The sequence below is a fragment of the Dermacentor silvarum genome, chromosome 3, assembly GCF_013339745.2.
Source record: "Dermacentor silvarum isolate Dsil-2018 chromosome 3, BIME_Dsil_1.4, whole genome shotgun sequence".
Classification (NCBI taxonomy): domain Eukaryota; kingdom Metazoa; phylum Arthropoda; class Arachnida; order Ixodida; family Ixodidae; genus Dermacentor; species Dermacentor silvarum.
Window position 1 is genome coordinate 97,222,974 of NC_051156.1, and position 144,179 is coordinate 97,367,152.

The 144,179-nt window shown below is 48.6% G+C and overlaps 2 protein-coding genes and 1 pseudogene across 2 annotated transcripts; all 3 read right to left on the reverse strand.

Moving 5' to 3' along the window:
• Positions 1–19,284: 19,284 nt before the first annotated feature.
• Positions 19,285–23,099, reverse strand: LOC119443931 (uncharacterized; annotated as a pseudogene).
• A 535-nt stretch (positions 23,100–23,634) lies between these two features.
• Positions 23,635–25,788, reverse strand: LOC119444583 (uncharacterized). The gene has a single exon (XM_037708957.2). The coding sequence runs from the start codon at positions 25,786–25,788 to the stop codon at positions 23,998–24,000; it is 1,791 nt and encodes a 596-aa protein (XP_037564885.2). The 3' UTR covers positions 23,635–23,997.
• Positions 25,789–51,389: 25,601 nt separating this feature from the next.
• LOC119444584 (scoloptoxin SSD14-like) lies at positions 51,390–119,832 on the reverse strand. Its single transcript, XM_037708959.1, has 8 exons — positions 119,679–119,832; positions 91,759–92,079; positions 90,280–90,484; positions 83,826–83,904; positions 72,585–72,775; positions 65,203–65,431; positions 63,199–63,312; positions 51,390–51,536 (listed from the first exon to the last, which is right to left on the reverse strand). The coding sequence occupies exons 1-8, from the start codon at positions 119,830–119,832 to the stop codon at positions 51,390–51,392; spliced, it is 1,440 nt and encodes a 479-aa protein (XP_037564887.1).
• Positions 119,833–144,179: the final 24,347 nt, after the last annotated feature.

Genomic DNA, 144,179 nt, shown 5'->3' on the forward strand with positions numbered 1-144,179 from the left:
GCGTGGCTGTGCGGTGAAATCTGTAAAACATCGTCTGATAAGATAGAAAGACCGTCTTCAGTTCCCAAGTAAGAACGGAAGCCAATTTGAGCAGGATGATATTTATCATGGCGTTCAAGCCACCAGGAAACACGTGTGGCCAGCATCTTTTCAGCGAGCTTGCAGACAGTTGAGGTTAGCGAAATTGGGCGTAAAGACTGCAGGTTATTTGGAGACTTTCCTGGTTTCGGGATCGGGACAACAATTGAATGCTTCCAGTCAGGTGGAACGTTTCCAGTCTCCCAGACTTTATTAATAGCCTGAAGAAGTGCGTCGAGAGCTGCTCCTTCCATGTTCTTGAAAACCTCATAAGGAATACCATCGGGTCCAGGTGTTGTGCGTTTCTTCGAAGATTCAATCGCCGCTATTAGTTCGGCCATGCTGAAAGGGCTGGATATTTCGGATTCATCAGACTCATCAATTTCAGGGCAGTTTACAGGTGACGCGTGATCGTACTTCGGGAAAAACGCTCTAGCAGCGTGTTCTGCAAATTCATGTGGCGAACTTTGCATCGCTAACCTAACGCTCGCTGCAGGGTCAGGTTGCTTATGACCGCGTTCCATTGACCGGAACGTACGCCAAAGTGCTCTGTTTCCAATGCCTGATCCAAGATTCTCGCACCACTCATACCATCGTCGTCGAGAAAGTTGCTTTTCGTGCCGACGCGCCTTCGCCGCTATATGGTTAGCACGTGCACGGCTACCTGGTACATCGGGATTCCTCGACGCATACACTTCTGCCTGACGTCGCTTTGCCCAAAGTTGCAAAAGAGCGAGGTCCGGATGAGGTTGTTCTTCGTCAACTGTGGTTACAGTGGTGTTACTTCGGAGCAGTTCTTGCAAAGCGGGAAGAATTTCTGAGGGCTCTGAGGGTACTTTATCAATCGATGATTCCCGAAACTTATCCCAATGCGTGACGGTTACAAGCCGTCGAATTTTCTTTATGCACGTTCTACGCAAACCAATCATTATTGGCATATGATCACTGCCCCAGGTATCTGGTTCCACCCGCCACTGCGGCATTCCAGGGCCCAACCACCACGTGAGGTCTGGAGCGTGTGTTCTAGATACTGCGGGTACAGCACAGGTAGCCACAGCGTGAAGATTCAACAGAGTAAAAGTGGCATCGCTCATGACGTTTTTAACTTGACATCCTCTTCGGGAGTTGTACTTGTACCCCCATTCTGTATGTGGAGCATTAAAGTCTCCACCCACGAGAATAGGAATTCCCGGGTACGTAGACCGTAGATGGGCTATCCATCCCAAGTTCAAGCGTGTGCGCTGTGGTCTGGCGTAGAATGACACTAGAATGACAGGAGTCTTCACTGGTCGTGCCAGGACCCCGACAACTTCTTGATTAACACTACACCATGGCTCCAGATCAATCACTATGTGAGCAATATGCGATGATACATACACTGCAGCTTTTCCGGGAGCTGAAGCCATTGTAGTAGCACGTCTATCTTTAATAGATGGGTTATGATACCCATTAAAATTGGAAAGTGAGCATAGCTTATTATGCTCTTGAATAAGCAGTGCCCATACATGTAGCTTATTATATTGAAGCTTGGTTTTAATTTCTCCTAACTTGGAGCTTAGGCCGCGACAATTCCACTGTAGAATTCCATCCTGTGACAGTTGATGCAGAGAATTAGCCATGATGCAGGCAATCCTGAATGAGCAACGTTAGTTGAGCAAGTTGATCTAAAACTGCTGTCCAAACAGCTTGGTTGACCTGTTGTGCCGGACGGGATCCAGGCTTAACAGTGGCATTCGTACTGGTTGATGCTGCCCAAACAGCTTGGTTGACCTGTTGTGCCGGACGGGATCCAGGCGTAACTGTGGCATTCGCACTGGTTGATGTGTTACGTGTTGGTCCTGTTTTCTGACGCCGCAGAATTACCAATTCTTTATGTTTGCGTAGTCGCTCAATCTCTCTGGCCAGTGCGTCTATCCGAGCGTCAATGTCATCATGGTCATCATCCGACTGATACAGAGGTTCCGGTAATTTCTGTTTCTTTGTCTGCGACTGCTTGCCACGTTTAAGAGCAGAAGAATACAGTTGTGTTTCTGGGGCTTCTGCTTCTTCTGCCATGAGCATCTCTGGCTCTTCTTCAAGAACCTCATAACGATTGTGAGTTGTTACTATACTCGTTTTTGGTACAGCCCTTCGTATCCGTGCTGTGGCCTTCTGTTTAGTCGGACAATTTGTGCTTGTCATATCGTGCTCATCAGATTTGCATAAGCCACATCGATATCGTGGTTGGCCTTCTGGTGTGAGCTTTTCTGGGTCAATAGTACGTTGTGGGCAAAAAGCCTGCATGTGTCCACGTTGAAAGCAGCGGTAGCAGAATATCGCCCGAGGGAGGTAGGGTTTAGGTCGCAATATACAACCATAATAGTAAAACCGTTCTGGAATACATGGGGGGCCCTGTACCGTCACTAAGCAAGTACGGCTTTTGCCCATGAACCTAGCTGCGAGCACCCTGTGTGTCGTGGACGTCAATTCACGACATATTATCTCAGGGGTGTCTTCCGGGTCAATGCCATAGACGACACACCTCTGTATATTAGGGCCCGATGCAAAGTAGCACTGCACAGGTAGGTGCTGATCTTCTGACAGTGGAATAGATGTTAAAGTGCACATTTTCTGCACATCACTGAGAGATGCCAAGTGCACAGTGATCGAGTTGGTAGATTTATATGCGGCGAACCCTTTGTATCCAGTGGTTTCAAGATATTGGTCGATGACCCTTTGGACATATTTCGTGGCTACTGAAGTTATGTCGTAGCATGAAAGGGGACGTATATGAACTCGATAGGATTCAGAAGGGGTGGGCGTAGGGTAAGACTGAGAGGGACCGGGCGTAGGGGATGGCGTGGAGGAATTGTCTGGGGTGGCCCTTACCTTTTTTGCCGGTTGCTCCGATGCGATGACGTCTTGTTGAAGCACGTTGACTGGGGGACCTCGCTTGGCTGCATTCGTCGAACCGCCAGAGGGCTGCACGTCCATAGGGTCACCAGTGTCCGTCGGCACGATTGCGGATAGGTTCACATTCACATCACGAAGTGGACTGTCCTTCGATGTTGCATCTTGTGTCTTCGAGCTATCGGTTGTACACTGCTGCTGCATAGTTGGCATAGATGTTGTCACGCGCAGCAGTCCAGTGGAAGGTACAGATGAGGAGCTCACATCTGGCACAAACACTTCTTCGTCGGGCGAGCGCGGCGGCGCGGCCGCACTAGGCCTAAGCGCCAGCCGTGCGTGTTTTGAGTCTATTAGACCAGCACGATCAGTAGGACAAGGCAAAGGAGAGTCCTCACCAGAGTCCGCAGATCCCCATAGGCTTCCGAGAAGCTTTGTATCCGGATAAGGGCGAGATTTTCGTTGCTGTCGAGCAATTTCCAAGGAACCCAAGCAAACCACGTCTGCGTTGAAACGTCGTCGTCTTTCTCCAGCTTCTGCGTACTTCTCCGTCCTTCAACCTTGCCACCCCCCTCTCCCTCCCTCACACACCCCCGTAAGCCTGGTAAGCGCTGTGAATGAAGCACTCAGACATGTTGCTAAGTAGAATGGGCTGCGCGTGCAGGCAGGGCGGAATGTTTAGGTGTGTGGGGCGGGGGGGGGGGGGGGGTGTAGTCACTATTGTCCCTCTCGTCTCCCTCCGTCGCTCTCGCCTGAAGATCGCTGTGAGCCTAAGTCCAGCGGGGGAGAGTGTGACGTTTACGCCGTTTTCTTCATTCACCCTTTCCTCGTACCCTTTCCTTCTATGCATAGCTAGCATACCGACGTGTGGCCCGACTGCTTGCAGTCTTGCCCGTTCTTGTCAGCACACTGCTATCGTGAAAAAATGTTCGCTTGCGGTTGTCATTCCTACTGCAAAGCCTACATCATAAAATACCCAGCAAATTTGCCACGGAGTTTTGTGAGTGTTAGAACTAATTAAAGGCAACAAGTGAAAAAAAAAAAGTCGGCGCTCGCGGCAACCGTCTTCGATTTGGGATGAACTCGGAAACACAGGAACGTGGACCTTACAACGGCAGTGCATTTGTTTTGCGCATGTTGAAAATTTTTAATGTGCTAGATGGAGCCAATTAGAAAACGACGCATTGAGTTGTGTGCTTTACAAGCAAGATTGTTTCAATAAAGTAAATTTCAGGATACTACATGTTGCCTTAAATATTATGTCCAGCTACTCAAACGCTTTTTCTTGCCGCTTTAATTCCACGATTAGTGTGCATATTACTGTTGAAGTTTTAACATTTAATATAGCTTTGTCGCTTCCTTAACCTTGCAATTTTTTCCATTCATGTTGACCTGCACTGCATTGATTTGTCGATTTGGGACGGCCTGGAGCACGGTGTGTCGTGGCGATCGCAATGTTATGTTGCGTTTGCCTGCTATAATCTTGGGGCAGTGATGTGCAGATTATAAATTTAGGTTGACTAAAATTGGAAATAGCTATGTATGTGCAGGGATTACATATCATATATGATAATATATATTATCCAATGCCATTTATTTACACGAATACATTTTCATAGAAGTGCTAGATCATTGTCGAGTTCCCCGTAGTGGGGGAACGCAACGATTTCAGAAAAAAGCTGGCAATTGAAAGTAAAATGGTGGTCTTCACTGCTGCAAAATGATGCTGTCGCAGTAAGTGACCGCAGAGCCGAAAGAATCAATGAAATCTGCTATCTTATTTGATTTATTTCTTGCCCGCGTGAATTTAGGTTCTGATACATTTATGGTGTATATCCATCAAGTTTCCTGCACAGAAACGCTGTGAGCTGGAGTGAGAATTCTTTTATACTGTATTAGGATGAATGCTATAAACTGCTGCCAACCCAAGCATTATCACGCGATATATATTCTACTGAAGCAGCCCTGACTAAAGTAGAGTGCCTGTAATTGCCTAACTTCTTTTATTAACAGCCTTTGAATAGTGCCCAGCGTAGAACACGTGTGAATAATCCCTGTTTGTGAATTTTACCCAAATTATAGAACTTTGATTTTATCGTGCCATGGGTGCTGCCTGATCCTTCTAGTCATTCCGAGGAAGCGGGCTTTTTCGCACTCTTCTAGGTCAAGCATCACTTGTCGCGAGCGCACACGGCAGTATTTTTTTTCTTTACGTGTAATAAATGCCTATATTTGCTAGTGCTTCCTGACGCAACTTCTCGAATTTCACATGTGACATTTTGCACGAAGGTCGCATTGTATCTACACTATTTGAAACTAGACATTTTATCCTGTAATTAGTTTTGTTGCACTTTTATATTTCTGAAGTGCTACGTTGGGTAGGTGGGGTGTAAAGAAGACAGACGGATCCTGCGCATTTTGTTTGTTGTCAATCTTTTCTTTTAAACCTTCTACGAAAGATGCCATATATGTTGAAATATTAAACAATGTTGCCTCACAAATTTCTTGCCGCAAAATTTATCGATTCACCCCTTCGAACTCTCTGCTGAAATGTCAATCCCCCCTGTCAACGGCAGTTCCGTTGGTCAAGCGCCCCCAGCATCAATCATCCCCGCCGACCAGCAACACCGCCGCCACCCCACCCTTTCGCCTTTTCCGTCTGTCAAGAAAACGATGCCCTGTCAAGTGTCTCACCGCCTTCCGCTCTCTCTTCCGCTCCTTTTTTACGAAGGACATTTTTAAAAGCTGCCCACCGCCACATCCAAGGCATACCCCCTGAAGAAGGACCTGAATGGGTTCCGAAACGTCGGGCTAATAAGTTCTCTTATTCGGTTGGAGTCACTATCAAACTCCTAATTATTTTCCCAACCAGACAGGTAATTCTGTCGAAATGTCTCGCTTCAATTCTATTCTTGCAATATGGTGATTTGTCAACATGAAAACATTGCCAAATACGTTTGTCAGTCCGTCATCTCTGATAATATTTTTATTTTCCAGCGCAAGCATCTCCTCCAAATAAGGGGGTAGTCGCTGTGGGCGGTGGCAGCACATGCAATGAAACCACCGCGTTATCGCGGTCGTCAGCGCCTGACCAGCCAGCCGTCATCCGAGCGCTGACCAACCAGCCTACCCACGTCAGCTCCCTGCCCTGAAAGCCCTGGCAAGCTCACCGTCCTCGGCACCTTGCCTAATTCCTATCCTCAAGGCCCTGCCTAATCCACCGTCATCCACCTAGCTTAACGAGAAATAGCTCTTTGGCACTTGTTTGCAACTAAACTGTTTTTACACAACCCAGCGTCACCCATTTAGGTCGACGGAAATTGACTGTTTTTGTTTATTTATTTGTAAATAAACTATTATAAAATTGTCTCTGAGTATTCTGTTATTATTATTTGCATGTGTAGATGACTTCGGATTATTGACCTAAAATATTTATATCGCGTTTTCTTAGCGACAATCGATATAGCCAGTATGGAGACAATTGCTATAAAAATGCTACTAGCAAAAGTTCCGCGGTAATAATGGCTGCAATGGCTAGAGCCAGCATATTTACAATATTCGTCATGCAAGGGGGATTGGCCGAAAGCTGGCAATAATAATGGCAATGACATGGCTCATCGCTAGTACTACGCTAGCAAAACAATGGCTGTGGCATTGGCATAATATTCGGCCTATCTTGCTGTCAACTCTGGACCAGCATTGGATTGGGATGCTCTTGCCAATATGCCAACATCGGTTATAAACTGGTACCAATTTCTGCCAGAATTGGGCCATGCTTGGACCATTGCTGGTGAGCTGCCTGGGTAATTATTAGTGCGCATATGGCAATACACAAATTGAAGCCAAGAATTTCGCAAGGCACATGCACTTAAAACGAACTTTGAAACTAGCACCAATATTGAGATAAGCTCAGTCAAACTTGCCCCTAAACATGCACTGTTCCACGCAAATTCCTAAAACAAGCATTTTTACGCATTTAATCTCAAAAGGTATAAAAACACCAGTGCATTTTGTCACACACTCAAAACTGTAAAAAATATTTCGAAACTGGTATTGTTCTCAGAGTTAGTGTCATGTGGATGTGACTTTAAAAGTAACCGGTTGCTATTCATGATTTGAATTTTGTTGCATTATGCAATTAGAATCAAAGTTTTATAAAATCACATTAACTAGTCCAATATTCGCTTAAATTTTTGTGTACAAGTAATGTCTCACTTTGAGAGTAATCTAAATCAAAAAGAAAAATGTTGATAGATGTCACGGGTGATTTTTAAAGTTTGTGTTAATAAAATAAGATACCCCGTATATATACATATAGCTATATATATATATATATATATATATATATATATATATATTCTTGCCCTATTAAGTGCTTCATTGCCTAATGAACTTACGTATGCGACTCTATTACAAGAAAACCCCACGGTGCCAATTTCACTCATCAGCGCCCTGTAGGATCACAGAACGACTCAGCTTGAACAAAGCTTGTGGCTTCTGGAGATCACTCCGCTTGCTGTTTGCAATAAGATGATCGACCTACGCTTGCAAGCCCATGCACCGGTGCAACAAAGAGCAGGATCGGCGGAAGGCCTTCGTGAAGTATACTGTGCCTCTAATGGTCAAGCGGCCGGTTCGATTCCGTATATGCTTCACATGTCGTTATATTCCCGGTATCTTGTAAGCTTGCCACGAGGCACGAAGTCGAGTCAGTGCCATGCAGGAGCCGCGAGGTGCAGGGGTGGTATTCTCGATCGAATAATTCTGGAGACACTATAGTCTTGCATGACGTAGCGTCTAGGGTGTGGCATCACTGGGGTGACGAACATTCTCTCAAAGGGATTGTGAGACTCTTCTCGTCGGTCGGCGTGCAAACTACTGCTCATCGCTGGGCACGGTTCGAGCTGTAGGGCGTGCGCCGGGAACTTCCTAAATATTACAGCTCGCCTTGGTTCACCAGAAAAAGATTAAACCTCGGCCATTTCTGGTGTCGGTGGCTTTCTTGAGAACCACAGCCGAGTCTGCGAACACGTCTCCACAGATTCCAGAGCCCGATTGCGCTAAGCTGAGATGCACGCCACTTCTTTCTTCATACCCATTGACGCTAGAGCACTGCACGGGCCGATTTTTGCGGCCCGGGCCCGGCCCGGGCCCGTTTTTACATTGGGCGGCCTGCCCGAGCCCGATCAAAACATTTATGGCGAGACCCGGGCCCGGCCCGGGCCCGGAAATATTCTACGTTACCCGCCCGGCCGGGCCCGCCACCCCTTTACCTTAAGCCCGAGCCCGGCCCGAGCCCGACTCGACACCGGCCCGAACCCGGCCCGAGACCAAAAAATAGATGTTTTTCAGAGTTGAGAAGCCCGAGAATAACTCGCAGAAAGCCCGAGCCCGGCCCGGGCCCGCGTCAAAAAACCCGAGCCCGGCCCGGGCCCGTGAAAAAACTCCTCTACCCGGCCCGGCCCGGCCCACGGGCCGGGCCGGGCCCGGGCTTTCGGCTAAGCCCGAGCCCGTGCAGTGCTCTAATTGACGCTCGCACAGCCAATGAGTAGCTCACTCTAAACGATAGTGCCTAAAATAAGCGATGAACGATTCGGTCGCGGCTTGCACGGTACAATAAGCCGGCTGTCTAGCGCGTGTGCGTTTCTGGCCGTCGTAACAACGTTGTACCGAACCTAACAGTGGCTGCTGCTGCTGCTGCTGCTGCTCGGTGTTGCTTGTCAAATGCAGAGCCGGCCGCGCTGCCTCAACGCTCATCTCCACAAAGTTTAGCAAAGCATTATGGAAAAATTACCTAAGGACAAAAATTCATCATATGGTAAATAAACGGTTAGACTGAATTGCGTTGTAAAAAAAGCAGAGCAATTGAAAGTATTGACCATCTGTAAGCGTACTCCAGTACTCGAAAAGCTACCTTCGATTTTTACGTGTGAACGCTTTAGCCTCCCTGAATAGGCTGCAAGTGGAAGTTAATAACCATTGAGGTTACAAAAGAAGATCAAGCTGATATCTGTCGGAATGAAGTAAGGCGTGATTGGTCATTCAACAACAGTTGGTTGGGAGTTCATCGCCGCGTTACTTGTAGCACGTAAGTTCTGATATACAAGCTTTGCATTGGCCTGCGTGCATTGCAAGCTTGGTATGAAATTCTACTCACTGTTCTGATGGAGTGACGCAAGCAGAGCGTGTTGTTCTCGTAGCGCTTAGCTGTTTCAGGTGAGAACCAACCTCTTCGCTGACCATTCTCGTCATACTCGGATCCATTGACGTCGTAGGCATGCATCAGCTCGTGACCGACAATCTGGCCCAAAACGAGAAAAAATGAGCACGTGGTGAAAAGGGGACAGTTTTGAACTGTGAATGGGTGCCGCTCGCTAACGGTATAGAGAACAGCAGGTGGCTGTCAGGCTGAATTTCTCGCCAACCAATGAGCCGATAAAGGTTTCAGTGGCATTGCCCGCCCGCTGGTTTGCCAGATGTCAGCGTCGTAAATGCGGTGCCAAAAGATCCCGGATGCTAATATTGTCTGGCTCTTGTAGTTAAGGAGCATTTAGAGCACTGTCGCTCAGACGCCGGTATGGCTCTAATGTCACAAAAGGAGTGAAATACGTTTTTGCTTCAAATTTTCGTCGGCCCCAAAGAGCGACGAGCCCTGACACTCCTTCCGGTGATGCGTGGACAACAACACCTCTGCTATCTTTCCCACAAGATCTTCTAATATGGTAGCATCAAATTTCGGAAAGATAGATGCCTCTTTGAAGCTAACGATGAGTTTAAAATATCCAGACACCGTTAGCTCCATTCTCCAATTTTGGTTTGTTTCGTTTAGTGTTTGTTCAAAAGAACTAGCATCATTTATTTCGCCTGCTGTATTTCAACATGGAGAAATCCGCAAGGAAATTGCTGAGACTACACAAACACTGCTGCCTTCGCAAACGTTAAAGTATTGCACTGGGCATTAGACAAGGTATGCAAGAACAAATTCTATTTCTTCGCAGAGCTCTTTATGTAACAAGCGTGGCTCACCGTGCCGAAACTGCCGTAGTTGAACGCAGGGGGACCTTCAGTGAAAAATATATTCTGAAGCAGAGTCGGCGCCGGGATGGAGATCTCGTTATCTGTAGGGTAGTAGAAGCCGTTCACCTCACTCTCCATATCCATTTTCAATGTCATCGTAGGGTCGGCCCACGCTTGGTGAATGGCGGCTGCTGCAGCCTCCCGCCAGGCGTTGAAGAACCGATCGGTAGAAACATCCGGAAAGCTCGCTGTGTTAAGAGGTTGATAACTGGTAAGACAGTAAAGGCATCACCTTCAGCATCAGCCTATTTGTGCCTCCACTGCAGGATGAAACGCATCTCCCGGGGTTCTCCAACTGCTCCTGTATTAGGGTACCTGATGCAAAGTTGTGCCTGCAGATTTCCTAACTTCACACCGCTTACTTCTCGGCTGTCCTCAACTGCGCGTCCCTTCGCTTTGCACCCTTTCTGTAACTTCATTAGATCACCGGTTATCTGCCGTATAGGGAGAAGTTATGCAATAAAGAAAAGTGTGCAATCATGGCATTCTGCCGGTGTCAATATATGGAGCAGAAACTTGGATGCTACCAAGACGCTCGAGAACAACCCACGGATCGCACAAAGAGCAACGAAACGCAAAATGGTATGCGTAGCTTTAGGAGACAGGAAGGAAGCGGCGTGGATCAGAGAAAATACTGATATTAGCGTCGTGCGCGACCGAGAGCGGCGCTGCGAATTTGCGCTCCGGGCTTTTACGCTCCGCTGATGTCTGGCGGGGGACTCACCTTTGTCGTCTGCTACGCTCTTGCTAGAATAGCTTAAATTTTCACGCATTTGCTCGAGCTCTGACTGCGAGCTCACTTAGCACGGCGCTCTCCTATTAATATCTGCATTTTTGATAATGTTAGATTTATAAATACCGGCATTAAGAGGACAACAAACAATATATTGCTACACGCTTGTTGTATTTTTTCTTATTCTTTCTGGGGTTTTACGTGCCAAAACCAGTTCTGATTATGACGCATGCCGTAGTGGAGGGCTCCGGATTAATTTTGACCACCTGGAGTTCGAGCACTACAACGCAAGCACACTGGCGTTTTTGCATTTCGCCTCTATATAAATGCGGCCGCCGCAGTCGCGATTCGATACCGCTACCTTGTGCTCAGCAGCGCAACGCCTTAGCTGACTGAGCCACCCCGGCAGGTGCCTGTTGTATTTGGTTGTTTGAACGAGGTGCGCGGGCGCCATCACTCGATTTTCTTCGCAGCGGTGTCACCAATTTCTTCTACGCGACGTGATTTTACTACACGGAGCTCAACGACAACTTCTCACAGACCGTGGCCGGACATTCCTATCAAGTTATCACAGACATCCTCCAGTCCTGTGCAACGAGGCACAAGCTATCCACGTCATACCATCCGGAAACAAAGAGCCTTACGTCTCAATCGCACTCTCACACACATGCTCGCGAAATATGTGTCTTCAAATCACACGCGTGTAGCAATATATTTAACCCTTCAATAACGATACATATAAACACCCTGAAAATGTTTATTTTCTATCAAATGTCCAAAACACATAAAGAATAAGCCCAATAAAAAAGTTTTTGCGGAGGATTTTTTTCAGAAATAGGGGGTAGCAAATTGGAACTGGGCTTCACCCCAGGCAATCTAGGGCTTGATTTTCAATTTGTATAGACAGCGCTCAGCATATATGAACCACAGGGGTAAATTTCATTTGGTTTACATCAGGTGTGTGACACCCCTGCTGCTGAATATCATGTCTCCTCTGACCATGCTTTTAAAGGACAGTGGGTAGCAGCCAAACTTCTTCCTCTTCCAGTTTTCATGCTATAAACTAACCAATGATGGTTACTGCATGCCATTCAGTGTTGGCCCATGACATTTAGCCTGAAACTTCGTACGGAATACTGAAACTCGGCAAGAAAAAAAATTTCTGGTATGTTGCCGGTAGGCGACTATGATGTAGCATTTTCGGTTTCGAAACCCACATAATCCGCACCCAGGGGGCGCTGTTTGAATCTAAGCCTTGTTTGAAATAGTCACCTAGCAGGCTAAGTGACTATTTGTCGCCGCCCCGTTTCAAAGGGGATGCCAATAAATCATCATCATCATCATCATCATCATCATCACCCGCCTATATAAAGAGCTGTCTCCGTTATAAGAGTTCCTCGCCTCGGTACCTGTCTGCGTCTGCGTCAGTTGATCGGCCGCCGTCCCGGCGTGGCCCTGCGTTTCCTACGTGCCCGGCGTGGCATCCGTGGCCGCCACGCCACAACATTGGCGACGAGGACAATCCTAATGCATCGCAGCCAAATGTATATCGGCGACTGTGATATTGCTTCCGCGGCCAAGGAGGTTGAAAAAAAGGTTTTTTTTACCTCCTTGTCTTCGGCAAGCCCTTTCACCTTACTTTTGCCTGCCCCTACTATTTTCCCGCTCCTCCTCCGTCTTCTTCTGGAACCCTGCTTGGGTCAAGACTTCTCCGGCGTCTTGCCTCCGCCTCATCTCCTGCCTTTCCATCCTGACCCACAATGAACGCCGCCATACCTCCACCTCCTTTCCTTCAGTGCCTCGGCATGCCGGCAATTTCCTGGCGTGATTGGCGTCGCGGGAACCAGCGACGCCGAGGCAGCAGATTTATTCGAAGAGGCGCTGGCGGTACTCGGCAGGTGTTTTGCGCCAGAAGAGGACAAACTCGTTACACTACTGCAGTTCAAGCGGAGGATACAGGGTTCAGAGGAATCTACTACGGCATTTCTTAAAGAACTCCCCAGGCTTGCAAATGCGTGCGGGTTTGGGACAGCAACGCACGCTATCTTGAGATATCAAATTATCGACAGACTGCTGTCAAACCCATTACGGCGAAGATTTATACAGATGGGCAACGAGTTCACATTTTAAAAGGTCATGGACGTTGCAAAGGACAAAGAGCGTACTGACAAATTAATGCAAGAACTCAGCGTTCTCCAGGTAAACGCTCTGTTGCATCGGCAAGGCCCGCAACATGCCCGATGCGATGAGCATAGAGTTTCTCACTATAACACCTAGAGGGTAAACTGGCGCCACCGTCTATGCGAGTTTCTTAAAGGGCGCCGTGCCCTCATGGGAATGACGGGATATGTGTCTGCGAGGCTTGTGTTGGCTGGTGTTGAATGAGGCTTCGTCTAAAATGTGGATATGGCTACACAAATTATGCGTTCTTAAAGTAAAATCTACATAAAAGGCTTTCATTTACCCATATTACATCTCTCAATAAAGTTTACTCACCTACAATGCAGAATCAAGCGAAGAAAAGCAAGAACAGACGACAAGTTGTTCCAAAGCGAGCGATAATCTGGTCGTCTGCCATCCAACTTTAGCGGCCAGCTGATACTTTTTATGTTTCATATAATTGTGCATCTAATAGTAAGTCCTCAAAATTAAAGAAAACATGTGTTTGTGTAATATAAAGCTAAAGCAGCTTTTTACGTGCTGTTTTAGCAGGAAATGAATCACTGTGACAGACGGAACGGCGCTAGCCAGGCGCGTCTTCAAGGCTTTTTTGGCTCTCCGAGAACGATGCCAATCCGAAGTCACAATATACCGGCATTCCCATGGATACCACAGCGCAGCAGCGCCAGTTTTCCCTCTAGGTAACATAGTGAGAAACTGTATGGCGATGAGCGTCGCCTGCGACTAGAGTGTGCTAGAATATGGTCGAGTGGGACGAGCGGCTGGGGCAGCGCATGCTTTGCAGTGAGGCGCCCGACGTGTGAAAAATACTGGGGCGGCGCTGCGGTCGAAGTGGATTGGGCCGCATCAAGGTCGCGCCGTTGGAAACTGCTGGCGATACTGCTCGGCAGGGTCATTTGTACTACTTCGCGCGCTGGTATTTGCGTTCAGACCCATCAAATGGGGTTCATAATTGCATATGACATGCATTTATGCCTTAAGAATAAATTCCTTTCCTTTCTCTTCTTTATTAATTTTTTATTTTCTAATGCCGCTCGGTGATTGCGCGTACATTGCGGCCGCAGTGTCGGCTTCCATTCTACTCTGTTATTGTACGGTTCCCTTTGGAGAAAAAATATTTTTCTCGTTCTTCAAGCAGCATGTATCTCTCGTGTGTATTGTTGCGCATATAGTTTTCTATCAGTAGGTCTTGCGAAACGCAGACGAAGCAACATATGTAAGCTTCCTGCTTGCCGCTTCAATCAAGTAAAGCATATCTGCCCCATCCGGCGCCTTGTACTTAGATTTACGGGAAGCATTGGCATAGATAAAAAAAGAGTAAACTGCAGTGCAACATTCCATTCAAGTTTCCACCTTTCTCGCGTAACAGAATGCGGAGTAATTGGTACGGGTCATTTATTACAGTTGGACCTCGAGCGCCGCAAACGGTTTTAGTTAGCCATTCTATATGCTAATGTTTGGCCGTAAGCCGTACATGGAATTTTTTTTCCAGTCGATGCTTCAAAAAAGAAAAAAAAACGAAAGAAAGCCTGCGCGGTAGCCTAATTAGTGCCTATATTGTGGATACAGTGTTGCGCTGCTAATTCTGGAGCTCGCGGGTTCAATCCAGGTCGCGGAATTCGATGGGAACGAAATGGAAAAAGACTCGTGTACTTCTATTTCGGTGCGCGTTAAAGAACCCCAGGTGGAAAAAACTCAACCGGGTGCCTCATAATCATATCGTGGTTTTGCCACGTAAAACCCAACAATTCGCATATATAGAAAAAATGTCACAGTTTCGCCCTAAGGGCGAAGCAATGAATGCGATAGCAACACAGAAATGTCATACGAAGTAAGGTGAGCGGCTTTGGTAGCAATATGAATTGTAGTAAACATGAGCTGATTAAGTAAGCAGGTGTGCTGCGGCGTAAGTAGACCGACATGAAGAGAGACGCGACGACCACGAGAAGGCGCGTGTGAAACGGTGGTGTTGATGAGAAGCGCTTCACGTGGGCAGCGCGTGCGAAGGGACACACCTGTAGCGCTGCACTGCCGATCCGGGCAGCATTGCGTGTGTAGCGTGCGTTGGAAAATGTGGCCCGACTATTACGAACGGAATGAACAAGCGTGGTGTGAGCGCGCACAAACACGAAGAGATCACACTGAATGACAGCAGACAACGACTGTCAAAACGCTGGCAGCAAGCATACGCCGCAGCGGGCGAAGGTACGTGCGGTCTATCGCTTCAACGGAAACTGAGCGGCGAATGCCGTGTGGAGATAAGAGACGGTGCGAGCGAGCGACGAGCGCGGTTGTTGGCAGAGAAGTGCGCCCCCCCCCCCCCCCCCCTTGCTCCCTCCGGTGCTGGCTTCCTGCTTCCTTGCTTGCGCGTGGGAGATTGAGTGCGTTCGCTCTCCGTGATAGCGCGCGTCCCCGCACGCTTCCTCTCGGGCATACGGCGCGCGGCGAAGATTTTATCTATAGGGAACCTCACGGCGACGGCGACGACGACGCCGACGGCAGAAATCCGGTTCAAGTGTCCATATAATTGCTATCGCAATAAAAAAGAAAAAGAAAGAAAGCAGGTGGCTGCGTTCTTCGGCTTATTTCTGGGGATGTAAAAACAACAAATTATTCTCGAGTCTGATTTCCGAGAAAAACGTGTTACGCTTAATCTATATTTCATGCGTAAATGTAATGCCGTTCCCAAATGTATGACCACTCAACTCTGCAGCTTGTGTATTATAAACGGCTGCGTTCAGTTATCCGGTGCACTATCATAACGACCATAATGAAACAATTAAAGGAACGGCATATCTCACATACACGTAGAGGTATGTGCAGATCTGTTGCGTTCGTTGAAGATAAGTGCGGTACCCCATGGGGCACCCACTTTTAATGGGTGGCAAACATGGTGAGACTGTCAAAAATTCTTGTCTGAATCAAGTTAGCAGATTTACAGGCTGCTACAAAATGGGTCGTTTATATTGAATGAGAGCTAGGAGCTTGTTAAACAGGACTTATTAACACCCGTCCGTTAACTCTCCGGCAGCAACATCATTCGGAATAACAGTCCTCACTTGCATGCAGTCGCTCACCTTTGAGATTTCAATAGTGCTGTTATGCGTTACATTCGAACGGAAATGACTATTCGGCGTCGTACAGTATAATGATAACACACACACACGCACGCATATATATATATATATATATCTATATATATATAGATATCAGATGGTTTTGCCTGCTATGAGTATTATTTCTGCGAATGAGAGTTTTATTTCCAGTATTCACTAATAAGTGTGTTTGTCACTGCATACACGTGCGCTTATTCCGGTCGGGAGTTCTCACTTTTTCAATTATTGCATTTAGAATATTTGTTATTGTTTCCCTTACATATATATATCGTAAATATATATGTCTATGTACCGTTTGATTTAATTACCTAGAAATACATTCGTCATTGTTCGCGCCACGCAGTTAATAAACCTGGTTTATTTCACTCTATTATTATTTTCTTCGATCATTGTCCCTGATCAATATCCACCAACAAGAAGCGCGTGTAAAATGACACGATATCAATAATAAAATTTTCTTACGTAGCCTTCATGGTGCGGAGATACCAGTTACTTTTAGAGGACAGTGGTAAGAACAGCAGTTCACCTGGCTAAAACTACATTTGGCACCGGCCGTCAAGAGTCATGGACGCACCGAAGCAACTAAACCATTAAAAAATGTGCTGCACAGAGGTTCTGCGAGAAAAACAGGGCGCGGCCAGCGTCCGCGTAGCGAACGCGCGCTCGCTAGCAGACGACGCGCTTGACAACGACAGCAAATTTGAAGACGTCGCGTTGCATAATCTATGCTTCAAATATATATGCTTGGCAAAATGGTGTAAACACAAAGCTGCAGTTGAAATAAAGCGCTATTTTAAGAGCGTACTATGCGCAATCGGCCTCGGCGCCCGCAGCAAAAGTACGTTGAATATGCCGCGGAGCGCGTCTCCGCCTCTATCCAGTTCGCTCGCAGCGCCCTCGCACTAATGTTCCACACGCGGCGCCTCAGCGGCAGAGCGCCGTTCGGTCCACTCGACCATTGTCTAGTACACTCTACGTGCAACGCGACAGGCAAGATGGCGGCCTTCCTCCCCAGCCGGGTTACAGCGTACTAGAATAGGTCAGTGGAACAACCGCGTCCTTGGGTAGGGTGGCTAGAATTGGGAGGTGTGAAAAGCGGCCGCGGAAACCGGTCCCCAAAGCGCGCCGGTGCCGCAAGGGGCGCTGTACGCGGGATCTATGGAAAACAGATGCAGACGAAATCAGCACTGGGAACATACAGAACTTTGAAGCACGAAATTGCCAAAGAAAATATCTACGATAATTCTAGGGGAAGCTCTTTGTTGTTTGAAGCCAGGACGGGAGTATTGTTGTTGTTGAAGCCAGGACGGGAGTAGAGTGGAGCAGACGGCGTACTGCGTAGCGCTGCTCGCGCCCGACGAATCTCGCTCGTGCTACTTTGTGCGCACCAGTTCTGAGTATTAAGTGTTTTTTTTCTGAGCTTCTGCACTAACATATGGCACACTCCAATCGCGCAGCTTGTTCTTCTCGGATGCCCGTGGAAGCATGCCCGTCGAGAGGGGACGGAGTGAGACGTGGCGCGCATCAACGAGAAACTGGATTTGATGACGCGGTTCGACACGGCACAAGAGCACCTGATTTAGAAGCGAAAGTGTATCAGAGAGCTACACATTCATTCGGATCGTGTTAGGCTCCTCCTTTCAGGTGCAGAAATGTCATGACACGGATCTTTCTTTGCATTCCGCAATGTAAACATTTAGCCAAGGGTTGAAATGCACCACCTTTTTTTTTTCTTTGCGGAAACATGTTCCGCTGAAAAAAACGTCAATAGTGCAAATGAAAGAATATATTAGCTTATGCATTATAGTTACAGCTATAGAGAAATTAACCAAACATTTATGTCAGGAAAAAGCTTTATTCCAGACTCTCTATTCAGAACTTTTCCAGATAGCAACTTAGCATTAATTTTAATTCCAATGTACTTTAGTGTCATGCCGTTTTCCCCATTACAATTATGAATCGCTTCAACTAATTCAAACCATGTTTTTAATGCTTAGTCCCATTGTTAAATGCTTGCCTGCGCCTTTGCAGAAACATGTATTTAGACCCGTTACATGCCACTGGTCTCAAAATTGTGTGTACATTTTCTCTGCACACAGGAAAATTGAAATAAAAGAAATCCAGAGCCCTTCCACTATTGTGAAGATGGAAGCCAGCGAATCTGTGACTATGGTGGGTCTGCTGTAGTGAATATTGCTATAGTGAATTTATATATTATCTTTATTGATTATCTTTATTGTTACGGGGGAAAAGACGTAAGCAATATATTTACAGGATATTTACTATAACTGTAGCGGCTGACAAGATGGTAGTTGTTGGTGTCGCCTAGCTCGCGAAATTAAGCGCATCGTCTTCTTTGGAGTAATCGTACACGTCTTCTTCATCAGCCAGTCACAATATTGAGCGTCTTCGGCATGTTAGTCAAAGAGCAAGGACACCGGTGTCTTGTTTTCGCCCGGCGCGATGCCCAAATAGTGCGTTTGCTGCGTCAAGTCCGCCCGCGACGCCGACGAGATCTCTCCCGCTCCTCTTCGCGGTGGCTCATGCCCACATATCCAGCAGCGCGGGTATGAGCCACACGTGATTTCTTTCTTAGCTTCCTCCTTTCTTTCGTGCTCTCTTTCTTTATTGTCCCTGGCTCATACCCGCGCATATCCAGTGCGGGTATGCACCACACGTGATTTTATTATCGTTAATCGTGACGTAACTGACGAGCATATGATGTTATTGATCTCATGACCTATCAGGCATGTTACTCATCTGTTTTGACACCTGTGAGAGCAGCATTCCGGGCAAGTTAGTAATCCATTACTCAAGTATTACTTGAGTAATGGATGTAATGTAACGAAGTAATGGAATACAAGTATTACTTGTGTCCATTACTCAATAATACTTGAGTAATTTGACACCCGTAGTAAGGCACAACTGCGGGGAAACCGCCACGCACATGGAGCCGAAATGCTGATGATGCTGGTTTTCTTTTTCTTTTTTTTGTACACGCGGACACGATCCTGGAGGATCGTGTCCGCGATAGCTTTGCTGTAGAACACATGCACGCAGGAACAAGTTTATTTGAACTTTGCAGAACTTTCCAAGAGAAGTTTACTTTCTTCTCTTGGAGTTGCCTGTCAGATCTCGGTATTGCGCGAGCCCACTTTTGAAACACGTCTTTGCACGCTGGTATAACGCCGGTGCTCGGAAGAGAGAGAGAGAATAACTTTATTGAGAATGCCTGCAGAGTCGATTAGGCTCCCTCCACGCAGGGAGGACGAGCTTTCATCGCGACGCGGCCACTACGTCAGTCTCGTGCGTTATGCTCCTCGAGGTCTTGCTCCCTCGCTACTTCCGCGGGTCCGAGAGAGCCGCCGCCCCCTTCCGGGGGGTGCCGCCTCCCTTATCCTCGGTTTCGCTAGGTTGCTGCCTTCCTAGAGCTGCCGAGACCTGCTGGACGGCCTTGAGTTGTGTCTCTTGATAGTAGATCCTCGTTGCAGCCTCTAGCTGCGGCGGGATCGTCGTCTTCTCACTGGCTTCTCTCGGATTTATACCACAGTCCCAAAGGATGTGAGCCGCGGTAGCTCTCTCCTTCGCACACAGTCTACACACGTCACTCGTGTACACACTCGGACACACGTGCTTAGCTAGCACCGGGGTGAGCAGGGACCCTGTCTGTAATTGTCTGTATAACACTGCCTCCTTCCGGGTAAGCCCCGGGTGAGGTGGGGGCATAGTCTGTCTGTTCAGTCTGTACCATTTGACTATTTCGTTGAAGGTGGTCATCTTGTCCTTGGCACTGTACCGCGACAAACACTCCGAGTCGGCCATGTTTGCAGCCGCGCGGTTGGTTAGTCCTCGCGCGGCCGCGTTGGCCGTCTCGTTGTGGTTCGCGTTCCCGCGTTCCGACACGTCACTGCCCATGTGGGCCGGAAACCACTTGATCACAGCAGCACTTTTGCGCCCGATGTCTTCGACCTTGCGCAGTATGCGCGTGGCCTCACTACATACCATACCCTTGGCATAGTTCTTCACTGCCGTTCTAGAGTCACACAGCACTGTAGTGCATCCGGGGTCGGAGACGGCCAAGGCGATAGCCACCTCCTCCGCTTGGTGCGCTTCTCGAGTCCGGACGCTCGCTGCGGTCTTCGTTGCACCCGTCGATGCTCCGACGACCACAGCCGCGTATGCGTCGCTGCTGCCTCGATACTCCGCCGCGTCCACGTAGACGGCGCCTTCTTCTCTGGCGTGGAGGTCCACGAGAGCCCTGGCCCTCGCCAACCTCCGCTCCTTGTTGTGCTCGGGGTTGACGTTCTTCGGGATCGGGCAGACCCTGAGCTTTCTATTGATGCTATCCGGTATAGGTACGTTGTTCTGCTGCTTGCCTTCGCTCGGCTCGAGGCCAAGGTCCCGCAGTATCTGTCTTCCGGTTCTCGTTTCAGAGAGACGTTCGAGTTGCGCTGTACTATGTGCCTGTTCAAGCTGTTAGACTGGGAAGGCTTAGGAGTGAGGATCAACGGCGAATATCTCAGCAACCTTCGGTTTGCAGATGACATTGTCCTATTCAGCAACAATGGAGACGAATTACAACAAATGATTGAGGACCTTAATCGAGAAAGTGTAAGAATTGGGTTGAAGATGAATATGCAGAAGACAAAGATAATGTTCAATAGCCTGGCAAGGGAACAAGAATTCAGGATCGCCAGTCAGCCTCTAGAGTCTGTAAAGGAGTACGTTTATCTAGGTCAACTACTCACAGGGGACCCTGATCACGAGAAAGAAATTTACAGAAGAATAAAATTGGGTTGGAGTGCGTACGGCAGGCATTACCAAATCCTGACTGGGAGCTTACCACTGTCGTTGAAAAGAAAAGTGTACAATCATTGCATTCTACCGGTGCTAACATATGGGGCAGAAACTTGGAGGTTAACAATGAAGCTCGAGAACAAGTTAAGGACCGCACAAAGAGCGATGGAACGAAAAATCTTAGGACTAACGTTAAGAGACAGGAAGAGAGCGGTGTGGATCAGAGAACAAACGGGGATAGCCGATATTCTAGTTGACATTAAGCGGAAGAAATGGAGCTGGGCAGGCCATGTAATGCGTAGGATGGATAACCGGTGGACCATTAGGGTTACAGAATGGATACCAAGAGAAGGGAAGCGCAGTCGAGGTGGGCAGAAAACCAGATGGGATGATGAAGTTAGGAAATTTGCAGGCGCAAGTTGGAATGCGCTAGCGCAAGACAGGGGTAATTGGAGATCGCAGGGAGAGGCCTTCGTCCTGCAGTGGACATAAAATATAGGCTAATGATGATGATGATGATGATGTGCCTCGGCTATTTCGTCCAGCGTGTTGTGGACTCCCAGCGCCATGAATTTTTCGGTGCTCGTGCTCCCGAGGAGACCGAGTGCCGCCTTATACGCCTTGCGTATGGTGTCGTCTATCTTGTTACGTTCACTAGGCCTCCAGTTGTGGAAGGCGGCGACGTACGTTATGTGGCTAACTGCAAAGGATTGAACGAGCCTAGTCAGGCTCTCCTCCTTCATCCCCGCTCTTCTGTTGGACACCCTCTTGATGAGTCTCATTGCCGCGGCCGCTTTGCCCGCGAGCTTGTTCACCGTTTACTCGATTTCGCTCGATGAGCAGCCCGAGCACTCGAATCTTCTTGACTTCCGGTATTACTTGTCCTCCCGCCGTCTTGATCGTGATCTTGGGATGCTCGTACTTGAATTCCATATTCTTTCTTTTCCTGCCCGCTCCTTTCGGTGGAATCACCAGCAGCTCTGACTTGGCCGGAGTGCAGACGAGTCCAGACCCGTCCAGCTGCTCCTCGATGGCGTTGACCGCTTCCTGCAGCGTTGTCTCGATGTGTCCGCCGCTTCCTCCCGGTACCCATAGCGTAACGTCGTCGGCGTAGATGGTGTCCCGGACTCCCGTTACTCTTTCTAGCCGGTTGCCCACCCCGATCATCACGAGGTTGAAGAGTAACGGGGAGATCACCGAGCCCTGCGGGGTTCCGACGCTGCCCAGCTTCTTCTCTTCGAGCTGCAGGTCTCCCGCGCAGATTTCGGTGGTCCGTTCCGTCAGGAAGTCTTTGATGTACTCGTATGTCTTGCTGCCCATGTTTAGCCTGGATACTTGGGCCAGGATAGCCGAGTGCCTCACTTTATCGAAGGCGCTCTGCAGGTCCAGCCCAAGTATGGCTCTGTTGTCCTTGGTGGCCGTCATATCGTCGATGATCTCGTTCTTCAGTAAGATCATGGCGTCTTGCGTCCCGAGCTTGTTCCGAAACCCTATGATGGAATTCGGGTAGAGCTCCGATTCTTCCAGGTAACGCTGCCACCTGTTCATGAGAACGTGCTCGAGGACCTTTCCCACGCACGAAGTCAGCGAGATCGGCCTGAGGTTCTCTATGTTTGGTGGTCTGCCAGGCTTGGGGATGAGGATCGTCTTGGCTGCTTTCCATTGCTTGGGTAGCCTTCCATCTTGCCAGCACTTGTTGTAGAATTTCGTGAGCGTTTCGATGGCCGCTTCGTTGAGATTCTTGAGCGCTCTGTTAGTCACTCGGTCGGGAACCGCGGCGGACCTGCCATTGAGATCCTGCAGAGCAGCTCTGACTTCCCATGTCTCGATCTAGCGTCTCGTTCTCGTTGCCTTGGTAATCCAGGTGTCTTTCCGTGGGGGTGGTCGGTAGGTACTTGGCGTCCAAGTTCCGCTTGATCTTGTCCTCTCCGTGTTCGCAGATAGATTGCCTTGTGTAGGATCCTGGCCAGGTTGTTGTGTTGGTGGCCCTTGGTCTTTGTTTCGTCGAGGAGGTGCCGCAGCATGTTCCACGTCTTGCCCTTGTGTAACTGTCCGTCGGCTTCATTGCAGGCCTCGTTCCATTGTTGGGTGCATAGCACCTTGCAGTGAGCCTCGATCTGCCTGTTGAGCTCGGCGATCTTCTTCCTTAGACTTCGGTTCGTTCGTTGCTTCTGCCACCTCGCCTTTATGGACTGCTTGGCTTCTATCAAGTGGGCGAGCCGACTGTCCATCTTGTCTATTCGTTCGTCCGTTTCCAGCTCTTTGGTGGCTCTTTCCGTCGTCTCAACGACGTTAGCCGCCCATTTTTCGATTTCCATAATGTCCAGTTGCGCCGCGGGTAGTGCCGTTCGAAAGGCGTCCCAATCCGTAATGCGATGCTTCCTTATGCCGGTGTTGCCTTGGCCTTCGAGCGGTACGACGACCTCCACGATGTAGTGATCGCTGCCCAGCTCTTGTCTTCTCCCGTGTTTCTCCATTCCGCTTGTCTCGTTCTTCCTTCGGTTTTGATGAAGGTAAGGTCCGGAGTGGTGTCTCTCGTAACCGATGTACCGATTCTGGTGGGAAAGACCGGATCCGTGATTAGGTTCAGTCCCACGTCGGTGGCATCTTGCATCAGCTCTCTTCCCTTGACCGTCGTTCTTTGGTAGCCCCAGCCTTGGTTCGGAGCGTTAAAGTCTCCGCACACTAGGAGCGTATTGCTCCCCGCGACTCTACTCGCCTTGTGAAGTAGTGCCTTGAACTTCTCTTGTCCGTGAGACGGATTGCTGTAGACGTTCACCAGGAAAGTGCTCTCCTTCCTCTTCTTGCCCGTAATTACTTCCACCGTGCAGTGTTCGATGGCGCTTCTGCCGATCAGTTCGTGTTCCATGAAGGTGATCCCTTTCCTAACGAAGGTGCAGACCCCTCTGCCCTTGCCCTTGGACGTGTCCCTTTCGCTCGGCGGGCTGTCGTGCGACCGGTAGCCCGGGAGTCTTGGTGTCTCTTCGCTGTGTGTTTCTTGTATCATTATTACGTCTGGTTTCCTCGTTTGTTGCTGCAAGTGTTGCAGCAGCACCGCTCTCTTGCCGGTAAAGCCGTTGCAATTCCAGTGCCAGACCAAGAGGTCTCTCACTGGCGGTGTGGTTACTGCTATGCGTGCTGTCCCGGCCATGATTGCTGCAGTTTGGCCATGATCTGTGCTTCCATACTTTGCATTTGTGCCTGTATGTGCGCCTGCAGCTGTGTTTGCATCTGCGCTATCATGTTCTGGATCGTGCTCTGAATGTTGGCTGTCATCTGCTGAACCGTTTGCTCGAGCGCGGTGAGGCGTTCGTTGGTTACCTTGCTGGTCGCCTCAAGATGGTCGAGTCTGTCGCCCTGTTTTTCGATTCTCTCCGTTATCTTTCGTTCTTTGGCGCCCTCTATGGCTCTCCTCTTGGGAGCCGGTCCTGCCGCTATCGTGGCTCTCGGGTCTACTTCGACCTCTGGTTCGTCCTCGGTCATCTCTTGTTTCCTCTGTTGCGCGGGCTTCGGCTGCTGTTGCTGCTGCTGCTGCTGTTGCTGCATCGCAATTAATGTCGTTACCTTCTCGTTGATTTCCTTGATGGTTGCGTCCTGTTCAGCGATTCTCCGCTTTAGCTTCTCGTTCTCGTCTCTCAAGGATTTCTCCACCCCGTTCGCTTCTTGGATCTTCTTCGCGGCGTTTTGCGCCGGTGGTTGTCTCTTCTCTGCCATGTTTGCCTTGACTGCGTCGGCCCAGGAGCCTCTCTCCCCCGACTGCGACGGTCTGCGGCGACTGGCGCTCCTGCCTATTTTGCTGTCGTCCCTTTTGGGGCTGCTGTCGCGCTGCTTTGATTCCCCGCGGGGTCTCTCGGCAGGCGACGCTCGTCGCGGCGGAGAGCTTTCCGGGTCCTGTTGTTGTTGCATGGCTTCCATCTTGCGTTCCCATTGCCGCTTCTTGACCACGTACGGCATCTTGTACTTGTTTTTGCATTCCCTCTCGCCCGTTGTGTGCTGTCCCCCGCATAGCTTGCACTTGGGCTTGCATTCGCGTTCGTGACCCCCTCTGGGGTTCGCGATTCCGCAGCCAAAGCACACTTTGGCGTTGGTATTCGGGCATACGTCTCTTCTATGGCCGACCCTGCCGCATTGCTTGCACACGTCAAAGTGCTTGCGGTAAAGCCCACACTTGACCAATATCGAGCCATACTTGAAGTAGTTCGGTACTTTCTGTCCAGCGAAAAGTACTATCACCGTGGTTGTATTGCCGATTATGTGCGCCTCCACCGCTAGGGGGTTGTAGGGGTTCACGATGTTTTCGGCTATCTCCTCCGGGGTATCGTCTACGGCTATACCTCGGATGACTCCCTTGACCGTGCCGTTTGGCGCCGTTCGGTAGGCGTTGATTTCGTATGTCTTACTTCCTATGTTAAGGGCTTTGACCTTAGAGTACAGCGTGGCGCGCCTCTCGTCCGGGGCGCTGACCACGATGATGTTTTGCTGCGCGTTTGTGCAGATGGTGTCTGCTTTGGCTTCTTCCTTCGTTACTCGAGCCGCCGTCCTGACGACCGACATGATAATTGAAGCCTCCGTTTTCGCTACGTTGAGACCGCCACGTGGTCTCATGACTACCTTGGTGTCTTCTTTCGGCATATCTATCGGCATCCTCGCCGCTTTCGTTACCGAAGCTGCAACTCTCTTAGCAAAGCTGGCCATGGTCTTGGGTCTAGACTGGCGAGTAATGGTGGCGGACTCACCGTTTTCCTTGCCGGCCATGATCTGCTTGATGCGCTTGCCGGAGGCCGACCAGCCTTCGACTTCTTCCGGTGTAATGTCCTCTCCGTGAACTTCGATGCACGTGCGCCCGCCGAAACTGCCGATGCTCAGCGTTGACTCCGTGTTGTCTTCCATCGACGTGACCACTTCCATTTCGGATGCCATCTTGGTCGTACTCATCGCCGGGTTAGGCCTAGCGGCCGGGCCCGTCACGACCGGTGGGCGTACTCGTGGTAGGCCTACGTTAGGCTTAGCAAAAAGTCCGCACCGCACCAGAGAAGAGTCCTCGTAAATCGAGAAAATCACGTACCGCTTGGTCAAAACTGGTACCGGTCGATGCCCCGCACCTTCGCGCACACTTTGGTACCGATTATATCGCGGTAACTGTAAATTAACGCTGCGTTGATTGGCATAATAGCAGGAGTCGATGTGAAGCGCGTCCGCTCCCGTCGACAACCGCGCGTTCCTGGTGCTCGGAACAAATACTTTTTCGGCGGACGACCGGTACCCAGAATTGCACTCAGGAACGAAACACCAGCGTTCAGTTTTCTTCTTCGTTTTAGAGTGCATCTTTACTACAGCTCACAAATGCATGACCCACGTGAATAAAAATCACGTAACCGATTAAAAAAAAACGACGCAACAGCAACCCCTTGATGCTGTCCTACAGGGAATCTGCGACAGCGGTGGCGGCACGGCCCCGCGCCCCCTGCAGCAGCGCCCCTAGCGGCAGCGGCGCACCGAGGGACCCTGTCTGGCAAGGGAAACGCGCCGCGCTTTTCACACCTCCCAATTATAGCCACCCTACCTTGGGCGACTATCGCGGCGGCGAAAGTAGCGGCGGCGCTGTGATCGGCGACTACGGGGACGCGCGCATCGAAGCCTACGCGGCATGTGGACTCTAAAGGCAACTGCTTTCATTCAGTCGCACCCAGGACGCGCCCGTTAAGTGAAATGAAATTTTCTAGCGTTTGAAATTTACTCTTTCTCTATTTTAGCCAAAACCGCGATGCAAAGATGCTTTCTTGCACCGATTGGAAATGACGGTACATGCCGTGCGCAGTGTTTACTGGTATGAATAGATGAGACGAAATAAATAAAAAAACTGCAACAGAAAATGATTACCTTCAATGTTTTATTCCACACTGCCGTGGTATGATAATGCCAAGAATTCGCATACTATTAGAATGCACAACACAAATATACAAAACGTTCCAGGTGAAGAAAATGCAGAAGTTATTAACATACACAAATGTACAATGATTTAGAAACACATGAAAAGGTTTTCCATGGTATGACAAAATTGATAACCTAATACAGAAATGCACAATAGAAAACATGTTTAGCAATGCCATGGTTAAATAACGCAAAAATGTCTTCACACGAAAAGCACCAGAGCTATCCTCTGTGCAAAATACGTCGCTTTCGACTCTCACTTCACCTGTGACGGCGTCAAAGGTGCACGAAGTGAAACAAATTCCTTCCGCGTCTTGCATCTCATGCAGAACCCAGCGCTTATTAGGCGAGGTTACATTCTTAAGCGCGGCGACAGTCACGACAGAATTTACATCACCACTTTCGTGCTCGTACACACAAAGTGTCTCACAAACATCAGTAGGCTCACTTACAGTCTGACGCTCTTCAGCACTCGAGAAAAGTACCTTTTTAGCTGGTCTGTTGATCTCTTCAGCCTTTCGTTTCCTCGCGTTCCTTCTCGGCACCGCGCGCTTGCTTAAGTACGCCCCGGGCCGGGGTGTTCGGTAAGATTGTTGGCACGGCGTCTGACGAAAGCGTAGGCTTTCCTCGCGGTGATGATGATGTGTGGTGTTTTATGGCGCAAGGGCCATTTATGGCCAAAGAGCGCCATGCCAGTGTTTGTGAGTGTGCGGTCGAGCAATGAATTCTGAGTAGATGAAACGTGGCTGTAAAGGGGCCTAAAATAATCGCTTTAAAGTGCGTAAAATATACATGTACTAAAATCATGGCAATGACTAATGATGTGTACTATGGAATCAGGAATGCATTGAGAAAGAAGAATAATATATTTAAAATATTTAGGATACAGTAATTGACAAGAAGCACTACTACCTCAACAAAGCCTTTGAACCACAAGGGCCTGGAGGCATGTGCTATAAAAAAAACTATCACAGCAACATCCTCTGGAGAGAGGATGCGCTACGAACTTATTGGGCTAATAACATGTAGCACAACATCATTCAAAAAATCGAGGACTGCTTTGGCATTAAAAAGCGTTCTTCACCAATAAACATCATGGGATGCTGAGGGATATTGTAGCGGTATGCTACAGGGAAATGTTTCCTTCTCTCGGCTTCCCGGCACTCCACGATGACATGGAGGACGGTCAGCCTCTCACCACATCTACCACAGGTTGGTGGTTCATCACCAATAAGCAAAAAATTGTGGGTGCCATATGTATGTCCTATTCTTAGACGACAGAACAGGACATCAGTTCGTCGTGTTTTCGTTATGGGGGGCCAGTAACCTAACTGTGGCTTAATCAAATGAAGCTTATTACTTGTTTCTGTGTCCCACAAGCGTTGCCAGTGGCTTCGCAGTTTCTTTCGTAAGAAAGATTTCAAATCTGTTGCAGAAACAGCAGCTGTAGAGTTAATAGCGGGTGATGTCACTGATGTGGCCATTTGGTCGGCAAGAACATTGCCCTCGAAGCCTCTATGCCCAGGCACCCAGCATATAATGACATGCTGGTTAGTTGCGTATGCTCTACAAAGAACAGAATAGAGCTCAATAAGAACAGGGTTTTTCTGTTTACAGGGTGACTTCAAGGCTTTTACGACGCTTTAGGAGTCTGTAAAAATAATAGTTTTTTTCAAGTTTTGATTTCTTTAAATGCTTTACAGCTGACAATATTGCGTAGGCCTCAGCCGTAAAGATGCTTGTTTCGGGGTGGAGTACGCCGGATTCCGAGAAGGACGGACCGACGGCTGCATAAGATACTCCGACATGCGATTTATAAGCGTCTGTTTAAATTCTGTGCACGAGTACTTGGACTGTAATTCTAGGAAATGCATTCGGATTTCGACCTCTGAAGCTTGCTTTGTAACCTCTACAAATGATATATCACATGCTACTACCTGCCACTCCCAAGGTGGTAACAGCTTGCCTGAAGGCATTAGGCGATGTTCGAGGAGTGGGATATCCATTTCTTCGCTAAGCTCCCTGACATGCAGTGAGAAAGGCTGTCTTACAGAGGGACGATTACGAAAAAGTGTAGCACACGTCCTATCGTTAACGGTATTAAAACACGGATGCTGATGATTAGAGTGGACTTTAAGGAAATATGTGAGGCTGGTGTATATTCTCTGCAGATGGAGTGACCACTCATTTGATTCGACGTATAAACTTTCAATGGGGCTTGTTCTGAAAGCGCCGGTGGCCAGGCGGATACCTAAATGGTGAACGGGATCTAGCATATTTAGCGCGCTTGGGACAGCAGGGCGATATTTTCACGTACGAGTTTGTACCGCTGGGGACAAAATGACGTTGGTTGGGGAAGAAGAGGCTGAAGTGTCTCGGAGCTCGGTAGATGGTGTCACCCTGGCCACAGAGCTAGAACCCTCTGTATATATTGTAAATACATATATTTTCTCCCCGTAACATTTTGGTGGAAGTGCGGGGTAATCTCGCCACAAGCCGGCCCTGGATCTTCGCAGCGGGCGTCACATCGGTTCAGCTGTTATGGTTACTGACGCTGCCTCCGACGCTGACGCTGCCTCCGCCGCTCAGACACCGGTGGAAGTGGTACTAACCCAGCTACGTCACCCGGGAATCTTCACTGGCACTGGCAAGGTCGACGTCGAAGACTGGCTGACGTCGTACGAGCGCGTCGGTAAGCACAAGTGGAATGCCACACATTTGCTGGCCAACCTGATCTTTTACTTGGGAGGAACCGCGAAGGTATGATTCGAGACGCATGAAACCGAAATTACAAGCTTGGACTCCTGCAAGGAAAAGCTACGCGATCTTTTCGGAAGATCTGTGGGACGTCAAATGGAGGCCAAGCAAGAGCTAGCGTCTCGTGTCCAGACACCAACCGAATCGTACGTCGCGTATACTCAAGACGTTCTGGCTCTCTGCCGTAAAGCGGACGCGGACATGCTAGAGGCCGATAGGGTTGGACTCATCTTGAAGGGCATCGCAAACGATGCGTTCAACCTCCTGCTTTGCAGGAACTGCTCAACGGTTGAATCCATCATAAAGCAATGCCGGAATTTTGAGTAAGCGAAGAGCAAACGCATCGTAGAACGCTTCGACCGACTTTCCAATACGGCTGCCACTTCCTCCTGCAACGACCCGCCATCATCACATCCACCTGCCACGCCAAGCTTGACGCAGGTCATCCGCCGCGAACTTGAGGCTATGGCTCCATTTTCTCACTGTCCCCATACGCATGACAACATGACCATCTCGCTCATTCAAGCTGTTGTCCGCCAATAAAATGCCAACATGGACATCCAGTCTGCCGTCCGCCCACGTCCCACCCCTACCACTCCTCTCATTGCCTCTGCTGCACCTAGCCAGTCGTTCCCGAGTCGATATCGGAACCCATCTGAGTGGCGGACACCGGATGACAGGCCGATTTGCTTTGCTTGCTCCGGGGTCGGTCACATCTGCCGCCACTGCCGTAGTAGCCGCTGGTACTCCTCGCCTCGACCATACGCTCATCGCCGCTTCGACCGAGACCCTCGGTCTCTGTCGCCCCTTTCTGAACCATACTGTGCCAGCCTTCCCTCTCGGGGATACACCACTAGCCGCTCACCCTCGCCGCAACGCCGTCAGTCCCGCTCGCCTACACCTCGACGTCCCTCGTCCCCGTCCTACGCGGGCCGCTTCTCGGGAAACTAAGCAATGCAGCCCCCGGAGGTGAGGCTGCGTTGACGACTCGGACTGCAAAACCTCTGCTGACCCCTGCTGCTCGACCGAACCTTGTTGAAATTTTTGTTGATGATGTACCCGTTCAAGCCCTCATCGATACTGGCGCTCAGGTGTGGATTATGCGATCAAATCTTCGTAGCCGTCTCCGTAAAGTCCTGACACCTGCCGAGTCGCCTGCCGTCCGAGTGGCAGTACAACAGCCGTGATGGGAATGTGCGCCGCCCGTGTTACCATTGCCGGTCGTCCTGTGTTAGTCCTGTTCACTGTACTGGCAGAGTGTCCCCACGAAGTGATTCTTGGAATCGACTTCCTGACTGCTCATTCAGCACTTACTGACTGTGCAACCGGCACCCTTCGCCTTGAACTGCCCCATCACTTTGCCGACCCGACCGAAGACCACAAGTCCCGACTTCGTTCGGCTGAATTTGTTCGCCTGCAACCTGATGCTGCGACCTACGTCCTCATGTCGCCTTCTCCTCCACTTCGAGATGGTCCTTACGTGGTGTCCCCACTTTGCGACGTTCTCCTGGCACGCCAAATCGCACTACCCAGCTCCATTTTCACTCTTGTTAACAATCGAGCGTGGCTTCCCCTTCTGAACTTTGGTTCGTGTCTGCAAGTGCTTCCTGAGGGTGTATCTCTCGCTTTGCTGTCCCCTTTGGAAGAGTGTGGAGTAGCTGCTCTTACGCCCGAACCACGATTCGACAATGCTGCAGCTTCCGACCGTCCTACTTCAAGCAACGACAAGTTTACGTCCATGATAGCTACTGACCTATGGCCTGTTTACGCCGACGCCCTTCGCCGTATTCTGATGTCCTATGAAGACATCTTTGATTTTGGAAATCGCCCGCTAGGTCGCACCCGTGTCGTCACCCATCCCATCCTCACTGGTGACGCTCCTCCTATACACCGGAGGCCCTACCGTGTGTCAGCGGCTGAACGCCAGGTGATCCAAATGGAGGTGGACAAAATGCTCTCCAAAGATATTATCGAGCCTTCCTGCAGTCCGTGGGCGTCACCTGTCGTTTTGGTTAAAAAGAAGGACAATACCTGGAGATTTTGTATCGATTACCGTCACCTGAATAAGATTACGAAAAAGGACGTGTATCCGCTTCCGCGTATTGATGACGGGTTGGACTGCTTACACGGTGCCAGTTATTTTTCATCGATTGATTTGCACTCCGGCTACTGGCAAATCGCAGTGGATGAACGAGATCGCGAAAAGACCGCCTTCGTCACCCCAGATGGCCTCTACCAATTTAAAGTGATGCCTTTCGGACTGTGTAATGCCCCTGCTACCTTCGAGCGCATGATGGACTCTCTTCGGCGCGGATTCAAATGGACCACATGCCTCTGCTACCTTGATGACGCCATAGTTTTTTCACCGACGTTTGAGAGCCACCTTCACCGACTTTCAGCTATCCTTGATGTTTTTCGACGTGCCGGCCTACAACTCAATTCTGCAAAATGCCATTTCGGCCACCGCCAAATACGAGTACTTGGTCACTTGGTTGACGCTTCTGGCGTCCAGCCTGATCCTGACAAAGTTCGTGCCGTTGGGGAGTTTCCCCTTCCGCGTTCTCCTACCGATGTCCGCAGTTTTCTAGGGCTGTGTTCCTATTTTCGGCGATTTATCCAGAACTTTGCCGACATCGCTCGTCCTCTCACAGACCTTCTGAAAAAGGACACTACTTTTCGTTGGGGACCCGACCAGGCTGAAGCATTTTCAACGCTTATCAGTCGCCTTACCAATCCACCCGTGTTGGGTCATTTTGATCCGCATGCCTACGCAGAAGTTCACACTGATGAAAGCGGCCATGGCATTGGCGCTATCTTGTCCCAACGACAGCGGGACACCAATCGCGTGATCGCGTATGCTAGCCGTCTTCTTTCTGCACCAGAGCGAAACTACTCGATAGCAGAACGTGAATGCTTGGCCCTTGTTTGGTCCATTGCCAAGTTCCGCCCTTACCTGTTCGGTCGACATTTCACCGTCGTGACAGATCATCATGCCTTATGTTGGCTATCCTCACTCAGAGACCCGACAGGCCGTCTTGGCCGCTGGGCTTTACGCCTGCAAGAGTACACGTTTTCCGTGTCCTACAAATCTGGGTGGTTACATAAGGACGCCGACTGCCTCTCCCGCTACCCTGTCGACCCACCCGATGGCACCGAAACCGATACAGATACCTGCGTTTTGTCGATCTCCGACTTCTCACGCATCGCGGACGAGCAGCGTCGTGACCCATATTCGCGATCCAACATCAAACGCATTACCTCGGAGCAACAGGACGCTTCTCTCCGTATGTTTGTTCTCCAGGACGGGACCTTATATCGACGCAATATGAATCCACATGGTGCTGAACTGCTCCTCGTCGTTCCTCAGCATCTGCGCTCGACAATTCTCTCGCAGTTACACGATGCGCCTACCACTGGTCATTTGGGTGTCTCCCGTACATACGACCGTGTGCGCAGACGATTTTTCTGGCCTGGGCTATATCTCTCTGTTCGAAGCTACGTCGCTGCCTGCGAACTTTGCCAACGCCACAAGAAGCCTCCATTGTCTCCCGCTGGCCACCTTCAGCCTATAGATATCCCCAGTGAGCCATTTTTCCGCGTCGGCCTGGACCTCATTGGCCCATTTCCTACCTCATCCTCGGGCAACAAATGGGTGACTGTTGCGACGGACTATACCACGCGTTATGCCATAACGCGGGCCCTCCCTACAAGCTGCGCAACTGATGTGGCTGATTTTCTCCTCCATGAAGTGATCCTACATCATGGTGCCCCACGTCAGCTACTCACCGATAGAGGCCCCTGTTTTCTTTCTAAGGTTGTCGACGACCTTCTTCGCTCTTGCTCAACGTCCCACAAGTTCACGACGGCTTACCACCCACAGACAAACGGACTTACCGAGCGTCTCAACCGTAAACTTACGGACATGCTCTCCATGTACGTGTGTGATGATCACACACGGACATTCTCTCCATGTACGTGTGTGATGATCACCGCGATTGGGACTGCACCTTACCTTTCGTGACGTTTGCATACAATTCGTCGCGTCACGATATTACTGGTTATTCCCCGTTCTATCTACTATATGGCCGTCACCCTCTCCTGCCTCTTGACTCACTGCTCCCTTCTGACGCCACCACTACCACGTTCTATGCTCACGACGCCATTGTTCGCGCTGCCGCAGCACGTCGTATTGCCCGTGACCGTCTTCTGGCGTCTCAGACTATCCAGAAGCACCATTACGACAGTCGTCGTCGGAACGCTCATTTCAGCCCTGGGTCCCTTGTTCTGCTTTGGGTACCCTCCCGTCGCGTCGGCCTTTGCGAAAAACTGCTGCCACGATACGTCGGGCCATACCGAGTTCTTCGCCAAGTCACCAGCCTCACATATGAGATCTCACCTGTGAATTCGAAGTCTTCTACAACCCCAGGAACTGATATCGTGCACGTTTTGCGACTAAAGCCCTATAACTCGCACGCGGATTTGACACCCTAAGAAGCATCGAGACGATGCTTCTGCCGTCGGGGGGTTCATGTCACGTACGAGTCTGTGCCGCTGTGGACAAAATGACGTTGGTTGGGGAAGAAGAGGCTGAAGTGTCTCGGAGCTCGGTAGATGGTGTCACCCTGGCAACAGAGCTACAACCTTCTGTATATATTGTAAATACATATATTTTCTCCCCGTAACAATATACTACAGCGCCATAATCCAGTCGCGATCTAATGAGGCTCTTGTAAAGATTCATTAAACATTTCCTGTCGCTGCCCCATGTTGTGTGAGATAGAATCTTCATTAGGTTCATTGTTTTTAGGCATTTTCCTTTGAGATATTTTATGTGGGGAATAAAAGTTAGCCTAAAGTCAAGTATGATGCCTAAAAACTTGTGTTCTTTGTTCACAATATTTGCTGTCCATGCAGTTCTACACAGGGATCTGGGATCAGGCCTCTATTTTTTGTGAAAAGAACACAAGAACGTTTGTGGGGGTTAACTTTAAACCCGTTTTCGTCTGCCCATTTGGACACCTTGTTCAAGCCCTGCTGTACCTGTCTCTCGCACACTGCGACGTTACATGACTTGAAGCCTATTTGTAAGTCGTCTACGTAGACGGAATAAAAAATAGCCGGTGGTAATGAGGCACGGAGTGTGTTCATCTTAACGATAAATAGTGTGCAGCTGAGCACACCTCCTTGGGGTACACCAGTTTCCTGTATAAATGGACGTGGCAATACATTGCCGATTCTGACACGGAAGGTATGATTAGACAAATAGCTTTCTACTAGGCTTAGCATATTGCCATGGATGCCCATTCGCGACAGGTCTCTCAGGATTCCGTAACGCCATGTTGTGTCGTACGCCTTCTCCATATCGAGGAATACCGATAAGGAAAAACTGTATATGCACAAATGCGTCCCGGATATTTCCTTCAATGCGCGCAAGGTGATCAGTTGTGGATCGCCCTTCTCTAAAGCCACACTGATAGGGATCAAGCACTTTGTTGAGTTCAAGGAAATGTATGAGTCGTCGATTAACCATTTTTTCAAATAGCTTACATACGCAAATTGTGAGCGCTTTGGGACGGTAACTTGCCGCCGAGGAAGGATCTTTACCTTGCTTCAATACAGGGACCACAATCGCTTCTTTCCATGCAGACGGAAGGTATCCGGCAGCCCAAATAGTGTTGAAAAGTGCGAGTAGTGTCAGTTGTGTATCAGGGTTAAGTTCTTAATCATGTCATACATGACTCTGTCGGGTCCCGGTGCAGAGCTCTTACATGCGATCAAGGCAGCTCTCAACTCGGCAATACTGAAAGGAAGGTTATATGGTTCGTTCTGTCGACATTTGCGTACGAATGGCTTACATTCTTCTCTCTGTTTATATTTAAGAAAGGGTTGCGAATAGCGGATTGAGCTTGAAACACGCTCAAAGTGCTCCCCAAGACAGTCTGCCTGGTCCTGCAAGGTATTCCCTTGGTCATTCACCAGAGGCAACGGATGAATTTGGTGACCCTTTAGCTTTCTTAAGCCATTCCACACTTTTGCCTCCTGTGTGTATGAATTTATACGCGATAGGACCCTCACCCAGCTTTCTCTCTTTGCCTGACGTCGTGTCCGCCTTCACATAGCCTCCTATATACTTTCTGTGCCCGCGCAATCACTCCGGAAGCGCCGTTCAACCTCCTCTCCTGACCTCCTCGCAGGTCGCCCGCTAGGGGCGCTGCTACCCCAGAATAGTTCGCTAGCCGCCGTGCATGGTTAAAGGCGGGAAAAATTGCGTGTGCGCGTTTCCATTAGTGTCAAATCGAGACAATATTAATTTGCCTCGCCTGCCGACGGTTCGCTGGTTTGCTGGGAGACCACCTTTCTGCAGCAGTTCACGGCTGGGAAAAAAACTTGCATTCTGCCTCGGATTGCCGCGGTGAGCTGCAGCAGGGTACCCTATTGAAGGACTGTGGCAGTGGTGACACTGTCGATTCCGTATTGAGGACATCTAGCAGCAGCGAAAATGAGAGCCTTCTGGCCGAAAAGAAGACATTGTGGTCACGAGTGAGTTATGCTACTTGAAGTGGTTTGATAGGGCGCTTTGCGAGTTGATTTTTTTTCTTTCCTTTTTTCCCCTTTTTGTACTTATTTTTTCTCTCTCTCTCCTGTCGAATCCCTTTACCCCTCCCCCGATACAGGGTAGCCTACCGGAAATAATGTCTTGTTAACCTCCCTGTCTTTCCTTTACCTTTTTTCTCTCTCTTGCGAGTTGATACCCAGTAGTATGGCGTATTAATGTGGACCTGGATGCACCTCGTACAGTAAGAGAAGGGTCCCCGGCATCTCATTTCATGAAATTCCGAGCGATGAAGAACTTCCAGAGAAGTGGCTCCAAGTTTGAATGTGTCAAACGTGGAATGCGTCAGATACTTGCTGAGAGAGATGCACTTTCGATTTGTTCTGACTAGAAAGCTTTCGTCTGACGCCAATGAATCATTTTTTGGGTGGTTGAGGAGGTCAGCTGGAAGCAACGATCAGACAGACTCACGGGCAGTTTTGTGCGGAACAGAAAAGTCTCTGAAGACAGGCATAGCGTCAACATCGACAAACAGCAACGTGATGGACACGGAAGATAGCACATGCTCGTCGCTACGCCGGCAACTGAGCGTAAGCACTACGCCAGAACCACCAAAAAAATTTCCCTAAGAGGCGACAGCAGCGCTGTTCAACCACATTACCGGGCGCAAGGAAACGTTTCGTTCGCCAGAATGTGCAGCACTAGCGATGGTTGGCGGATACCTATCGAGAGCTGTTAAGCTGTTAATGAGCGGGTGTCTTGCAAAGAATGCCTCAGTTTATTGAAAAAGCCCAAGCCCTCGGCGCCATCAGATTCTCCGATTAGGCTTCAAGACAGAAGCCGTCTGCTGTATCGGTCAGACGAACTCGTAGTTGTGCTGAACTCTTTGCACAAGTAGGTTGAAGTAGTGCTCGCTAAGCTAAGAAATTTTACGCAGCCGCTGAGGGAGACTGCCGTGAATGCTGCTCAAGTGCTACGAGAGCGTGAACTATGTAATTGTTCAGTGCCTGAGCATCACGAGAAGATGTTTGAGATCATGGTGACAAAGTTCTTCCGCCCTCTATTCACTAATTTTGCGCTGAAGATAACGGACAAGAACGAAATCGCAAAAGTTTTTTCACAGAAGCCCCTGTCACGAAAGCTCCACAAACTTTAAATCCAAATTATGGCAATAAAAGCTTTTGTTCTGCAGTTATTAGAGCCGACATTATTTTTTTCGACACTGACATACAAAACATATGTAATAATAAGCAGAAGGAAAATGAAGCTTCATAGTAGTACAGATAAGAGCTGCATGTGGTTTTCCTTTTATCGCTCTTTTCTTTTGGAAGAAGCAATGCGCGGCGGCCTGTATGCTTCTGTGTCGGCGTTAAACGCTCGGAGATGTTGTAAAACAGTAGAATCGGCACCGGTAAAAAAAATTGCGTGATATATAGTTATGCTACAGCGCACGCCGCCGTAGACTGTCCTGTATTTCTATTCTGGGGTAGCACCGCCAACTGGTGGCGAGTGGCGGCGCTAGGCGCGACGACCGGTTCCCTGCGTTCTCGGCGCCGATGGGCAGGCATGAAGTATATAGGAGGCTATGCCTGTGATTTAGTGCGTTTAAATTCAATTAGATTTTCTGCAGTCTTCGTTCCACCAGGGGACACGTCTTTTAAGTGAACCACCATTCGTTTGTGGGATACACTTTTCAGCAGCATTGATAATGAAAGCAGTAAAATATGCAACAGCATCGTCGATACTAAAATTGGTTATAAAATCTCGTGGTAAATAAGGTAAATCTTTAATTTCCTCCCAGTCAGCCGATGCTAATTTCCATCGAGGAATATTGGGAGGGTTATCGTGCTGCGTTATTAAGTTTAACATTACAGGGAGGTGGTCACTTCCAAAAGGATTGTTAATGACATTCCATTCAAGGTCAGGCATAAGAGAAGCAGATCCAATTACTAGATCGATTGATGAGCACGAATCGTGTTGGGCGTTATAGTAGGTCGGCTTCTTCTTATTAAAAAGGCAGGAACCAGAGGTGAGAAGAAAATTTTCGATTAGTCGACCTCTCGCGTCGTATCGCGAGTCTCCCCACAACGTGTTGTGAGCGTTAAAATCTCCCACGAGAATGTAAGGTTCGGGAAGATGGTCAATGAGGTTATGAAATTCAGTTTTTCCGAGAATATAATTTGGGGGTATGTACATAAAACATACAGTGACCAATTTATTGAAATGAATTGCCCGAATTGACACTGCCTCAAGGCCCGTCTGAAGGGGTACATGTTGACAAGCTACAGACTTGTCTACAACTATTGCTACACCACCGGACGACGGAACAGCGTCGTCTCGGTCTTTCCGGAAAATGGCGTATTGCCGGAGAAAGTGGGATTGTGTAGACTTGAGGTGCGTTTCTTGAACACACATCACCTTAGGATTAAACCTTTGTAGGATTTCTTTGACGTCATCGAGGTTGTGTAGGAGTCCTTTGACGTTCCATTGTATTATTTGTGTATTCATGTTGAAAGTGTTTTTGTGCTGTGTGTGTTAAAGAGACTAACTTAACTTGCAGAGCCCTTGTCGGGCCCTGTGATGCGGGCTTTTTCTTTTTTGGAGCGATCGCCAGACTCTCGCCGCTCCTTAGGCGCTGACGGCGCCGTCTGGCCGGTTGTTGTGTCCATCGCCTCTTGCGAGGCGCTGGACACGCGCTCTTGCTAGCGGTTGGTTTGAAGGGAAGGCCTCGTCTCGAGGGACGAGGCCCTGGTGGCCACCTGCCCGGAGGTCGATGGCCCCTTCTTGTGAGTTGGCGGAGCAGCTCTGGCTGCAGCCGCCGAGGGGGCGGATGGCGTCACTGGCGGCTCACTGCGTGCGGGCCGGACAGCCGCCGGAAACCGTTGTGTCGCTGCCCCCTGACGCGCCACATCGGCAAAGGTGTTCTTGGGCAGGGATAATAGCCGCCTTCGTGCCTCCTTGAATGAGATGTTTTCTTTTACTTTGATTGCGACAATTTCTTTTTTCTTTTTCCATGACGGGCACGACCGCGAGTACGCGGCGTGGTCCCCGTCAGAGTTCACACAGTGGAGGGTGTTTTCACATGATTCAGAGAGGTGTTCCTTGGCACTACATTTCGCACATGTTTGTCGGCCTCGGCAGTTCTGTGAACTGTGGCCGAATCGCTGGAATTTAAAACATCGCAGAGGGTTCGGGACATATGGTCTTACCCGGAGCTTAACGTACCCTGTCTCAATACTTTCAGGAAGCACACTTGAACCAAATGTAAGTATTAAATGCTTTGTTCTCATCTCTTTTCCAACGCGCTTTAGCATAATTCTCTTCACATTGATTACGTTTTGTTCACTCCAGCCTTCTAATAGTTCACTTTCTTCCAGTTGCATCAGGTCGTCATCGGAGACAACACCACGGGTGGTGTTCATCGTGCGGTGCGGGGTAATTGTCACTGGGATGTCCCCAAATAAGGCTAGGTTATGGAGCTTGTCATGTTGCTTCTTATCGCGGAGTTCCAATAGGAGATCACCGCTAGCCATCTTTGATGCTTTGTAGCCTGCGCCAAATGTTTCTGTTAGACATTTTGAAACTAGAAAAGGTGAGATCATTCTCACCGTCTTTTCGGGTTTTTCACAATGGATTATGTGGAACCGAGGAAAGTTTTCAGTTTACCGGCCAAAAAATTTGAAGACGTCTTCGGTGCGCCCTCGCTTGAGGGGGCGATCGGGTAACGCGGGGAAAGAAAAAGCCATGAAAAATAAAGATCTTTCGGCAGGAACGCCAGCCACCCACCATGTAGCCCAACAAGGGGACGCTTTAGGACCTATTAAACACAAGCCCCCCAAACGCCAGCTCTACGTTCCCGCTAAAACCAAATACGTATAACCAAGGGCGGTTATGACACAGAAGGTTAACCCTTGCTGCCAGGAATGTTGGAAGTAAATGGAAGGGAGAAGAAGACAGGAAAGATTGAAAGTGAGAGGGAAAGACGAAGATTGGAGAGGGAGACAGGAAAATGCAACTACCGACTTCCCCTGGGTGGGTCAGTCAGTGGGTGCCGTCTACGTGAAGCAAAGGCCAAAGAAGTGTATTGCCTCCGCCGGGGGGCCATAAAGGTTACACTCCCGGCATCGGCTCAACCCGCAGGATCCCCTTTTCCCCGGACACGGCTAAGCCACGCACGGTTAAGCGTGGGAGGGTCCTACCCTCGTGTGCTCGGGTCCGTGGTGTCGCAACACACCAAACGCCTGCTGACGCAGACGCCCCTGCGGGGCTTTCCTCGCGGTAGACGATCTTCTTCGCTGCTAATTACGTGCACATTGTCCCTCACAACACAGTGCGGCTCAAAGTGTAGTTCGCAAACTGCACAATCCTCCGAAAGTGGTTTATTCGCTCTGTGCAAGTTCCGCTGCCATAGGCTCCGTCGTTCAGGGTCCGCAGGTGCCTTGAAAAGCGAGGGCTTCTTTGTAGCGTCCGCTCGAGTGTATCCAGTGCTACATCCAGGGGCGTAGCAATGGTTCAAGCATTGCTTACCCATTGCTGAAGCAAGGAGTCACCGTTCATACACGAACTGTGTCGAAAAACACGCACTAAATCAAGGAGCACGTAGACGAAACAGCGTGCCTACGCCAAACATCGCGCACGCGTTGTCAACGGGAACAGCGTAGTCGACGACTGCAGCGCCGCCGCTACGTTTGCCACCTACCGTGACAGCTCTGTCAAGGCGCAGCCCCCGACGGTCGCTTCATTGCCCTATTCTAGTAGGCTGTAGCCGGGTCAAGGGCGGCAACTGGACCAACCTCCCCTCCCAGCTGTGTCAAGATGGCGGCCAGCGCTGCGAGCTTCCCCCCGACTAGAGTGTACCAGACAGTGGCCGAGTGGGTCGAACGGCGCTCTCCCGGTGAGGCGCCGAGTGGAAGAATTGTGCGAGGGCGCTGCCAGCGAACTGGACTGGGGCGGAGGCGCGCTCCGCGGCATATCCAATATTCTTTCGCTTCGAGTGCCGAGGCCGATTGCGCATAGTACGCTGTTAAAATACAGCTTTATTTCAATTGCGAATTTATGTTTACACCGTTTTGCCACAGATTTGATGTATGGATTACACAACACGACGTCTTCAATTTTGCTGTCGTTGTCAAGCGCATCGTCTGCTAGCGACCGCGCATTCGCGATGCGGACGCTGGCGGACGCTTAGTTTTTCACGCACAACGTCTGTGCAGTACATTTTTTAAATGATTTAGTTAGACAGCCTACATGCAAGCGCTGCGCTTGCATGTAGGCTCCCTAGATATAGTTGCTTTGGTGCGCCCATGACTCATGTCGGCCGGTACCAAATGTAGTTTTAGCCAGGCGAACTACTGAAATACATTGTCTTCTAAAAGTAACTGGTATATCTGTAACATGACGCTACGTAAGAAAATTTTATTGATATCGGGTCATTTTCCGCACGCTTCTTCTTGGTGGAATATTGATCAGGGACAGTGATAGAAAAAAAACATTAGAGTGAAATAAACCAGGTTTATTACCTTCGTGGCGCGAAGAATGATCATTGCATTTCTAGGTAAATAAATCAAAGGGTACATAGACATATATATTCACAATATATATCTAAGGAAAAAAATATCAAATATTCGAAATGCACTAATTCAAAAAGTGAGCACTCCCGACCGGAATGAGCGGATGTGTTTGCAGTAATAAACACACTTATTAGAGAATACTGCACATAACACTCTCAATCGCAGAAATAATATTCATAGCAGCCAAAAACACCTCATATATATATATATATATATATATATTGTGTGAGACGAATGCCCGGGACGAAGGCAGAGTTCTATTGACACACAGCGCGAGACAGCCCACGAACACACACCCGACAGTGATGATGATTATGAGGATGGGTATATACACATGAAGACGATTATGAACTGCACAGTTAGCGCTCACACTAACTCCCCCCCCCCCCCCCCTCACGAAAGCGGCCGGTAAGACAGCGAGTCAGAAACGGTCGGAACGCCGAAGATACGGCTTCAGGCGAGAGACGTGAACAATTTCAGTGCTGTGGCAACGGCGGTCAGTAACCGAGGTAACAGGAGCTACGCGATAGTTCACGGCAGATGTCCTTTCAAGCACGGTATATGGGCCGCGATACCTGTGAAGAAATTTTTCACAGAGCCCTGGCACTCGAACATGTCCACAGGAGTAGAGCACTGCACGGGCTCGGGCTTACCCGAAAGCCCGGGCCCGGCCCGGCCCGTGGGCCGGGCCGGGCCGGGTAGAGCAGTTTTTTCACGGGCTCGGGCCGGGCTCGGGCACGGCGGGTGCTTTTTGACCCGGGCCCGGGCCGGGCTCGGGTTTTTTGATGCGGGCCCGGGCCGGGCTCGGGCTTTCTGCGAGTTATTGTCGGGCTTCTCAACTCTGAAAAACATGTATTTTTCGGTCTCGGGCCGTGTTCGCGTCGGTTTCGAGCCGGGCTCGGGCCGGGCTCGGGCCGGGCTCGGGCTTAAGGTAAAGGGGTGGCGGGCCGGGCCGGGCGGGTAACGTAGATTATTTCCGGGCCCGGGCCGGGCTCGGGTCTCGCCATAAAAGTTTTAATCGGGCTCGAGTGGGCCGTCCAATGTAAAAACGGGCCCGGGCCGGGCCCGGGCCGCAAAAATCGGCCCGTGCAGTGCTCTACACAGGAGCACTTCGTCGCCTGGTCGGAACGAAATGAGACGACGGGTCGCATCACAACGGACTTTCCTCTTGTCCTGAATGGTCGCGGTGTGGGAGCGCGCAATTTCGCGGCAGTCGGCGACGCGGGCGGCGAACCCCTCTGGTAGAGATGTGGATGGAACAGAAGGCGTAGAAAGAAAGGTGGTGTCCAAAACAAAAGACGGTGCACGGCCGTACACGAGGAAAAAGGGGCTGTAGTTTGTTGTGCATTGAACGGCAGTATTATATGCAAACGTGACGAAAGGAAGTATAGTGTCCCAGTTTGTGTGATCGGGTTTCACATTAATGGAGATCATGTCGCACAGAGTTCGATGGAAACGCTCGGTAAGACCATTGGTCTGGGGGTGGTACGCAGAGGTGGTCTTATGAATGGTGTTTGAGGCTTGCAGGACTTCAGCAAGAACATGGGAAAGAAAAGCCTTGCCACGGTCACTTCGAAGAACACGAGGTGCACCATGGCGCAAGATAATGGCTTGCAGGACAAACTCGGCGACCTCAGAGGCTGCACCAGAAGGAAGAGCTGCCGTCTCAGCGTAGCGGGTGAGATGGTCCCCAGCGGTGACAATCCAGCGGTGACCCGTGGGTGTAAGTGGAATAAGTCGATGGCCACGAATTCAAAGGGAATGAACGGGCACGGCAATGGTTGTAAAGGGCCGGCGGGAAGATAGGTCGAACGTTTTCGATGTTGGCAGGACGCACACGAACTGACGTACTTGGCAACACTAGTAGACAGGCCAGGCCAGAAACAGCGAGTCTTAATGCGGTCGTAGGTTTTATGAAATTCTAAATGGCCAACCGTTGCGTCGTCGTGAAAAGCGTGCAAAATTTGCAGTCGAAGTGAGCGAGAGACGACTGGGACCCATCGGTGACCGGTAGGGTGGTAAACTTGCCGCAATAATGAGCCATCATGAAGTTTAAACCGTGCCAGTTGTCGTCTCAAGCAGCTGTTTGGAGGACGGGATAAGCCAGTGAGCCGGTCGATAATTGTGCGGCAGTACGTATCTGCACGTTGGAAGGAGGCGAGGTCTTCTGAGGACAGAATGTCGACCGAGGTCAGGAACCGTACCGGGGTCATGGTTGTGGTCGGTTGGCTGGGCGGTGCCGAACGAAGGGAAGGTGAGACGGAGGCGTTTGGCGACAGTGGGCAACAAGACAGAGCGTCAGCATCTTGATGTTGCCTGCCAGACCTATATGTGACAGTGTAGTCGTACTCCTGTAAACGCAGAAGCCAACGGCCTAGGCGTCCAGACAAATTCTTCAGGGAGGAGAACCAACACAGAGCATGGTGGTCAGTCACAATTGTGAATTGGCGGCCGTATAAATTGGGGCGAAACTTTTGTATGGACCATACGATGGCGAGGCATTCTTGTTCGGTGATAGTATAGTTTCGCTCAGCAGGAGAAAGAGTACGACTCGCGTAGGCCACGACTTGCTCTTCAGACGAGTGGTTCCGCTGCAGCAGGACAGCGCCTATTCCATGCCCACTTGCGTCAGTCTGGAGGATAGTAGAGGCTGTGGGATCAAAGTGACGAAGCACTGGTCCTGATGTGAGGCATCACTTGAGGGTCTGAAAGGCGGCTTCACATTCATCCGTCCAGGTAAAGGGTATGGTCGTGGTCAGGAGTTTATGAAGAGGAGCTGCGATAGTTGCGAAGCCACGGACAAAGCGGCGGAAGTACGACGCTAATCCGAGAAAGCTGCGAAAGTCTTTAGGTGTGGTTGGTGTTGGGAAATGCTGTACATCAGCGACCTTGTCGGGATCTGGCTCAATGCCGTGCTTGCTGACCACGTGACCTAATACTTTAATGCTGCGGCTCGCGAATCGACACTTCTTAGTATTCAGCTGGAGACCGGCCTTGGCTAGACACGTGAGAACGTCGTCTAAACGTTCTAGATGCTGGAAGAAGCTGGACGAAAAGATGACAATGTCGTCCAGGTAACATAGGCAGGTTTTCCATTTGAGTCCGCGTAGTACGGTGTCGATCATTCGTTCAAATGTGGCAGGCGCATTGCACAGACCAAAAGGCATTACGTTGAATTCGAAACGGCCATCAGGTGTTGCAAACGCCGTCTTCTCTTTGTCGGGCTCATGCATCGGGATCTGCCAATATCCAGAACGCAAGTCGAGGCTCCAAAAGTATTCGGCACCTTGTAAGGTATCCAAAGCATCGTCAATACGGGGCATAGGATATACATCCTTACGGGCAATTTTGTTTAGTGCCCTATAATCGACGCAAAAGCGTACCGAACCGTCCTTTTTTTAAGTAGGACAACAGGAGACGACCAAGGGCTTGCTGAAGGCCTTATAACTTTCCGTGCAGCAGACGATACACGGTAAGGGCGGCGACGAATGACGCGGGATCCGTCGGTTTCGATGTGATGAGCGGCCACGGATGTTTTACCCAAACCATCCGAACACACGTCAAAGCAAGGTTGGTGTTCCCTTAAGATGGTCAGCAAGGCATCAGTCTGAGTTGGGCTCAGATCTGAACTCACAGTGGCCCTGAGAGCACTGGGTGAACAGTCCGTGGGCGTACACTCGGCGAAGGAGGAAACAGGCGAAGCAGTGACGACACATACTGGTGCTGCGTCGATAAGCATGGAAACAGTGGACCCCTCCGGCAGCAGAAGTGGCTCTGACGTCGTGTTGTAGGCGGTCAGACTGGCGCAGCCGCGTGAGAAACGCACTAGACAAGAAGTGATGGCGATTCCCCGAAAAATTCAGCGCTGAGAAGGGGAAACCACTGCGTCGCCGTCGATATTTTCGCTAGATCTAATGGTGAGAATGCGGGCTTGTCCGGGGGGAAGAACAAAATCGGCCGCTGTGACAAGGTGGGGCGGCGAGGAATCGCAGCGTCACGGAGCTCGGTGTCTCTAATATGTATAAGTGGTTGTCCGCACGAAATGACAGCAGATGCAGCTGACAAGAAATCCCAGCCTAAGATGATCGGATAAGCGCACGACGGAAGCACAGCAAACTGTATATGATGGCGAATTCCGTCAATGCAGACAGGAGCAGTACACTGTCCGGTAGGGTAAATCGGACTGTCATTGGCGCCACATAAGACCGGACCAACATACGGAGTTTGCACTTTTCGTAGGCGGTAGCAAAATGCGCGATGAAAAAGAGAAATGGCGGCGCCAGTGTCAATAAGAGCGTCGACGGAAACACCTTCCACACAAACAGCGAGTAAATCAGTCGGGCGAGCAGGAGGAATTGGGACAGTTCGCAAACAAGCAGTTTCTCCTCCAAAAACAGCAGCGTCTAGTTTTCCGGATGGTTGTCGAAAGAAGTGGAGGCAGGACGCAGGGGCGATGAAGTAGGGCGGAACGGAGACGGGGAATGACGACGGGTTGAGCGAGAAGACCGGGACATGTTTTGGGAAAACGGAGGTGAGGGCGAGCGACGTGACGAGGATATATAGGGTCCTGGAACCGATCTGGGCACAGTCTCTCTCATAGGCGGGATAGGCACGTCGTTCATCATGCTGGCGCCGGCGGCAGAAACGAGAGATATGACCACGTATGCCACAGTAGAAACATACTGGGCGGTATGGGTGCCAAGTAGAGTCGTATGGTTGCATTGGGGCCTTCGCTGCCATCGAGGCCAGGTGGTCGCAGACAACGGTGGCAGGTGCAGATGGAACTAGGACCGCAGGCCGCGAAGCAATCTCGGCGTAAGTAGGTGCACAAACAGGCGCAGGGGACCGGGCCTGTGTGACACTTGGCATGGATGCCAGTTCTTCTTTGATGATATCACGCAAATTGGGCAGAGGAGCCCGCAGGGACGCAATGGCGGTGTTGGCTGGGCCATGGCCGTGAAGCTCCTCTCGCACAATGATGCGGATGAGCGCTCGCAACTCGTCGTTGTCGGTAAGGTGAGCGTCGCAGGAGGCGCGTGGAAGACGAAAGGCGCAGATCGTGGCAAGGCGTTGGCATGTCGTGATGATGTCAGTAACCGAAGTGGGGCTCTGGACTACCAGACCGTTAGAGGCAACGGAGTTGATGCCCTTCAGGATATGGCGGATACGTTCCCCTTCGGGCATGTCACTCTGAGCGCGACGGCAGAGAGCGAGAACGTCTTCAATGTAAGAGGTATAGGACTCCTCGGCTCCCTGGATGCGGGTAGCGAGCTTCTGTTTCGCTACTTCGGAGCGCCCAGCAGATGTGCCAAGTATCTGTCGCAGCTGCGCAGTAAATGCTTGCCAATCAGGGAAGTCGCGCTCATGGTTGAAAAACCAAGTTTGGGCGACCTGCCTGAGGTAGAAGGCAACGTTGCGGAGCTTGTTTGACTCGTCCCAATGGTTGCAAGCGCTCACCCTGTCGTACTGGTCAAGCCAGTCTTCCACGTCCTCGCCGCGAAGGCCAGAAAAAACCTGAGGGTCGCGTTGCGGTGCAGTGACAGACCAAATAGGACCAGCTGGCGGAGCTGAGGTGGTAGCAGCAGTGGATGCGGTGGTTTGTGCCATGACTGGTGTTGGCGAGCACAACCGTCGTCCAGAGCGGAGCTCCAGGGGTGACCGGTAGAGCAAGAGGACGGGGATATCAACGCACGCTCCACCACTTGTGAGACGAGGCCCGGGACGAAGGCAGAGCTCTTCTTTTGACACACAGCGCGAGACAGCCCGCGAACACCAACCCGACAAAGTGATGATGACTATGAGGATGGGTATATACACATGAAGACGATGATGAACTGCACAGTTAGCGCTCACAATATCATATGAAGCCAACAAGCAATGACACCAAGGTCAACATAGGGGAAATTACTTGTGAATAACTAAACGAATTAAAGAAATAATAAATTAATGGCAATGAAAATGGATGAAAAAGCAACATCCGCAGGTGGGGCGGTCCCACGTCTTCGCCTTACGTTCGATCCCATGGCGTCTTGCCTCCGCCTCATCTCCTGCCTTTCCGTCCTGCCCCACAATGAACGCCGCCATACCTCCACCAAGGTTAATATACCTGGTAGCGAAGCTTCTGTAGAAGCCCATACGTTCAAAACATGCCGGTTCATCTGCAGTTCATGGGGCTTAGCGCCATCTGTGTGAGGAGGGAACACTTCCGGCGGAAGGAAAAATAATTTGACGTCATATCCGTTAAAAACAGAAGTGACATCATTTTGTTCTCAAAGGCGCGAAATTTGTTTTCGAAGGCTGGCCATTAAAGCTGTATATTCAAATGCCCCACCATTCGACTTGATGGGCGTTTCGAGCTTTCAGCAAGGTAGATATACCTTGAATCGACCTTGCTTTTAGCGCGGAAAGCGATGCAGGAAGAGTTCAGCCGTAGGGGTGTGGAAATCGCATCGCTGCACGTAACATACTTTCTCTGGAGGCCGACGAACGCTTTGGGCGTAGAGTGCTCGCCCTTTCGTCGGGCGCCAAGCCCGTCGGCCAGCCCTGTCCCACGAAAACAACTGAAGAAAACAACTATCTGGCGGTCGCAACTCACTACTTTTGACTCAACAGGTTAAGAAACAATGAAACTACCCGCGTCACCAAATTGAGACAAACGTCGACAAGCAAAGCAACACAACATGTGAGGGGGGCGTGAACTTTACGAGCGCGCCTTTCTGTCCGCTTCAAGAGCTGCATTGCATTGCAAGTGATAGCGGCGTCAACGCCCGCCGCTATCGGTGGGCGCTATTACGGTGGGCGCAGAAAAAAAGTATTTATTGATAATTATCAAGTAAAATAGAATTGTTCTTTTTTCGCCATGCGTACATAAAATTGATTAGGAACTTTATTTTCGTCGAATGAATCTAACTATGTCTCGCTTTAATTAAAAAGCGCTTTTCTCTTTCCCGATGTTTGTTCCCTCCAAACAAAGTCGCGCTTCAGTCGCTGCTCGCATAACCACCCTTGCTGATGTCGGTGACAATTCGTTCTGAACCGCCTTTCGCCCGAAGCTTCGCGATCATATAGATCGACCTTGCCTCCACCTCCTTCCGTTCAGTGCCCCGGCATGCCAGCAATTCTCTGGATGCGTAATGCGAAGACATGGGATAGTTCCCCACCTGCCAACAGTTGGTTTTTCATCCATTTTCATTTCCATTATTTATCATTTAATTCAATTAGAAAGTACGAGTAATATCCCCTATGTTGTCCTTGGTGTCATTGTTTGTTGGCTTCGTATGATACGATTAAGAATAATCGGGCCCTTCGGTTCCCTTTCTTCTGGTTCATATATATATATATATATATATATATATATATATTATTTATTTATTTATTTATAGACACTGTTATTGATATACTGTACGACGCCAAATATTCGTTGCCGATCTAATGTAACGCATAACAGAACTATTGAAGTCTCAAAGGTAAGTGAACAGTGAGGACTGTTATTCCGAACGATTGTGCTGCTGTAGAGTCGTGGCTGTTGCGCAGAGAATTAAAGTCCTGAGAGAATTAACGCACGGGTGTTAATAAGTCCTGCTTAACAAGTTCCTAGCTGTCATTCAATACAAACGCCCCGTTTTTTAGGCAGCTTGTAAATTGCCCAACTCGACTCTGGCAAGGAAAATTATTTTTGACAGTGCGAAAACACCCGTGTACTTAGATTTAGGTGCACGTTAAAAAACTCTAGGTGACCCAAATTATTCCGGTGTCCCTCACTATGGCGTGCCTCATAATCAGATCGTGGTTTTGGCACGTACAACCCCATAATTTAATTTTAATTCACAATTTCTTTACAAATTTTCTTGAAACCCAAAACATGTCGTAATGCCTGATGCCAAGCGTTCAAATTCATCAAGCAATATCCTTCGATGACCGAGTTCAGGCTGTGTCATATAGAATCAACGTCAATTCACACGCAAGTACATCACTAGAGTACATTTCAGTTCCGCCCGTGTTTATAACCGAGTCTTAATTTAGGCTCTAAATCTCGCCTCTAGTACAACACCCTGGGCAAGCTGCGGGATGATCGCATGTCGCACTCACGTCTAATTACTAGTAATAGTTCTGGTCAGCTTCTCATTCACGCTACAATTAATGATCATGTTAGACACCACAAATCAAACGCTCAATTGTATCTGCAAAAATGCGAATTCCTCTTCCGTGTGCTGTGAACGGTGGTGAACACGAAGCGATCATTCCAAGTTTCTTTTTGTTGAATGGTTAAAATATCTCATTCAAAATGGCGTAACCGAAAACATGTTTTCCAGTTTTCGTTGCAGCATGTCATAATTGAGTACCGGGTCTCGACAGTCTAGGAAGGCGCACTTGTACCATGGGACATCGGCAAAATTTTCCCGTTCCGATGTTTACCGATATTTATTTGCGATAGAAACTATACGGACGCGGCAGAAGCATTCGCGTTGTCGGTGCTATCGCCGTCATTATCGGGCTATCCGGCTGACTGCGCATGCGCCACTAATGCGCGGAGGCTGAGAGAGTCTCCCGAGATGTGGTGCATGTTTGGCTGCAAAATCGACAAAGCGAAATGAACACACCGTCAGCGCTGAGCTCAACCGCCTTAGTGGCAGAGCAAGAGCAGCGTTGCGCCTTCTACTGCTGCCATGGTGGTTGTGCGCCTCCACAGCTAACGCCCACTGACCTTCCAGCAGAGCGGTTGTGTGTGTATTGTCTGATCTGACCAAAAAGCATCTATCTAACGGTATGCAAGATTTCACCGCGAGCTCGCTAACGCTGATGCTTTCCAGTCGGTCTCATTTCGTGCGTCATAGAGTTCAAACGCCTAGGATGCCATTGAAGGCAGTCATCATGTGAGCGTTGTGAGACGCCTGGTAGCTGACGGGGAACTGTTTGTTCTGCCCAGTAGGATTTACTTTTCGTGCTGTGCGGCACCAACACGTCGCACTTGCGTATGGGTAGAACACTTTGAAACAGTTCAAAGAAAACTTTATAAACAGCGTGGTTGCCGTCAGTGCTTCGCCTTTCAGGCGACATTACTATCTCTTTAGACATCCTGCAATATGTATCAAGTATACGGCCGTTGTTGTTAAATTTGCAGTAAGTGCATTAGAACCACGTTGGGCAACTAATTGGAGCTCTTCCTAGGCCGTTGAGATTCTGATTGGCTTATTTAAACGCGAGGAAAGAAAACGCTTAATGTGCATAAATTTTGCACACGTAGAGCGAGAAAACGATGTTTCCCGGCAGCAATTTACCTGGAACTTTGTGCGTTATTGCCTTTCAATTCAAGGCAATCGCCTGAGTGGTGATACTGGCTGCGGTGTGGCAGAACAAGCACAACATCAATATCTCTACAGTGTGCTTGTCGTTTTGCTCTAGTGTTCGACAAAATACTGAAGCAAGCAAAAAAGCAGAGTGACAGTCGGAAACTTCTTCAGTCAACGCTGCAGCCCACGTAGCGGACACGGTGTTCATGAAGTAAAGAAACTGTTCATGTATTTAATCGCAACTGTTATATCACTTTTCTGAATGTAGAAATAAGAAGCTCAATATAACCGCCACTACGACCGATGCACTCGGAGTAGGCAGTAAATGGTACACGCACAGGTATATGTAAGGCAGCGTTTCTGCTGCTTCGCCATGCACTGTTGTAGCTGCTTATTGCCTACTGGCGGTCTTGGCATCCATCAGTCCCCGTCGACGGAGCTATCTTTCCTGAAGTCGGCGTTGGCGAAGAGCCGGCCATCTCGCTTCTGGATGCCACTGACAGTGTTAAGAATAGCTTCCGTGATCTTGATTTTGTGGCCTTTGTCGTTTAATTGCTTCTGGTAGTGCTGAAAAAAAGCCAAGCCTTGAAATGAACTGTTTGTGGAAGAGCACCTATGGCACAACACTACGTAACTCGTGATAGTATATTGTATCACATTTTTGTACGAGCTTGGCTAACGCTAGCTGAGACACTCTCTATAATAATGGGGTCACGACAGACTTGTGACAGTCAGCTGGCTGCGAACTGCACAAAAGTTTTTTTTTTCTTCTTTAAAGGAATGCATTCACTGCCTACTTCCCCAGCGTTCGGCTTGTCGTCGTGCGCCTCACTGACTAAGTTAGGTCGATCTAGCCCACACAGAGGTAAAATAGACTATGCCGAAATGTGAGACTACATCCCAATATATTAAGGCGAGCATGACACCGGTCCACGACAAAGGTAGTCGCAGGGGGCTTTCGATGTGGTTTGTAAACAGAGCCTATCTTTAAGACAGTGTAATCCATGCCATGGGTGGGCTTCGATAATGCTGTCGCGTTACAATCTCTCTGGCATAGCCTGTGGGCTGTTTCTGAGGCTTCTGTTTCTTAAGTTCAGCGTCGTCTGGCCGAGTTGACGCAGCGTGGGCTCTTTCATACAGCTGAGCCCCGAAGACTGGAGTTCCAAAATGGAAGAGAAGCGCAGCAGCGCAGCTTTATACGTCTCGAGTAGTATAGTATACACCATAGTATATCTTTGTATAGCTCTGCGCTACCTCAAAGGACTGTTGTGAGGGTCCTTTGAGTGTCGTTTGAAACACTCTATTTGAAGTAGCGAACCCTGTATATAGCAGGGCTGACATATCTAGCTACTTTGATTAGAATGTGCAATATGTCACCGAATATGAATACGCGAAAACCATTCACTTCACTCAATGAACAAAGAAGTCAGCTTAATTGATTCTAATCTACTGACTGAACAGAAGCAATGCCATCGCACACATGACGGCAAAATAGAAATATCGAGAAGTGGAATCAACAGAATGTAACAAAGCATCTATATGAATAATACGATCAGCATTTCTTGGAACCTTCACATACCTGTAGGAGTCTGTCAAACTAACCATTTACTTATCTGCTTAACAAAGTAAGTAATAAAAAGGTTTTTTTCGCCAACTTGTGTCAATGGACCGTCCATGGTCTATAGGCTAAAACATATGGCGACAACACGGAAGAGACAGGGGTCTCAGCCAACCGTCACTCAGTCTATGGGTACATAACACTCTTCAATGAACCACTTTCAAGCGAACTTCGGTTACTGGTGCGTGCCACTGCCTGTGTCCCGCTCTTGAATGAGCGTCTTTGACGTCAACATGGGTCTGTAGAGATGAGCCGCTGGGTGTATGTCGCTATTCTCCGAGCCTTCAAGACGCCATCTTCGGCCACGGGGCATGTGCCACTCTTCAATGCTCCCCAAGAATAAATAACTATGTAACCAGTGCTCGGCGGCATTGAACCAGCGTCATGTATACTCAGACAATCTCGTCTGAAAACATAGTTACAGAGGGGCCACGCGGGTACCTTACGGCGGAGTCGCTAGATGACGCTGCGTGTTCACTGGAAAGGCGATTCTAGAACGCGGCCTCATACAGGCCTCTTACAGAACGCGTCGCTGCAGCGGCAATAAGCGGGATCTTTAGTACTGCGTCATAACGATACGTATGCATCACGCAAGCAAAATGTGGAAACCGGCAGCGTGTGTCACGACAGGTCGTTTAGTACATGGCCGGGTCCACGTACATAAATATACGTAAAACTGCTGCGCCATCTGGAGGACAAATATAAAAGCGCTTGTTGTCTACAGTCAAGCCAAGCCAATCCAAACGTGCAAGCCAAATATCAAGTGAAATTATGGCACAGTATCAGCCATCTTGAGAAAACGAACGATATCGTGCTGTCACGAGTAAAGGAAAACTAGGAGAGCAGCACGCCGAAGCCCCCGCGTAGGCGAGCGAGAATATGATGCGTGCGTACGCGTGGGCTACGCACGCAACGCAACGTACGGTTCCTGTTGCGTTCTGCACATGGACACTATGCAGAACGTAGTGCTCTTACGTACGCCACGCCGTGAGTATGCAGCGTACGAAATACTAAGTGTGCCGGCTGACAGAAGCATACACGGTGGTTCTTTATGAAAGGTACACGAGCGCACTAGAATGGTGGGAGTGCCAGAATACGCCCAGTCGTTATTAAGTACTCCGAGCGTATTCTTTGCAGCACGCAACTCTGGCCTTGCGCTTCACCGCGTAGCGCGAATAAACCTCACCTGATTAGGAGCAATTTAGGAGGGAGTGATACACTCACGTCAAACATTTGCGGTGGTAAATACGCTAATGAAATAAATAATTGAACAATTACGTTCATTTATTCGTATGGTGTTGAAGTTTGTTAATTATACAAATATTTGGTTAAGCTTAAATAATTATTTAATTCAGTTTAAATAACCATACGATGAAAACAGTCCACAATCAATCATGCATTTAGAATGCCATTATTACTACAAGTACGAATCATATTTTAAATAATAATTATTAGACCAAGCTATTCCTACGCACCATTACATATTCTTGATCAGGTGCATTAATTAGCATTAGTTGATCTTCATTAGGGTATTTAACCTAAGCCAATTTATTTGCCAACTATTTATTACCCTCAATCGTCATTACGCTTAAGTAATTTCATCGCAGTCAACCACCAATAGGCTTCCTTACCGCTCATTAGTCATAAGGAGTCATGCTGGGGATGGAGCCCAGCTAAATCCAGAAGACGCTTCCTTGTCGGAGATGCCTGGCAATTCTCGCCGTTAAATAGATGATGCCAAAAGGGGACGTGCTTCATCATCATCGTCGTCAGACTATATTTATGACCACAGCAGGACGAAGGCCTCTCGCGGCGATCTGCAATTACCCCTCGCTTGTGCTAGCTGATTCCAACTTGCTCCTGGAAATTTCCCAATTTCATCACCCCACCTAGTTTTCTGCCATCCTCGACTGCGCTTCTCTTCCGTTGGCACCCATTGTGTAACATTATAATGCTGCAACGTTTATGTGGCCTATGCATTTCTTGACCTTTCCAGCTCCATTTGTTTCTCTTAATTTCCACTAGAATATCTGCTATCCCCGTTTGCGCACTGATGCACACCATTCCCTTCCTCTCTTTTAACGCTAGGCCTAGCAATTTTCGTTCCATCATTTTTTGCGTGGTCCATAACTTGGTAATTAAACCCAATCGAAATCGATGTTCGACTTAATGAAAGATGGAGTAGATATCATGATTGAAAACGTTGCGGCCCTTTATACGCAATGCCTCACTTCAGCTGTAGTAGAGAGTTACAAGAATGCCAACATTATACTAATCCATAAGAAGGGAGACGTTCAGGAATTTAGGAATTATAGGCCCATTTGCTTGCTTTCAGTATTGCATAAAATATTCACCAAGATAAATTCCTGTAGAATCAGAGCAACACGGCTTCAATGAACTAAGACAACGACTGGCTTCAGGAAGGGGTATTGAAGGAATATCTACATCCTGGTGCTCCATGACTCGTAGCAGCAGCGACTCCGTGACTCCGCGGCTCCGCAGCAGCCGCGACTTCGGGTCCCGAGCCTGGAGATTCAACTTCGGGTCATCAAAAGAGCCGAGGAGGTGACTGTAAGGCATCGCCTAGTAGCCACCTGTCACTAAGCCAAATTGAGAAAATAAACCGGGTTCCTCCTCCATGCGCTCACTTGCACCCTTTCTTAAAAAAATCACAGCATATCCACGGGGTGAATGATGATGAGTGGGCGAAGCTCCGGAGGGAATCATCGGATCTCCCGCTTAAGGGGACGCTAGCACAAACGCGTTAGAGACATGCAGTACTCTCTAGTAAGGGGGAGCGGCCACAGCGTCTTACGCAGCCATTTACACATGCCGGAACGTGCACCGCGTTTGCCGACGCCATCACATGACTGCTGAGAGAGTATACCCCCCGTATTCATAAACGCTCCTCGACTTGAACTTGACTTGCCACCGCCTTGGGCAGCGCGTTCGAAACGCGTTGAAGGTAAGGCGGAGAGGCCACAGCGTCTTACACCAGCTTCTTACACGGGCCGTAACGCGCTAGCACAAACGCGTTAGAAACGCGCTAGAAACGCGGCCTTTCGTTAATGTTGGGTATTTATTGCCATCGTGGTGCTTGTGTCTATGTGTGCTTCGTGGCGTAGTGGGCTAACGCCGCGCGCTCGGAAGCGAGGGGTCCCTGGTTCGATTCCGCGCTACGGACACAACTTCGGAAATTTTTTTCTCATTTTTCTCAGACTGGTTACACACTACTACTACGACGAGGGACGAACGGGTGCCGCCTTAAGGAGCTTCGCCCCCAAAAGAGCACAGCGTACATTGCTGATGTTTTTCCTTTGACCGCTTTTCAACGGCTAAACGCTGTTAGCAAGTTATCGTTCAGCTCGAGACATGCCTTGCTGTATGGGAACATTCTCTAATGACATCGGCTATTCTTCAGTGAAAGGATACTGACTGTAAGAAAACTGCATGGGCGGCACGAATGGTGATGTATATCCTACAAGGCGCTCGAGTGATCACGCTGGAATCTACGGCCAGTCATGTATAAAGAGCCCATGTGCTTGTCTCGTCGATTATATTTATACGATCGACAGCTGTGTTCACCGCTATTACGCTTTGAGTGACGCTTGTTTTTGTGGACATACGTTTATCTGCAAGAGTTATTTTCGTGAATCACTGTTATGGCACTGCGCTTTTATTCACCGTCACTTACACGCGACAATATGATGTATCCCTGCATTGGTTCAATGCTAATCGCAATAATGTCGTCATTTATCGTGTGATGGCTTGTGTGGAAATTTTCGTAGCATCACATAACACAAACGTTTCCAGCATTTAACACAACTTACACGGCTAAAAAAATCACCAGCCGTTCCGGTGTCGAGAAAATGGAGTTCAGCGAAGCTTGTCGTGTGTGTACTTGACCTACTACTTTCCCGTCGTTACGAGGAGTGCACCACCGTTGTCAAGTTCCTGGAGAGAAAGACGACGCTGTCGCAAGCGTTCCGCTTCGTTTACCCTAAACTCAGGGTTGGTGGCTGTTCGCTGACGTTTGGCCTCAACATCGCGCTCCCGCAACTCGGGGTCCGCGGCTCTTCGCTGACTTTGTGGCTGGGCATCAGAAGCCCTCACGCTAGAATCGCCATGTCGACGACTAGCCCTTCCCGAGCTAGTTCGCGGCACTGTTGCTCAAACGCAGCCTGCTCCTCGGCGGTATGCACCACGCATGGCCTTCCCATGCGGTTACCGAAACTGATCTGAGGCGAGGGAAGCTTGGTGGAGCGCGCGCCAACCTCCTTCCTTTCCTCTACATCCCCGCGATACATCAAACGACCCTGATTGGTCGCTCGCGTCACGTGACCCGGCGCCGGCGCAGCGTTCCGCGCACGTGCTCTACTCAGGGAGCAGCCGGGTTTCTTAGCGTGACACCACCACCACCACCGCCGAAACTTGAGGCAATACAAGCTTCGCTGGAAAATTTCACCGCCCAGGCAGGCGGGCTGCCTGCCAGCCCAGAAGATTCAGGCGAGGATGCATGATTTCGAGAACGGCCCTTCACCGGCCGGCCAGAAAAGGGGGGGGGGGGTGTCTCGGCGGCACCGGGGCGCTGCCTATTGGCCAGAAGGCTACATGCGTGCTTGCCTGAAGATTGCGGCGAGGATGCATTATTTGGAGAAGAGGAGAACGGCCCGTCACTGGTCGGCGAGGAGAGTGCAGCACAAGGCGGCACCGTGGAGGCTAGGTAGAGCCATTGTGGTTTTTTCCCTCAAGAAAACAACTGCGGGGTACGAATCTGCGGGTTTATGAGCCAAGAAAAAGATGAAATTTTACGTCATCAATGAACTAAAATTAATTATTAAAAATAAACTTGCGGCCATAAAGAGCAATGCTTTCATTCGCACACGTAAAGAGCCTTACATTTGCCTGCGAACCTTTTATTTCGCTTCAGTTAGCGTAATCGGTGGCCTTCTATGGAAACATCTTGCAGTGGATTATGCAGTTTAGTTTTCCAACTCACAACATTTATAAAAGGGAACCTACATTATGAATTTGTTTTTATACCGACGTGACAGAGAAACGAAAACTCAGGACTAAAAGAGTAAAAGAAAAAAAACACTCCTGTTTTTTGTCTTCTCCGAACCCGTTTGAACCGGTTCCAACCAGAACGGAAAGGTGCTCGGGAACCGAACCCGAAAGGCTTTAATCGGAACCCGAACTGAATCCGAAAAAATTCCGGTTCGACACCCTGGCATGAACGAAGTAAACTATTTCGTCGAGTATGCACATTAAGTGATCCTGTTCAAATGTGTTCTTAGGTTATCACACTTAGCAAACAACGATTTGGTGGAAGTTGACCGATGACGTATTTTGACTACAGTAAGTGCCGAAAAGGACAATGAGGGTGTGTTCCATTAGTAGTTGTTCGTTTTCCAGCTCTCGAGTCCGCGAGGTGTCCTTGCACAGGCACCACTCGAGACCTAAGAATGCGCATATCCTTTCAACGTGTCGCGTCCGTTAGGTTGATCGTGGCACTTTCGCGCCACTGTGATCAGGCCGTTCTATCCACGTTAACGGCCCTATCAGTTGAGTTATTTTGCATTTATTTCTTTTGTAAAGCTTGCTGCCCCGTTGCCGGCAAAACAATGCTTAGCAAATCTTACAGTGATAATTTTAGAGCATGGTAGGTAGGAAAACGTTTCCTTGTTGCTTCGCAGTTACCTGTATTGGGATTCACGCTAGTGCGGCCCGCCGCATGACACGCGGAGACACCTCTTATTGTTGTCAATTGAGCGATACCTTAACCCATATATACCCAGTGGCCTATATGTAGGACGCTGGAAATTTTCCAAATAACTCGAACATTTTTTTTGTGTGTGTAGAAAAGCTAGTGCCCCCACGCGGGTGTTTCTGAGGCCCTACCCTTCTCGCGTGCAAGTCTTGGTTAGCGTGGGAGCACTCCTCGCCACGTGCTTTCAGTCGCGAAATTGTATTTCCGCGTGAGCTTCGATGAACGCCCTGTCGCGGAAGAAAATGCAAATGATGCAAATGAAATATAAATTCAAATGATCATTGATGTTGTCGAAATTTTTGTCAGTTATTCCTGAGTAATTGAATATGCTCTGAAAACAATATCATTGTAATATATGCAAAAGTTTTTGTTTGCGGTCGCTCAAACAGCGGTGTCCTATATGTAGGACGGCTACAACAACACAGTTCGAAAAAAAAATTTTTTGAATAAAAGGTTGATTCTGCTTTCTGAGGTCCCAGAAGCAATTATTACGGGAAAATAAATAACTTTCCTTAATTTCCCCAAGTTCGGGCATATATGGGTTAATAGCGTTTAAGACTAGACAGGCAATAATGACACGTAGCCCGTATGTCACGTGTCGACAATATTCAGACTTGACTCGCCTTCTATATCGATTGAGGGCAGCGGTGTGGCAGAATGTTCCACATCCGCGCGCCATCGCCCCGAGTCGCTCTGGCTGAGACTACCAAGGCTAGCTATAGCACACGTATAAATACCCAATATAAAGGCGGGATTCTTGGCTGCCGGACGTAGTGCGATTAGCAGTGCAACGCACACGTTATGCGGATATTGTGCTCTCGTATCCCATAGGCGGCACGCTATTTTTTCGTCCACCTTTATTTACCTTTTCATCATAATTTTCTACATTTCAGTTCAACCACAGCAAATTACCCTTATGTTTTCCTTGGCTTCATTGCCTGTTGGCTTAATATGGTTGTTTTATAAAGTCACTTGTAGCGAAAAGCTTTACAACACCTCGTAATAGCTGTGTACCTAGACTAAAGCTATTTGCAACAACAAGCTCAAATTACGTCTTAGTTTATCCTTACCCGAGTATATTTTTCTTCATGTTCTAAAAAATAGTCTAGCTATACGAATACTGCTTTTTAAATACTATAAATTGCTGTAACGCGAAATCTGGGTGTCCAATAACGTCGACACTGTTCATAAAGTCACAAGGAGAGACTCACTGCGCATAATTTTTACGTTTACTTCAATGCTGGTGCACAATACTGCCAGTTCTTAGCACACTACTTATAATTTAAAACGCTATGGCGGCCGACGCTGCGGTCCATGTTCTTCCACGTTGGGAAGATTATCGCTTTATCACAAAAGTCAGGGTATTCGCGCTTGAGGCAATCTTGTGCGCAACCTGGCAGCTGTTAAAGGGATACGGACACAAAAGTTGGCGGGTGGTTTTTTGCCTCGGAACAAAGGTTGAACTGTTGAAAATGAAGAATACAACAAGCTGCTTTGAAAAAAAAAAGAATGAGAAACATCTTTTTTTGTGAGATTTTCTGTTGCACCTTGCCTCCAAGCGGCCGCGGGCAGAAGCTGAAATTTGATGTCATAACACCAACCCGCGCGTGCGTGTGGCCAAGGTCGGCCACAGCCGTCGCCATGTTTCCAGGGGTGTCGGTCCTTCGGAGCGTTTGTTTAACCCCTTTCGGCGATCTTCGCACGTGGTCCGTCTGAAACATTATCCCCGTCGCGCACCACGCAGGTGGTGCGTCTTACATGCGCCTTCCGCGGTCGTCGCTCGGTATTGACGCGTTCGTCGTGAGGGAAGGAAATTCCCAGACATAGCTGTTATAACAGCATCGTCGGTCGTGACACGCCGTCGCACACGTTGCGTAAACTTTGGATACCGGCCTGTCAGCCATCACGCCAAGCCTGGAGACCTCTCAAAAACGACCTAATTTGTGCGGACCACTTCGTCGACGATGATTATGTGACCAGCCCGTCTGTGCTGAAAGCCTCGGCATGCCACTCAAAAGCAACGCCTAAAGCCTGACGCTGTTCCATGGGTCTTCTCACGAAAACGCAAGGCAGAAATGATCAGCGGCGCGTTTGAAAAGCGGAGGCGAAAAGATGTCGGTACGGTTTTCGTTCACTTGCAGACTTTTTGTCCAGTGTGAGGGCGAGGCTGGGGCGAGATGCCGGAGGCTGGGCACGAAGGCAGTAATGTCTTTAAAATTTAAAGTCGACAAAGGATAGTAAAACAATACAAGGCTAGCGCGCGCGGGCGCGACTCACGAGATCAGTCCTACTTGGCAGCGGGGCAGACACACACAGAACTCTGCTTCTCTACAGGCTAAAAGCGGGGGAAACTGGGGAGAACGCCAGACAGGTGCTGCCACCCGTCGGGCGGCTGGCGAAGTGTACGTGAGAGTCTCGGACGTACTGATACCTCATAGCAGTTTCTCACGCCGACAGCATAAACTACTAGTCAGTCATCCACGCAGTGCTGAAGAAACCCGCAGCTGCCTCGCCTGCGTGTGCTCTTGAAAAAGCAAGTTTACAGAGGAAATGACAAATAATTCTTTTGTGGCTGTATAGCCTAGTGGTTAAATTATTCTTTTGACAAATAATTCTTGCACAAGTGTCTGGTGCAGAGCGAAATCTTCGCGCTACGGTTCACCAAAACCTGACCGGCACTTCCACGGCCGCCTGCTCTTCTTCGTGGCTTGACGCGGAAGGCTCGTAACCGTAAGCGGTAATATTTCTTGCCAAGTTGGAATGGTCTTCGTCTTCAGACGTGTACTCATCGCTGGTAGAAGCACCAGAACTCGAATCCATGCTCGAGATGGCGGCATCGGCGCGCTTCGAATGACCGCGGCCGGCCGGCTGGCTATCCGACGAGGGTGTCGTGACGTCACGTCCTCAAACTCCCACGGGTCAGGCGGTGAGGCGCGCGCTCCCAAATACGCCAAAAATAAAGCCATCGGCTGAAAAAATAAGCAAAGTGGCTACGTCTTTCCTGTGTAATCACACACTGAGGATTCATTTTATGCAATTTCGTAAAATGTTCAGATTTTATGTCCGTATCCCTTTAACAAGCCACCCACACCGGGTAGTTTTTACGAGGAAGCAAGCACACAAGCAAATATTGAGCTGGTAAAAAAAAGATCACTTTTGTTAAACACATTAAAATTTCAATTCTGGGGTTTCACGTGCCAAACCACGATCTGATTCTGAGGCACGCCATAGTGGGGGACTCCGGATTAATTTTGACCACCTGGCATATTTAACATTACGGGCATTGTACATGTCCTTTACAGAAACTCAGTCTTCACAGCATACAATAATAGGTTATATTGTTTTGTTTGACGAAAAGGAAAAAAACAAAACGAAAAACAAAAAAAAATTACCTTGATCGGCAAGCAAGCGTCAATTGTTGTTTGCGTATTTATATGACTAAGTGAAAGAAATACTTCGCGAAGCTGTAGGCAAATATATAAGTTATGCAGTAAGTGAGAAATTACCGTGTTAGTTTTCAGTAAGGGCGATGGAAGGTTGAACACATAACTTTGCAATTCTTGCACGCCAAGCGTGTCAGCATAGCTTTTCAGGTCTTGAGCCTTCGTTACGTTCATTCGTACATATGAGTCATATTTGCATTCTAAACGAAATCACGAAACAGTGAAACATCCACAGAATGTCACTGCCCCCAAAATGCCGTCAGAAATACGCACACCCATGGTATACGGCAGCAATTCGATGTCCTATAGTCGTCATAACTACGTCGTAGCGTTTTGCTTTAGGAGTGAAATGTTTTAGCAAACTTTTAAAGAGATAGGTTACACATTTAATTGGATTATTTGATTTACCTGCTTCCATAAAGTTATGTGAAACATTCTGTGTAACTCTGACGGAAAGAAATCAGTCATAATGAAGATCATGTCTGCTTGACTTAAGACAATTTACAAAAACGGGACAACGTGGTACGCATCATTTTGAAACTACGATTAAGAACTAAAAAGAGAACTGAAAATCAAGTACCTATTGTGACGTCCTTGTCATAAAGCACGGCATAAAGTGTGTGGGGGGGGGGGGGGGGCACCCGCCGTGGTTGCTTAGTGGCTTTAGTGTGGCGCTTCTAAGCAGGAGATCGCTGGAGGAAATCCCGGCCACGGCGGCCACATTTCGATGGTGGCGAAATACAAAAACATCCATGTACTGAGATTTAGGTGCTCTTTAAAAACCCCAAGGTAGTCAAAATTTTTCCGGAGTCTCGCACCTACGGCATGCCTCGTAATTATATTGTGGTTTTAGCACCTAAAACCCCGTAGTTTAGTTTTTTAAGCGAGTGGAGCAACCAGCTGTTGCGTCAAATTTGCCTAACTAGTTTGTGGGAACGATCTAGTTTTGGCCGGCTCCATATCGAACGTTATGTTCACTATCACGGTATACTCGTGCCTGTGGATTCTAACAACTGGCATGTTCGAAACGTTCAACAAATACCGGTCGATCCACAAGTCTTTCGCGATACTACTTAGCTTACCCCGAAGCGTAAGTGTGCACGAGCTGTTACATGCGCTCGATTTTTCGTTTGAGCTGAGCTTCCATTCAGTGTCCACTCACACGGCTACGTTCTTTTGAAAGGTGTGAGCACACAAAGCTGTGTCAAGGCAAAACTGCCATGACACGTCTCTGCTTTCAGAACGTTGCCGCTGTTATCGAACAACATGCAAATGCCATATTCCGGCTAATCTTCTGTTGTAGCGCAAACTGGCCAAGGTTTGCGTTCTTGTCTGGGGTTAGCCTTCGGAAATGCACATTATAAACACGCACTTTTAAATGCTAAAAGACGGGCCCACCTCCGGAAAAAAGTCTTCCACCTCCAGTTCAGCTGGCAATAATTGGTGGTGCACTCTCGGTTGATCGATGGCTTGTTTGATTGTCTTCCCTTGCCAGAGAGCGCGCATCGCAACCTGTTATGTATGGAAGAAAATGACGCTTATTTTGTAGGCACTGATGTGAGGTGCCGCAGCCTTTTCGTTTGTGCAGTTTCACTGCTTTTACAGCTACAATTGAACAGTTAAAGCGGTGCAATAATAAAGAAACTGTACGGCTAGATTTTAACGTGCCACGAAAAGTTGTTGCTGGTAGACAATCATGTAGGTGAACGAGTAGGCACAAAAACATTTCGCAGATGTATGCGGAACCGAGCAATGAAGGGCATCACATGGAGCGAAGCTGTGCAGGCGAATTCGCACACCCTTCCGGAGGCAGGTCTTGCCATTGCGAGCGTCTAACTAAAATTTCTTCGGCATGCCGAAAAAATGCCGTGAAAATCAGGCCGATAAAATACAAATACACAGCAAAGCCAGCGCCGTAAAATGGGCGATGTATCTACTAAGCCTAATTGGATTTCGAGCCAAGAACATGACTGATAGCTGTACGTAGCCAGCATTACTTTGAAGCCCTGGCCCTGTGCGGTTACTTCCGTCTGCATGGATACCGGTCGCACAGATGCAGCTCGACTTGTCGAGTGACGCACACGAAACACAAAGGCAATGAAGGGCATCACATGGAGCGAAGCTGTGTAGGCGAATTCGCACACCCTTCCGGAGGCAGGTCTTGCCATTGCGAGCGTCTAACTAAAATTTCTTCGGCATGCCGAAAAAATGCCGTGAAAATCAGGCCGATAAAATACAAATACACAACAAAGTCAGCGCCGTAAAATGGGCGATGTATCTACTAAGCCTAATTGGATTTTCGAGCCAAGAACATGACTGATAGCTGTACGTAGCCAGCATTACTTTGAAGCCCTGGCCCTGTGCGGTTACTTCCGTCTGCATGGATACCGGTCGCACAGCTGCAGCTCGACTTGTCGAGTGACGCACACGAAACACAAGGCCAAGGGCCAAGGGGCGGGGCGGGGCAAGGCGGGGCGGGGCGGGGCGGGGCAAGGCGGGGCAAGGCGGGGCAAGGCGGGGCAAGGCAAGGCAAGGCGGGGCAAGGCAAGGCAAGGCAAGGCAAGAGGCAAGGCAAGGCAAGGCAAGGTAAGGCAAGAGGCAAGGCAAGGCAAGGCAAGGCAAGGCAAGGCAAGGCAGGCAGGCAGGCAGGCAGGCAGGCAGGCAGGCAGGCAGGCAGGCAGGCAGGTAGGTAGGTAGGTAGGTAGGTAGGTAGGTAGGCGGGCAGGCAGGCAGGTATGCAGGCAGGCAGGCAAGTAGGCAGGTAGGTAGGAAGAGTGTGTGTGGTGTACGGTCGCTCTTGGACATTCTAACCCGATCGGACGTATAGTCACTTCAGCAGCAGAGTCAGAGGCAGACCGCTTTATTAAGCGGGAAGGGCAGCCTTTAAGTTACGCCACCCAATTACGCCACAAATGGTTACACCACGAGCCACGCTCCGGGGCGCCGCTTGCGTAATGATGCAAATTGGGCGAGTAATTTCACGGCGTCAATATGGCCGTCAAGTGCATAACTAAGAATATCATCAATGTATTTGATTATTTTGTACGCTTTCTTTAAAAAACAAAAAAGACAAACCAGCTGGAAGTAGAAAAAGAAAACACGATATCATTGCTATGAGTACAGGGGCTGTGCGTACATACTGCGACATACTTTCCCGTAACGGTTAATGTCTAGTTTTGCGTTAATACGTTTTTGCCGCTCTGTGCAGTAACAAGTACTGTGTTTCTTACCGCCAATAAGCATTCAGATTTGCACGAAAGCAAATAAGACTTCCTTTTTTTATTTTTATTTATTCAATACTGCAGGCCCAAATGGGGGCCCAAGCAGGAGGGGCAGAATACATGCGTGCTTCACGGAGCGTAGTGCAGGCACGTAAGTAGCTTGTACGATTAAGGTCCTTACCAAGGCCACGCCGGAGGCCATGCGGGATCCTCCAGAACCGCCGATGCACATTTCGGGGTTGCCGTTTTTGTCAAGGATTATGGTTGGCATCATAGATGATAGAGGCATTTTTTCCGGCTTCATGTAGTTTGCGGTCGAATGTTTGTTGGAGGCACCTGGCTTTGAGAAGGCATTCATCCGGTCGTTCAGCACGAAGCCAGTGCCCTCGGGGACCAGCTTGCTGCCGAAACTTGCCGTAGAAAGAAGGAAAATAAAAGAAATTTATGCTTCTACATGCAGGCAAGATGTAGTCGCTTTTTGTTTCTTGAATGAAGAGTATGAGTTATGCTGCGTACAGGAATTGATTAAATTTTGATGCGATTGTTTATTAAAACTGACTTTTGGGCACTCGAATGAAATCGTTCGTGGACCATCAAAAAATTTGAAAGTGAGAAGGGCTTCTTGTCTAGTGAAAAATATAAATAAGCATCAAGTTCCTATACGAACAAAAACAATTCGGTAATTAAGATGTTCTTAATTAAGCGCATGGCGCTTCCTAAGCGCCATGCGCTTAGGAAGCGCTCAGTTTATTTTCCTTATCAATAGAGAACATGAGGAAAACGGCTCTACGGATAATTTATATAATCATGTCGCAACGCATGAGTGCAGTAGGTAAGGCAGAATAACCTTTTGAAGTACGAATTATATGTCCAGAAATACATGCAAGTAAGAAGAAACATGTCAGCAAACGAAACCGGCAGTATACAACGATTTCATATATACAACTGTGTGCATACTATAAGCTAGATATATCCCTACTTTATACTTATACATTACATTATAAAAACTGTTTACAATGTAGAATCCTGCAATATAGTATAATCAAAAATATTTGTAAATCTAACTTGGTTAAGAAGGTTATTCGCACAGTCATTAAATAAACAACGTAACAATACCGTACATCACACAAGGGAAAACTATTCAAACTGGGATATTACATATAGAAGATAGCATTGGAAAATGACCGTGTTCTGCATTCACAACTAAAGCACCAAAATCTTTACATAAAAAAACACACATTGATTTCATTGTTTTAAATTGATTCTGATAATACCACTTATTTTAACTAATTGTTCAGCATCGTGGGAATGTGGTGCTGAAGCGATTGTATCGCGTGGTTGCTGCGGTGAGTGTGTATACTTCAAAATGCTGGTTTGCGTGTGCAGTAAACAACAACATTTTTAGAACTAGTTGATGAAGTCTAACGATGTAAATAATGCTGCATTTTAGGTCGTTTACCAACGCCTTGCACATAACACAGTCGTCTTGTATTTAATGCCTAAGAACCCGTGTTTATGTAGGAAGCGCTGTATTCAAAAATCATAAAAACAATACGTTATAGCTAGAATAAATTTGCAGTTTACCTAGCTTCTTCGTATTGCCCATTGCTTTTGCACGCCAAGGTAATGCAAATATTGTTGTGTGATAGAAACAATGCGTTATAAAGAAACAAGATAGTTTTCGAAAGAAAATTTGCCAAACAATCATGTTATTTGCGACATGCTTGTCAAAAGATATTCTTTGTGGCTGTATGAGGACAGGCTTGCTGTAAAGATCAATATTTATTAGTCTGTTATTAGTCATTTATTGTTCCAGACATGTTAAGTGGTAAATTAGTTTACAAATTATCGCTGGGCGTCACACAGAGTCAAATTTAAGCATGGCGCAAGTGTCGTTTCATTTGAGTGAAGCACGGGCTTTTGCTAGTGTTAACTATAAACTTTTTAGTAGTCTACCTGCGCATCTGTGTCAGCACTATGTTTTTCCCATGGAACAAAGCTGCGCCTGCTCGAGGTGCTAGAAAATTTGAGTACTGTCTCCGCATAATAAGGATTAGCTGTATTCATGCCGAACATTAGTGTCATTTAGGCGTAGAAAAAATGAAGAAACTCCCTTAAGGTGAATTGTTGTGGTGCGAAGCATTCTACAGTGGTTCTTTATTTAAATGACCAAACAATATATGGAAGCATCGAATGATATCGGCCTTATAAACCCACTATATACATTTACACGTACACACCAATTTGTGTGTGTGTATGTGTGTATGACCGTCTTTGGCTGAGGCAAGTGTGCAGTCCAAGAGCAGGAGCAGCTTCGGAGAGTGGCGCTCGGATAGATGTAGCTCTCTATGGCCATCTGCCTCTATTATTTAGGGTTGTTCGTTTTGGGGTTTTGCACTTTTGTTTAATTTGGGGGGTAAAAATGTGGTGCTATTTTTCAAGCTGACTTCTCCCCATTTCAAGCTGAAATGGGGAGAAATCGGGTTTTTTTGTGGAACCATTCCAAAATTCGCGTTTTTTCGGAATAAATTTACAAATTTACCTAGTAATTCATTACATTCGTGCTTTATTTTTTTCGTTTTTTCATCATCGTAGGGAATCGCGAGCTTCTTAACGCTAACGCGTTAAAACTAGGGATCTGTTTCAAGCTGGAGACCGGGAGAACGTCAAGGTTTTGTAGCAAATACTCCGAACTTCGTCATTTTTTAAAAATTAATAAGTAATAATGACAGTATAGAGCATTGGTAACCTCTAGGAAATGGAACACTTTATTAACGGACAGCTGGACATCCATTTTTTACACATCCTGGTTAACATACATTGTCATCTGCATGCGCAACATGTCGGTCTCGGTCCGAGACCTGTCCGATCTTCGAACATATCTCTACTGAGAGAAAGTTCTCTCCGCATCACAGCTTCTATTAGCTAGGCACCACAATGTCAGAGCGGCATTTACCAGCATGGGGTAGCAAGCGGTATAGTCATGCCTATACTCAATGAGTTCGACAGCTGCGTTAGTGAGGCTAGGGTGTACTAGGTTGGGGGAGTGGCTCCAACGAGGGCTCTGCGCTGAGGCATTTTTAATTGAAAATCCAGGTGGCGCTACAGTCACTTTCTTCCGAAGGAGCGGCCCCGGTTGCCGGCCGGACGCTTTTCGCGTCGGAGACCCTACCGCAGCTGCGTGTAGCTTTGACAGGCGGATAATCGGTGGCGGTAACACTGAGATTATTCCCCACCGATCTATTGTACACAAAATGGAAATAGAGCGGCGGAAAGAACGCAAACGACGCAAGAACGACGGAGCGTCGAGCAGACGACAGCTACTCAGCCCGCGAGCTCTCCTCAGCCAATGAGCGCTGCCGAAACAGGCGGAGCCCACGTTTATTGGCCGGATATTCAGACTAAGGCGACGGCAACGCCGCCACATTTTCCGCGTTTTTTTCTTCACCCTCGGCGCTTGCTAAGGCGTCCGCTAGACGCACTCCCCCATTCTAGTACACTCTAGTCAGGCTTGCTTCTGTTAAGTACTGGTTAAACTCGTAGTGAACTGAATCCATGTAGTCGGTCACGGTAATCCACGTCGGTCACGGTCACGTCTGAACATCACGTGCTTTAAACCAACCGCCAACTCCGTGCATCATAAAAAAAAGGTTGGTATGTGGTTTTGGAATTGAGGGAGAAATCGGGTTTCACTGTATTCTCCTGAAATATGTTCGGGGTGTAAAAATCGGCTTTTACCCGAAAACGAACAACCCTATTATTATACAATCTTTGCACCACTGTGCAAGCCCCTCCGCTAGGGATGTCCAGTAGCTGCGCCTCTAGCACCTGAAGGGAGCGGAGCTTCTGACTTTGTTGGGGTTGACGAGGCCTTCGTGCCAAAAAGCCCAATTTTGATATGGTCACGTGACTCGCCCCAAATAACCTTTAATACATAGACAATAAAGACTGGCGATTTTCAAACTCCTAAGTTAGCTTATCACTTAAAATTATCACAAAACCAAGATTCAGGGTCTTAATGGAGTTTTAAGCTAAATTGCATTATTGCATGATTTTTGGTTATTACAGGTATAATCAGCTTCAGATTATGAAAGTATCATTATTTTGCCAGATTTGTAAGCGAAAAACTGATATTTTCAGGTAAACTAAGAAATTGAAAATGACCTTGGGTAGCCTTGCTGAGAGTTTCCTGCATAATTGTTCTTATTATTAAACCTAGAAGGTTCTAGGATGCTGTCCTGCGTAGCGCCTGAGAAAACCAGGTGTCTACTCGAAGACTGCCCATCGAAGATTTTTTGTAGCTAGACTGCTATGAAGATAAGCACAACTGTACCTTGTGTTCCGTAAGTTAGCACTTAACTTGTTTTCGGACTGAGTGACCAAAATGTCTTCGTAAAATCTACAAATATGCCAAGTCTCGTATCATCACATTCTCTATCATATATTTCATGTAATTAAGTAATGTAAATTGGGATTATTTATGTGGGCTAAATGGAGCACTGGATAAAATTTTGTTAAATCTGGAATTTCCATCAGGACCACACATTTTCTAAATCCTTTGCATTGACACGACAGCTTCCAAGATAGTTCCTGTTGCGTTTTTTTATGCATCGTTGTTTACCTGTGCGACCTAATATGTTTGTAGGAATGTTCGCGAGCTGAAACCTAAATTACGAGGTATACGCTCTGCCTCTGCTAATATAATAAAGCAAGAACGCTGTCTATATTTTGTGGCAGCGATTATCACAGATGCTACAAATATTGAATGCTGAGATTGTAAAAAAATATAAATGTCGGGGTTTTAGGCGCCGGAACAAGGATCTGATTAAGAGGCAGGCCGTGGTGGGGGACTACGGAACAATTATGACCATCTGGCGTTTCTTAACGTGCATCTAAGTCTAAGTAGACGAACGTTCTTGCATTTCACCCTCACTGAAATACAGCCGGCACGGCCAGGATAAAACCCGTGACCATCGAGCTCAGCAGCGCCATTGCACAGTTATCGCGGTGGATGCTTAGATTGTGGTCTCTGGATGTTAGGCCGGAAAGTGCACAGGGAAAGGAAGCACGCTCTCTGCAGGTAGCACTACTGCCAAGGGTTACCCACCAAAATATAGCCAAGGTTCAAAACTATGCAGAACACGAGATCAGATGCATGTTGTTGGCCATTGTATGGAGTGAGCTGGGGCATTTTTTGCATTCTGCTTAATCACCTAATTAGTGAAGAATAATCAATGAAATTCGCAAGTACTGACTTTTGGGAAAAACTTACAGAGAGTAGATGTAGAGATCTTAAGGAAACTGCCAATTCTGTAGCCTCTTCTTTCTGGGGTTTTGCGTGCAAAGCCAGTTGTGATTATGAGGAACGCCATAGTGGAGGCCTCCTGATTAATTTCGACCACCTGGGCTTAACGTGCACTACAACGCAAGCACACGGGCGTTTTTGCATTTCGCCTCCATCTCAGTGCGGCCCCCGCGGAATTCTGTAGCTTCTAACTTCCGGCTTACCATGTAATCATTTATTTCTGCCCTCTATTGAAAGGCCGCGAAATATGAAATAACGCATGCGGCAGGCGCAATACGTGCCGCGTGCCGCGTATGAATGAGCAGCGCATGCAGCCTCGTGTTCTGCTTCTTCAGGTGCGTATCGCTAATATGAACCGCCGCGTGAGGCAAGCATATCACTGGCGTAAACTGCGCAGCCGACGCCGGCGTCACTGCCGTGTCAGTATTTAAGCTGCAGCGCACCAGGCCAGATGTAGCGTTCGTTGATATGTGGTGCGTTCGAGAGCACTGCAATAGTGTGGCGCAAGCGGGCATGTAACTTGCTCCTTTGACAGCGAAGCTGTTAGCCGCTCGTTGGTGGGCATTTTTCGTGTCCGCGTCCGTGGGTAAAAATGTGGCCCGGTCCTGCAGGGCGTGCAATACCGGGTCAAATCGCGGTGGAGGTGCATGAAGCAGGCTTCGAGCACTCAGCAAAGTGAAGCGAAAAGTCCCTAGATCCTTTGGAATCACGCACACAGCACACATAACAGCATGCGTATTAATTAAAAAAAACAACCAAGGAATAAGTATCCCAACCACATATTTGAGACTAGCCCGCGAGAAATTCATAAAGGCGTTCTATGCCGCTTCTCGATGCATGCGTCCGTGGCCTAATGGTTTCAATATCGGGCTTCTATACTTGTGGTCCTGTGTTCCAATCCAGCTGTCGAACATTTGTAATAATGTGTATTTCCTTATTACACGGTACTTTGTTGAAAATGACGAGCTTACAAAGTCAAGAAGCCGTTTGAAGCAAGAAGGAAGACGTTAAGGCAAACCCATGAACTTCCCATAGTTCTCATGCTGGCTGAGCGGCTCCTGTAGGCACTCCCATTGCAGCGCGGCTATTGGCAGGACACGAAGATTTAAGACTCCCGAAAAACCAAAGCGAACCACAAAGTGATTATGACTGTCATTACTCTAAAGTAATAAAACATTTCATACACCTACCAGCAGGCGCAATGGTTTTCAACACCCTCCCTGGTCATCCGCTTTCGAAGGACCAGGTTGGCGAGTCCATTTCTTTTGTCACCTGTCAGAGCCTTTCTTTGGGACGCAGAGAAACTATGGTTACGTAAAAATTACGAAGGTCAAGGCCATTGAATTAAATGTTTTCGAAAGTTCTCGACAATTTTTCATTAAATGTCTTCCAATAAATTTAGCATTTGCGAAGTTATTAACCCAGACTAATGAAGCAATCAATGATAATAAAATATAGCGTGACTTCGTCAGCACAGTAGCCTAGAACATGTGTTTGGTGGAGTGCTCGTAGAGTGCTTCCGCATATTTCTAAACCATGAGAAAAGTTAGTTGAGGCTCATTGTACAAGGCGAAGTACACGTTGTAGCATTGGCAAAGCAACATGTCCTTTACTAAGGAACATGAAAAATAGACATTTACCTAAAACATTCAGCGCCAGAAGATTTCAGGAAACGTTTATTCAGATTATGGAGAGCAGAGATAACGTGGTAACAATGGCAAGCTTTTCATATCAGGAAATAACGCACTGTTTGTATTAGCGACACGTCCGCCTTGCATTTTGAAGGCGTAGCTGCCTTTGTACAATTGCTACCATGTAGCGTAATTTACGTAAAGTAGGGGGAGGGGTGTATGGGTCCATATCTCAAAGGCGTCTGACATTGAATCTATGAACAGAGAGTGCAGCAGCACTCATTCTGTGTTTTCTTTTTCTACGTGATGGCTACTGTTTCCACTGTTGCGTCGTTTGTAGAACGTTCAACATTAGAAATGAAAGTATTATATCTACACTTTGGAAAATTAAAACTATATCAGCCCAGATTGTTCCACGTAAGTGCTTAATTGTTCACTCAAGTAGTGCCACTCACTGACAATACTAGATAAAGGCGTTATTGCAGATTTCAGCTGGCTTCGAGGTTCGATGGAAAGAAATCCTTAAACTGATTCTCTTGAGTACTCCTCTGTGCAGCCGAGTGATTACTATTAGATACCTGGCATTAACGTACCCTATTAGAAGAATATGACGCATTGATTTCTTACATGTTGTTCACGGAACTCGATATGGCCACTACGTTGTTGTCCTTGTCCCAGAAGCAAGAATGGGAAGCGCCGCTGTCCCTGGTATCTTCTTCGACGAATCCATAGAAACTGGGGTCATCATGAGTCTTGGAATCGTCGATCTTGGCTCGGGAGGTCTTGGGGGCTTCTACTGACAAAAGGTCCTTTGCCACCTGCAATGGACGAATGTTTGTACCTAAATGTACCCAGCATCAACGACTACTGTATAAGTAACTGCTCGTTGAAACTTAGCTATTCAGCGCATCGAAATTTTAAGTTAATTACATAAAAACATGTTTGTTTCACCAGTAATTTTTTCAACTCTTGTCACTCTAGTTGTTCACTCCAACTTTTCCAAAAGTCAAATGAATCGCAGGGAAAAAATATGTTTCGGCGTATATGACGCCGTTTCGTGAACGGCTCGTCAAAGCTGCAGATTGGAGAAAGTGGTGAAATTTTTAGGCGTTTAATAACTCACACGTTCTTTCTGAATCTCAGCTAAGAAGAAGCTGTCAGCACTCACTTCGCGATATGCTCATACAAAGGAAGACAATCATGTGGACTGCATGGGCTCTTTTAATCGGTTTCAGCTACGCTTTATTTTGTGTTTACAAAGGGAGCTGCTTCTGTTGGCAACCATTGGCAAGTAGAAATCACACGACCAAAATGAACATGTTTTTACCAAGTAACGCCCCGCTAAGCGTAAACTTGTGGTGCTCCAACAGAGCCCCCCCCCCCCCCCCTTCCTACACTACCGGAAGTTACGTCCGGCAGCAATTGAAGTCTATAGCACCCACTATACACCAGACCGATCTTGTCTCCCACCGTTTCTCAAATTGTTATTGTTCGTGACCGTAAAGGAGATGATCGTGGTTACGATATTATCTCATCTCTGCGTATTGACGCTGCTAAGCTTCGCATTTCTCGACGAAATATTTGCCAAGCTCCTCGGTGGCCATTGTCGCCATTTGACGCTGCATCGTTTCGCATTTACAAGTCAGCGTGCACTAGGCTTATAAAGAATGCTTTGTTTCCCATCGATGACCTTCGAGCTCCGTTCGATGGTTCCTCGGAGCCTTCTCCCTTCTCCTAAATTCGTCTACCCTTCGGCCCAATTTACTTCAGGGTCTCCATTTATGTCGGCCACCACTCCGGGCTACCCCGGTTTACACTACCTCCGGGGCGAGCCCATCACGTATAAATCACTGGCTAGCAGCCAGCACCCCAAAAGTAGGGGGAGGAGGAGAAGAAATCTTCGTGTTAAAATTGCAAGAGACCGTCAGATAATGACACCTAAGGCAAGTGATAATATATTCGTGGTGCAAAGGTGCTCAGATGTGGTATTGTTTGGGATACGAATCTGTTACAACACGACGACGCCTCAACGACGAAGATGGCATACCGAGGAAGAATTGGCGACGATGAAATCACGATAACAGCATGTCGAAGGCGGCGCCATAGTGACGTCATGAGTGTAATGGGAGGACGGTGACAAAACGTTGGCCATCGAATGACCACGACGGCACAACCGTGACAGAATGACTATTGTATAGAGATTATTTAATGAAGGCGACGGTACGACGAAGATGTAAGGTGTAATCACCTGCAGGACAGTGAAATAATGACAACGGCATTATGATGACGGTATCAAGACGTAGGCATACTGCGTGATGAAGATGGAGCAATGACCGCTGCATCACAACGAAGGAACGGCGAAAATGGGGAAAAAATGCCAGAAAATGACGACGTAGATTTGACGATGACCGGCTTCGGTTTACGGACATCTCCAGCCTCCCGAGCTGCATCAGTCTGCACTATCTGCGGGAGCGGACCATCGAAAGAGGCTGCAGCCACCACCGGGAAAGCACGGTTAACAGCCAATGAATGTTTCACTTTAAAACTGAAAGTGCATTTTATCGTGTCACTTTGAGCTGGAAGAGAATTTTGGGTTGCAATCCGCTCAGAGCGAGCAATGCCCTTTTCGGGTATTCGTAGACTTGAACAAATGGCACATGCCACCAAAGCTTCATTTTAAAGGAAGATGAACGCACAATGGCACATCAGTTCTGCGGAATCCGTAAAGGTAGAGTAAGGTTCATGAATAGAAAGAAATTATCATCCTTGTGATAGATCCATAGCGGGCATCTCTGTACTTTCGTAATATATTTGGGTGGATGAGAATTTCTGCTTTTTATGAACGCAGAACCCATTCCATTAGGCGAAGCTGGGCCTTAGGTTCGACGGCTACCGTGCTGTGTCGGCGTGATGACATTTCGTTATAAAAAAGGTCTTGGTGAAACTTGCTCAGTCAACTTTTTAGTCACTAAACAATGCACTTATTTATTTTGCCAGAGCTGTGCAAATATCATTTTTTTTCGAATGAAACACGAATAGCAAGTATTGTACATCGAGTCGAATACATAATAGTCAAACGTAAACGCATTTCTCATTACAGCAGGAATATTTATTTTGGTCTAACAGGAAACTAAGGCTCTACTGAATAATACAAAAAGGACACATTACTATCAGACACAAGATCAGTATTGAAAACATGATCGCTAATTCTAAATAAAGTAAAACAGCACCAAGAGCCTCTCAACAGCAATATAGCCTGGTTGCAAACAATCTCTCCAGGAAAAAATCGCTGCCTTAAGATAAGCTTTGCAAACACGCTAAATAAATAGTTGCAAAAAAACGATCGGAAGCTGTGGAAAAAGTGTGCCGTATACACAACATCACAGGTTGCAAAGACAAAGAGTAAACTCCCACATGGCTAGACTGCCAGAAACCCCTAATGACAAACTACCAGCAGGAATCACAGGTTGTCATGTAGGCTTCCGCAACAAAAACGAAGACTAAGCTTGGATTACCCATTTTGTTTCTACATTGCTTCGGGATTGTTTGTCGTTGTCACACTTATGATAATTTTCAATATTCTGTATAGCAATTAAACGGAGGATAGTAACCAGACTTTAACAGTCGGTTGTACCGAGATATTTTGTTAGCGCCGAATATTTAAAAAATATCGAATAGTTTCTTTTCGAATGCGAATATTTAGGGTATATTATTAGATTCGTATTCATAACTTCGAATACTCGACTACCCCCACATTTCACCTCTAGAGCACGGAAACGCCGCTTCATATATTTCGAAGGCCTCGCCGAAAATTGAATGAACAGCGTCTCATTTTGTTAAGCCGACAAAGCCCAGTACTGATATTTTAACAAAAGTCAGCCCCCAAGCTTGCGATTTGAGTGTATTTGCAAAAATTTAGTCTCTACCTGTGGAAACGCCATGAGCACATTCCTTCATCTACCTTTTTGAATTCCACTGACCTTACAAACGAAGGCTCGGGTGCGTGGTGTGCAACGCGACAAACGCCTGCACATTTCAGGAGCCCGGGGCTCATACAAATGGCCTTCAGAAAGTAAGCAAAACCATTACAGAGCTGAATTTCTCAGGTAACTACGCCGCAACGTTCCTACCTCGGACAAAGTTCCTACCTCCCTTGGCGGAGCTGTACAAGGTGCAAATGGAGAGTGAGGCTTCATGACCTCACCATGATGATGTATGGTGTTTAATGGCGCAAGGGCCAGGTATGGTCAAAGAGCGCCAGGCCAGTGTTCATGAGTTGACAATGGAGCAATGAATTGCGAAAGGTACACGTATCGTGGCTGTAAAAGGGCCTAAAAACAATCGCAGTAAAATGCGTAAAATATATATGTAGTAAAATTATGGCTATGGCTAATGAGGTGCACTATGAACACGAAAGAACAAATTATAAGATAATTAAGATAAACGAAAATATATCACAGATAAAACTTTCAAAAAGCACTACTGCCTTGACAGACCCTTTGAAACGCAAGGGCCTGGAGGCGCGTGCTATGCAAAACTACTATCGCGGCGACATCCTCTGGAGAGAGGATGCACTACGAAACTATTGGGCAAATAACATGCAATACTACATCGCTCAGAAAATCCAGGACAGCCTTATTGTCAAAGAGAGGTTTGTCGCCAAGAAACATAGCGGGATGGAGAGGGAGACGGTACCGGTACGCTAGAGGAAGGTGCCTTTTTCTCTCTCTTTCGGCTTCCCTGCACTCCACGAGGACGTGGAGCTCGGTAAGCCTCTCTCCACATGTACCACAGGTTGGCGGGTCATTTCCCGTTAAGAGGAAATTGTGGGTGCCGTATGTATGTCCTATTCTCAGACGAGAGGATAGGACATTAGTTCTTCGTACTTTCGTAACGGGATGCCAGGGACCTATCTGTGGCTTAACTAAGTGGAGCTTATTGTTCGTTTCGGCATCCCACAAGCGCTGCCAGTGGCTTCGAAGTTTCTTTCTCAAGTAGGGCTTGAGATCTCTGGCAGGGATTGAAGCGGTAGGGTTAAGCGCTAGCGATGTAGTTGATGTGGCCATTTCATCAGCTAGAACATTGCCCTCGATGCCTCTATGGTCAGGCACCCAGCATATAATAATATGCTGGTTAGATAGGTATGCCTTGCACAGAGCAGAATACAGTTCAATAAGTACAGCGTTTTTGTGTCTATGTAGAGTCATGACGGCTTTTACGACGCTTAGGGAGTCTGTAAATATTATTGATCTTTTGAGTTTTGATTTGCCTATACTCTTCACAGCCGAAAAAAGTGCATAGGCCTCAGCCGTAAAAATGCTTGTTTTCCGGTGCAGTACATCGGACTCGGAGAACGATGGGCCGACTACTGCATAAGATACCCCTGCATGTGACTTGGAAGCGTCGGTGTAAAACTGAGTGCAGGACGAGTACTTGAACTGGATTTCTAGAAAATGCATCCGGATATGTGCCTCTGGAGCATCTTTTGTGACCTCTACAAACGAAGTATCACACTCTATGAGTTGCCACTGCCACAGTGGCACTGGCTTTGCTGGGGCCATCAGAGTATTTTCAAGTAGTGGGCTGTCCATTTCTTCACTAATTTTTCTTACACGTAGTGAAAAGGGTTCTCTTGCTGTCGGCCGGTTATTAAAGAGTGTGGAACTGGTCATATCATTTACGGTTGAGAAGGACGGATGTTCCGGGTTCGAATTTACTTTCAGGAAATAGGTGAGGCTTAAGGATGAAAGTTGCATATCAAGCGACCACATGTCCGCCTCTACATACAGGCTTGCTACAGGACTTGTCCTGAAGGCACCAGTGGCTAGGCGGATGCCTAGATGGTGTACAGGATCCAGCATCCTTAGGGCGCTTGGCGTAGCGGAATGGTACACTATGGCGCCGTAATCTAATCTTGTGAGTATGAGGCTCTTGTACAAATTTAAAAGACACTGTGTGTCACTACCGCAAGCGGTGTGTGACAACACTTTTAGAATATTCATTGTTTTCATACACTTGTTTCTTAGATACCGAATGTGTGCCACAAATGTAAGTTCCGTATCTAGAATCATACCTAAAAATTTATGTTCTGTTTTTACGTGCACGCGTTCTCCCTGCAACTCAATATCAGGATCGGGGTGCAGACCCCTCTTTCTGGAGAACAGGACGCAGGTGGTCTTTTGGGGGTTAAGTCTAAATCCATTCTCGTCTGCCAACTTAGACACCTTGTTCAGACCAAGCTGAATCTGCCGCTCACAGACTGCGAGATTGCACGAGGCGAAACCTATCTGTACATCATCGACGTATGCAGAATAAAACATGTTTCTTGGGATATACAGACGCAAAGAACTCATTTTTACGATAACGAGAGTGCAACTGAGCACCCCACCCTGTGGCACTCCAGTTTCCTGCACAAAAGGTCTTGATACAGCATTTCCCACACGAACATGGAAAGTGCGATTAGATAAATCACTTTCTATGACTTTTAACATGTTACCACGTATACCAACGTGCGAGAGGTCTCTAAGTATTCCAAACCGCCACGTGGTATCCTAGGCTTTTTCTATATCAAGGAATACAGAGAGAAATAACTGTTTATGGACGAAAGCTTCACGAATTTGCGTCTCAATACGTATCAAATGGTCGGCGGTGGATCGACCTTCTCGAAACCCGCATTGATACGGGTCAAGCAATTTGTTTGATTCGAGAAAATGTATTAGTCGGCGGTTAATCATTTTTTCGAACAGTTTGCAGAGGCAGCTTGTTAGTGCTATAGGGCGGTAACTTGAAGCAGACGATGGGTCCTTGCCCTGCTTCAGTATAGGAACGACAATTGCCTCTTTCCAGGCAGAGGGGATCTTGCCGGAGGTCCATATAGCATTGTATAGGGAGAGGAGAGTTTTCTTTGTTTCATGAGGAAGGTGTTTCAGCATTTGATAAGCTATGCGGTCAGAGCCTGGCGCAGACTTGTTGCAACAACTAAGTGATGCATACAGCTCAGCAATGCAGAATGGCTGGTTGTATGCCTCGTTTCCGGTACCTTTTCTTTCTAGTTTCTATTTTTCTTTTGTAGCCTTGTGCCTTTTAAATGTTTGGGAATAATCAGATGAGCTGGCCACATGTTTAAGATGTGCTCCCAGGCAGTTAGCTTGGTCTTCCAGACTGTGGCCTTGTGTGTTTACCAACGGGAGTGAATAAGTTTGTAGCCCTTTTATCCTATTAACTTTATTCCAGACTCTGCCCTCGTCTGTATATGGGTTTATGCCTGATAAAAACTTTTTCCAACTTCCTCTCCTGACCTGTCGGCGCGTTCTTCTGCCCTCCGATTTAATTTTTTTTAAATTGACAAGATTTTCCGCAATTGGGGAGTCGCGTAGCAACCCCCATGCTTTGTTCTGTTTCCTACGAGCGTTCCGTGCTTGTGACGACGCTGGCACGCCTCGACGACCGGCCGCTTTCTGAGCAGACGATCTTAGAGTGCCGGCTGACACGGTCTTCACACCAGAAGGCGATGAGCGCACTGCTGAGGTTCCTCCGGACAAGCGACCTGCTTGAACGACTGTGACACTCCTGAGTTCCTTTGTGTGTGTGCGTGTGTTTGTGTTTTTTTTCTGATCACCCTCTCTTTCTATGTGTGTGCATTTTTCTTTATCTTTCTGTCTCCCCTTACCCCTTCCCCAGTGCAGGGTAGCAAACTGGATAGCTATCTTCCGGTTAACCTCCCTGCCTTTCCCATCTCATTTATCTCTCTCTCTACGAGCGTTCCGACATTCCTCGTTCCACCATGGGACACGGCGTTTGCAGGTCGCACCATTCATTTCTGGTATACATTCAGTAGCGGCATTGATTATGAAAGAAGCAAGATACCCAACCGCAGCATCAATTCCCAGCAAAGATATGTCAGGCCACGAGATACCACTTTTAAGACTTTGAATTTCTCCCAATCTGCCGTATCGAACTTCCACCGGGGAGCTTGTGGTGGAGATTCGTTTTGTATTGGTGATCTCGGCAGTATGGGGAAGTGGTCACTCCCGTAAGGATTTTTTTATAACTTCCCATTTAAGTTCAGGAAATATAGACGGGGAAGCTACACTGAGATCAATGGAAGAAAAAGTTTTCTTTGCGAGATTGTAGTAGGTGGGTTCCTTCTTATTCAGGAGACACGAACCAGAGCAGAAAAGAAATTTTTCGATTAGGCGTCCTAGCGCATCGATACGCGTGTCGCCCCACAAGCTGCTGTGTGCATTCAAATCGCCAAGAACGAGGTAATGTTCTGTTAATTCATCTATAAATGACTGAAATTCATGCTTGTGTAAAGGATAATGGGGGGTATGTAGAGCGAGCAAATGGTTACGAGTTTACAGCACGAACGGCTACCACCTCAAGTGCCGTATTGAGTGGAAGTTGCTGACAGGCTACACTTCTGTCGAGTATGATGGCCACACCACCAGAAGATGCGGCAGAATCCTCGCGATCTTTTAGGAAAACAATATTCTGACGTAGGAAGTTGGTGTTTCTGGAGTTTAGGTGTGTTTCTTGAACACACAGCACCTTTGGATTAAATTTATTGATAAGTTCTTGGATGTCGTCTAGGTTGTGGATTAGTCCCCTAACATTCCACTGCATTATTGTGTTCATGCTGGAGGAAAATAAAAGGTGCTGTGTGTCTCAAAAGGGAAGACAGTGAATTTACTTTACAGGGCCTTTGTTAGGCCCTGTAATTGGTGTTTTGTCTTTTTTGGAGCGGTCGAGAGAACCTCGCCGCTCCTTCGACGCTACCTGCGCCGTTTGTCTTGGACTGGTATCCATAGCCTCTTGCGAGGCACTGGACACTCGCTTTAGAGAGCGATGTGTGCGTCACGTAGACTTCATCTCGAGCGACGAAGTCTTCGTCTCCATCGGGCTGGAGGTCAAAAGGACCCCTGTGGCCTCTGCGGTGCCCTGGCTGCTGCCGGAGCTTGTAGATGCCGCTGGTGTGGAGACTTTGAGAGATGCCAGGGCAGCGTTGGCTGCTCCCACCGTAGGGGCGGATGGCGTTGGCCTCGGCACGCTAGGCGTGGTCCGGGCTGCCGCCAGAGGCCGTTGTGGTGCCGCCCCCCGTTGCACCACTTCAGCGAACGATGTTTTCAGTGAGAATAATGATGAGATCCGTTGTCGAGCTTCACGGAATGTAATATTCTCCTTAACGTTTACTGTAATTATTTCCTTTTCTTTCTTCCAGGCTGGACAAGCTCTGGAGTATGCAGGGTGACTGCCGTCGCAGTTCGCACAATGTAGCTCATCATTATTGCAGTCGTCAGCAGAGTGAGCGGTTGTGCCGCACTTTGCGCAAATAAGCTGCCCTCTGCAGCTCTGGGATGCGTGACCAAATCTCTGACATTTGAAGCAATGTCGCGGGTTTGGAATATAAGCTCGAACATGAAGTTTTACATAGCCGGTTTAGAGAGTCTCAGGTAAGGTAGTTGAGTTTAAAGTGAGTATTAAATGCTTTGTTAGGATTTCGATGTCATTCCGCCTGATTTTGATGCGCTGCACGTGGATTACGCCTTGTTCCTTCCATCCATTCAGGAGTTCTTCTTCATTCAATGTCATTAAGTCTTCATCTGATACCACGCCTTTCACTGTGTTCATAGTTCGATGTGCGCTCACAGAAACATGTATGTTACCAAAAGCTACGAGGTGTGCGAGTTTGTTGTGTTGTTCCTTGTCCTTTAGTTCGAGGAGCAAATCTCCACTTGACATCTTTGCTACCTTATAACCAGCTCCAATGGTCTCTTTTAGGCACTTGGCCACAAGAAATGGGGAAATTGCTCTAGCTTTCGTAGATGACTGCTCACAGTGAAGGACGTGGAATTTCGGGTAAGTTTCTTTGTTTTCGGGCCAGAATAGCGAGGTTGCGTCGGTGCGTACCCTTTTCGAGGCACGATCGTAGAAAATGGGTTTGAGGATCCCATGGAAAGAAGTGATTTGTTTGGCAACGGCGTCTGCCACCCACCACGGAGCCCAACAAGGGGACGTGGCAGAACATATAAACAGGTCTGCACAGCGCCAGCAGTATGCCATTACTATAACCCAATATGGTATACACAAGGTAGGACAGCCACACCAGGTTAACGCTTGCCGCCAGGAAAAGTCGAAGTGAATAGAAAGATGAGAAGACAGGAAAGATGAAAAGCGGGAGAAAACGACGATGATTGGAGAGGAAGACCGGAAAAGCGACTGCCAATTTCCCCCGGGTGGGTCAGTCCGTGGGTGCCGTCTATGTGAAGTAGAGGCCGAACAGGTGTGTCGCCTCCGCCGGGGGGCCATAAAGGTCCGAACACCCAGCATCGGCTCAGCCCCCAGGATCCTCCTTTCCCCAGACACGGCTAAGCCGCGCACACTACACGCGGGAGGGTCCAACCCTCATGTGCTCGGGTCTGTGGTGTCGCAGCACACCAAACGCCTGCTTACGCAGGCGCCCCTGCGGGAGACCTCACCATACTAAGCTTTGCTTTCTCATAACGTTGGAATGTATGTTCTGACAAAGCAATGAAAAAAAAAACAACCTTGGAGCGGTCTTAAGCCAACGCAAGGAAATTGCCTATGCGCGGAGGCAGCAGATTGTACGTACATACAAGGTTTAGCACTGCGGCAAATGCACGCTAAAGAATTTCTTAAGGTTGACCTGAGCGAAATGGAGTCATACGAGTTGACGCGTAGACTTATCAAATCTGCAGTACTTCTATTAGACGGAAGGGCACGTTTAACACATTTGACTAAGAAAACGTGAGTGGGATGACAAAATTTAAAAGCCAAGGGTCAAATAGGCATTCGCAAGACAGTTGTGCGTTCGGCAAAGCCTTAAGCAAAGATGTCACGATGAAGAAATGCAACATTAAAAGTCAAATGAATACCGACCTAACCTCTTGAAGTATTTCCACAGTTGGGCTTCGTTCTGAGATTTTACAAATGTTGCGTCAAGTTTTACGAAAACTGAAATATGTTCTCGGAAATGCTCCAAAGTTGAAAGATGTGGCCGGGCAAGATTGCAAAAAACACATGCAAAAACTAAATTGTGATGGTACAGGAGGGGTACTTGCTTAGAACAAGTTTGTTACGGCAAGTCCCTTAAGATGGCCAAATCACCAAGAGCAACATTACTGAAACAGCCATCGTGATATTTTTTTTCTTCCTTGTAAATATTTGCTGTCCCAAGTTTGCTGCGGCGTGTGTGTGGCGTCAAGGCGCGAAAAAATTTACAATCAAACGCGAATGTGCCTCCAGATAGTGTGTGTCGACAGCGAACATTTACAAAATGTGTGCTACATTCCCCCTGCCCTTGCCCCTTGAGATGTTCGCGCGAGTTTTCCGAAATTTAACGTTCGTAGGTTAGCAGGTATGCAGATGGTTTTAAGGAATAGGATGATGGGAATGCCGGCCGCAACAAAAGAAAACAAAACAGATCTCGTAACGCCTACATGAGATGAATAAATAATGTTGTCTAAATACAGAGACAGGTGGATAGGAAAACTTTTGGCAACGAAGTCCAAGAATTGGGGAAAACACAATATGCAGGAATACAACAACTGTTTTAAGCGTAAGTTTAGAATACAACCTCGAAATCAGCCGCGCACAGTCTGATTGCTTGTTCTGGCGGAATGTTGGCGTCACCTAGGCGCCAATATCTAATACGCCTGAAGAGACAATGCGTCAAGTTCACGTTTATTGAGAGTCTTAAATGACACCTAATTCCATCTTATATTATGTGGTACTTGTGCCATCTGGTTGCGAAAATTCTCTGACTTCCCACCGCAAATTTTACCGATGTAACGAGTGGAACAACCGCGCTGCAATCGAAACGTTGACATTGCTATTCATGAAGCTTACTTTTTTAACCGATATCTCATCGTCTGGATCCCCGAGGAGCGCTCTCGTCGCGTAGGCAAATTTAAGAGCCTCGATGAATCTGCAGGAAAATAAAAGCGTCTTACTATTGCAATAATTGGTTTCATTGCGGACAAAAATTAAATAAAGGTGTAAAGAATTAAAATCATAATTTTCTATGTCTATAACTTACACCTTGCCACCCGTAAAAGTGACGTCTCGCACAACCTTACCTAGCGCAAAGTTGTACAGGCGACATCTTCAGCAACGTAACATTTTTATGGGTGTTATACCAAAATTACGACTTTTAAGCAAAACAAAATTCTATTTAACAAGAGGGCAGTTACGACTCACGGTTTTTACCCTCAAATAACGCTGACCTCACTGCTATTCCCAGGAAATAGAAAAACCGTGCTCTTACTGGCTGTTGGCAAGACAAGCGAAATAACATGTCGATGTCACGTACTTGTAGCGAACATGAACTCATAACAATCACCAATTGATAACAATTTCGGTACAATACATCTCAGGTTGAATGTCGACGCTAATGCGATTAGCACTGTGGCAGTGCAGCGTTCAAACCTACGGCAAAAGGCCTCATGCATGAGTCGTGTATGCAGCCAGACTCCCACTGGACACTGGTCGCTCTTCCCACTGGACACGCTGCGACATCTAGGGACGCCGCCGCGATGGTCGCGTCAGGCAATACACATCCAAATATATTTGTTACACACTACCTACATCGCCAAAGAGAGATTACGTTAGGAAAAACGGACAAGTGTAGTTAAAGAGTATACGTTTTGTTACAGATTACACGTAACAAAGCATATATATATATATATATATATATATATATATATATAACACATTCCTAGACATCTCCAAAGTGTTCTGTCAAAAATACATATGCATAAGGTCAACCAACTTAAATACTAGTTACTCGCAAGATATTCAGACATGACTTATGATTGCATAAATATACATGCGTCCAGCACCTCACAGATTTAGAAGGATCTTGATTGTCACTGAAAAGAGGCATCATACCCAGTGACCCAAATTGGTGTCAGAGGTTTATTGATGAGCGGCACGTAACCGGTGCTCCGGTAGGCTGCGAAGAAGTTCATTGAAGGGCGACACATCCCCATTCACACAGAGTTCGCGACCCACGTTGATCCGACGGTTACTTTCCGAAACGCTTCCCTCACTCAGCACAGCAGCCCTAAGTTCTATCCATTCGACCATGAACTAGTCAGCGACGCACGCAGACAGGGACAGACAGATGACATCTGGCACAAGTTACACCGCGCTTCGTGAGACGTCATGAAAGCTGTTGAGTGGATATTAATTTAAAATTATTGGCACCGATGAGAACTGCATGTGTTTGCGTGTTTTTTTGTAATTACACTAATACATAATTTCATACACACATGAAATCAATTGTAGATACCTCAGTGTACTATCCCTATTGTAAATAAATTACACCATCTTCCCGTAGGGGCACCCTGAGTAGTATGCGAAGCAGCCATGGGGTCGACTCAAGGTAGTTTTATCAGCTGTATAAACTTGGACATGCAGCAGCACCAGCAACGGGCAGAACTGTTGTCGACGCCGTCGGCGTTTTGCCCGCGTTCGCACCGAACGCGCGCGGCGTTGGTGACTGTTGCCGGTGCCTCTGGGGCGCCTACCGTCGCGCATCTAACCTACGAGTAAGCTGCTTAGCATTATCGCGCGCGGAGCCGCAGGTGTTGCCATTCGTTGCGCAATCCGGAGAGGAGAGGAGCGTCGGAGAGGAGAGGAGATGAGACAAGGAGAGGAGGGGGAGGAGGATGCGCATGCGCAGTAGGGGTGTGGACGCACGGCGGATGGATGGATGGATGGAGGGAGGGAGTGACATAGCCCCGACCATAACATGCTTCGCATCTAAAACTATCGTCTTCCGGCGTTTTCCAGTTCCAAATCAGCGCGTTTTCTTTCTTTTTTTTGACACTGGATCGCACAGGAGACTCTGGCGATCCCTGGGAGTCTCTGGGACACTGGTGAAGTCACTGCAAAAAGAATTGGGTCACACGGGACGAGACGCTCAGTTTGCTTCTATGACGCTGGGACACACTGGTATGTGCCGCAGACGCGCTGGTTCTCACTGGAGTTCGCTAGCGCGTAGTGGAAATTGCACTGGGGGCGTTTTTCGCCACACACGTAAGCAGCAAGCGCTCCTCAAATAATAAGTGCTTTATACAATTTTATTGCGCGAGCAATTATATGGACACTCTAGCCGCATTTCTGCCGTCGTCATCGCCATCGCCGTGAGGTTCCGTATAAAGTCTAACGGCGACCAAATCGTCGCCGCGTGCCGTATGCTGCATATGGTAGTGAAATCGTGCAAGAGTGAGCCGGCGATCGTGGCTCAATCTCGCGCACGCAAGGCAGGAAGCGGGAAGGAAACGCGCCGTCTTCCGTCACGTGCAACGCTCCAGGGGGGGATCTCTGGAGCGTCACGTGCAACGCTCCAGCTTCAAATAAAGGTTCTCTAGCAGCTCTGTTTATGCATGAACATGCGGCAGTGAAGATAAAGTTTGTTTCTTGCATTTTCGTTTTGATTGTGTGACTGTAGGATTTTGAACGAGCATGCGTAAACAAAGATGACAAAGATGTCTTTAGTTGTTTGTTTTCTTTTCTTTATTCACGCGGCCAACAAGGGCTTAGGGCTTATTCCTCAGCAGCGCCTTGCACATTCATATTTCGTGCACCTTCACCCCACTCCTTATGACAGCTTCACATCTGTTACATGTTGCTGCAACGATGTCATCTGAGTGTTTGGGATCGATGACGCGACAGATGACTAAGTTGTCGCAAAGTTGTGCTGTCGACACGAATTACACAAGCTCAGCAGTTCGGACGCTTTCGAACGCACCCCAGTTAAGCCTGTCCCTAACTGATATTATTGCAGCGATAACAAAGTTGAAGCAATTCATGCGATTTAACTTGCCTTGGTGGGCTGAAAAATAATAATAAAATATTTCTCAAGCTCCAACGCAGACACTTTAGCCTTCGCCAGGAGCTCGCGCTGAAATCTTTTCCTTCCACCGCAGGTTTGGCTTAGCGTACCCACTTAGATCGACTACACGTGATCGGCCCGTCTGGGCTGGGAGTAAACGAGAAAACTTAGTGTAGAGTTCAGCCTTGGCGTCAGTTGTTCTAAATAAACCGTTTTGTTTTTGTGTCTACGGTGTCCGCAGTAGCTCTGAGCGCCGACACGACGCGTTGCAAGCATTTGTATATATGATGCCACCGAAGGCTGCCAGCTGCACTGAGCCACGCTTCTCTGACTCAGATATGAATAAACAGACGTGTCGATTGGAGCATATTGTTGAACTAACCTGATGTTGAATTTCCTTGGCGAGAATAACTAGAAGTGGCTCTCAGGATCGGCAGTAACAGCCCGAACAGCGTCCCGGTTCATCGGTTCAATTAGGATATTTTTTCCCAAGTACGAATAATACTAAAGAAGTGGGCAGCTTGCACTAGTGGTGCAAGGCTGGAGTAAACAGCGGAGCTGGTGATCGACGTAGCTGCTTCCAGATTTTACTAGGTTTGGCTAAGTTTTGCTAGGAAATGCTAAGCGCTGCTAGGCACGGTATTCTGAATCGGCTCACCGCCGACGCGCAGATTCTCGCTTGGCCGCGCGGCTTCTTCGGGTGTCCGGATATTGTCTGGTCTTTCCATGTCAAGGATACATGTACTAGCCACACAGCCAACGAGAGTTGTGCCGCCGTCGCGGCGGCTCCGAGTTTTAGCCCGCCGGTTACGTCACGGCCAAGCTGCGCCTCCACACTTGCCGGGGCGTGGCTGGTCGAAACCTGCCGAGATGCTGCCGACGCCGCCCGCGTTTCCCCGGCGCGAACGCGGGAAAACGCGGGCGGCGTCGGCAGCACTCTGCGCGTTGCTTCGTTCGTGCTGCTACAATTTCTTTCTCTCTCAATCGCTCTCATTTTCTCCTTCCATCTCCCCAGCATTGCGCGCGCCGCGCGCATGTTCTCCTTCCCTCTCCTTAACGTCCCGTGTCTAGGTAACATGTGCACGGCACGGAGAGGAGGCGAGGCACACGCCACTCCGCTAGGAGGTTCCTAGGCAACGCAGTGACGTCATATTTTTGCGGCAGGCGGCACTTTTTACGGTTAGCTAGAACAGCGAACCTCATCATCTTCTTGTTCTTTCTGGGGTTTTACGTGCCAAAACCAGTTCTGATTATGAGGCACGCCGTAGTGGAGGGCTCCAGATTAATTTTGACCACCTGGGGTTCTTTAACGTGCACTACAACGCAAGCACACGGGCGTTTTTGCATTTCGCCTCCATCGAAATGCGTCCGCCGGGGTCGGGATTCGATCCCGCGGCCTCGTGCTCAGCAGCGCAACGCCTTAGCTGACTGAGCCACCCCGGCGGGTGAACCTCATCATCATCAGCATCATCCGGTGTGGCGTATTGGTAGTGTCTTGCGCTTGTCCTCTGCAGGTCACAGGATCAAATCCTCGAAGTATTTCTTAGCGGTTTTTATTCTTTATTGTATTACACTGAATAGTTTTATATTACTCTGTCTCTTTCATAGCGTTCGCGTTCTTTGCTTACTGCGCGTACATTTAGGAACTTTCTGTATGTCTGTGAATCTGTCTGTCTGTCTGTCTGTCTGTCTGTCTGTCTGTCTGTCTGTCTGTCTGTGTTTGTGCCCATTTACGTTCGTATCTAACAGTAGTTCCGCCTACTTGGATCACTATGTAGTCAGTGGTTGAATGGTTAGCGGACTGCTGTGCTGAGGTAACAGGGTTCTAAACCAGCCGTAGCACCAAGTCGGATCACTCACTATGTGGCAACGTGAGCGTGCCGCTTTTCAACGAACGTCTTTCAAGCCGTCATATGTCACTGTAGACGTGGGACTGGGTAAGTATACTGCTGTTCGAAGGTACTCTGACAGTGACTTGGAGCACTGGGTATGTGACAATTGGTGACGTCCTCTTTGACGACAACACTGGGTACACTGAGAAAGTTCCACTGAGTGTGCGGTCAAGTGAGGGAACGATTCGCAGCAGTAGCCGGCACCAGTGCGCCACAGTTCTCGGCCCGAAAGCCACGCGTGCGCTTCTCGACAGTTTCACTAGGTGGCGCAGCGGGTCTAGAAACAAGTGCGAGACCACTGGAGCCCGACTGCCTCACGCTACGTTTCTCAGCTTTCGCATGCACGGCCGCGTCATGAATTTCCGAGGCCACGCGCAGGCTTTGCGGTGACGGCGCTAGATGGCGCCATAACTCGCTTTGACCGCAGTAATACGTTGTGTCGATATACTGATTCAATGATAACGCGTAACCGTTGACAGTTATCGAGAGATGGGCACTGCGGCAGCTCTTTTATTTAAGAAATGTATACGGTAGGCAGGCACCACGTTTTTCTCGCTATAGAATTGATTTCCGCACCAGCGCCTTGCAGGACTGTCCAGCGCCCCAGCACCCAGCGTGACACTGGGCTCATAATCCAGCGTGGCAGTGTACACTGGGTACTGGGTTTTGCAATAGGGACGGTGTTAATTAAAAACCTTTAGGCCTCATTTACAATACACAATTTTGCAATTTCATGACCAGTATTATTTTACTGGAACAATAACACACCCCGGACTGAATTCACGAAACATTGCTTATGCTAGAATTCTTCGTAAGAGCAAATTCCAGCCAATACATACTTGAGACGCCATTAACTAGCGCGAAACAGACAAAGGACGAGAACACGAAGCATAAAGGACGAAATGCCAGCATTGTTCCCAGCCAATACTTATGCTGTACACGCTGTTGTCTAAAGAAAACTAAAGCTAAAACTAAAACTACTGGCCAATAGCAGAGGGCACTTACGTACGAAGAGCTCTAGAAGTTCGGCAACCGCCCATTTTTTACACCCTTATAACGCGGAAGCTTTGGAATACGTAATTCGTACGCCATCGAATGCATTCAGGGTGCAGTATTGGAGTTATCGCAAGATTTAGGCTCTAGTTTAACAATTTACTATAAATATGAGTATACCAGTGGCGTTTTGTAAGCTATTCTATACTAAATCTGTAAAATGCTTTAGTGTAGAGAATGGGCTGCGGAAACATTTGTAACAATAATTTTACATTGTAATACATATTAGGCACATGAAATAATAACATGAGGAATGCTGCGAGATACAGAAGCTTCACGAAAGAATGTATAAAGCGAACGCTGATTTTAAACAAGAGGTAGATGTCTCAGTGCTCGTGCATGTGTCCGCACTCGGCATTTTTGAATTCGTACCTAATAAGAGATTCAAGCAAGCCCTAGACGCTTTTCCCCTCGTTTCGTTATCTGGCAACGGTTACCCCGTGCGTTTTCAGCTTTTTCTTATCTATGTGAGCCATTGACGTTTTCCAGTGTTCACAAACAGTGGCGTTACACCAACCTGTGGTAGTTCAAAACGTCGTCGGCAATCGCTTCATCGGGCTTTTCCTTGAGCTCATCTATAATGCCCAATATGTAGGCAAGCACGGAACCACTGGCCGGTGGTGGCACCGAGAACATTGTGCGGCCGTCGGAAAACTTCCGCAGTACTGGCTCTTCGTTGCGGACCTTGTACGTCAAGAGGTCCTTTGTGGTTAATATTCCACCTGGAAACAACAATATGTATGCACTATCGGCACGTCTTCTCATGTTCACTGTCGCAACAAAATTCACGATCGGCACCTCTTTTAGATAACTGATTGTTGAAGACTTAGCCGCGCTTCACGGGTCACAGTCATTTGATGGAATACATCGTAATTTATTAAGGGAAAAAGAAAAGGAAGAGTGCTCACAGGGAGCAACGCAGGGGCTCAAGTTTGTCGCACAGGAACTCATACATAGCATCCGTCGAACAGGCAGACGGTCTCTCGCGCTCACACTCGCACAGTCTCGTTTTCGCACGATCGAACGCGCACTCTCTCTGAAGCACAGAATGCCACCACACAATAGACACGTCTCGCCCGCAGATAGTGGTGTACAAGGTAGGGGGTGCTGGCTAGCAGCTTGTGATAGGGAGCCTACATGCAACGCCTAGCTTGTAAAATATCTAACAGGATTCATTTTAAATGGCCTCTTGTGAATATCTGTTGACCTCAACTGGCCCTTGCATTGATGCTCCCGCACATGCAGCGCGTCGCGTCATCACAAGCACAGGACACACGACCCTGTTGAAAAGAACAGCACGTAAATTCTGTTTTACAACAGCACTATTGGCTGTAACCACACAAATTTGTGTAGTAAGGACACTTACGCTTTCACGGTATCAATGTTTTCACCGTATTAGGCGATGATGACGACAACCACGACGATGAAGGTGCGAGCATGATTGTGCTTGGCGTCCGCGACAGGACGAGACCGTTTGTAAGCGTGCGTCAGGAACCTAATCTAGCTGGTTCTAGAACTCTTCGAGACAGGCGAAAGTATCGGGCTTCAAAATTCCGAGCTCAGGCCCTGGGTAAGAGAGCAGTGTCACAGATGTTCGGAAGAAAGGTTAGCTGAAAAGCTCGTCACGAGCAAGAAATGCGCAAGCTCAAGATGGAGATTGTGGCTCCTGAGACGACTAACAATTCTCTGATGTGCCAGAGTAATAGCCAATATTGTGTGAAAATTAGAGAGGACCCATATGTTAGTGGCAGCGCTCCTAAAATAGAAACTTTGAGTGTGGGACAAGATAGAAAGTACACTGAAAGTCATTCCGATTTTAAAGGGCCCCTAATACATTCAGTGTGAGGGGCGGCGAGGGCCGGCTGCTGGCCGAAACGTAATTAAGGCTCGATAACCACTATTAACAAACTTTATTACAAGGAACGGCGCCTCCAAGAACGCGACTAGACGCGACGAAAGCCAACACGCGCACCGCACTCTCGCGCACACTTCTCACGCTTAGGCTTGTCTTCGGGGCTGGCTGTGTGCTGAGGCTGGTAGGTGGCGCTACTAGTCAGACTGCTTACATCCGGCCCCTCTTTGGCCAAGTCCCTTTGGTCTAGGAAAAGGGACTGCTTGATGTCTTGACTGTGAGAATAGTCTAAGCACTCGGGTGGACGTCCTGGGAGTGGCGATCGCTGTAGGTCGGCTGAGCTGTGGTGGGTGCTGAAAGCAATTCTTGCTTGGTCTTCTTCACGCACACGAACCTGCCAGTAAGCAACCATTAGGTCCAGGCAGGCAAAGTACCGTGAACCAGCAATATTATCCATGATGTCATCTGCATGCGGAAGTGGCTGCACAACACTCACAGTCATCTTATTTAAGGGCACATAGTTGACACAAAGGCGCTTCTTGCTGCCTCTGCTAACTACTGCGGGGAATTCCCAAGGTCCTAAGGCTAGAAGAATGATGCCTTGGCGAAGGTGTGTGCTTGTCTGGGCCTCAAGAAAACGACGGTCTGCAGCCGAGTACCGATAGGCACATCGACTGTATGGCACGGCGTCAGGAAGAAGGTCAATTGCATGTTTGACACCTTCGTACAAGCCCAAGTCATCCTCGCCATGAGCGAATACTTCAGCCTGTTTTGACAAAATGCTCGTACGTTACTGTTGTTGAAGCACTGGCAAGTGGCTACCTAGCTGCGCAGCAGGCAGGGATGTGTCAATGCGACCCTCAATTGTCGAGGAAGTGGCTCGGTTGGACGCAGAAAAGAGGCTGTAGGTGTTTGAAAGATCATTGTGGCTCGTCTAGTCCTGGGACCGGGGGCTCGTCTGGTCCTGGCAGTGGCGACCGCTGTAGGCCTGCTGAGCATTGGGGTCCAGGAACACAGTGACCGAAAGATGACCCTTGGATCATAACAGCATTGGACATCCGTGACAGCAGTCGTTCTTGGCATGGCACACTTGTGGCTGTTGGAGAATGACGAATTTCAGTTGGCAGGGGCGGCTGAAACACCAACTGTGCTTGGCTTGAGGAAAACCAGTCTTCACCCAGTATAAGTGGCACAGCATTATTATCGAGGGCGGCTGCTTCGACCAAACAGGTGATAGGTCCAACAGAAATCTTCAAACAGATGACACCAGCTGGGGTTACTGATGTTCCTCCAACGACGACTAGAGGAGGCCTAGTCCAGGGCAGGAGGGGAAAAGAGCTGACCAGGCGACGTGAAACAAGCGTTACTTTAGATCCATTCTGTGGAAATGCATCCACTTGGCCAATCCCAGCAATTGTGGCGTCGATAAGGGCGCATTGACCCAGTGATCCATCAAGGGTCGCGGAAGGGCTGCTGTGGAGAGCTGGCGAAATGTGTGTTGTAGACGTTGGAGCAGTAGATCTAGACGGGCACTTGGATGCGAGATGTCCCTTTTGACGGCACTGAAAACACACAGCTTCGGCAAAGTTCTGGCCAGAACGGTAGGCAGGAGCACCATGCTTAGCTGAGATAGTGAGGTATCGAGCCTCTTGTTGGTCTGGAGGTAGGGCTGAAATGCGCTGTGGCCGGCCGGTTTTGTCTGACACAGCTTGGGGGTTCGTGTACTCTGTGCTACATGGAGGTGCCTGTGGGCTTGGCGTTGTTAATTTGGCGCTTGGATACTCTGTGCGTGGGGTTCGAAAGGACGAATGGCTTAATGGAAAATCAAGCCGAGTTACAATGTTCATATAGGCTGCGACTGTCTCTGGGCGCTGCGCTGCAATAGTAGTGGCCAGGTTCGCGTCGAGGATGCCCTGAAGGGCGTACTCTATGCGCTGGGGATCGGTGAGGGTAACTGGTCATCCAGAGATTAGCTTACACTTCGTTAGAGAGTAGCTGACAAGGTTTTCTCCGTGCGCCTGCACGTGACAAGTGACTGCTTGTTACCACTGTAGCAAGGTTTGCTTGGAACTGAATTGATCTAGCAACGCTTGTCTGAAGGTTTCGCACGTTGGGCATTGACGACCGAAGACGGCTTTCCAATCAGCGGCTGCTCCACGAAGTTTTCCCTGGGCGACGGCGAGTAGGGATGAAGGTTCCCACGAAGCCAAGTTTCGAGTTCGCTCCAACTCTTCAACCCAGTGGGACGCCGAAATGCTGCCGTCTCCACTGTATGTAGGAAGCGATGCGGAGAGATCTGTAAGATTAGTGACTTGAACTGGGGCTGCAGCTCGTTGCGACACGTGAAGGAGCTGTTGAAGTAAACCCGTCAGCAACTCGGTAGTTTGAGCTGCACCGAGGCTTGGCGGGAGCGGCGTAACGTTACAACGCTGGGTGGACGCGCCGCAGTCTGGGGAAGGCAAAGGAGGCGTCATTGGGCGGTTTTGGGCGATGTCGGCGATAAGGCGACTTATTATTTCTTCCTTCGACCCGGTAGCGTCGAGGTTTCGGCGAGCCAAGTCTTCACGGAGGCAATCCACTGTAAAGCCTGCAAGATCCGCCGGTGTCGCCTCACTCCAATTCACGAGCGGCATGACGGTTGACAAAGCAGCACAAGAGTCACGAGAAACGATAAGGCAAGCAGGGCGAACCGTTTGGGCACTGCAGGCAAGCTACTTTATCGGGCGGACAGGTATCAGCGTCAGCACGACGGTCGGCGAAACACAAAAGGCGAAGGCGCGAAGCGGCTAGGACGAAGCGGGCGAGAGGATGCGTCGGGCGGCAGGAGCTGCACAAAGGAAGGAGCGTTGGCTGGCGAGTCACTTCACGAGGCGGGCGAGAGGCGATGTTTCAGGCATGGTTCGGGGTCGACTGCGCCAGTTGTGAGGGGCGGCGAGGGCCGGCTGCTGGCCGAAACGTTATTAAGGCTCGAGAACCATTAATAACGAACTTTATTACAAGGCATGGCGCCTCCAAGAACGCGACTAGACGCGACGAAAGCCAACACGCGCACCGCACTCTCGCGCACACTTCTCATGCCTAGGCTCATGCCTAGGGTTGGCTGTGTTATGAGGCTGGTAGGTGGCCCTACTAGTCAGACTGCTTACACCGGAGGTCGAAATTTAGTTGTGGTGTAGCAGTTGTGCACGAGTGTACAACGAACACATAGGCGCGAGAATTTTTCGAAATCGTGCCACAATAGCGGAGTTACACGCGTTTGATGATAGAAACACGGCCCTCGCTCGTTTCGCTCTTTCCTTCGCTACTCTCCTCGTCAGCTGGTCTCTCCTCCTGGTCGAGTGCTCCTCTAAATGTCACGTGACATTCGTCGTAGGCAACGCACTTCACCAAACAATGTCCACTTCCGGTTAAGGCACGTCCGCGCTAGCGGCAATTATTGATCGTTTTTGCGGAGCAGTGTGTTTTAGAGAAACGAGATGGCGCTCACGGCGGCGCGCCATACGTCTCCTCAGCGACCGCGCACGAATACGAAACCATTACCGCTTCTACCTTGCTTCTGTGCGATCAGTTCTTCTGTACGATCTATAAACTGCGTTTGTGCATCACTGAGTTGTCGTGCTTGAGAAGGTGCCGGTGTACACTATGAGAAGCTGCTGCTGTCGCAATAAATGATTCTGAGCTGCTGAAGTAGCCGGTGAATCCCGCTTTTTTTGACTGACAGTCGTTTGTGTTTGCTCCTTCCTTTTGCTCTACCTTCCTTTTGCTCTAATCCTTACTTTATATCAAGTGAGAATATATTACTGGCGATGTTGGGATACCCCTCGTCTTCGGTCGCCTATACTTTCCCGGATCTTTTATCACTTGTAAAACAACAATAAGTAAATATACGCGTCCACTCAAGTTGAGTTCGTGCGCGTATATACCACCGGCATCGTCGAATAAACAATGCCAGACTCGATTAACTCGGGAAACCACAAGTGAATGCCGAAACGTAGTGCCTTCTGGGCATGGCAGTCACGGACACGAGACTGCATGCAGATCACAGGTACAGTAGCCGCGCTACTTGTCTTTGTCCGTCGGGGGGGGGGGGGGGGCTTTATCAGACTGAATCAGCCTGACCGTGCGGGCATAGCTGCGTACTCGTGATTAGCGAACGCGCATAGCATAAGTGGCATCCGTAATCCATAAGTGGATTACACACATGGCACCGCCAAACGGTGGTGACGTGCACCAGAGGTGGAAAACCCGGCTTCTAATCCGTGAGTCGTAGGCTCGAATCCTCCTCCAGTCCACTACATTTTCCGGCTTGGTGTGAGGCCCGCCAACCAAATTAAGAAGGCCCACTAATCTTCAAAAAAATACCTCCCTCATGATTCCTGCAATTAACCCATGGCCTCAGTCCTCAGTGGCGGCGGAGCCGCTGACCAAGGCGGCGGTCAGGCCTGCAAGGCGGCAGAGGGTGCTAAGAATCTCTGGTTCCGGACAGGCTGCCACTGGAAAGTGAAGCTAGCAACAGCAGGGCTGTTTGAGGAATCATCAGGCATTGCCTGGGATATTCATGGCCTTAGTGAGGTTAGAAGACCTGGTGAGGCTGATACAGTGCAGACTAACGGCCACGTTCTCTGCTACAGAGGTCTTCCAGATAAGAGAGAATACGGGGTAGGACTTTTAAAGACGATAGTCTTTCTTCGGGAACTTAAACGCTGAAAATTTGGTCTGTCTGTCTGTCGGTCTGTCTGTCTGTTTGCCTGTCACCCGATTCAGCCACCCGGCCAAAATTGGACCACTTGCTTACCGCCCACACTACTTAAACTGGTACGGCTGTTCATACTTGTGAACGTTATCGATCACAAAGTAAATATTACGCATATCTGAGGCGCAACATCACTAGGTAAGTATTAGGAGGCGTGTTCCTTTAATAGAAAATACATACACACGTAACTCTAAAGACCCTAGTTTCTTAAGCTGCGCTGAAAACGCCATGCTATGCGCGTTTTATTTGCAGCCCGTCGCTGCAGCCTCACGTGCAAGCTCGCGCGAGCAAACGCCGCTGGCGCGCAGCGAAGCTATACCGCTGCATAGACGGAACGCACGGAGTAATACATTTTAATGGCCGTACTTCTTGCGCAGCTTTTACAGCGTTGCACCTGGCTGATGTATGAAACGGAGTATAGGATGGCTAATTTAGCAGTACAGAGTTTGGAGGCGCATAACCGTAATCCGTAGCGTTCATTTAATTAGGAATACATATTGTACTGGTTTTTGCGTTAGTAAATGAAAAATCAATGCGTTAGAAATGGTGTAGGAAACGCGACGCGTTAAAAGAAGCCGACTGAAGCCGGGGCTCTGCAGCCGGCTTTAAGTCAACGGTAAAAAAAGGTCCCAACAGATGGCGCGAGAGCAGGGCGAACGCGGTAAATTTGAATTGAATTCAGCAAAATCTCCATTGCATCCATCATGGGAGGAGTGAGAGGGGAGGGGAAGAGCGTGAAGGGTGGGAGGGTGGACAAGAGAGGGTGTTACTTATCAGGGGTGGCAGAAGACTATCGTCTTTCGATGTCATTTGCAGCGAAGCAAGCAGATATGCGACCAACTTTTATTCCGTAACGATATAGCGGGCAACCATGATCAATTCTACGGCATTAATGAGACGGAAGCAGTTGTCGTAATAAAGCTGAATAGGAGGTATACAATAAAGGTTCTACAAGCCTATGCCCCAACCTCCAATCACGTTGATGAAGAAATAGAACAGCTTTATGAAAATGTTGAATTAGCGATGAAAAAGGTGCGAACTCAGTATACTGTAGTCATGGGCGACTTCAATTCAAAAATGGGGAAAATCAAGCTAGTCAGAAAGCAATAGACCGATCCCACCGACCGATCTGCGCATGCGCCGGTTTTCCGGAAGTAGCACTGCAACCATCTTGGTTGTAGTCACCTGGTCAACAACACCAACGCAGTCCTTGCTCGTTGAGTACTGCGCACGAGCTTCCCAGACATCTCTGCGACTCCACCACCGAGAAACATTCGCCATTTATTTTACAAAATTACATCGGCTGTTCATTGCAGCGTGCGAGGCGAACGTTGAAAAGTCCCTGCTGCTCTTTCATTTCGGATGTTACCAGCTGATTACGCGTTTAGTATCGTATTTGTTCGAGCTTTGTATGTAATACATGCTGATGCACGCGGTCGTTTTGCGTTACTACTTTTGCACACGTGCATCTCGGTGACTTTAACGTTATGTTTGCTTAGCGACGGGCATAATAAGATTTGTATACCTGTTGGAGACAGGTTTGAAATGCGGCGCCGAAACTTTCGGGCCCTAGTGATGCTGACCTACATGGGTTACGCGCACAACTTGCACACTTCGGTAACAGCGATATCTGGAAGTTCTTACGTGAGCTAGGCGGCTTTTTAACATAAAAACGCTGATAGCCAATCATCGCCAAGTCATCAATAGCCAATCAATAGCTAATTGATAATCGATCAATAATCAATAAATTCCGGAAAATGCTGGGGGTGACTTGGTAGTTCTTAGCCTAGTCCAAATACGTGGCCAATACCATGCGATAGCCAATCGATAGCAAATCAATAGCAAATTGATCGTCAATCAATAAACAATAAATTTCGGGAAATGCTGGGGATGACTTGGTAGTGCTTAGCCTAGCCTAAATACTTGGCCAATACTTTGCAATAGCGAATCGATAGCCAATCAATAGCTAATCGATAATCGAAAATCATCTATAAATTCCGGGAAATCTAAGTACACGGGTGTTTTTGCATTTTGCCCCCATCGAAATGCGGCCGCCATTCGTCCCTGTGTTTCTTCTCGCGCTTTGTATTACCAGTACCACTTATTAATCCATTGGATCTACGTCTCTCGAAGCTTTCGCTCTTTAGAAAACACATAGAATCACATAGTCCCTTGTGTGGTTGTAACACCCAGGAACGCAGCAGGTGAATCCACCCATCGCACGATGGCTCGACACGAACCATAGAAATGGCCAAAAATCGTTCGGAAACAGGACGCACAGGCACTCCGGGCGGCTGGAGCGGCCGGATGACTACAAGTGCCAGCAAGCACCGTGGCAGCCGTGGCGTCGTGAAACTGGCCGGTGGGATCGGTCCATTGGCAACTGCGACATCTATTTTAGGAACACTAGAGGAGAGATGTTGGTAGAATTCGCGGTACGGAATAGACTGCGAATCATGAATACCTTCTTCAGGAAGCGTAGCAAGAAATGTAATAGATATCATACTCACTGCCGATCCCAGCATAGTGCAGGATGTAGAAGTGTTAGAGTAATGTGCTGTGACCATAGGTTAGTGAGGTCTGGGATTTCTCTCAATTTGAAGAGACAAAGAGTAAAATAGTCTGGAAGAAAGAGGCCGACGTAGACGTAGTAAGGACAAACGCAGACCAATTCAGGCTGGTGCTCGCCAACAAATATGTAGATTTAGAACAGAAGGATGAAGACAACATAGATATAGTGAATGAAACCGTCACTAGGCTAATCTTAGAAGTAGCAATTGAAGTGGGAGGCAAGGCACCTAGGCAACCAGTAGGTAAACTCTCCCAATTAAGTAACAAAGGACCTAATAAAGAAACGACAAAACATGAAAGTGGCAAACTCCAGAGTTTATGTAGAATTCGCTGAACTGCCAAAACTGGTCCATAAGCAGAAAGTAAGGGATACTCGAAATTATAACGTGGGAAAGATTGTGGAAGCCGTAAAATATGGACGCAGCATGAAATCAGTGAGAAGAAAACTTGACATAGGACAAGGCAAGATGTATGCACTGAAAGATAAGCAGAGTAATACCATCAGCCATTTCGATGAGATAGTGAAAGCAGCGGAATAATTCTGTACTGACCTGTAGAGTTCCCAGAGCAGCCAAGTGACTTTCATTCGAAGCAGTTATGAACAGGATACACAGGCTCATATAACTACCGATGAAGCTTGTGGCTCTTTATACGAAATACCTCACGACTTCAAATGTACCGGAGAACTGGAAAAATGCCAACATTATACTAATCCATAAGAAAGGAGACGTTAAAGAATTGAAGAGTTATAAGCCCATTAGCTTGCTTTCAGTATTCTATAAAATATTCACCAAGATAACTTCTAACAGAATGAGGGTAACACTTGACTTCAATCAACCAAGAGAACAGGCTGACTTCAGGACGGGATATTCTGCGATAGACCACATACATGTCATCAATCAGGTAATCAAGGAATATGTGGAGTACAATAAAGCTCTCTATATGACTATGATTATGATTACGATAAGCTCTCTATATGATTATGAAAAGATTCAGTAGATATACCAGCAGTACTAGAGGCATTGCATAATCAAGGAGTACAGGAGACATACGTGAATATCTTGGGAAATATCTTCAAAGATTACACAGCTACATTGGTTCTCCACAAGAAAAGTAGAAAGTTACCTATCATGAAAGAGGTCAGGCAAGGAGACACAATCTCCCCAATGCTATTCACTGCATGCTTCGAAGAAGTATTCAAGCCCTAAGACTGGGTAAGCTTAGGAGTAAGGATCGACGGCGAATATCTCAGCGACCTTCGGTTTGCAGATGACATTGTCCCATTCAGCAACAATGGAGACGAATTACAGCAAATGATTGAGGACCTTAATCGAGAAAGTGTAAGAATTGGGTTGACGATGAATATGCAGAAGACAAAGGTAATGTTCAACAGCCTGGCAAGGGAACACGAATTCAGGATCGCAAATCAGCCTCTATAGTCTGCAAAGGAGTACCTTTATCTAGTTAAATTACTCGCAGGGGACCCTGATCATGAGAAGGAAATGTACATAAGAATAAAATTGGGTTGGGGTGCATACCGCAGGCATCGTCAAATCCTGACTGGGGGCTTACCACTGTCGTTGAAAAGTATACAACAATTCCATTCTACCGGTACTAACATATTCGGCAGAAACTTGGACGTTAACAAAGAAGCTCGAGAACAAGTTAAGGACAGCACAAAGAACCATGGAACGAAAAATGTTAGGTCTATCGTTAAGATACAGCAAGAGAGTGGTGTGGATCAGAGAGGAAACGGAGGTAGCCTTTATTCTAATTGACATTAAGAGAAAATTAAGATGTGATGGTGTAATTGGTTATTTGAACTATTAAAGAATGAGAAATACGTATGATCCAGTGGTTTTCATTTATTTAGTGGCCACAGGGACCATGGCCTTATGGTCGCTACGGTACACCGCCGTAGGGTGTACGGGAAAGGTTGGCACGTTCTTCATAAGCACGTCACCAACGCCGCGCGCGTTCGCTGGGAACACGGGAAAAACGCCGCCGCCGTCGACAACCGTTGTGCGCGTTGTTTGTGTGACCACACACAACCGCTGTCGAAACGCTGTCTAAGTGACGGAACGGCTAAATGCAATCGTCGGCACTGTTAGTGGAGAGGCGGGCGAGAGCCCAGAGAGAGTCGGCGGCACAGGCGACAGAGGTCAGCAGGGCTGCGCGCATGCTCCGCAGTAGGAGAGTGGAGGATGTGTTTATTATACATAAGGAAGAGACGCTTAATTCTGCAGCTCATAAGGGAGCACGGCGCAGCGTCGTAGGGGATAGGGGGAGTAGGAGGTAAAGAAAAAGAGGAGAGAGATAGTTCAGGGGGCTCGTCCGCACATGGGTAGGCAGCAGAGGCGGCAGGGACCGGCAAGGGCAGGTACGCTCAGCGGTATGCTGCTATCCCACTCGCCTCCACGAACTCCACGAGGCAGTAGGAGAGTGGATGATAAGTGGTTCTTGAGGGAAAGGGAAAGGTTGGCGCTATCTTCTGCAGCCCTTGAGGGAGCACGGCTCAGCGCCAAAGAGAGTGGCACGCACACGAACAGTTAGGGTGCCTCGATGCCCTCCTCGCCCACCGCTCCCTTAGGAAGTCGCGTTGGCTCTCCGCCATGCGTTCGCTCCCCGTGAAAGCGCGCGTCCCTCGCCCTCGCGCGCTTTCACTCGCACATACAGCATACGGCCAATGAGGGTTTTTTTTCTATTGCCGGACGCGACCATCGAAGAGTGAGCCCTTAACAGCTTCGCTGTAAAAAATGGAGCTGGGCTGGCCATGTAATGCGTAGGATGGATCACCGGTGGACTATTAGAGTTACCGAATGGATACCAAGAGATGGGAAGCGCAGTTGTGGACGGCTGAAAACAAGGCGGGGTAATGAAGTTAGGAAATGTGCAGGTGCAAGTTGGAATCAGCTAGTGCAAGACTGGGATAATGGAGATCGCAGGGAGAGGCCTTCGTACTGCAGTAGACATAAATATAGGCTCATGATGATGACCCCTTAACATTTTTCATGAACGTAGATGAGTTGTTATTAGCCAATTTGGAAAAGAAGAATCTGAGAGTCGCTCGCAGCAAACGATTGCTGTAATTGTGTATGTGCACATGATATCGCACAATTCGGAAGAGGTCTTTAACAGGGTAGGCGTTAGGCTGCTCTCTTCTGCCCCGTAAGCTTTGTAGTTTGTGAAGAAGGCGAATCGCGAGATGGACTAAGAAAAATTCTGCTATGAAATAGCATAGACAGGAGTTTAATAAGTGCCTTTGTAATGTTGTTTAGCAGTTGCTTCTTTCCTTCTTTCCAAACGGGGCCACGTTTGAATGACCGCATGATCAACCACTCAAATAAGGTAAGTATGCAAAGAATAGATACCCACCCGTCATTACATTGCGCTGAATGCGGCTCTGATACACTTTTTACGGATTGCGCCATATTGGCAAACTGTCATGATGAGCTCGCACGATTCATTCAAGAGAGTGGCGATGCTTGTGCAAGCTTTTTTTTTTCAATTCGGTCCTTACGAACGAAATTTCATTTTTATCGGAGTGATTACATACTCTTTACTTCGACGCATGTTCAATTGACACGTTTTAGGGTTTTCCTTGCACAGTGATACAAAGTGCTGCTTGAAAGAACAAATATTTTCTTGTTAGTCAGCACTGTTGTGTTCTATTCCTCTGTTGCCGCTTGACATGCCCTAGTTATGGTGGCGCCGTCTAGTTCAGGCACCTGAAAACGCATTCTCTCACTCACCATAAATTTCACATCAAATGTTTACAATTAGGGATTGAAGCTTTATGTAAAATACACGGAATTACCTTTAACTATTGCCCATACGTACGTACTACGTGTAAATCCTTCTTGTTGCAGCATATTATGAACATTGTAGCCCTACAAAACAATGACCGAAACGAGACTTGTCTTTTTAAGAACAAGATGAAAGCAGGAGCCAACGTTTTTTATGACGAAAAAATGTATTTTTTTATCATAAGAAAACTGTTTAATGCTTAAACTACCACAATGCAACGTCAACTCACTCGCAGCTGTGATCGTTTTTTCCATCTTTTCTGCCAGAGTTCCTGTGTAAAATGCGTTAACACCATTTTCCCTTATATGTTCATAATTTCTTGCAAGGTCCTCATTTTTTAGAAGGTCGCCTTTCATGATGGGATCGTTGCTGCCGGCCTTGAAGAAGAGTTTCCTAAGCGTATATTAAAAAGTGATGTTATTCGTACACATAACTAGTAGACAAAATTTGACAAAGAAATTATGGTTTGGCACAATCACATTTCAACACAAGACCAAAACGTTCTGAAAAGCAACCTGGTTCTGCAAAAAAATGAGCCAGTGTATATAATCACTAAATAACTGCTGGACACTTGATTGTAATGCTCATTTTATTCTTGCCGTGTTAAGGGCTTGCTATGTCAAAAGGATGCAGTGGGAAATGCACTGCTGTCCGAATCTAACACTTTGTATAGGGGACAAGCCAATCATGTTCACTCACTTTTAAGAGGTCGCAGTAGAGGTGAACTTTAACTTTCGTTTAGTACCTTAAACTTTCTTACAGTAGCAGCTTGTATCCATAAACTGTGTTGCAGAGCGCGAAGACTCAATGTGAGATGGAGTGCGGTATTGTGGGCTAAGGTTGTGCTCAGTTCCTGAGTTGTAACTGATAGTCCTCATACCTTCATTACGCGTTAAATGGAGGGGCTGGTTATTTTGCTTGTTTACCTTGAAGCGTCGTTGCCAAGGCGCTGACGCGTTGGCCATGCTGCCACAAAGCAGTAAAAGAAACAAGCGCCACCACCACAAGGCGTCGCACCGTCGAGGTCAATGTAGCGTCCACGACCTCGTTCGCGTTCTTTCCGCTGGTGCTTCGACGCTGCGGTGTACGTTCCCGGCGTCCGTACACTTGCGCGTAACCCGCGTTCACGAAGTGAACGTCACTGTAATTTTTTATCGATCTTGCCCTGATGTCGATTACGGTCGCAGCACACTACGTATGCGTGACCGATGCAACGGACAGAGCGTCCACTCATCAATGACAGATGCATCGTGTGCACATGTTCGTCACGCGCGCACGCACATGCACCGGAATGCAGCATATATCCTCATTCTAGTAGACCCTCGCGGATGCCAGTCGCAAATATGGTATTGAAAAAATGCAAATTCTCAAAGTACGGCACAAAATTTGTAAAGTACTACTTACACAGAGCATGCAGACATAATAGCATCGGACTGTAATTTGAACATACAAGAAAAACATAATTATGTTACGCGGAAACTCAAAAGTACACTAGCTCTGGAGGCGAACATTTTTCATTGTCGACGCGACAGTGTACACGCACGTAGATAAAATTAGGGGTTTTTACGTGACAAAATCACTGTCTGAGTATGAGGAACGCTGTTGTGGGAGACTCCGGATTAATTTGGACCACCTGGGGTTCTGTACCGTGCACCTAAATCTAAGTACACGGGTGTTTTCAGTATTTCGCCTGCATCGAAATGCGGCCGCCGTAGAGGGATTCGATCCCGCGACCTCGTTCTTAGCTACGCACGGACATAGAAAATTTGCCGGGGTAGCCGTATACAGCTTCGCTGTAATAAAAGAAATGGCTCCAGCAACTCCGCACTCATACCCCCGTAAGCAAGCAAAACTGTGAGTCACTTTAGCAAACACCAAAAAGGTTGAAGGTGAAAGCCAGGGGGTTAAAGAGACATTCATTAAATTACATGACATTCTGATTCAAATGCGGTTTTACTTATTACTTGTTTTTTACAACCGAAGGTTGCGGGTTCGAGTGCCCTAATTGACGCTACCTAAATTACCGGGGCCGTATTTAACATCGCGCTGATTAACACCAAAAGTCATTGGTTCAACTCCCACCAAAAGTCGTGGATCTTAATACCTTAATAACTCTACATTCATTAACTGGGGTAATTGGGGTAATTCAGGGGTAATTGGAGATCGCACGGAGAGGCCTTCGTCCTGCAGTGGACATAAATAGGCTGATGATGATGAATTAACTGCGCCTTAATTAACTTTGTCTTAACCCCAATGAGGGTGGGTTGGACACCCACATAAGTTCGAGGATTCGACTACAACCGAAGGTCGCGGGTTCGAGTGCCTGAATTAACTTTATCCTAATAAACATGATGACGACGGTGACCCGCGCACCATAAGAATGTTTCCGCGAGCGTTGCTTGCTTACTCATAGAAGTCGATGACTATGGTGACCCACACACCATCAGAATTGTTGCGTGAAATGAAATTATGGGGTTTTACGTGCCAAAACAACGATCTGATTATGAGGTACACCGTAGTGGCGAACTCTGGAAAAAAATAAATCCCCTTTAAAAAAACAATGGTTAAACGCGTAGCTTTCTCCCAAACAAACTGAATCAAAGTCCAAAGCCAACGACCACGCAACGAACCCAAGAAATGCTTAGCGACCAATGCGATGCATATGTGATTTAACTGCTTGTTTAGGATTGTATTTTCAGAACGTTGAAGTTGACTGAAGACGTTTCGTTAAGTTGCGTAGCCTTTATTTTAAATCATTAGTTAGTGGTAGACTTTTATGGCGCAAGGGCAACTGTGGCCAAAGAGCGCCAAATCATGTAGCCGTCGATTACACGCACGCACTCACACTTTCACGGACGACTGTATACTTGCACAGTATTGCCTTGTGATCACTGGGATAGACGGTCAGAGGCTCTGCCGTTGCCGATACACGCGATCGGCCTTACGGCACGATCGCGCTCGCCCATACGTTCGCGTATGGCAGCCTCTTCTACCGTGCGCTGCTCCCTGCGGCCTACCCATGGTGACGGCCAGGAATGCATTGCGTGACGCGTGTAATGCAACGCAGATATATACAGTTCGTCTGGGTAGCGTGGCGTTGCAGTTCCTATTGTTCCTATCGGTACATCTGTGAATCTAAACTGTAGTGTTCTACGATACGAATGTCGTGCGCCATTGTTCTATTGTGTGCGCATATGCGCACATAGTTACATTGTGGAAGTTGGGTTTCCTGCAGTGCGTTTTTGGCCCTCACATACGAATCAATGAGACAAAGAAGGCTTCGCTTTAATATTTTGGACCAACTGGGGTTCTTCAACGTGCCCCTTAATCTAAGTACACGGGTGTTTTCGCAATTCGCCCCTATGGAAATGCGACCGCCGTGGCCTGGATTTGATCCTGCGACCTCGCGCTTACCAGCCCAACACCAGAGCCAATAAGCAACCACGGCGGGTAATTGTTGCGTGAGAGTTTGCATATAGGCAAGGCACAATGAGGGGTCGGTGTAGTGAGAGAATTACTACACCGAGTCGTCGCCGTGTACGATTTCGCTTCGCCAACACGGTTTTCGCTCAATGACGTTGAAGGTCGACTGAACGATGAGCCATATAAGGCTTTCACCTTTCAAAAATAGCGTAGCTTGCACTGGAGGTGCAATGCTAAAGAGACAGAGGAGCCGATGGGCACCTAGCTAGTCCTGACTTTGGGCTAGGATAAGCACGACCAAGTCATCCCCAGCATTTCTCGCAATTTATTGATTATTGATCGATTATCAATTAGCTATTGATTGGATATCGATTGGCTATCGCAAGGCATTGGCCACGTACTTGGACTACGCTAAGCACTACGAAGTCATCCCCAGCATTCTCCTAAATTTACTAAATATTGATCGATTATCGATTAGCTATTGAATGGCTATCGATTGGCTATCGATGACAGACTTAAGTAGTCCCAACCATCTTTAGCTATATTTAGCCAGGCTCAGCTTCGCTAGTTCACAGGGGTATGTGCCATTGCGCTTGGACCCTATCTGCACAACCGCCAGGATCGGCCCACACTTTCTGTTCGCACGTTACGGACCCTCGGCTTAAACAGCTCCGCTGTTAAAGTACAATAACACATTGCCCCATAAGGCGGACGCAACGAGCACTCAGCAAAGTGAAGCGAACAGTGCATACATTCTTCCGAATCATGCATACAGCATTCAGAAAAGCATGTTGAAAATTATCATCATCAATGGCTAATACATCCGTAAGGCAGCGGCTAGAAGCACTCAGCAAAGTTAAGCGATCAGTGCATACATTCTTTGAAATTACGCATACAACATACCGAACAGCATACGTTTTACAAGCGAAGCTTGTGTATGTCTAGCCTGAACGTCCGTCTCTGTTCGCAAATACTATCATAATCATCGAAGGCTCGAGCGTCGTCGTCTTCTTCCACAGATGGCTCCGTTGCCGCTGATCATCCTACCGTAGAATTTCACTTCTCTTTAGTCGTCATAATGGGAGGCCGCGTTGACGGGGGTATAAGCCATTGTTTAAGGAGGTACGAGACATTCATTGTATTACGTGACGGACACATTGAATTTTGAAGCAATTAAATTTTGAAAAATCACAAGCGGCAATGGCGGGCGGGCGCTGCTAACCACGCCATCATCAGTGTGATCCGCTCCGACGAACAGCGACACAATGCCTTGGAAGCGTTGAACATTATGCTACTAGTGGAGAAGACGTCAGTGAAATTAGAGTTCGCTGTACCTGTAAGGAATCTTTAAACAATGAAATACTGCCTGCGTTCAGCCCTGTGAACGTGTACGTATACTCTCCATTTGTTCTGATGGTGATAAGGCTCGGTTATCATCCATCTTCACGTAGTGCAAGGGGGGACCAATTATTAATAAAGATCAATAAGGTGCTAGTGATAGCAATGCGGAGTACGTAGCGTTCCCCGCATACGTTTTCCGGTAAAGTTTACTGCTGCGCATGCTGCCGCGACGACGCCAGCTTGCGACGTGGAGTGCGACGTCCCTAGCATTTCGTATATAATATAACCGGCCTAGTAACTAATTTCAATGCTGTTGCAGTACTGCTATGGCCAGCGGTATGCTTTCAAAATAACATTACTCCCATTCCTACTATAACGCTAACATAGCACTGCCACCATTACTCTGAATCCATAAAACAATGCACACACCCGTCAGCTCTTGTAGGGAAGGGAGGGAGTTTCAACTGCTTCGCTGGACACCCACTTTCGTAGGGACGGGATCGTCTTTTTTCTGGCGCGCATTTCGCGAGAGGACAGTCGCGTTAGGAAAATAGTTTGTGCGAAAGAGCAAGGAAAATAACACGAATGAACTTATATATATACTTCGTAGTGCTCGCGTGTACGATTGCTTGCAGAGTGGCATCGAAGACACGCAAACCAGAGACGCAGCGTGGCGTCTTCTGTTTTTGTGTGTGTAGTTTCTCTTGGATTGTTTCTCGTGCATCTATAATGTGTTCACACTTTGTCATTGTATTATATTCATTTTTTAACAGCGTAGCTGATTAAGCTTCAAGGTTCGGCTACAAATAGTTCGCAGTAACTCCGTCGAGCTATGACGTCACTGCGTTGCCTACAAACCACTTGGCACAACTGCGCCTGGCTTCGCGGAGCTTCGCGTAGGTGTCATGACGTCACCGCTCCGACTTGCGCATCGCTTCTCCTAGGCGCACCGCGCTACGCCTAGCTCTGACGTCACTATGCGTTGCCTAGCAACCACCTGGCATGTCTGCGCCCGGCCGCGCCACGCTGCACCGCCGCTTTCTCTGTAGGCAGAAAAAAAAAACATGACCTCAGTGCGACTAAAGCCCCTCAATAAAAAAAGTAGCACCATGTTTTGAAGATCGCCGCTTTCCTCCTCTCCTGCCCGTTCTCTCGGCGCTCGGCCCTCCGATTGGGCGAATGCTGTCACGTGCTCTCGCGCGCTCTTTTCTTGCTTGTTTTTTGCTCTCGCCGCCATCGCGGTGTACGGAGGCACCACGCATCGCGTCTCCTTTGCGCTTTTAAGGCGTAGTGTTCGCGATACCGTGTTGCTCAGCATTCGGGTGCAGTACACGCGAAACAGACGGCAAGCGACTCTTCAGGATTCCATCTGCGAAGCGAGACGCGGCGCAGAGGAAGGTCTGTCTGGCTTTAAAGAATCAGCCGGGCTGATTTCAACCCAACACAATGGTCCCGAATGTGTGAGGTAAGCTAGCGATTCTTCATTGATCCCTAATCTCACATGCTGCCACTTGCTGCCTGAGGCTTCGTTAGTTTTTCTCCCTCCCAAGTGCCGCATTGTTCGCGCTGCATGTTCGCGCTGCATTTGCAACTTTCGTGGCCGGATTTCATCATGTCTTCAAACGCACGTGGTTTTTGTTGACTCGGTTATACAATCCATGGCGTTGTGTTTGTGTGGCCTGAATGTATGCGAACGGCACGTTTTGAGTGTATCGCAGTATGTTACGAAGCGGTGACGGTACATAGGGAAAAATGGGCGCTTACCTGCAGAAAGACGAACTTATTAGGGCTATTTAGTTAGGGCGACTTTGCGCCTTCAGCAAAAACTCAACTCGGTGGTCGGCGAAGATCAATGTTCTTGTCGATAAAACTTGTCGCTATCGTCCTAGATCCTCGAGGACCGATAACTATCTCGAAAATGGTAGAAAGTGCTGCACGTGAAAAGTGTGCTCAGGGCCGCGATTTTGTAGCGAGGCATTATGACTTATTCTACTCTAGTCTTATCATCCACCGCTCACGGCCGGCGGATCCCGTTGATAACGCGAGCGGACCGTCGCTCCGACCACTGACAAAGCGCGATAAGCGCGAAAAGGCATTATTACTTTAAAGGCATCGCTACAAAATACCGGCCCAGTATTCTAGTCGTGTATCGCGTAGCAGAACAAGAGATAAGGACCTGTGCTGGCGGCGAGCTGAAAAAGGATAACGGTGTACAAGACTTTCCGGCGATATGTAGCAGAACCAGAGATAAGTACCTGTGCTGGCGACGAGCTAAAGAAGGAAAACCGTATACAAGACTTCCCGGCGGAGATGACGGCCCTAGGTCAACCAACGCCGAGGTCGTGCATGGCATGGCTCAGTTAAAGCCTGACTTAGAGGCTTTAGGCTCACTGTATCACCGCTAATAATACAGCCATCTAAGCGCAACGGCATTTATGCGTCCTCTCGTTGTTTCGGCCGCCAGTCATAATATAACGCGAAAAATTCCGATCAAAATACGAGTTCAAGAGCGCGAGCGACACGTAGCCACAGCGTTTCATTCGGAGAGCGGCTGCTAGTTCAGCACCGCGCAGGGGGAGCCACGGTCGGCAGAAGAGAGAGTGAACGCCGGCGCAGGAGGAGGAGAGAGGAGATGGCGCTATTTTTCTTTTATTGAGGGGTTTTAAGTGCGAGCCGCTTCGTTCGCGGCCTTCGTATAAAGCTCCGTGATGACGCGACGGCGGCACATTGCCTAGTGTCTCTGTGCCAAGCACATCGTTTGCGCCGCCTATAAAACATGGGTAAGCCGAAGAAGTACGTAACCCCCGTGGAAGAAGATGCTCGACGACGGGAAGCCAGGCGCATGGCTGCTCGTGAACTAATGCAACGACTGCGATCAAACCCGGAATACCGTGCTGGTGAATCTTCATTAAAGCGACAGCGAAGAGCGGAAGATCCCGAGTATCTCGCCCTTTGCAGGCAACGCTCTTGTCTGAGTGACTACTGAGAAGGGCTGAAATTTCTAGTTGTGTTGCAACAACCTTGATTACAACTTGCTAAAGCAGAGCACGGGTTTATCACCGCAATCGTCGTGAATACAAATGTTTTTCGCAATTCTGGTAACCTTTGTGTAGATAATCAACCGACTCATCTTATAACCCATAAGCTTTAGCCTTCCCAAAAATTAGCCCATGCTACATTTCCTAAGGTTGCTAAACTTTAAAAAAAATACCTAGTAATACGTTTTCCGCATGCACACCGAAGCATCAAGCTATCTACTTTAATATTCCCGTGCGCAATTTCGCGTAAACATCACTCCCAGTACGAGCGTTTTGGAATTAGTCCATATTTTAAGGCACTATATAGATACATCTGTAGGCTATTAAAGTCAAGTGATTGACGAAAACACGTCTGGTACGGAAGAATAGTAAAAGCAGTCGCTAATAACAAACAGACATGAATAAAACAAGGTGTTTCGTCTACCATATTCGAGCCTTGTTCACAATAAATATGAACCGAAATGTCATGCGGTTATTCATTTATGTTCCTCGTCGGCAGCTGCTTTTTATTTTTACTAAGGTCTGTAGCTAGTTAACCCCAATTAAAGAGGGCGCTTCCCAGGTGTAGGTATTGTAAATAACTAACACGCCTAAACGAGCCACTGTGACAGACATTACACTTCCCTAAGGGACGTCGTGCTAGCAAAGCACTGCTGTCTGAAATCACTTGTTAAATTGTGCCACCAACGTCTTTGAAGTGAACAGTCGGTGAGTACACCGACGCAATGGTATTGGTACCACGTGACGCGCTGTAACGTAGAAACAAAGATGTGCCCTGTTAGCGCTTAAATTTTTAATATTGATTCACTTAAATAATTAAAAGCCGTAGCTTCAAAGTATTGAAAAGTAGAAACCTTATGATTTCTTTAACCAGGTTTGCCTATCACCATTATTAAAGGGCAGTACCGCTAGCATGTGTCTACCATTTCAACTTCATAGGAAAAGGTATTTACTTTTCTAAGCTATAATACAATAATTGCGCATACTCTTCGAGAATTTCCAGAATATCAAAACTCTCAATCACAACGCTACCAGAATACATTCGTGTGGCATAAATGTACGTGTAACAGCGGCAGCATTCTGTTTTGCCTCACTAGCCTGCCGCTGTAGCCTACTGGCTATGACGTTGCGCGGCTGAGTTTGCGGGTTCGGTCCTGTCTACGGAGGCCATATTTCGGTGGAGCCTACATGACGAAACGTTCGTTCAATTATATTTAGAGGAACCTAAAATTAAAAAAAACTCTACACAAAAAATTATTCCGGAGTCCCCCACTACAGCTCACCTAATAATGATATGAACCCTAGTGGCTCATATCATTACAAACATACTAAAAATATAGAAACCCACAATGTTAGTTTTCCTACACATGTCTAGGTGGCGCGAACTGCCTTCCTGTGAGTGCCAGTAAAAACGGAAAAAATAGCAGATACTTACTTTAATTCAGGACTGCTCTTGATGTTCTCTTGCTTTTCTCTTACGGCGTCAGCTAGGCATTGTGAAACGAGGATGCCCCTCTTCGCGAGATCTATAGTGTAATTAAAATGGTGTTTAAGAAGCTTCAGGTTGCCGAATTTGCTTAGGAGAGCGTCGTAGCCCCGGAGTTCACCAGGGACACCCACTGCCTTTCCACCTGCGCACCCGAGTGCAGGAAAGAAAATCGTAATTTCAACTAAATGTGAGACAACTGTGAAATCATGTGTACTTAATTGTGAGCACGGATAAAAACTCTAGTCATCTAAATAAGCTTCCTCGCTCAAACACCACGCTTGATGCCTGAACCTTTCTAATCAGTAAGCTATTCCACCCTGTCTAACGTTTTGCACAAAGATAGCAACACTGACCAACACAAAAAAAGTGAACAGGGCAAGTGGAAATGCGTTCATTCTATAACAGCCCAACTAACGCACAAAATAACGAGTGGCCCCGTAGATCGCTGTTCCACTGTGCCTCATTTTAGTCAACGAGACGATGGCTAATTAGAACTGTGGTGATGGAGCGCAGCCCGCGAACTCACGTTTACTTTATCGCAAGCCTTGACGATCGACATTTGATATGCTTGAACTCCGCATATTCACGCATTCTTGTGCAATAATACTGTTGCGAGGCGGAAATAACCACAAATGTCGTTTATGCAAGGTGAATGCTGAAGGCACCAGCTGACACTAGAACAGGGCGGCGGAAGTGCCAGCAGCAACAAAACTTCCTCGTCATCGTCTCTTGTGTGCTTGTCCTGTTCTGCATCGCGACACCTACGCCTACGGTGTTGGAGCGCCATCCCGGCGCAAGCTATTATGGCTCGGAATAGGCACGCACGTAGGGCTTTAAACGGGAGACATGAACAACATCAGTTCTTCGCTGTACAGACGACCTGCCGGGCTCTTCGGGAGCACTCTCATACGTCACATCCGAAAGCTGTCGCAGGATTCGGTAGGGGCCTTAATATCGCGACAGAAGTTTTTCCGATAGGCCCACACGACGAATGGTAGCCACAGGAGCACGATAGAGCCAGGTAAATACTGTACGTCTCTATTATGCATATCGTAACGGGACTTCTAAGAAGCCTTGGAATCAGTGAGGCGAGTGTGGGCAATCTGACGGGCCTGTGCTGCTATATAAATTGTATCGCGGGCATAAGCGGTGTGCAACTGTGTGACTTGTGGAAGTATAGTGTCCAGGGGGAAAACAGGATCACGGCTAAACAGTAGATAAAACGGTGAGTAACCAGCACTGTCATGGCAGGACGAATTGTACGCGGAGGTGACATATGGCAGAGCCACGTCTTCGTCCTGATGGGGGGGGGGGGGGGGGAACGCACATTGCTAGCACGTCGGCAAGCGTTATGTTCAGTCGCTCTGCGAGACCGTTAGTCTGCGGATGGTAAGCGGTGGCTACTTTGTTGTTGGGTTGCCCTACTAAGGGCAACCCATTTGTTGCCCTTAGTTGACAAAGGGGAAGCGCCGAATAGGTCCAGTCCCACGCGAAGGCAAGGTTCAGTGGGAATATTGATGGGTTGTAAAAGCCCAGCTGGAGCCATGGGAGTCGGATTCCGGCGTTGACACGGGTCGCAAGCAGTGACACACCGGCGCACAGAGCGGTAGAGGTCGGACCAGAAGAAATGGCGCCGGACGCGGTCAAAGTTCGAGTAACACCGTGATGCCCAACGGTGGCCGCGTGGTAGAGTTGTTGAAGCACGGTGCACTGAAGGTACCCCGGTACGGCCAGCCGTAGGTCATCCCCATCAGGACGCAAGTAGCGTTTGTACAGGACTCCGTCGGAGATACAGAAGGGACGAATGGAAGGATCAGGAGTAGGCGAACTTAACCGATCCATGATGGTTCGAAGAACGGGATCACGGCACTGTTCATCGCCAATGTTGAGGAAGCCTGAGATGGATATAACGCTGGTGTCGGAGTCGACGTCTGTGGCTTCCCGAGGGTCCACAGGGTGGTGGGACAAGCAGTCAAGGTCCTGATGTAAACGTCCGGATTTGTACACTACAAAGAAAGCGTACTCTTACAAACGTAATGCCAAACGCAAAAGACGATCTGTAGGGTCTTTCCACAAAAAGAGCCAGCAGAGCACGTGGTGGTCGGTAATTACGCGGAAATGACAATCAAATAGGTATGGATGAATCTTCGCTATCGCTCAAACCAGCACTAGGAACTCGCGTTTCTTGATAGCATAGTTGCGCTCGGCCGTGAACAGAAGACGGCTTGCGTAAGCGATAACACGCTCTTTACCAATGCTGAATCTGGGCAAGAACAGCGCCAATGCCACGAGAACTAGCGACGTCGTTCTTCAAAAGCTCGGTGAGAGGGCGAGCAATGTGGGCAAAATTTGGACACACAGCGACGAAAGTACAAGCATAAGCCAATCAAGCTGCGAACTGCCTTAACTTAGCACGGCACAAGAAAGTCTTGCACGGCTCGAACTTTGGCCGGGTCAGGTTGAATTGCATTATCGTTGACAAGGTGCCCGAGAACGGCTATTTCACGATGACCGAAATGACACTTCGACGAGTTGAGCTGAACTTTAGCACCCCGAAACACAGCAAGCACCGTAGCGAGACGCTCAAGGTGGTTTTCAAATGTTGGAGCAAATGCGATTACGTCATCGAGATAACACAGACAGAATGTCCACTTCAAGCCTCGGAAAAGAGTGTCCTTCATTCTCTCGAACCTTGCTGGGGCATTGCAAGCCCGAAGGCCATGAGTATGAAGTGAAAATAGCCCATCAGGCGTAATAAAGGCTGTATTTTCGGGATCCTCCTCATCAACAGCGATCTGCCAGTAGCCCAGGCGGAGGTTAATCGATGAAGTATATTTCACCCCATGTAGGCAGCCAAGTGCATCATCGATACGAGGCAAGGGATACATGTCCTTTTCGGTGATATTGTTGAGATGGCGATAATCAACACACAATCCCCAGGTGTTGCCTTTTTTTCTTGACCAGGACAATTGACGAGGCCCACGGGATATAGCGGAAGGCTCGATGATGTTCTTCTTCAGCATATTCGAGACTTCGCTTTGAATGATGCGGCGCTCTGCAGCATACACACGGTATGGGCGGCCATGGATGGGACTTGAGTCTCCGGTGTGGATCCGATGAGTGACGACGGCTGCCTTGCCAAGCGGGTAATCATTCAAATCAAAAATATCGCGGTGACTGAACCGTATGCACCTAAGGCCTTCAGTTTGAGCTAGAGAGAGGTCGGTAGCGATTATCTTATCGACGTCATGGTAGGAAGACGAAGCCGAACACGATGATAAGGCTGACAGAGGCAGAAATAACGGGTGCTAGCGGAGATATCTGGCACTCGTGCATAGGTGTCAGACGGGTCGCTGTCGTGCTACCGGGATGAACATTTGCAATACAGCCAAAGTTGAGAACGGGAAGCCAAGTAGAATTGTCCGCAATGGTGACAACCACGGTAGTAGAATAGGAGAGGTGGCCAAACGAGCGCCGCTAGCGCGTCGCGGCAGCTCTCGAGTTTCTACAACGGTCGCCCGGGGGCGACAGGAGTTTTATGGGCTGGAAGACGCGCATCGCAAGCTTTCGCTGTGCGGTAAAAGGTCGGTTATTATCGCAAATGTTGTGGTTTTAAAACGTTCATTATGTTTTTAATACCTTGTAGAGGCTGTCTGCTGGGCCTTGCCCTCAAGAACAAGGGTGCCAAGCTCTATGGAGCTTAAAGACTGTCAGCCCTTCCAATGGGATGGAGATGGAAGGCCAGCGAAGCTGTGCTATGGTGGGAATTATGTATATTTTCAATTATGACTATTAGAATGTGATGGTGTAATTCGTTATTTGAACGATTAAAGAATGATAAATATATATGATCCCGTGGTTTTAATTTATTTGGACCACAAGGACCATAGCCTTATGGTCGCTACGGTACACCGCCAAAGGGTGAACGGCAAAGGTTGACACGTTCTTTATAAACACGTTACCAACGCGGCGCGCGTTCGGTACGAACGCGGGAAAAACGCCGCTGCCGTCGACAACAGTTGTGCGCGTTGTGCGCACAGTTGTGCGCTTCCCTTCCACTGGGAAGTCGCGTTTGCTCTCCGTCGTGCGTTCGCTCCCCGTGAAAGCGCGCGTCCCTCGCCCTCGCGCGCTTTCACTTGCACATACAGCATGCGGCCAATGGGAGTTGTTTTTCTATTGCCGGACGCGACCATCGAACAGTGAGCCCTTAACAGCTTTGGGTTGGTTGCTAACAACTTTATTGAGGTCCTGCAGATATTTTGCCGACGGGGCCTTAGGTCACCCACGTGGGGACGTCGAGGTGTTGCCTCGCCGCCACCTCGCGGGCCTGCTGGACGGCCCAGAGTTGATCGCCGAGGCTGGGGCTGCGCAAGGCAGCGGCCCGCCGCGGAGGAAGGGTTCCGGAGTTAGCACCGTGCGGGTTTTCGTTACAGTCCCAGAGCATGTGAGTCAAAGTGGCTATCCCAGTGTGGCAGACCTTGCATATATTTGTACAGTATGTAACGGGGTAGAGTCTGTGGTATTGTGCCGGGTTAGCGTACGTTAGCGTCTGCAGTTGTCTGAAGGCCACCGCCTGCGCCTGTCCAGCTTGTCGCTGGGCGGAGGGAAGGTTCGGCGTGCCAGGCAGAGCTCTGGTCTTGGTAATTTCGTTGTAGCTCGCCAAGCAGTCTTTAGTGCCATGGACGACGGTCGCCGGCGCGGTTCGTGAGCTCGCGCGCCTTGGCGTGTGTCGTCTCGCTTCGGTTGCGATACGTGTCCGATACTTCTCCCATGTGCGCTGGGAACCCTTGGATTCTGGTTTGAAATTCTACCTCCCGCTTGACATAGCGATTGCTCAGGACGCGGGCCGCTGTCCGTGAGATCCATCCTTTGGCGAAGTTTCTGACCGCTTGTCGTGAGTCACAGAGAACCGTCCTGCACGTCTGATCCGTGAGGGCGAGTGCCACCGCCGCTTCCACCGCTTCTTCTGTGCGCGCTCACGCTACACTTGCCGATATGCCCGCTGTGCCTTTTAGGGGCGAAGCTCCTTATAGCGGCACCCGTTCCGTCCCCGTCGTAGTAGTAGTCGTGTGTAACCAGTCTGAGAAAAATGAGAAAAAAAATTCCGAAGTTGTGTCCGTAGCGCGGAATCGAACCAGGGACCCCTCGCTTCCGAACGCGCGGCGCTAACCACTACGCCACGAAGCGCACATAGACACACGCACCACGATGGCAATAAATACCCAACATTATCGAAAGGCCGCGTTTCTCGCGCGTTTCTAACGCGTTTGCGCTAGCGCGTTACGGCCCGTGTAAGAAGCTGGTGTAAGACGCTGTGGCCTCTCCGCCTTACCTTAGCGAGCGAGCTGTTATTTTCCCGCTCATCTCCCCTGGGCCCAGTCCCTCTCACTCCTGTGCGTCTGGATCCGGAGGAGGAGCGCGAGCGACTTAAAGTCCAAGCCAAACGGGAGCTGAAGGCGAAGGTACCGCACAATGCCCACCCTTTGCCCAAGGGGCTTCCTCGGGGCGCGCATGTCCTGGTGCATAAGGCCAGGACGGGCGCAGCACTCACCGAAGACGTTCTGGCTAAGTGGCGCGCGTACGCCGCTTCAAAGAAGACGCGAGGCCATCAGAGGCAACGTTTGGACAATGAGGAGGAGGAAGAGACGGAGGAGAAAGTGATGTCTTCATCAGTGACGTGCAGTACGTGCGACATCGGTGCTCGACCGACAATCAGGCATCTATTGTGGGACTGTCCCGGTCTCGCGGCAGTAAGAGACAAGCACAAGGGACGCGGCATTACCTCACTGGAGGCATGGACCACGCCGCCCCCTCAGGCCGATGCCCGACGAACTATCAACTCCTTATGGGAGTTTGTGCGCGAGGCCGGCTTGACCGGCAGGTTATGAATGTGTAGTGTTTTCTTGTTTTTTGTGTGTTTTTTTTTCCTTGTGAACCCCGCCATTGACCCTTACCCCTGCTTAGGCCATTGAGCCATTCTTTTCATTAAAGTTCTCTCTCTCTCTCTCTCAACGCGTTTCGAACGCGCTGCCCAAGGCGGTGGCAAGTCAAGTTCAAATCGAGGAGCGTTTATGAATACGGGGGGTATGCTCTCTCAGCAGTCATGTGATGGTGTCGGCAAACGCGGTGCACGTTCCGGCATGTGTAAATGGCTGCGTAAGACGCTGTGGCCGCTCCCCCTTACTAGAGAATACTGCACGTTTCTAACGCGTTTGTGCTAGCGTCCCCTTATTTAATCAACGACCGCCCCGCGAATCGCAAGCGTTCTGCGTATTCCGCGGCGTCAACCAATCGTGTCCCTGGATCGTCTCCGTGAGTGTGGAGGAGAGCTCTGGCCATGGCCACCCTTCTGCCCCGGTTGTATTCCGGGTGGACGTTCCGTGGAATCAGGTCGACTCCTAACGTTTGTCTTATCGCGTCCGGAACGGCAACTTTCTGTCCCTGTTGTGTGTGGTAACGGATGCCAAGACTTTCCATCATCTGGCGTCCCGCTCTCGTGCCCGCTAATCTTTCTAGTTGTGAAGTGCGCTGCGCCTCGGCGATTTTGCTCAGCGTGTTGTGAAGCCCGAGCTGGAGCAAACGGTGCGTGCTGGGGGAAGAGCCGTGCTTCCCAGTGCTATCTTGTACACCCTGCGGATGAGGACGTTGATCTTGGCTTCTACCCCCTTGTACCAGCTGTGGAATGCCGCGATGTACGCAATGTGGCACATGACGAAAGAGTGTATGAGTCGTGTGAGACTCGACTCCCACATTCCGTTTTAGGGGCGAAGCTCCTTATAGCGGCACCCGTTCGTCCCCGTCGTCGTCGTCGTAGTAGTAGTGTGTAACCAGTCTGAGAAAATTAAGAAAAAAAATTCCGAAGTTGTGTCCGTAGCGCGGAATCGAACCAGGGACCCCTCGCTTCCGAGCGCGCGGCGTTAGCCCACTACGCCACGAACCGGACATGGACACACGCACCACGATGGCAATAAATACCCAACATTAACGAAAGGCCGCGTTTCTAGCGCGTTTCTAACGCGTTTGTGCTAGCGCGTTACGGCCCGTGTAAGAAGCTGGTGTAAGACGCTGTGGCCTCTCCGCCTTACCTTCAACGCGTTTCGAGTTCAAGTCGAGGAGCGTTTATGAATACGGGGGGTATACTCTCTCAGCAGTCATGTGATGGCGTCGGCAAACGCGGTGCACGTTCCGGCATGTGTAAATGGCTGCGTAAGACGCTGTGGCCGCTCCCCCTTACTAGAGAGTACTGCACGTTTCTAACGCGTTTGTGCTAGCGTCCCCTTAAGCGGGAGATCCGATGATTCCCTCCGGAGCTTCGCCCACTCATCATCATTCACCCCGTGGATATGCTGTGAATTTTTTTCTGCTAGTTACCCTCTTGAGGAGTCTCATAGCGTTGCTGTCTTGTGCTTGAGTTTAGTAATCGTTTCGCCATTGACGCCGTTGGCCTGGATTATCATGCCCAGGGCCCTTATTTGCTGGACTATTGGGATGGTTGCTCCGTTGCTCGTGCGTAGTCTGATCTCTTCGTATTCTCGCCTGGTCGTCACCGCATTTCCCCCCGCCCCCCAGGGTGGTCTGCCCCTTTGCGTGGGGCGGTATAGTAGGAGTTCCGACTTTTTCGGCGAGCATCGTAACCCCGTACCCATGAGGTGTTCCTCTATTGTGTCAATTGCTAGTTGAAGCGCCGTTTCGATGTGACCGTCGCTGCCTTCGTGCACCCAGTTGGTGATGTCGTCGGCGTATATGGTGTGCCGTACGTCTTCGAGTTCCTGCAGTTTTTCCGCTAGCCCAATCATGGCCAGGTTGAATAGCGTGGGCGAGATTACCCAGCCGTGCGAGGTGCCAGTGCTTCCCAGCGTTTGCTTTTCTAGGTGGAGGTCGCCGGCCACTAAAACAGCTCGTCTGTCTGTAAAGAAATCTTTCACGTAGTTGTACGTGCGTAAGCCGAGGTTGCGGCGCGATATCAGGCATAAGATCGCCGAGTGCACGATTCTATCAAACGCGCTCTCGAGGTCGAGGCCTAGAATGGCTGGTGCCTCTCGTCTTGCCGCCGAGCACCTGGTGTTTCAGTAGTATCATTGCGTCTTGCGTGGACAGGTGTGGGCGGAATCCTATGATGGATGGTGGGTATGCCCCTTTCTGCTCTAAGTGGGCTTGTCAGCGGTTAAGTAGTGCGTGCTCCATGGTCTTGCCGACGCACGACGTTAGCGATATGGGGCGAAGGTTGTCGAGGCTCGGCGCTTTTCCGGGTTTTGGGATGAGGATCGTTGTCGCAGTTTTCCACTGTTGTGGGAGGCTGCCACGCTGCCAGCAGTCATTGATGTATGCCGTCAGCTGTTCCACAGAAAGGTCGCCGAGATTCTTCAGGGCGCGATTTGACACCCGGTCGGGGACAGGCGCCGATCTGCTGTGAAGGTTGTGCAGTGCCGTCCTGATCTCTTCTACGCTAAAGTCCTTATCCAATTCTTCGTTCGAATCTCCTTCATACGGGCCGTGTTGTATGGTCGAAGTGTGCGGCAGGTACTTTGCTCGTAACCGGGCGGTCACTGCATCTTCACCGTGCTTCTCCAGCTCCTTTTGCAACAGACGTGCGAGACACTCCCTCTGGGGAGACTTGGTCTTTGTTTCGTCTAACAGGTATCTAAGCAGGTTCCACGATTTCCCGCTGTGTAGTAGGCCGTCCACTGCATTGCATAACTCGTCCCATTGCTGGCGGTTGGCCGTGCGGCAGTGTTCCTCGATGTTGCGGTTGATCTCCGCTGTTTTCTATCTGAGTCTCCGATTCAGTCTCTGTCCCTTCCATCTGGCCAGGACCAAGTTCTTTGCCTCGATAAGATGCGCCAGGCGGCTGTCCATTTTGTCCGTTTCAACCTCGGTTTCGATGGTCCTGGTTGACGCTCTGGCGTCCGCGACCAACAAGCGGGTCCACGCTTCCATGTCTGTGATCGTATCTTCTAAAGACTGTTGTGGTGTCGTTTTTTTTTCTAAATTATTCCCACTCGGTCCATTCGAATTTTCGATTACTGCCCTGCGCCTTGTCTGGCGTCGGGACGTGCATTTATACGATAATGTGGTCGCTCCCCAGGTCGGTCGACGTGTTTTTCCACGTGGTGTCCGTCGTCCCGGAATTTCTGACGAACGTCAGGTCCGGTGTCGTGTCCCTGGTGGTGGAGTTGCCGATTCTCGTCGGTTGCGCCGGATCCGTAATTAACGTTAAGTCGAGTTCCTGCGCGTCTTGCCGAGTTGTCTTCCCTTGGCCGTGCTGTATCCGTAACCCCACGCCGTGTCTGCCGCGTTGAAATCGCCCCTTGGAATCAACCTCCGGGACCCGGCAATCTTTATCGTCTTCTGAAACAGCGCCCGGAAGCGTTGGCGGGGTTTCGACGGGCTGCTGTATACGTTTAGTATGAATATGCTTTGTTTCCTCTGCTTGGTGGGTATCAGTTCGATGAGAGCGTGTTCCATCTGGATGCCACTTAGTTCGTGGTCAACGAATGTAAGCCTCTTCTTTACGAGCGTGCATAGACCTATTCCCTCGATTTTGCTGCCGTGAGTTTTGTAGCCTGTTAAAGTAGCCGCGTTCGTGAGGGTTTCTTGGAGTAAGATTACGTCCGGTTTACGTGTTGCGTGTCTGATGTGTTCCTGAAGGACTGCCTTTTTGCCGGCTAAGCCACGGCAGTTCCACTGCCATATTACTATCCCTCGATTATCGTTGGCCATGTTGAAGCGAATGTGAGTTACCCGGCTGCCCTTGATGGTAGCTCGGTCCCGGGTCGGTGCTCGCCGTTACGTGTCCGCTTTGCGTGAATACGGGGTGATTCAATATCATCTGCACGTTTCCCTCGAGGGTAGTGGTCCTGTTTGCGAGCCCGAGAACTGTTGCGTGAAGGGTCTCAATGGTGCTTTAAATGGTGCATAGCATTCTCTTGATGTCAGTCATTTCCGCTCGTACCTGGCTCTCGAAGCCTCCCTCGTGCGATTGTTGTTGTACCGCCCGTTTTTTCGGGGCCGGTGCGTCCGCGTCAGGAACGCTCGCAGGCACCGGGGGTTGGGCGCTATGTTTATTTTGATCTGCCGCGGCGCGCTCGCGTCTGAGTTCTCGCATCTCTTGCATTAGCTTTTGGACTAGTTCGCGCATTACCGCGTTCTCTTTCCTTAGCGCCTCTAAGACGCCGTTATTGGCGTCTCAAGCGTTATTGGCCTTTTGATTGTGTTCTGGGACTTCAGGTGCTTTGCCGACCCCCTCCCGCGCGGTGCCCCGCGCGGTGCCCCGGACAGTGTCCGCCCAGCTCACCTTGTCTACGGGAGCTGGTGTCCTGGACCTGGATCTCGTCGGAGCGCGGCTGTATGTTTGCCTACTGCAAAACCGGGACCGGCTAGGCGATCGCGACCTGGATCTGCGTCTGGTCGACTGGATGGGCGGGAAGTCTTCCTGCGTTAGTTGGTTTTTTGCGTTTTGGCGCTCCCATCGTCGTCTGCGAATCACGTACGGAAATCTTGTACCTTGCGTTGCCGGCTTTGTCGGCGGTCATGTGAGCACCGCCGCACAGGTTGCACTTGGGCGAGCATTGATGTCCTTGGTCGGGGTTGCGGAGGCCGCAGCCCCGGCAAATGCGATTGGCGGGATTTGGGCAAACGTCCATGAGGTGGCCGAGACGACCGCATTGATAACAGATGTCAATCTGCTTGCGATACAACTTGCAAGGGATTAGTGTTGCGCCGTGCCTGACGAAGTTGGGTACCTTGGGTCGTAGTGCCGATGCGTTTGGCCTCCAGTGCTAGTGGGTTCATCTGGTTTACGATGTTTTTGTCCAGCACTTGGGGTCCGTCCTTAATGGGGATGCTTCGAATCACTCCTTTCGCTTTATTATCGGGTGCCGTTTCGTACGCGTTGACTTCGTGTGGTTTCCCTTGGATGTGAATGTGCCGCATTTTGGCGTAGCGGTCGACGTTCGATCGTTTTGGATTGCTGACAACGACGATGTTCTGATGTGAGTTCGAAGAGACGGTGTCTTCCCCGCTTTCTTCTCCACTTATACCAGCGGCTGCGAAGATGGCGGTGGTGACTGTCGGGGCGCGGACCTTAACGAGGTCGAGGCCGCCCTGCGGTCGAACCACGATCTTGATTTCATCCTTCGGTAGTCTGGGCATGCGTCCCGCCTTGATGACCTTTCCTTTAATATACTTGGGTTTAGTACCTTGCTGGCTGGTGCCGAGGTTGTCCGTTCTTGCGTCGATGTCGTGCGTCAGGTTCTCCCAGCGGTTTCTGGGTCTCGAACGCCGCGCTCCGGCGGTCTTCCATCCGGCTTCTTCAGTAATTTCGTCGGGGGAGATGTCCCCCATCAATTGCACGCTCATTCTTGAGTCACGTTCGTCGGCTTGTGACGCTTCGTTGGGAAAAGTTGGGATACGTGGCACCGCGTCCGTCGGCGGCGCGCAGCTGTTGCGCCGGCTAGGCCTAGCGTTCGGCGTAGACGCCTAGGCCTAGCGTGGCTGCGGCTTGATCGGAGCACAGAAAGTTCAATATCTCCGCGAATAATGGTGGCATACCTCAAAATCTGGTATCCGTCGATGCCTCTCGACTTCACAGATCCGTTGGTGAAAGATTATCGGAAGAATGCAGTTGAAATAGCTGCGAAATCATTTGTAGAAGATGGAGCCGATGTGAACGCGTCCACTGACCTCGATGACCGCAGCGCCCCTGTCCCCTTAACAGCTTCGCTGTAAAAATTTCTAATCGGCGCGGGTACGCTCGACAAGACTGACCGAGAGCGCCGATCGCATGGGACGCGCGTGTATTTTTCTGGAAGCGTGAAAACTCTTACCAGCGAGTGTTCAATGTATAAAAATATTGGTTTTCACGTGATTGTGGGTTGCTTTGAGCTTATGGACGTAGTTGATTTATGATCGCCTGACTGTAACGAAATATCACTGTTGCGTGGTCACCAATTGTTTAATTATTGTTCAGATCCTTTCAGGCGCCTGTGCTAGTAGCGTCAGATGGCAAGCGCAAACGTGCACACGACAATGAAATGTTGGAGACTGCAAACGCCGTTCTTTGTACACGCAGTGGCGCCGCCGCGCCTTCGTGCTCGCGGCCGACCACTATGAGGAACAACGAACAGAAACGGCCTGAATAAAACACGCAGTAAGTGAAGCCGCGGTGACCGCTGTAGACGAGGCGCAGTACACTTTACTCTGGTGCACGGCACTACGACGCCAAACTCTTTCTCAATAGTCAGAGACGTAAAAGTACTGCTTGAATGCTCGCGACGCCCGCCCATAGAATAAAGAACCAATTTTAAGCTATACGTACTTTTAAGTACGGCGGAACAGTGATATGAGCCCAAACTAGCCCTACTCCTACCTTACGCATAGCGGCGGCAACTCGAAAGCCGTCGCGTCCTGCGTGGAGCATTGGCGGAGCGGCGCCGTTTGGCCACCTCTGCTATTTTGCCACCGTGGTGACAACAGTACTTGGGAGCGAGACACCATGCTGAAGAATAACGTCGACAAGCGGAGAGACGATGTAGTCGCCATCAGGAACATGTGGCCGAGCGTTAAGTACAGTGCAGTAGTAACGGCTGAGGCGGCAACCAGGGGAATTCGGCAGCACACAGGGACGGAGGATGTGCATCAGAAAAAAAAAAGTTGCTGTCCGAAGGAAGGTCCAACTGCACGACACCGGTAGCGCAGCCTATCAGGGCAGAACGGGTCGAAAAAAGTCGAGCCCCAAAGTCAGGTCATGCGGACAGCGCTCTAACACAATAAATAAGACGGTGTTTGATGGCCGGCAATCGGTTACTCGTGCTGTACACATGCCGACAGCCAGTGGCATACTGTTGTCGGCAACGTGTACTGCGCACGGTATGGCAGGCGTGAGGTCTTTTCTGAGTCTTTTGCGAAGCGCGGCACTCAATACAGACATCTGCGCACCGGTGTCGACAAAGGACTTGACTGGGACTCCATGCACCTCAACGCCTAATATACTTCCGCGGGTAGGCAGAGTTATCTAGGGATTTCCAGGCCGGGTCGTTCATGCACCGTCACCTCCGGGCGCTGCCGGGACTAGTTTTCTAGGGGCACGAACACACAGGGGAAGAGCGCCGGGCCTGCGGCGAACGAGACCAACGACTTAGGGGCGATCGTGACTGGCTGGTACAGAACGTCGGCGGTACATTGTCAGCATTCGTAGCCGGAGGATGCACAGAGAAACGGCGAGAACCTTGATCTGGATGGTTGCACGGGAAGCTCCACCTAGAGGGCGATGACCAACTACTTCGGCAATGACTAGCGATATGTCTAACACGCGAGCAATTGAAACCAATTGGCCTATCGGCCGGTGTTCTCCAGTCAGTTGGGGTTACGACGGCGAGATGGAAACGCCGAAAACTGGGACGCCCTGGTTGGGTATATAGGGCCGCTCCCGACTGACAGTGGCACCACGAATGGGGCAGAGAGACGGGAGGCCCAAATTTGTCATATCTTGTCTGACAACGGCCTCTACAAGCGAGTCAGAACATGCATTGTCTTGGAAATGCTGGCGAGGAACGGCTGGAGACATGGCTTCGAGCTCAAGATGAATTAACTTCGTCAAAATTTTTTCCCAGATAGATGAGGTGCATGTGGCTGGTCTTCACACAAAGACGTCGAAGTGGTATTTTGTAGCCTGTTGAGAACTGCTGCGTAATGCGGCGACTTATCACGAGTTTGAAATTGCGTCACTCCGATGATCACGTCCACCGAGTCATAGTTCTTGCATATAAGCAGGTAGAATGCATCATATGCGATTCCCTTCAGGATGTGGCCAATATTTTCCGTCTCATCCATGTCTTTGTCAACTTTACGGCAGAGCGCGAGGACATCTTGAATATACGCCACCTAAGATTCTGTCGACCTTTGAGCATGGGTCGATAGCTCCTATTTCGCCGGCAGCTGACAGCAAAAGCACTTTCCAAAGAGTTCTAGAAGCTTCTCCTTGCACACGTCCGAGCTCGTTATGTCTTGTTCATGGAACATCACATTGGCTAGCATTAGCATTGCGTCCGAGCGATTATTTTCGCTTACACATTCATACCAGGAAATCCAGACTTCAACGTCCGTACGACCGATACCATTTCAGGTCCCTGGTTCTCGCGGCTGCGACGACATGATGGAGGTCAGAATATGTAGCACCTGAGGTGCGCGGTCGGTCATTGTGGCGCCTTGTCCGTCGGTCATCGTTTTAGGGCTCACGCGGCGACCGCTGCGGAGCTGCGTGCTGGTACGTTGGTGCCCCGAACCTTCAACGAAAATGTTGCGAGGCGAAAACAAGCACAAATCTCGTTTATGCGAGGTGAATGCTGAACGCACCAGCTGTCACTAGAACATGGCGCCTGAAGCGGCAGCAGCAACAACACTTCTTCGCATTGGTCTCTTGTCTGCTTGTCATGTTCTTCTGCATCGCGACAATACTTATAGAACAAAATGTTAGAAATATCCCATTTTGCTCTGTACAATTCTTTGCGGATTCTATAACCATTGACAGAAAAAAGTTGCTTGGGGGAAGACATTTTAAACCCCGGAAACGTGCTTAATGCAGAAGTGAAAACATGTTCCCACATACTGCGTAAGCCGCCGCCCATCGTGGAAACATTAAATTGTTGGCGATAGATGGGTGTTACACTGGCTAAGGAGCAGAAGCAGTGCACCAAACATAGCCGCCTCGCCGAAGTGCTGGAGGAACTTTCCTAAGTTCATTGTTTGCTATGAAACATTTTTGTCCCTTATTTCCCTGGCACAATGTGCAGGAAGGTTGACCAGAATGAAGTAGAGGCGCTCTCGTGGTTTATTTCACGCTTGAACGCCGTTAACTAATTACAAAACACTCACCCCTGAGCCAAGCATGCGGTGTGCTTTTATCAAACATGTCTTCCGTAGCATTAGCAGGAGCAGTTTCGAGGGCGATAATGGTGCGCACTTGCTTCTTTTCCCTGCGTTCGGGATAAAGGGCAAATATGAGCGTGTAGCCATGAAGCGTCGGCCCAGCATAGCTTCATTTTAATCCTATTGAATGAAAATGTCGCTCTAGTCGCTACGCCTTTCTTGTTGACCCTCCGGTAATGCGGCAATTTGAAATGTGCTGTTTGACGTTAACATTCCTTGCCTTAAGACATCGGCATGGTAGTCGAAAAAAAGATTTTAGAAGTATTTTTTGTTACCAAAAGAGGCTGCAGTTTCGCCGGAAAGGCGAAGCAACATTAGTGATAGCTATGTATAAGACAATTACACCAAGGAAGACTTACCCTATAAATCCAGTGTAAGGGCCGCACGCCAACCTTGACAGCCAATATTAAATAACAAATCCAACCGAGAGGCAAACACGTTCGGTGTGCTGATTCTGAGTGCGCTAAACACCAAATTTTAGCGCGCAGCGTACATTCGCGCGTCGCTACTTAGATGGTGAGAAGAGGCGATCGCGGAGGTTTACGGTGAATTTCTTACTTGTAGTTTAAAATAATGGATCAAATGGCCCGGTCCCATGCTAAGCCCATCCAAATCGGGACAAAAAAGTGCGTCTCTTAGATAAGTCTATGCGTTAGCTATATTGGCCATATAAATTGTAGTAAACATTCACTTACTAATTAAAATAACAAGCATAGTGCAATGCACGGACCATATAATCTGTAAATATCTCACTGGATGACCACGAGCACTCGCTGTCAGAACGCCGGCATTATGAAGAACGCCGGAAGCGTGGGCGAGCGGTTCGTGCAGCCGCGCGATTCACCACGAATCTGAAAATTAGACTCATCATCATCATCTGGCTATTTTTATGTCCACTACGGGGCGGCCTGTCAGCGCTCTCCGGTTACCGATATCTCTTATGTTAGACTACGTGATGTGCAACACTAGGGGCGCGGAAAGAAAGCCCGCGAAGGAAGAGAACGCGCATGAGGATAGCAGACATCCCTGCCCACGCTTTATCAGTCCACCCACGTATCATTACCAACAATTATGTACCGCACGCGGGCTGCGTACGCGTCAGCCGCGTACTATCATTCGCAGTTACGGCAGGGCTAGAGAAGACGCGCGCTCACTTTCCCAAGCGCGCGTTTGATCACGTGACCTCTAACTAACCCGAATGTTGAGCGCGTAGGAAGACAATGCTCATCAAGCCGCCATCCTTTCCGGCTTACTATTTCGTTGTTTTTCTCGCGCCCACAGTATATGAGTCGCTCATTGATATGGCTTTTAGGCTTTATACGGAACATCACGGCGATGACGACAGCGCAAATTTGCCTGCAGAGTGCTGATATATTTGCTATCGCAAAAAGCTAAAAATAGAAAGCTGTTAATGAAGGTTATGTATATATATATATATTGCACGACAACGCCCGGTATGAAGGCAGAGTCCTTGTATTTCAACGCAGCCACGCGAGCCAGGCAGCGAGCACCAACCCAAACAACGATGAAGATGATTATGAGGATGGGTATACATAGATGAAGGCGATGATGAACTGTACAGTTGACGCCCGCACTCGGCGACTTCAGAGGCAGCAGCAGAAGGAAGAGCTGCCGTCTCAGCGTAGCGAGTGAGATGGTCCACGGCAGTGACAATCCGGGTGTAAGCGGAAGGGGTCCGTATAAGTCGATACCCACGAATTCGGAGGGAACGGAAGGGCACGGTAATGGTTGTAAAGGGCCGCCGGGAAGAGAGGTCGAATGTTTTCGGTCTTGGCATGACGCACACGAACCGATGTACTTGGCAGCACTAGTGGAAAGATCAGGCCAAACACAGCGAATCTTAATGCTGTCGTAGGTTTTGTGAAAAAATAAGTGGCCAGCCATTGCGTCGTGAAACACTTGTAAAATTTGCAGTCGAAGTGAGCGAGGGACAACTGGAACCCATCGGCGACCGGCAGGGTGGTAAACGTGCCGTATAATGATACATCATGAAGTTTAAACCGTGCAGGTTGTCTTCTTAAGCGGCTGTTGGGAGGACGGGATAAGCCAGTGAGCCGGTCGATAATTGTGCGGCAGAATCTATCTGCACGTTGGAGGGAGCCGAGGTCTACTGATCACAGAATGTCTACCGAGGTCCTAATCCGTACCAGGGCCATCGTCTTCGTCGGTTGGATGGGCGGTGCCGAACACATTGAAGGTTAAACGCGGGCATAAACCGACAGCGAGCAGCGAGAAAAAGCGTCAGCGTCTTGGCGTTGCCTGCCAGACTTATGTGACAATGTAGTCGTACTCCCTGTAAACGCAGCACCCAACGGCTGAGGTGTCCCGACTAATTCTTTAAGATGGACTACCAACACAGAGCATGATGGTCAGTCACAATTGGGAAATGGCGGCCATATAAATAGGGGCGAAACTTTTCTCTCGACCATATGATGTCTAGGTATTCTTGTTCAGTGATGGTATAATTTCGCGCAGCAGGATAAAGACTACAACTCGCGTAGGCCTGACTTGCGCTTCAGACACGTGGTACCGCTGCAGCAAGACAGCGCCGATTCCATGCCCACTTGCGTCTGTGTGTAGGATAGTAGAGGCTGCGTGATCAAAGTGATGAAGCATTGGTTCTGACGTGACACATTGCTTCAGGGTCTGAAAGGCAGCTTCGAATTCATCCGTCCAGGTAAAGGGTGTTGTCGTTGTGAGAAGCTTATGGAGAGGATCTGCGATGGTGGCGAAGTCACGGACAAAGCGTCGGAAGTACGACGCTAATCCGAGAAAGCTGCGAAGGTCCACCACCGCGCACCACACTCGCTTGGTTCAGCTAGAAACTTAGATTACCCACATTCTCACCACCCTCCACGCGCAATCAAAGCAATTGGAATCCATCTCTATGCTCCACTCCCTGCAGGAGTCTTTCCCCCCAGCCAAAAAGAAGGAACGCGCTCTGGCAAACACCTCTACCTCTACCATATCTCCGATGGCGCGTGACAAGGACATCGAGATTGTGCTGTGGAAGTGCCAAAACCTTCGCCATGATAAGACCCCCTTCACCAGTATCCTCATGCGCCCCTCCCTGCCCGATTCTCTTCTTCTCCAGGAGACTCGGACGGCCCGCACCGTCCCAGGTTACCGTCCCTACCAGGCCACGAAAGGGACGCCGCTTGCGTCCATTTATGTACGCAGTGACGTCCTCGTCGAGCCACTTTACATCCCCTCCAGCCTCCTTAAATATTTATTTGGTGTGGTTTATTACCAATCCTCTTCCCGCACCTCACTGGCCCTTATGTCTTTCTACAATCCCCTTGTCACATGTTCTTTATTCACTGCTCTGGGCAAGTTCTTTCATTTTCTTCCTTCCACCACCCATCTCTTAATTGGGGGCGTCTTTAACGCCACTCACACACTCTGATGCTACCCCCAGACCTGCTCCTTCCTCTACAAACAAGTGGCTCGCTTTCGGGTTGACACTCATCTGTCCAACCCCCCCGTCCTCACCCGTGGCACTCCTCAAGGTGCTGTTCTCTGTCCTACCCATTTCAATATTGTGATGACCCCTCTCGCCTCTGAAGAAGCCAAAATTTTTCACCTCCACCACACCTTTTATGCCGACGACATCCCTCTCTGGTGTTCGTTTGGCTCTCCCGGTCAAGTACAGGACACCCTGCAACATGGGCTAGATCCTATCGCCTCATTTCTCACCACTGCTGGCCTGTAGCCTGCTCTGGAGAAATCCGAACTTCTCCTCCTGAACCACTCCACATACCAGCGCTCCCACAATGCCCTCATGTCCCTCCATCTTTATGGCTCTCCCACTGCTATCGCCCCCCAATGCTAAGTTATTGACTTCCCTTTGCATGTAGTCAAGACTGTGCAAGCTCTCCACCATGCTGTCACGACCTGCCACTGAGTAAATCACATCCTGAGGTGCGTAGTCACTCGGCGCAGGTCTCTACGAGGGTCATGCATGTCGCTTCGCCAATGCACTCGCCCTCAACAAGTTCGTGTACTTTGTACCTTACGTTTCCTTCACGAATACTCAACTTAACACCCTTGAAACCGCCCTTGTAAGCCTCTACAAGGCAGCTCTCAACCTCCCTATTACAACCTCTACCGCTAAGCTCTTTTCCACAGGTCTGTTCTCTCTCTCCACCGTGACTCCGAGCTTGCCTGGCTTTCCCTTACGCGTCAGGATCAGTGGTTACTGGCCCGGGCGGTTATATCCCATTCCTGTCTCCACATTTACCTCTCCTATATCCACCCCGGATCCCAACCTTCGTATCCTCCCCGTCCCGTCCAATATGTCCCCCGTCTTGCATGCCAGCAGTCGTCACGCGGCAGCGCAGCATCCAGGGACTACTACTAGTAAAGGGAGCACCCACTTTACTACCCAGGGAGTAGCCTACACGAATGCCTCTTTCGTGGCTCGTCGAGGTTCCGGCGGCGACGCTATCTACCATCCCCACTTCCCAACACCTGAAACCGACACCAGCGGGCCGTTCCTACACCCTCCGGATGCACTCTCTCTTGAGGTCCTTGCCATTGACCATGCCCTACAATCATTTCCCTCCCTTCCCTCTCCCCCTGAGTACGCAACATACTCCGATTCCCCACCGGCCATCCACCACATACAGAACCGCACCCTACCCAGTTGGGGCATTCAGCAATTGACGGCAATGAGCTGGCCCATCAGCTCACCCGTGACACTTCTAACCGGGCACCGTTGATCCCTTCGTCCAAGCCCTCGGAGGACCGTGGGAGACTATCCCTGCGCCGCGCCACCAAAGAAGTCTACCTCCAGCTTCGTCTCGACAAGCGCAGCTACCCAACACCTCATCCATCACTCAATGTGCCGCAGGCTCGTCTTCTGCGGCACATCGCAATGAATGCATTGGTTACCCCCTCCCGTCTGTTTCTCTATCGCTATCGATCCGACCCCAGCTGTCCGAACTTCCCCTCTACATATGCAGACCTATCTCATTGCCTTTTCTACTGCCCGGCTGCTCAGAAACCGGATTCCTATCCGCCCTCTTCCCTTTCCATCCCCACATGGCTCGACTGGCTTGGTGCTCAAGGGGAAGAACAGCGTAGACTTTCCGACCAGGCGGTCGATATGGTCGGTTTGTAATTGTTTGGCTGAATAAATGTCTTCTACTACTACTACAGTCAGAAGAAAACTTGGCATATGAGAAGGCGCGATCTACTCGTATGCGCTGAAATATAAGTAGGGCAATATCGCCAGAAATTTCGATGACATAGTAAAAGCAGCGGAAGAATTCTATACTGACCTGTACAGTTCCCATAGCAGGCAAGTTACTTTCATTTGAAGTAGTGATCAAGAGGAAACAGAGGCTCCTTCTATAACTAGAGGTGAAGTTAGAAAGGCCTTGTAAGACATGGCCAGGGGAAAAGACGCGGGAGAAGATCGAATAACAGTTTATTCAATTGAAGATGGAGGAGATATCATGCATGAAAAGCTTGCGGCCCTTTATACACAATGCCTCATGACTTCAAGTGTACCAGAAAGGTGGAAGAATGCCAACCTTACACTCATCACTAAGAAAGAAGACGTTGAAGAATCAAAGAATTATAGACCCATTAGCTTGCTTTCACTATTGTATAAAATGTTCACCAATATAATTTCCAATAGAATCAGGGCAACACTTGACTTCAGTCAGCCAAGAGAACATGGATTCAGGAAGGAATATTCTACAATGAATCATATCCATGTCATCAATCAGGTGATGGAGACATCTGAGGAGTACAATCAACCTCTCTATATGGCTTTCATAGACTACGAAAAGCATTTGATTCAATAGAGATACCAGCAGTCATAGAGGCATTGCGTAATGAAGGGGTACAGGAGGCATACGTCAATATCTCGGTAAATATCAACAAAGATTCCACAGCTACATTGGTTCTCCACATGAAAAGTTGAAAGTAGCCTATCAAGAAAGAGGTCAGTCAAGGAGGCTGTTCACTGCATGCTTAGAAGAAGTATTAAAGCTCATAGACTGGGAAGGCTTAGGAGTAAGGATCGACGGCAAATATCTCAGCAACCTTTGGTTTGCAGATGACATGGTCCTATTCACCAAAAATGGGGTCGAATTACAAGAAATGATTGACAAATTACAAGAAATCTTTCACGAACCGTGTGAAATAAGAGTAGAGCCCCGCAAAACTCCGGACGTCTTTGACAGACTGAGGTACAGGAAAAGCCGTTACTGCTCGAACCTTTTGCGGGTCGGGTTGTACGCCTAAAGCATCGGCGAGATGACCTAGCACTGCAAGCTATCGGCGTCCGAAGTGGAACTTCGATGAGTTTCATTGCAGCCCAGCCTTGCGGAATACGTGAAGGATAACTGAGACGCGCTCAAGGTTCGTTTCAAATGTAGGAGAAAACACAAGGACGTCGTCGAGGTAACAAAGGCAAGTTTACGATTTGACACCTTGAAGCAGAGAGTCCATCATCCGTTCGAACGTGGCAGGGATATTGCATAGACCGAACGGCATAACCTTGAATAGGTAGAGGCCATCTGGTGTGACGAAAGCGGTCTTTTCTTAGTCTTGCTCACCTACGGAAATCTGCCAATAACCAGATCGAAGTTCGATGGACAAGAAATATTTGGCACCATGAACACAGTGAAGGGCGTCGTCGATTCGTGGTAAAGGGTAAACGTCCTTTTTATTAATTTCGTTTAGGTGGCGGTAATCAACGCAGAAACACCACGTGCCATCTTTCTTTTTTTGACGAGCTAGACCGGGGACGTCCAAGGACTCGACGAGGGCTCAACAATGCCTTTGGCGTGCATCTTGTTTATTTGCTGCTAAATAACTTGCCGCTCTGCCGTTGACACGCGATACGGTCGGCGGTGAATGGGAACAGCATCACCAGTGTTTATCCGATCCTTAACAAGGGACGTCTGACCAAGTAGTCGATTGTCAGTGTCAAATATGTCGTGGTAGGAAAGCAAAAGGCGATATAGTGCGACTGCTTGAGCAGGTGGGAGGTCGGGAGCGACCATGGGACGTAATGGGCCGTCGAGGTTCAGGAATCCTGCGGGTAATTAGGAGGTTTTGGAGACGCGTTGGCTGCAAATGCAGTGACGTGGTCGTCTGTCACTGACCAGAGCGTGGCCACCGCTATGCCTTCAGGTAACACTTGCTTCGTCAAGCCAAAATTGATAACGAGGAGACACATCCGATTAGCAACAAGGATTACGGCGGAGTGTGGAACAGAGATGTCGCGCTAGGAGGACATCAAGAATAGGTTTCGACAAGAAACTACTCGAATGACACCCTTCAGCATGGTCCACGGTTGCGAAGCCACGACGACGTTGGATGCCATGTTGCCGCACCAGTGTGACGACATACCTACCTACGTTGACGAATTTACTCAGCGCGCCGAAGAAGCCAGACAGCTTGCCCGCGAACCCATCTTCCATCAGCAAGATCAAGATGCAAAACGGTACGATCTTCGACGCAGGTCCGTTCTCTACAGTGAAATGGGTTTGGATAGCCATACGCCGTCGTGAACATTCCAAAAAACTGCTCAGGCGGTACTTTGGGCCGTACAGAGTAATCCGACACCTGAGCGACGTGACCTACGAGGTCATTCCTGACACTGACAATAGCAACAGTCGCCGCAAGCACACCCGAAGTGGTGCATGTGATGCGGATGAAGCCGTTTCTGTCTAAGTTTTGTTTGTTCCTCTTTGATGTTTTTTGTTGTTTTGCTTTGCGTGTTTTACTCTGTGCCTTTGTACACCGCCCTCATACGCTCAAGTTGCTCATCGGGACGATGCTTCCTTCGGAGGGACGCAAGTATCGCGCCTGTAATCCAATGGAGAAGAGGACAATGCGAGTATGCATGAGCCTTTTTATCAAGGCGCAGTAAAGAAGTCGCGGGAGCGCGCAGTATTAAAAGGGCGACCTGCAGATGTTCTTATTGATCATTGCTGTGCTACCTCTGTTTTTGACGTTGCGACAATATGTATGAGTGGCATTCGGAAAGCTGGTCGGGCCCCAGACCCCGCCCCGGGGGCAACATGAAAACATTCCGCCTATGCTTGGAGTAGTAGAGCTATCGCTATTAAATTAGTTGCTCAGTGACAGTCGATATAGCTCTCATTATTAACGTGATCAATGATTTGGGTAATTAGATATGTGTTTTAATGTGAATAGCAATGCTTGCCTGTGTCAGCCGCTTTGAGCCAGCCAACAAGCCAAGTCAGCCAAGCCAAGCAAAACCAGCCAGCCAGCAATTTTTCAGCAAGAATTCAGATCGTGGTTCAGCTACCGCTACCAAATGCCTCCTATGGACCCATTGCCGTTTTCACGCGGAAGAGCTCAAGCGTATCGCATCGCGAGGGGGCGCCGCCACTTACGCAAAATACACAGTCGCCACGAACCCGCCGCCGATGCCGCTTGACTGAGGTAGCGCCAGTGTATGGCAGAGCATCGTCGCCACTGCTGCGTCAATGGCGTTTCCTCCCAAGCCGTACATCCATCTGCGCCACGAAATGCATATTGATTACGCTAGGTGTAGATAGAACTGAGAAGTTCTCATTATGCGCCCATCGCACTGCAGAGATATACTGCAAACTTATTGGGGCATGAGAAAAAGATGACACTTAGGCACGTTATGATAAAGCAAACGGGCAACGCAGATTCTGTGCACCACTTTGCCTACTTGCACGAGCTGCACGCTAAATCGTAGCGGACTTATGAAGATGCAACGGCTTCTTCTTCTTTCTAGGGCGTTACATGCCAAAACCAGTTCCGATTATGAGCCACGCCGTAGTGGAGGGCTCTGGATTAATTTTGACCACCTGGGGTTCTTTAACGTGCACTACAAAGAAAGCTCACGGGCGTTCTTGTGTTTCGCCTCCATCGAAATGGGCCGCCGCGGCCGCGATTCGACCCCGCGACCTCGTACTCAGCAGCGCAACGCCTTAGCTAACTCAGCCACCGCGGCGGGTATGCAACGGCTGCAAAAACGCACAAAATCTGAGACACATTTCTTTATTACGCCTACTCATTAAGGCATGGCTTTTCATGCTTTCAAAACAGGCAGCGATACATTGAGTAAGCATTGTCTATCTAGTGCAATGGTAGTGAAGCTATGCACGCGCAGCAATGTTCACAGCTTCTGATGCTAGCGACTATTGCTACAGCACGAGGCACCGCAATTTCAGAGCTCATTTTCCTGCAGCTTACTAGGGCAGCGATATGCGACGGCGGACGACAAAAATTATAGCTGACGAAATGTATAAAATATTTATGATTTCATCGTAGCTAGGATATCCCGAACTTGGTGAAATACCCGAAAAGGGGACTCGGCCAAACATGTAGATCCATCGGCCTACTAGCCAAGGCCTTTGCACCAATCAACAGCGCCCACACCTCTGGCATGTGGCATGCTGCCTATGCTATTACCACCACCTGCGAATGGAGCGAGTCTTAAGTGGGAAATGTGCGTTCTTCGCTTCGCAACAGAGAACCTAAATTGACAGGCTTACAAGCTTGTTTACGTGCGATACAACCGGAATTTCGAAACAGGTTTAGCAAAAGCTGAACGCGTTGTCGAATTCAGCGACACTTCTTCCCGACACCGGCACAATTATTTATTCACTACTTCGTGTCAATAGTAGTTGCTTACTTTTGGTATATTTACAGTCTTTTCCTGCTTATTTCGAAATAAGGACTACCGGAGGTAACGGACCTGGAAAATACCCCTGTCCGTCAATCGACAAACATTTTTTCTCTTCTTCCTCGAACTTCTCACGTGTTCGCTCAATATTATTACAATGGCTGTTTTGCCTTGTACATTATAAGAGACGAATCCTTTCACTATTTGGTTATTTTTTATCGCAGCCCCATATGAATTCAGCTTTAGGTGTCATTCCGTTAAGCTGCGGTTTCCGGCTCACCCTCGCACGCTTTCACTCGCACACACAGCGTACGGTGCGCGGCGACGATTTTATCGCCGTTGAACTTTATAGGGAACCCTACGACGACGGCGGTGACAACGGCTAAAATGCACTTGGAGTGGCCATGTAATTGCTATCGCAATAAAAGCATCAAGTATCAGTATTCGAATACAATACATTCGCAAAGTTTGTCTTCTTGTTTTTGTGAATTTACACATTACTAAACAATATAAGCGCTCTCTATCTGCCTAAACAGCCCGAGCGCTGGAACAGTCCGCACAAGCAGACGACGGCGGACAGGTTATAACTAGCACTGTGTGGACGCGGAATGGTCGAATATACGCACGTAAGGCTGACTGCGCTTACGCCGTTCAAATATCTTTTGACGATTACCTCTCTAAAATTGTATGAATTTCACTTTTTTGTTAAGGTATATTAGATAGTTCTGTTTTTCAAACAACAGGCTTTACCAGGAATTCGACAAGCCTGAATGTATCAAGATCTGCCGCCAATACGTTCAGAACACTGTTACGGTGATACACTTAAATGCGCGTTCACTAAACAGGAAACACGACGAATTCACGTCATTGCTTGACAGTTTTCATTTTAGATTGACTGTAATTATAATGACTAAGACATGGTGCAATGTACATAACAGCGCACCCACATTAAATGACTACAGACAACATTCACTTAATAGAACAGATCGACGCGGCGGAGGAGTGGTCATGTGTGTTCGCAATACAGACAGTTTCACGACGTTAAACGAATTCACTCTACTCACATCAGGTTATGAGCTTGTGTGCTTGCAAGGCACAGAACCTGTTAGTGTTATTTTTCTGTAATTTCTCCATCATCAAAGATCTCAAACTTTTTAGGTTTTATTGATGCGCTTTTGGAATATGCGTCGTTTAAAAGGTGCCGCCTCTATATTGGAGATTTCAATAGTGACATTTCCGCGAAAAGCAAATTCTCGGATGATCTCTTAAATGAAATAGCTTCATGCGGTTACTTTAATATCATTACTACGCCCACTCGAGTATCGCAAAGAAGTTCAACTATTTTGGACCTTTTAATCGCGTGTCATCGCCGCAGGTATAATAAGCAGCGATATAAGTGATTACTGCCCGATATTCCTAGCTTTCGTAAGTTCTGGAAAAGGTATGAAGATGCTTGCAGCCCAAAGTTTGTCCACCAGGCTATAACGCAGTCACCGCTGCATATATTTCGATCCAAATGAAGATACTGCCTGGCAACCTGTTTTCGGTGAAATGACTCGCCGCGGTGGCTCAGTTAGCTAAGGCGTTGCGCTTCTCAGCACGACTTCGCGGGATCGAATCCCGGCCCGCGGCGGCCGCATTTAGATAGAGGCGACATGCGAAAAATCCCCGTGTGCTTGCGTTGTATTGCACGTTAAAGAACCCCAGGGGGGCAAAATTAATCCGGAGCCCTCCGCTACGGCGTGCCTCATAATCAGATCTGGTTTTGGCACTTAAGACCCCAGAAAGAAGAAGAAAAAAAGTTTTTGGTGAAACGACTGTAGAAGTCGCGTAAGATGCCTTCATAAACCTTCTCGGTGATCATTACAGCAGCTGGTTTCCGATGAAATCGTTTAAGGCGGGAAAGCGCACATGGAAGCCTGGGATTAATCCGTATGATCACAGAAATGCATTAACTTCATGATTCCTTTTTGAGAACGCGTGACGTCAATGCTTTGGGGACCTTTAAATAGCTACGGAACCGTTTAAATGCTTTACTTAAGAAAGCTAGAAAGGAATACTATGAGAACCTTTGCCGAAAAGGATCGAATTGCCCACCAGATCGTGTGTGGACAACAATTAATTCCGTACTGGGAACAAGTTCAGTCGCCAATGAAATACACGAAATTATCATTAAAAACAAATCACTGTCAGGGATGGCACTATTAGAACATTTCAGCGAACGTTATGCGTCAGCAACAATCAGCCATTCACCTCTCACATACATGTTGTACATACTTGAACGAAATGTTCGGGAAACGGCATTTTTATTGCGATAGCAATTATATGGACACTCAAAAGCAGATTTCTGCCGTCGGCGTCGCCGTCGCCGTCGCCGTGAGGTTCCGTATGACGTCATTTGGAGATGAAATCGTCGCCGCGCGCCGAACGCTGTATGTGCGAGTGAAAGGGCGCGAGGGGCGCGTCTTTCACGGGGAGTGAACGCACGGCGGAGAACAAACGCGCGTTCTGCGCCGTGCTCGCTTAAGGGCTGCAGAAGTAGGCGTCTCTTTTCTCCTTTACAATCACCATATATGTAGAGCAAACGCGCCTTCTTCGGACGCGCGAGAGGCCGTGGGGGAGGGGGAGGGAAGGGAGGCGACGTTTAGCTGCGGCACCAAGTGCCTATTTATATCAGAGGCTCCAGCAACAGTCACCAACGCCGCACGCATTTTGAGCTAACGCGGGCAAAACGCCGATGGCGTCGACAACAGTTCTGCGTGTTGTTGCTACCAAAGCCGCTCACCTTACTTCGTATGACATTGCTGTGTTGCTATCGCATTCATTGCTTCGCCCTTAGGGCGAAACTGTGACATTTTTTGAACCCACCGATTCTTCCGAGGGATAGAAAACCTTCACTACATTAAAAAATAGTGAAGCGGCTGATATTGATAATATCGAGATAACACCCGTAAAATCCGTGATCGACTTTATCTGCCTGTGCTGGGGCCATATCTTCAAGCTTGCGATTAGTTCTGGGACGTTTCCTAACAAAATGAAACGAGCCAAAGTGTTTCTTATAATCAAAAGGGGGCGGGGGGGATCAACGTCGCAAACTGCAGACCAATATCTACATTGCCTATATTTTTCAACGGCCTTGACTAGGTCATTTTCTGTGAACGACGTAGTTTTTTTTTTTTTTTTTTTTGAAGCACGAAATTATGCCTGAATGCCAGCACAGTTGCACAAAGGGCAGGTCGACCTAGTCTGCGCTCCTGGTACAAAATAAATCATCCTCAAAAATATTGAAGCGGGAAAGTTAACTCCTGGAACCTTCATTGATTACAGCAAAGCATTTCAGACACTCTACCATGACACTTTTAACAAAACTAGAACAATATGGCATGCGAGCTGTCGTTCACTCACTTTCGCAGTCGTTCCTCTCCGACCGACAGCAGTGCCTGGTTATAAACGGTTCTACGTCATCCTTTCGCCCATTACCGACTAGCGTACCCCAGGCAAGCATGGTGGGCCCCTTTTTATTTAATATATGTGAATGACTTGCCTTCTATTTATAAGTGTACATATTTTGTTTTATACGCAGACGACACTAGCCTCTTTGTTTCTTCTGACAACGAGTCAGACTTATTTTCACACCCCAATAATGTGCTGTCCAAAGTGTTCGAGTGGTCATCATGTAACAGCCTACAAATGAATGCAAAAATCAAAGGCCGTTGTTTTTGCTGCAAGAACCAATCCATGTCATGCGTAGATTTAAATTATGGGGTTTTACGTGCCAAAACCACGATCTGATTATGAGGCACGCCATAGTGGGGGACTCAGGAAATTCGGACCAACTGGGGTTCTTTAACGCGCACCTTAATCTAAGTACACGGGTGTTTTCGCATTTCGCCCCCATTGAAATACGGCCGCCGTGGCCGCGATTCGCTCCCGCGACCTCGTGCTCAGCAGCCTAACACCATAGCCACTGAGCAACCACGGTGGGTCATGCGTCGATTTATTCATAGGTTCTCACTCGCTTAATGTAGTACAGGAACACAAAATTGTGGGCGTTGTATTTTCTAGTCACATGATGTGGAATTCACACAAAGACTTTGTTGTAAAGAAATTGTCGGCTGCGTTATCTGTTCTATTTAGATGCCTTCATATGCTCCCACCTCGTGTAATGTTCCAGTTTTATCCTTCCCTTTTTCGATAGCATATAAGCTATTGCAACTTAGTATGGGCTACAACTACGCAACGTAAGATTAACAGGCTGCTGCTACTGGTAGATAAAGCTATTCATCGTATTCACAATGTTCACTATTTACCTCGTACAAAACTGTTATTTCAAGAAAACAGAATATTTAACGTCAGAGCGCTTTGCGCATACCCTCTCCTACACCAATTACAATTTTCAGTTAAAGGAAACTACAATTCCTAATAAATGTGTAAGCCCTCGTAAAACGACCCAGCACACGTGCAGAACGAGGATCGGAAAAATGGATGATAAGGTGCCATCGAACAAATTACTTTATGCAAACCCTGACCTACAACGTACCCACGCAATTAAATCAACTGCAGAAGTGCCTAAATGGAGATACGGTTCTTTCGCGCACGCTATTGCGCGATATCTTTGTCTTTGATAAATTTCACCTGGATGTTTGAAATTTGTAAATTAGTTTGTGTCTGTACATGTTCAGAATGTACTCATCACATGTATATTCATTTCATTTCTTGTAACTTGCACGGGCACATTCTTTACTGTTACTTAACTTGCTTGTAATTATTGCTCGTAATATTGTTGATTTTTTCACAGTGTAACAGTATATATTTACCTGGCGCTAATGTTATTTACCCGAATTTCAATACGCTCGTAATGCGTATACATGTATGTAGATATATTCATGCCCAGGGAAGTGCATATATACCACGCGTTGCAATCATGAAGCTACTTACGAAAGCTTATTGTTTGTATTGCGGATGTGTGCGCTGCTTCTCTTGCCTGGTGGTGGTCCCTGACCTCGTCAAGCTGTATTCTTACAGCTTTCTTGCCAGGGTGGCCTTCAACACTGTACTTTGTGCATGTTGTAAATAAAACTTGACTGCTCCACTCGTACGTTCTGTCCCTATGCGGCAAAAGGGGTTAAGTAGCCCAGGCGCAATTGACAAGGGATATCTGTGCAGGCAGAGTTCAGTAGGTCATGGTCTCTAAGAGATACGCAGTGCGTTCGGCTGTCAAAAGGACTAAACCAAAGGGTCGTTAAGTCATGCTCCACTGAATCAGCTCCGACGAAGCGAGGTGAGTGTTCTGGCTCCCGCTGCTGGCATTAGCATCGTGCAGTCAAACTCTCGGCCTGCCACACCGTCATGGATACAGTGATCTGAGCTTAACGGATAGTGGACATCAGGCTGAATTTATCCAATCCTTTTATTGCGCAATGAGAAACACGCACGGCATTCCGTCATCTCATGTCGCGCACCGTGGATGTGCGAAGCCCTTAATGCCGCTGCCGGCGTTCCTCGTGGCGCCAGCGTTGTGAGACGCCCGGTTGCTGCCAGGATGCTCTTCGTGCAGCGCAGCGGCACTTGTCTCGCGTGCTATCACGTCGTCATCACGCTAACAAAACAGAGCTTGAGGAGCTCAAGCGCTTCATGGTTTCGGCTAAAGGAGCCTTTATGCCGACACTGTAACTACTTTTCACTCAAGAAGTTCACAAAGGGTGCGCCACCGCAGCAATCACGGCTCCTTTCCCTCACCTGGATGCGGTAACACACGCAGCAGCGTCGGTGGCCACTGCCCAGTCGCTGTAGTTACCCAGCTTCGAAGGTGATGCCACGTACACCACCTCTTCGCCTTTGGAGCCGCCTTTCTCTCCGATTGCGATTAGGACGAGTACAGCAACCATGCACAGGATGGTCACCACCGCGAGCAGCCCCAGGAGCAGTACGATCTTGCAATTGCTGTCGGAGGCATACAACGGTAACGTCAGCAATCGGGCGTGCGAGTAACGCGTACAGATAGCGACAAAGACATGTATGGTTATAGGGCGAAAAATTTGCCTTTCATTACGCGCATTTCCTGCTGCAAAAATTACGTCGCCATGACTGTACTGAAACAAAACGGAGCCATTCCGTTTATCATGCAACGTGCACGCACACGGCCTGAAGAGAGACAAAGAAAGGACCGAGCAAAAAGGTGCATGTGCAGTGTCTGAAGTAAATATTGTGGGGGCTAGCACGAGGCGCACGCGCAGTATCCCTCCACCTGGTCAGGGATGCTTGGGCGCCACTGTAAACGCGAATCAGATGCGGGAAGCAATGCAGTATGCGCATTAGCTGAAAAGCAGTGGCGGCAAGAAATATCTCTTATTTCAGCAGCTTAAGCCTGTTTCACATGCAAGTGAGAACGCTCGCAATTCCGGCCGTCGCGGCGCAGAAACCTGTTTCAAGCGGCGGGGGCTGCACTGGCGGCAGCGCGGCAGCACCGCTTCCGAACGAATGACGGCCCGCCTCGCCAGGTGGTCAGTGGAGGATTGTGCGGGAAAGCCTGCGCATAGCACGATATTCGCAGCGGTGGAAAATGAGCAGCGGCAATGCATGTGAAACGAAACCTCGCGAAAAGCTTCGCAGCGCCGTGCGGCTGTTCGCTGTATTCGCTCAATCGCTTGCATGTGAAAAAAGCTTTAGTGCGGCCTCCATTTTATTGCGATAGCAATTATATGGACACTCCAGCAGATTTCTGCCGTCGGCGTCGCCGTCGCCGTCGCCGTGAGGTTCCGTATGACGTCAATGGAGATGAAATCGTCGCCGCGCGCCGCCGAACGCTGTATGTGCGAGTGAAAGGGCGCGAGGGACGCGCGCTTTCACGGGGAGTGAACGCACGGCGGAGAACAAACGCGCGTTCTGTGCCATGCTCCCTTAAGGGCTGCAGAAGTAGGCGTCTCTTTCCTCCTTTACAATCACCATATATGTAGAGCAAACGCGCCTTCTTCTGACGCACGAAAGGCCGTGGGGGGGGGGGGGGGGGGCAGGGAAGGGAGGCGACGTTTAGCTGCGGCACCAAGTGCCTATTTATATCAGAGGCTCCGGCAACAGTCACCAACGCCGCACGCATTTTGTGCGAACGCGGGCAAAACGCCGACGGCGTCGACAACAGTGCTGTGTGTTGCCGGTGCTGCTGCATGTCCAAGTTTGTACAGCGGATAAAACTACTATCCTTACTCCGTATAGCTCTCTACTAAGTTGCTATCGCAATTGATGCTTCGCCTTTCGGGTGAAACTGCGACAACTTTTTTTTAAACGTCGAAGCTGTTTATGCCAGCCCTAATTTGTGGTTTGTATCAAGAAACTACCAAGAAAGGAAATCAAATAAACTTTCTTGCCGACGCGGGATTCGATCCCGCGTACCCTCGGTCCAAAAGCGAGCGTCGTAACCACTAGGCTATACAACCACTTTTTTTTCTTTATTGCATGGAAATATTAGTAGTTATATGCGAAAATTAGTTGCATTACATTTATACACACATGAAAAACAAATTCACACACGCTAGGCAGTGCAATGAAAGTTCG

What these genes read in the sequence shown, in the direction of transcription:
- LOC119444583 (XM_037708957.2), bottom strand. Translation starts at nt 25,788, where the DNA reads ATGGCATCCGAAATGGAAGTGGTCACGTCGATGGAAGACAACACGGAG.
- LOC119444584 (XM_037708959.1), bottom strand. Translation starts at nt 119,832, where the DNA reads ATGATTGGGCTAGCGGAAAAACTGCAGGAACTCGAAGACGTACGGCAC. An exon ending in ATGAGATATCGGTTAAAAAA is followed by an intron (nt 72,776 to 83,825) that starts GTAAGCTTCATG and finishes CGTCCATTGCAG; the next exon opens with GTGGCAAAGGACCTTTTGTC. An exon ending in TGGAAGACTTTTTTCCGGAG is followed by an intron (nt 51,537 to 63,198) that starts GTGGGCCCGTCT and finishes GCTTTTTTTCAG; the next exon opens with CACTACCAGAAGCAATTAAA.